We start from the raw sequence: 137,380 nt of genomic DNA, 5'->3' as shown, positions 1-137,380 counted from the left end.
CAGCCGTTTCTTTTAATGACTTTTTATGCCTCCGCCACGAAGTGGTGCCGGAGGCATTATTTTTCTATACCCCTGTATTGAATATTTAGGAGAGTAAAATGTGATATTAGTACAATTACCAACTTGTGATTAAAGCCGTGTGCCTACCTTGTGCTTATTGCTACAGGTGTAGGTCGTTTCAGAGGAAAGATCCATAACTTTTGATACTTATGATTACAAAATGGCTTTGATAATGTGTGTAGCAATTATGGATGTCACATCACTCATTGATGCTTTCAGAGAATGAAAGTTTACATTGTCTGGCATTTCTAAAAAATTCACTTATCAATACTTTTTTAATAGTGCATTCTTGTGAATATGAAAAATGTGTTTAGCCCTCTTTCGACATGCAAAACTTACTCACTTTTTAAAGTGTATGATTCTTTTACAACACTTTTTTTTTCCTCAGGAGATTATCACATTGTCCATATTAAACTAGTTTACTAATTAATGTATATAAATTGTAGTCAGTTCTTTTACAACCCATTTACAGGTATTTCACAATTCATCTTTTTTTTATTTTTTAGATTGCCACAATGTCCACAACTTCTTAACTAATATATTTAAAGTGAATATCAAATCTATGGATATTCTCCCCCTCCCCCAAGAGCTTGTAATAAATGTATCAATCCACACATTCTTTTATATGCATATCAATTCTTATCATCCAATGTACATTTGTTAGTTGCTGTGATGTCAAATAATTCTTGGCCAGAAACATCTCTGTAATAAGGCATGCACAAAATTTGATGTTGAATAAATTTTTTCTTCTGTCCTTTTCATACAGCCCTATAGTAAATATCCTGGATCACAGTACACCTGTACTTCAATATCTAATTACATCTGACTAAACAAGTGTTCAGTCATTCACCTACTGATTTGCTATGATACTTGTAGATGTCTGCATTGTACATCTACTGAATTGTAAGTACCCAGGTTTATGGCCTGAGAATGAGTCATCAAACTACTAATGAGATAGCAGATGGGTTTGTTCCTTGCAATTACAGCCAAAGCGTTTTAGTCATATCAGGTACTTGTAAGAAGCCTTCTCTCAGGCCTGTGCTGAAGGGGCACAAAACTAGTGTAACAACTTGAGAACATTTTTTTTTTTGGGGGGGGGGGTGGTGGTGGGGGTGGAAGAGGCACTATAGAAGCATAAAAATCAATTAATTGAAATGTTGATGATTTAAGCTTTGATAATGCAATCTTAATGGAGGGTGGGGGTGATTTATCAAGTCTAAAGCGAAGAATGTGAAATTGGGTGAGTTTCAATCAAGACTATGCTATCAATAAAGAAGAAAATATGTTGCAAAAAGTTCATTGTTGGTAATTTCCAGATTTAAATTCATAGTGACCTCTGCTGGTAAATTTCTCATTTTTTTCCTTACTTCTTTGTAAAGGGTCTTGTGACTTATCACTTTTGGACAATCGCTGTAGATGAAGTAGAACAATGTATGAAAATTGTTTCATTTCTGGCCATTACTGTATAGTCACTTACACAGAACAGTGAAAGTTACTTGACCATGCCAGTACAGTAATACAAATGTTTTATGATATGATAACATATTTTTTTTTTCTAAGTAAGCTGTAGGTCCTACTTTTACTCATCACAGAAACTACAGCAACAAAAAGTATGGCAACACATTTTTCTTCCTATCTGTGATAGTCACACTGCAGTGTTGTTGTTTTTAGCAAGCAATTGTCTATTTGTGGGCATCCAGCGGAAAATCATAAAAAGGAAGGACTTTGTGGGATCCGTTCATGCTTCAGTGGTGTTGAGAGGCCTGCTGTACGTAGGGTATAAACTGTGAAGTCTCAACAATGCTGGGTGTTCCTAGAGTGTGCCGTTTAAGGATTTTGTATGTAAAATCTGCCGAAACCAATCCTTTGGCAAGACATTCCGCTAGCCTGAGACAGAGACAAGGATTCACTTATGAACGAACTGCAGAATTCTGGGCCCACGCCTGTTTGACGAAAACATCCCCACAACCTGACCTCTTCTCATATTACAAGTTTCAGGTTCAAGTTAAGAAGTGAAAACCTAGACATTATATAGTGTAGTCCTCAAGCTGTTGGAAACTGTGGCAGTAATATTTGACTACTATGGAAAGGTCTAAGTTTGAATGGTTGGTTTCCTTTTTATTAAAGTCACATGGCATCATATTTCTCACACTTTGGCCCATTTGCCACGAGTCGTGGGCCAAGTCAAGTTCCTTTATTCAGCTTCGTGTTGCATGGTTCTCCCCAAACATGTTGGATCCAAGAGGACCGTAAAATGTAACAATGATATAACATAATCTAATGTGTAACAAAAGAAAAGTCTATCATTTTACAGATGCGTATTAAACACTGAGAAAGTGAAAGCTGCCTCCCTGAAAGCAAGCACAGCATTTTGCATCAGTGAGTGCTATGACTACAAGACCAAGGATTGTTGGCAGGATACAGTGGTAGGGATTGCAAGGGGCACTGGGGTCAAATCACATGAGGGTCAAAGGTCACTCAGCGATAAATTTTCATGGAGGAGGGTAGTAATACTTTGCCACTGAACTTCGTGAAATGCCTAAAACATGAGGACAATTCACATTGACATGGAAAGATCATGATATTAGAAAAATTGTGGCATTTCACTTTTAGTGATAGTTGTGATGCAACTGTGCTGAAAGATCAGGCAGGAATAGTGCATGCTGCAGAGTATGGCCTGCTCTATTGTGTGAAGGTTACTGTGTTGATTTGATTTTTTTTTTTTTTTTTTTTGTCAGGTGACTCCATGCACTATTTGAGTCCTTTTGAAACATTCCGCAAGTCAGCCTGGCTCGGGCTGTTGTTTACACCCCAGTTAGGCAGTGCTGTACACAACAAACGGCAGAGCCAACAACAAATCTGTATTATATAGTGACAGACACTTCGTGATTTTCTTTCAGTATGATGAGAAGAAAGGTCAGACATTGTGATTTTAAGTGTTAACAATATTTCTCAGATCATGAGAATAAGCATATATAGGCTTATAGCAAAAACAAACAATTTGTCCTCTTTTTTTTTTTTTTGAATTTCCAGTTTGTCCAACTGACAGTGAGATAACTTCTAAGTCAGAGGCTACCCATATGTCATACTGTAAAACACAATACTTTTGTGGCATGAAATTTTCACGAATTGGAGCCGACAACCTTTTCAGCGGCATAAAATTTTTGCGAGTTGCCTCTAACATTCAATGCGCATGTGTAGACAAGAACTTTCACATGCATTTTAATTTCACAAATCTTGACTCTCAAAAAATTAAAATGCATGCAAACATTCCTCACTTGCATTTATTACTCCTTATACTATGGGGGCTTTATTGAAAATCATTGCTTGCCCCGAAGTCTGGTTTCAGTAGTAGTCTATAGTTTACCGTGGGTTTGAAAACCTTGTTGTCTTCTCCATAATTATACAGAAAGAGAAAAATTATTAGAATATTGAGTTTGAAAGTGAAACAAACAGTACATTTCCTCTTGTTTGTTGTAGCCAAGTTCATAACAGGACCATTTGTACTTTTTATTTGATTGTTTTACAATGTAGATGCCAGTCACAGAATTCTTGTAACTGGGTCTGTAGTAAGAGACTAGAATGATCAAATAGCTCTACTGCCTGAAAGTGTTGGGCAGGGCACCAGGCTAGCTGGCATGGCATTTCAGGGTTATCTGCGGCTATCTCTGATAGTGAAATAGAAATTACTGTTGTTTAGACCAGACTTGGAGACTAACCTTTCCAACCTTAGAACTCCGCCTCTTTCCAATGCAAATAGGCCTACATGGTATACGGAGAGGCATAAACTCTGTGAATAACATAATTTTTCATGATTTATTTAGATGAATGTAGTAGCTTTATATGTATAGGAATCACATTTTGTGATTCAGTTGATTAATATTATGTCTCACCTTGTGAATGAAAGAGATTTTCCTACCATACAATGATATAGATAATATATTTGAGCTCCTACAGATATATAAAATCAGTACAGATAATATTTGCAGATCACCCAGGGTACATCAACCATTTATTGAGCAGCTATGTATGAGATATGCATTACTGTACATCATACCCATGAATTGCCATGGAGAAATAGGCCTACATCTTTCATGTGAATGTATACAATGTATTAAAGGGGTGATGGATAACAGACAATTTTCTATACCATAAATCAAAAGAAGTGACCAGAAAGTCACACATTTACTACTTAATCTTCTAACAGTGTCATTTTGATGGCTCAAATTAATGGCTGTGATAATGTGTCTAGTAATGGATTTTTGTGGTGCCTGGCTGAGGTACATTGTATATTATATGGTATGACTATGAGGTATAGTCTATACATTTCATGTCCAGATTATATTGTGCAAAAATCCCTGAAGTCCAAAGGCCACTGAACTAACTAAATTTGTGAGAGGACTTTTAAGCCATAATTTTATCTATTAGGAATGTCCAGAGGAATTTTAAGCCACAATTTTATCTAAAATATGGGAATGTCCATTGGTAATATAACTTGACTGGACAGGGATGGTAAAAATATATCAGAAATTATTGTCATGAAATAATAGCAATGAAAAATGAGAGTTCAAAGGTCAGAAGAAATAATTTCCTGTCATTGCCTCAGCTAGAAATGTATATTAATGATGGAAGTTTGTGGACAGGGGAGATACAATGTCAGCAATTATTTGTGAAAAATCAAGGTCATAGGTCACTTTACTTTGTTTTAAAATTACATTCTTGAGCTAGAGTATCTATAATCAATCTAGTATGAGAAGAGTAGAATAATACAGAGTCAAAATTGAATTGCCTGAAATGTCAGGGGTTGTGGTCAAAGATCACCAAAATATGGCTATAATTTCATTTTTTTTAATTAACTAAAATTCCAGTGGATGTGCAATGTAGGGCAGATCTTGTTATTTGGCTTTAGGATAGAAGTAGATTTGAAAATATTTTCTTTGTGCAGAGAGGGTTGAAGGTCAATCCTTCATCCATGGTCATAATCAATGAGCTTCAGCAGAATGTAATTGAAGAGACCATTATGTACTTTATGGTACATGTAGATGTACAAGTGACTGCATGAGAACCAGATGTCTCATTGTCACTTGTGCAATATTTGAATTCCAGAGAAAATAATCAGAAATTGTCATAACATTAACATATATATATTGCAAAGATAACTAGTAGTCGATTATTTCATATAAATTTGAGAGGTATATTAGTCTGCATAATGGAAACAGAGGTGGAATTTGATACAGGACCATATTCAAGTGGCTGTAAAATGCCAATTTAAGTTTTCTCTATATAAATGGTTTCCATGGATCACATTAAAGGACAAGTTCACCTTCATAAACATAAGGATTGAGAGAATGTAGCAATATTAGTAGAACACATCATTGAAAGTTTGAGGAAAATCGGACAATCCCTTTAAAAGTTATGAATTTTTGAAGTTTTTGTGTAGTAACCGCTGGATGAGAAGACTACTGCAGTGTATGAATAACTTAGATGTCACATGCGTACAACAATACAAGGAAAATATAAAGAGAATTTCACAAAATTTCATCTTTTGAAAAAAGTACACATTCCCTTGACTCGTTACCGACATATGTTATGGGTAACATTATTCCCCATGCCTTTAGAAAGAGGCAAGTCAAGTGGTCTTTTATTATACGAAAAAAGTGAAAATATGTTGAATTTTCTTTATATTTTCTTTGTACTGTTGTACGCATATGACTCACAAGCTGTAGTAGTCTCCTCATCCAGCGGTTCCAACACAAAAATTTTAAAAATTCATAACTTTTGCATCGATTGTCCAATTTTCCTCAAACTTTCACTGATGTGCTCTACTTATATTGCTGCATTTTCTCAACCCTTATGTTTATGAAGGTGAACTTGTCCTTTAATGTGAATCTGACACTTCATTGAAACTTAGGTTCATAGCAGCAGCAATGGAACTTGGTGTATTTATATACATTTCAAATGCATTTAACATGCATCTTTCTATTTTTTAAGCAGCAAGTCATTTGTGTTGTTTGGAAGAGGAGAGCATTCCATTCTTTCAACTCTTTCTGCTTTCTTTTCCCTTGTTCAGGCTGTAGTTATGGATGAGAATGTTGATATTCTTGATGTTCTAATTACAGATTACTCATAGTTCTTTTGAATTATCACTGATATTTACAAACAATACATTTTTTAGGAACTGTAACCACAACCATGATCAGCAATAGAGTGTCGTATATTTTAATGGGTTTTTTAAACCCTGATTTAAATTATTAACAAAACTTAAAATCAAGAATAACAAGTCTTGCTTTCTTTTTTTCAACTTGCTTGATCATCTCTTGAGTTGTGGTGTTACGATCATGACTGGCTGACTGCCTCCTTAACACTAATGCCTGAATATGTAAAGTCTTCCTTATATCATTTTTATTGCACCTGATATAAAATTTTACATATTTGCCTGCAAGGATATACAATATTACCTCTTAAACATTCTCTGAACCTGCCTCAAGTAATGAGATATTCTCTCTCCGTTAGACATATCGTTAGCTGTTGATCATACCAGCATATTTACTTTGTTGCGCTAGCATGTTCTTCTTATTCTGAAAACACTGAAGTCTCCTGTTCTCTCGTCAAGGCCTAGATGTGTTTGTTCAGGAGATTGCATGCCAGAATGCCCAGCCAGGTCCAAGGTGTATGGGAATTTGCGCAGCGGACTGGATACTTGTGTCTGGGTCATAGGAAAAACTAACTGCCACTTGGACTGACACTCTTGGGTCATATTTGCCTGATAAACTCAGCTGATTGTAATGGTTCTGGCCAGTTCCTTTTGAGCTCCTTAGAACTGTTCACGGCAGTTGCCTTCACCATCATTCCACCATACGAAGACTCAAAAGAGAGAGAGCTTGCTACCAGTACCACCACTACTACCACTGAAGACCATCTCCCAACAGACAGACACTATCATTCTTCTCTGTGTGATGTGTATGGTACACGGCCTCATTCTTGACGTCCACTCATGAAAGGGAAGTGAAACTTGCTGGGATCTGAGGCCGTGCAAATAATCAACATGACACACATTTTCTTTGGACGACCAAAGTGAGCGTAGTGAACGTGTACATTGTACTGTATAGTCATCGAGCGCCAGGGCGGATGGGTTTTTTTTTTCCGCACACTATCTGAAAAGGATATCAGAGGAAAGTATCTGTATGCTTGTGTCTGTGCACAGTGTGCTAGTTTAATAGTGTGTAGTGGCGAGAAGACTCCACCATGTCGAAGCAATCAAGATCGGTGAGGAGGAGGGATAGTAAGCCAAAGGTAGGATCATTCAGCTGTTACTTTGATTAATTACATCTGCATAGCTTCTCCTTTTATGATGATTTGTGAAAACCAGGATAATATTCCAAATCATAAATGTGACCAATGTCTTCTCTAAAAATTTTGCTGGAGGCAAGCTCTAGCACAGCTCATGTGGTTGTCAGTACCTAATGTCCAGTAGATCAACTGGATGTGGTGACATATCGACAGATACCACATGTAACCAGTGTAGTCTGACATCATAAAGCTTGGGACATTACTGCTCTGTGCTATCTTTTGCTGTTATGGATCTACCCGCTGGGTGCTTTAATTAACAAGAGAAGTGAATATTTGGTAGCAAGATTGGATGATATTAACTGATTTACTTGTATTGCGTCGAGAGATAATTGTATTCAGCCATGTCTGTGGAATCTAGTCTAATATTCTCTCATGCCTCAGTGAACAACTGAAACTTGCATTTATTACATTCATGAATGCATGTTGGTTAAAAGTGGTTGTTTAGATGTTAGTGAAATTAGACTGAAAAATGCTGTTCAGCACATTGGTCTTGTGCTTGCCATGTTCAGTGTTTATTAATAGCTGAGATGCTGATATGATAGAACCTGGTATATGGCTGCCTGGGAGGGAATATGTCACAAGCATTCCAGATCTACTTTGTGGTGAAACTGGAGCCATGATTATATTCCAAACATGAAAGAGATTAAAAACGCTGTAATGATTTGAGTTAAAGGCAGGGTGTAGTTTAGGAAATCATCAAAAAGAATTTGGAAGAGTGGCTAAATTTTTCTCCGCAGTGGGGCATGTTGTAAGTTATGCTAAGAGTAAGAAGGTTTATAAGAAAACTTGCCATCGCCCGTTTAACCCATACCCTACGAGAACCTGGTGGTCTGTGTATCAAGTCTATGGGGATTTCAGAATTCAGTATGGAATGGGTTAAAATGGCCAGCTTCATGCTTTCTCCCTCTCAAACAGAAAGACGTCATGAAATGTGTAGGACTAATAGTTGTAACACCTAACTCTTTGTGTGCCACTTTCGCATGCCCGACTCAATCGACGGCGTGCCAACTTCGCATATTCTACTCAAATGCACAAACCCACCCAAACCGATCGATAAATCGCCAAATGCCACAGTACAATGAAAGCGTTTCTCGCGATTCCGTTCATCTCATATATAGACTGCATTTTATTTGGTGATTAACTAGCAAGCGGTGTTCCTTACTGGATTTGGGTGTAAATTATAAGTTACTGTCACTGTTTTGTGTGCAAATGTCATGCCTTTACAGTATACGTAGCTACTGGTCATTTGAAAGAAAACCAATCATAGATTTTTTATACAATTTAACCTACATCAAAGCAGAGCTTGGCATTTTCTCTGCAACTTTGCTCACTACATGTCCAGCTTAACAGAAATCTATAGAAGTTACCTAGATTTGAAAAAAAAAAACCAATGTTTTCTCAAAGCACGACTACGTTGGTGTCTCAGAATAATATGGCACACAGGGGGTTTCCACCATGGCACATAAAGAGTTAAAAAGAGTTACCCAAGGTGGATACAAAAGATGTTTGCAGACTGCTGCCTGAAATTCAAGAAAGAGAGGAAAGAGTCCCATGCATCCATTACAGAATTTTCGCCTATCGAGAAAAAGAAGAATTACACCATATGGGCAAAAAGTATGACTATACTTGGTGTGCATAGGAGTTTAGGACTATATATGAGAGCTTTAGAAAAGTTCCAGGAAATTGCCAGGAAGCAAAATGAAATTCCACAGAGCTCTTGTAATTCTAGAAGAAGACTTCAGAAAATGTGTAAACATCTGTACCTGCAGTGTATAGGCCTACTGTATGGAGGGAAACAAGGTCTTGCTTTCCTTGGACACTTCTGATGTTTTTATGTTGTTTGAGAGAACATTGCTGTTCCTCCTTCTTTTACATGGCCCATGTTTCTCTAGGCTGTGTTACCTGCAGTATCTTTCATCTGATATCTGAATTATGATTGGATAATATTTTGCTGTTAAGTTGGGATGTGAGAAATTCAAAGTGTGACAATAGGTGAGTGGCTGTTGACTGAGCCTGGCAGAAAACTCTACAGTGTCCTTTCTTTCTTAGCTGTGACATCATAATCAAGTCTTGATAATGTTCTCGCAATGAATTTCATGAGAAGTGCCACTGCAACCATACCGAGACCATACATAGATCCATCATTTGAGCAAGACCTGAGAGAAAAACACTTCATAGTTATTGATACTTGACTGTTTCGCCCGTGTCTTTTAATGGCAGTATGCTTGCGCAATGGCCATAAATTATGCAGGTACATCAAAATCTATAGGGCAAATATTGGCAAAGAATATATCTAATATCTGTGGCCTTAGAAAAATGCATGTACAGTGTATGTATTTGCTGCGTGTACTTGATCTTGCGTGGCAGAACTTTAGGATAAATACAGTGTACATTGTGTAAAATAACATACACTTGTATCCAATGTAGCCTGGCCATTGTTAGTAGAGTGTTATGTCTTGTGACCTATCTGATCATATACATGTAGTAATTGACTTATTTAACCAATGGACGTGTAATTTGATAGTGTTACAAGTAAGGTGTCTGTACTGCAAATCTTCATGCCCCTACCACATAAGGTACTATTCAGCTGTCTGCCATTATTTTGCATTACTTGGATGCATATGAAAATAATTTGAATTAGCTTATATATAAAATCTGACATATGAAGTATATTTTTGTACATAAGTATACTCCCATACACCAATAAAAGATTATTTCTCAAGGCCAAGTGTAACAGATCACAAGATTAATAATGTTGCAATGACTCAACAAGCATATTTTGTGCCTATATCCATTTTGGAACTAATTCAAGGCAGTGACCAAATGGGGTGGTTGCTAGTTACATGCTTGACAGTACATTATACTGAAAGGCATAGCAGTACCGATAAACTGACTGTAAGTTATATGATGCTTTTAGCCATATTTATTTATATCAGAAAGTATCATAGGTATTTCATGCCATAACTATCTTTCAGTGCTATTTTAGGAAAAGCAATAAATTTCGAACAGTAGTAATAAACCTTTGAAACTTTAGAAGACAATCAAGTCTAAAGTCTGTCTAGAGGTGCCGCTTTATATCATGGAACCTTGTTCTCTTCTTGAGTTGCATATTGTATGTGCTGGCTGTATTCATGCTGAAACTATTCATTCCCTGGCTGGTTTTCTGAAACTAGTATCTAATTCAGTCACACTGTATTCTGAATGATGGAATTTCACAATCATTCAATTTCTGTCTGTGAATGATCTTGATTTAGGCCTATAGGCCTATATCAAATGCTGCATTCTTTTTTTTTTTCCTTTTTTGACCGACTGGATGATCCTATGAATGCAGGGTGTATGAAAGGAAACCGAACAATGGTGAGTGCTACTACAATGTATGTGTTTTGAAAAAAAGTGGTCCATGTTTGAAAGTTTTAGAATATTTGACTAATGACAGAGTGTGATGAAAGATGACTCAGCCACAGCATGAGAACCCACTATTGTATTCATGTAACACTACAACACTCAACATTCTGTCATACTGGTGCTGCAATGTCATACCATGCTAGTGTTTCCGTTGAGTCTGTCCTTATGTAACATGCGGACATACTGAAACACAACAGTACAAGTGTATGAACGGAAGGCAGTCCAGATTTGCACTGTTCGTCAGGGCTGGTTGATGTATTTTCAGAGGTACTGTAGTGGCAATGTCCAGTCTGTATGTACAATGGGTGGAAGTGATATCAGATCAGTGCCTGTAGATTGTTGTTACATTTGATAAAGGAGCTTTGAATGATATTTGCTGGCTATTTTCCCAAAGTCCACAACAATTACAGCATGTTTGTCATCATATAAAAGACTTTTTAGGTGTATCATTTTTCATACTGAAGCTGATAAAGTGATAAGATATCTGTGGAGTTGACCTCATGATCGCATATTCATAAGGAACACTTTTTGTTTTACATAGTTTTTGTAGGGATTAATATGAAAGAAAAAAAGGTTGAAATCTATGGGAATTATCAGCATAAGAAAAGGTGTGTATAATATATACACACCTTTTCTACATACTATGTGTGTGTCTACATGCTTTGAACAGGATATTTTCTCAACTACTTCAGTAACTCCTGGTTATACAAGTATGCAATGTTTTATTATTTATGGTATGTCGTATCATACCACCTGTTGATCCAGATATTGGGTATGAAAGATAATATTAATTCCAAGTGTGTAGGTTTGTTTTCATGTCATGCTCTTGATTAAAAAAAAAAAGGAACAGTAATGTTCTTTACTGATTTTAATGAATGAGTTAAAACTGATGAAGTTAACAGAATAATTCATTGAGGAGGGGAAGCTACAGATGCTCAATTGCTGGAGGCGACAGACACCTCAATACGGCAGAATATACTGTGTGTGAGACACACCATCCGCCCCAGCCAGGTCTCTTGCTATTCAAACCCATTTCTTTCAAGTGACCTTCTTTCATGGAGTCATTGTTTGTTCCCTTCTTTTCATCAGGTGGTCAAACTCTATTGTCCTATTGCGGTGAATCAGCCCCACTGGTATGTTTTGAAGTAGGCCAACGATAAAATGTGCATACTGTATGATCTGATATGTCAGCAGCCCGTGGAGTGTGTTGTCACCCCTAGGTGAATTGTTTTGTTTATGCTCATGAAATAGACAGCCATGCCAGGATATGTTTCGAAGGGTAAGTTGGCCATGTGAGATATATATGGTATCTCCACACATGACTGATTGCCATTTATGGCAAGAACTTGCCTGTTTTGATGAGTAATTCAACTGGATTCCATCCGTCTTGTCCAATGCCAATATGTACAAATACTCACTATCGCTTGACTGTGGTGTCAGTTTCAAAGTATGAAGTCCCCATTTGTGGCATCCTTGCATACCACCGATACCAGCAGTGTAATTTCAATTGTTTGCAAGTGCTTTGTTGCTACGTGAATCAAGAGTTGGTGAGGACATTACAAAAGTTCTTACACACCATCCAGAACACTGGAAATGCAAGGGGTTCATCATGCTCATATGACCTCGTATGATCTAGATATCTTTATCAAAGAAACTGGATCTTGTGATGTTTTACTGGTCACAAGTTGTTATTTGTCCACTTTTATTACATTCTGCCCTACAGCTGTAGCGTGGTTTTCATATGAAAACACTTTCGCCTTGTTGTAATACCTGTCTGTCAAACAGTCAAAACAACAAGAACAAAAATACAAACAGGTGTCGTAACTTGTAAGCGAACTAGGTTGATACACTGTACATCTCTACATTGGAAGTATCATGACATGCTAAGAACAGTCAGTTCTCCGTCTAATACCCCTTTCAGGTAATGGCGGTTCAATTATCCGCATCCAAATAATGCGGATGAAGTAATCGAAATCGCGTTCATATATCCCATGAAGTGCACACTACTTTTACGAGCGCCCGTTCATATAACGGTGCGAAAGACGGGAGTATTTGTCATGGTTACTGCGCACGCCTATATAATGACGTAATGTTTCCGGTGATATATACTCACGTGTATGCACAGCTCTCGCTCAAGCTCAGCAATCAGCGGTTGTGCGGGAAATCGAGTGACCTTTGACCGAACTGTGGAATGTTAGTGCGCATAAGTCGTAAAACGCGTTCATGTATTCTCGATCAACTCCTCATGCTGCAATAATGCGCATAATAGCAGCATCAAAATAATGCGCACTTTTTTACTCCTCTCCCGTTCATGTAATCAAAATTTTACGACTTATTGCTCCTATTATCCGCATCCACGATTACCTGAAAGGGGTATCAGAGATCATACTTTTTGTGTGAATTGATCTGAAACACTGGGAGGCAGTGGGTGGCGGGTCAACCATACAATTCTACAAGCTGTTGAACCTCGGGTCATATGGGAGGTATGCCTCTTGGTGTCATGTGAATCAAATTTCATTTAACACAAGATGAAGTGAAATCTTGGAGATCCACACACGTACAAAGAGCCTGCAAATGGTTGTTGCACTCATTCTTTAGCACTCTGTATATTGTGGGTTGATAGTGAGCCTCTGAAGCACCTTTATGGAAACTCTACTCAAAGGATGAAACCAATAGTTAGCCTCTTGTCTTGTCTTGGTATTTTGTGTTGTTGTTTTGCATTGACTATAAATCAGAATGCTCAAAGAGAATGTCTCAATGAATTTGCTTCAAGCTATTGTTTTGAAGCTCATAGATTACTTTGAGAAACAGCAAAAAAAAAAGAGAAAAAAAAAGAAGAAGAAATGTTAAAGGTTTCTCATCAATTTGAGAAGTGGCCTGTTATTGAAGAAGATTTGAAATGAAACACAGATGCAAGTGAGATCTGAACAAAAGAAAAGTGCTCGTAGACCACAGTCTTGACAATCAAATTAGCACAAGAAATATAAATGTTGAACATTTCAGTCCCACATATTGGGATAAGCGTGAGGGACTCTGGTATTTTATGTTGTCTCAAGAAGCAAAGGAGCATTTAATACTGTGTAATCCATATGATTATATTGCATGAAACTGAGTGTCATCTACCATTCAAGACAAATCATTCTGCTTTTTGTGTGGTGCATTTTTATCTCAGAAAGAAGGAATTTGAGCCTAATTCATAGATGCTCACTGTTTCTGCAGTTGAGATCAAAATATTAGTGAAAGATCTGCAGTAAAAGTGGAATCATTTTAAACTGTAAATGTGAAAGTTTTTGAGGTATGGAAATTATCATGCATTTCTGTGACATTAAACTATTGGGAAAATAAAAGCATGCACATATTTTGCTAAAAATGTGTAATACTACGTTATACTTTGATTCTGTGGAATTAAAAACATGCAAAATTCATTTTACTCAATACTCGCTTGAAAATTTCCACTTTTACAGGTAGTGTATTGTATGTAAGAAACCTTTTATTATTTACCTGCGTGTACATAAGGTTGACAATCATCATATTGCTTCCTGAAAGAGATAATACTGTGGTCAGTGTGGAGGTATTGTTAGACCCATTCAAAATACAACGATTTTGAAACTGAAAGAGAAATGTACCTTTTGCAGAGATTGTTTCATGCAAAATGCTACTTGAGTCCCTTTGAGTTTCTTCTTCGTGTAGTATTGTGCAATGTGTAGGGAGTGCCGAGGGACAGCGTAGGGATTCTAGCGGGAAATTATTTTGTTGTTGGTGTCTGTGCATCATTTCCCGTGTGCTTGTCTGTTTCCGGAGGTGACAAAATACTTCCTTTAGAGATTCCTGCTGAGCGTGGTGGAATTGTCCTCATTTGGAGTTCCAAAGTCCAGCATGATAATTCTGCAGAGAGATACTCTGATTTGGATAACAAGTGTAATACAATTCTGTCCAAACGAAAAAATTAAATAAAACCAAAAACAGGAAACAGAGCCTGGTATAAAAATATACTTGCGAGGATGAATCATGACTAGTAACGACATATGTTCAGAACTGTTCAGAGACTATCACTTCATACGCATTTATCACTGCCATTCTTGATTTCCATTGATACAGCATGTATCACAGAGCTACAGGGCTGCAATTATCATTGAAGCTCAGATCCTTGTACTGTCTCTATAGGAAACTTGTAAGTGGTCTTCTCACACATCCTGACAATCTTTTAATGTACACATAGTCTTTGTCCCAGTGATTCAATCTTTTATGACAATATTCATATATTATCAAAATAATATCATGTGGACAACAAATATGTAAGGGACCGGAATGACAAATTTACTGCCCTGGCTTGCTTACTGTGTTCTAACTTACAGCGGATAGCAAATTATGTGTAAACCTTGCCTTTGTCAAGCAGAACATCTTCCTCAATGACTGTAAAAGATTAAAAACTTGCAACATTTTTCAAACCACTCAAAGTACTGTGCAGTAAATATTGCATTAAATCTTCTCCTGTCATGTTCCAGTTGCCTTGGATCACAAAACACTTTGAGGGAATGAAAGACTTAGGTGGGATTACAAAAATGGAATATGTGATTGTTACTATTGTAAAAGATTAGTGTTTCTTGTTATTCATATTCTCACCCACCCATGATAATCCTTGGGAAAATATTTGACGATACTTAATCGCTCAAAGAATATTTTGCGATGAGTCTTCAGTCGTGGTGGTTTATTGAGTAATGAAATGAAGTGTAACATTTCTGTATTGTATTGTTGACTACATGTACTTGCAGCAAAGTTCGACAACTTCTTTCATAATGACATCATTGTGCAAAAACACTCCTGTCCTTCCCCCTTGAAAGAACTGAAAACCTGTTCATGGTACAGATGTACTTTGGGAATGCTGTAGGAAAACGTGGGCAGAATGAGCAGAATAAATCATATCCACTTCCCTTAGCCCAACCACAGGGGAAAATCCCAGTCAGGTTCGACCTGGTCCTTTCCAGGGGCCTCTTATACCCCTAGACCCTTGATCATTGGGTAAAAGGTTGTACCCCAATCAACAACCTGTTTGACATTGTGTTGTCAGAGCCATAAGGGCATAAGTATCACACAAAGTGAGCAGGGATTAGTGCCTTTACACTTTACTGGTGTTTAAACTCATAATGCTCGAGGTTGGCAAAGTTGACTTCAGTAGGTCTGAAGACTATGCAAAGAAACAAAGTGGAAGCATTTTCATCAAAATCAGACTGAAAATTAGAAAATTGTGAAATTTATGAAAGTCTCACAAGTTTTTTTTTTGTGTGAAACAGTGATTTGCAGAGTGAGGAGGCGTTGATGTAATGGCCTTACAACTCTGTCAACGACTTATAAGGGTGCAAATCTCCACAAAAACTTTCTCTCTTTTAATAAACAAAGCACAATGCAAGTAAAATACATTTGCTTTCATCATACAAAATATATAGCATACTTTATAATATCATACATACATGTAATTGATTTGGTGTGAGTAAACTAGGGCATGTGGCATGACAAGGCTAGTTAAGATCTAATGTATCACCTACTGCTGGGATTTATTCGATCAGAATCTACTCTTTATGACTTTATGTGGATGATAATCCTACAATACAGCCTGTTCTGTTTTCTGCTATATGTACATAGCTCTGCTCAGCTAGCCACAACATGTGCATGAGACCAATGGTGCTGCTACACCTATTATCCTACTGGAATGCAACTAACCATTATTTTTAGAAAGGCTGCATACTTTGCATGGTGTATTTTGCACAAAGCATGTTGGGAACGCTTTTTCCCCCACCCTGCCAGTGAGGCGCAAACCTCTACCTCATACATTTTGCACTCTCTTGTGGGAGAGCATGGTAGTGCAAATAACATGGAGTAAAATCACATATGTAGCATTAGCAATTAATAATAGAAATCAGATTCACAGAGCCATGGTTTCTAAAAGAGCATTTCAGTGTAGAAAATCTGTATTTTAAGCTATATTGTCTTTGTCACCATAATGTTCTAGATGTTTGATTGAGTATCATTGGCTTTTAATTGACATAATGCATTAAACGTGTCATCACTTAAAAGCGGTTTAATGATGGGTTTAACTTTCACTGTTATAAATCATACTGCAGTGTACAATACAAGTCCTAACTGGCAACTAGGCCTCTGATTATTTGATAGCATGGCGTGATAATTTTCAATTCTAATACCGATGATGAAAATTTACTATAATCTAGATTTTCAACTTTCAATCTATTTTTAAAAACTATTCAGAACTTATGGATTTTGTGTATTACAACAAGATACAGTAATGTACTGATTCATAATGAATTGATTTTATCTTCTGTGAAACCTCCAAAATAATTTTTGCATTACCAATAAGTGCAGATAATGGATGCAATGAGATTGAATGCTATAAATATATATTTGCTACAAAGAAATACTGATATTCTTGAAGGTTAGGGTATTAAAACATGAAAAAAATTCTTATATTATGTTTGAGTTCAGTGTATGACGTGTGGTCAGAGCCAATACCTGCAGCTTTTAAGCTAATGCTGTTCAAATCATTGCATCTAGCGGGTGGTTATTGTTTGCATTTAGAAAATATGTTAGTGGTCCACTGAACGCCCACTGAGTGCTGGCCAGGAGTCGAGACGTATGGTAGTAAAGATCATGTTTTGTCTGCTCACGGCAGTTCCCCTCGTTCTGCCACAGAGAAGCTGTAATACGATGGACAGGGTATAGCATGTATAGTACAATTTTGTAAATCAGTGTGTGTTTGCATTGGTTGTATCTCTGTCGACGGTGTGCACTACTGTAACAGTCCATGTGTGTTGTAATATTGGCCAATAATTTATCCACATACAGTAGCCTGTTATCCTCTTTGGGAGTTTATTGTAAGTCAGATTATGTCATAAATTTGCATGTAAAGTTTTCAGAGAAAATATCCTCAGGAAGCCATTGCGTCCGTCCGTTATTGATGGGTGATAAAATGAGGCTTGTTCATGTGTAGAACTGCCACTGTGGCTATTTGACCCATTCAGATTTGATTCTGGCACAATTTGTGAAAATGCAGTGTCTTCAGCAGCAGATACTGTATACTAAAGTTATTAGCCCAAACTAATGGTACGCAGTGATTTTATGCACAGTCTGGGAGTAGGGAAATCAAACTGCAGTACACACAGGGAAGCACTGTGTGACTTGCCAGCCATACAGTACAAGGTTTGTGGTTGAACAGCTCAGTGCATTTATGCCCTCTATTGGTAATGACGGTACATCTTCCACCCATTGACAAAGTGATCAGATTACCACTGCTGCCCTGCTTGATTAAAGCTAATGGATCTCTTCTGCTGTATGCTTTGTGTAGAATACAGTGCAGGCCTCGTATGTACGGACACAATCTGTGCATAATGTTTGGCTGGCATTCTACAATATATATATGTGAGCTTTTCCATAAGACGGAAATTTTGTTGGTTTTGTTCCTCTTCTCTCATGAAGGCACTGCTGTATTGTAGTGTTTCAAAGGAATTCATGCAGTTTGCATAATTTATTGCAGTGATTTGATATCAACTGTCTCCGCCATTAATTTTGCCGCTAAGTTGATTTCTGGAGTAGTGAGATATATTGGGATTTCATTTGTGCAAAATCAAACCTTGCATTCATACTGAGCGCACTCCATTTTATTATTAAAAAAAAGAAAAGAAAAAGATGTTGTGCAGATAGCTTGCAGTGATTATTAAAAGTAATACCATGGAGAGCCTAGCTCTGCTGTGGTACATTTAAACATATTATTACTTTTTTTTCCTCTCTCACTTATCATTATTTTTAAGGATTTTGCATAAATATATCCATAGTTTCATTTGAATCTGTCTCACATCTTGGGCACAGTCATATACATACATACATACATACATACATACACACATACACACACACACATACACTTACATGCTCACACACACACAGCTGGGCATATATATATTGTATATAAAAGCGAAAGGGACTTGAAAAGACATCAGAGAACCTCTGTTTTTCAGATTGTCAGTTCGTTCTTCAGATGTTGGCCACAGCTTTTGTTTCCCTGGCCAGAGGCAAGAGCAGAGGCTTTGAAAGACTCTCCTGCCTGCTAATGACATTCAAATTACTGCCTACTACTGTTAGTTCCCACACTACCTCAAAGGGGAACATTGGTCAGTGCATTTAGACATTGCAAAATTGGCTTACTCTACTATTAGTTACCAATGTATTGAATATAATACTGTAGTGCAATATAGTTTGATACTTTAGTGTAATACTTGCAGTAGCGTATGCTTTCATTTGGGCAAGATCTACCTGTAGTAGGCCCTCCAACATTACACATTCCATGCTCTGTCTTATTCTTTTGCTGTGTCTTTTTTCCCTTGTAAATAAAGATGGCTGTTTGAAATATGATAAAACCAGGGATATCATTTCTCATGGCATTGGGTCGCACTACAAGGAAAAAGCAATTTTCATGGCATCTGTATTTGATGATACGAGTGTCCAATCTCATGCACTAAATTGTGAGTGCATGGCCAGGTTTATTTACCACTGAAACAGAGTGACAGAGCTGTATTTCCTATCAGAAGTATTAAAAAGGGAAAAAAAAAGATTGGGTATTCAATAAGTATGCTCTCATGCAATACAGTAAATACAAATATGCTGCATGTTGAACAAAATCACGCTAGTTTTCTGCCCATCATGATCAGTAAGGATAGGCAAAGCAGCAAACGTTTACAGTTACTTGTGCATAATTCAACATTACATCAAATATTTACAGTTTAGTTGTGCATAATTCTGCATCAATGTGGAATTATGCACAAGTAAATGTAAATGTTTACTGATTCACACATATAGATTTAATTGTCTGGGTGTTCATCTCCTTTGCATTGAAAGCCAGGTTTGAGTAGCAGCAGTAACAATAGTGCAAGATTGTGTGATAGAGACACTGAGAGCTTGCAAAGTCATTGGACTCCAGGACACGTACATCCAAACAAAGATTTTTACCATGAATGTCCAATCAGGCATGATAAATAGAGGCAAATTCCATTTTCACTACCAACACTATTCGCGATGCTTTGACAGTGAAAACGCCGTCCTTTACTTGTGGTTTCGTGATTTAGTCGTGCAAAAGTCGTGCTTTTGCACTTACATGTTGTCCCCGTGGTTTTGCAGTGATTGCGTTGTGATTAGGTGGTGAACGAGTTGTGAAAATGTGCTGGAATCGATGTGATATTACCGTGGATTAGTAGTTGTTACGTCGTGAAAAAGTCGTGCTTTTCGGGCAGAACAATCACCGACATCCTGCCTCGCCCCCTCGCCGGCTAGAGTGACTCTTTTGTTATGCAGCGTGAAAATCGAACAAAAGACACATGCTATTCATGGTGATAATCCGCCGATTGTTACATCGGCTTTCGTCCGCAGCTCTTGGGCTCCAAAACCACGACTTTTTCACTACTAGTTCACGGCCGAAGAACGATCAAATTATGCTGTTTCAGTGCTTCTGGAGCGTTGCAAAGTTTGATAATCCGCTGATAATCTTGGTTCCAGCACCTTGTTTATCCATTTCGATACAACAAACGAAGCTCCACTTGCATTGTTCATGTCGTTTGTAACAGTATAGTATGGTTTCGTCGATCGACGCGAGCACCTAGAATAGCGTGAAAAGACATGCAACGAAGCATGTGTATTCGTCTTCGTAAATCCCTGTGTTCGTCTTCGTAAATCCCTGCGTTCGCTACCACATTAATTACGACAAATCGCATGCGTGTTTATGTACGTTACCATGCAGGTTCTTCAATGCGTTATATCGCGGCAGGCGCGTACCACGTGTCGTGTTTACCAAGACCATTAATTAAAGAAGTGCAAGATGCCTGAGCGGGACGTGAGACATGTCGTTTAATATTCATTCAGCTTCTAATTTTATCGTATCGTCCTTATTTCTACATCGGTATTGAAAGCCTAAAACAAACAAAATTGTATTAAAAGCAATCATCCAATTTTACTATTATTTAAGCACCTTACGGAGCCGAATGTTGCCGTTAATCATTTTCAAATGTAAAAGCAAAGAACCGACATTCATTTTAGCATCTTACGGAGCTGAATATTATCCTTCGGCCCTATTCATTTCCGAACGTGAAAGTAAACATCCGCTATTTATGTTAGCACCTAACTGAGCCGATAGATACCGTTAATCATTTCCAAATGTAAAAACAACAATGTGTTATTTATTTTAGCATCGTACGGAGCAGAATATTACCGTTATTCATTTCCAGATTTAAGAGTCAACATCCAACATTTATTTCATTATCGCATGGAGCCGAATGCTATTGCTGTCCACTTCCGAAAGTGAAATGAATAATCTGACAATTGTTTAGCATCGTATACTAGTATACGGAGCCGAATGTTACTGTTTTCATTTTTGAACGTCAAAGCAGACATCAGACATTATTTTCCCATGCAACGCAACTGAATGTTACTGTTATTCATTTCGAAATGCTATAGCAAAATACTGACATTTATTTTAGCATCGTATGTTGCAGAATGTTACTGCTATTCACTTCCAAACGAATGTAGGCCTAAAAGCAATCATCTGATATTTATTTTGGCATCTTCCGGAGCGAATGTTATTGCTCTTTACTTTCGAAAGTAAAAGCAAACACCCGACATTTATTCAATCATTGTACGGAGTTGAATATTATTGGTATGCATTTCCGAACGTTAAAGGGATCTTTCGATATTTATTCTGGCATCTTCCGGAGCTGAATGTTATTACTATTTACTTTCGAACGTAGAAGCAAGCATCCGGCATTTATTTTATCATCATACGGAGTTTAATATTATTGTTATTCATTTCCGAACGTCAAAGGGATCATTCGACATTTACTTTAGCTTCTTCCGGAGCTGAATGTTATTGCTATTTACTTTCGAACTTATAAAAGCAAACATCCGGCATCTATTTCATCATCGTATCCGGAGTTGAATATCATTCTCATTTATTTCCGAACGGCAACGCAAACATTCGACATTTATTTCAGCATCTTCCGAAGCCGATCCTTTTCATTTCCGAACGCAAAATCAAATATCTGACATTAATGTTACTAGCACCGTACGGGGCCTACCGTTATTCATTTCAAAAAGTATAAGCAAACATCCAACATTTGTTTTAGTATCATAGGGAGTCGAATATTCCCGTTATTCATTTCCAAAGTTAAAAGCAAACATCTGACATTTTTTTTTTTAGCATCTTACGGAGCTGATTGTTACCGCTGTTCATTTTCAAAAGTATAGGCAAACATCCGACTTTTTTTAGTGGCCCGGGCCACCAAAATCTTAATTTCTGAAATTTTAGGGGCCCGACGTGTGTTTTTGGTGGCCCCGGGCCACCGTTAGTGTCGAGCCCTATGACGTTGAAATTTTTTTTAATGCTTTTGATGATGATAATGATGGATCGAGGGCGCTTGTGATAATGATGAAGACGAGGTGTTACGATAATGACAGTGATATATTCGGCCCCTGACAGCGTGCAAATGCGGACGAAACTTCCACGCAGAGCAGTGGCAAACTGAAAGTCTCTTGCAATTTCTCTTTCAGATATAGAACCTTGTTGATAACACAGCCTACAGACAGAACAATTTCCGTAGTTTAAATCATGAAGCTTAAAACGCTGATATGGATATTCTCTTAAAGAAAATTATATATCTGCTCAAGAATCAGAAGTGCTAAGAAGTTGCCGCTCATTTCATCCAATCATTTTATCTAGCGGGATATCGTGAACTATGTCATAATTATGTACAGTATAATACGCAGGGCGAGTGATTGTGTCTTGGCCCGTTCAAAATATGACGGAGTATTGTTACAAACAACATATACGACATATACTGCACGCGGAAATAACTAAGCGGCACTCGGTATTCTGATTATAGCAACATTCCGTATCATTAACAGCAATATTACGATTCAGTGCAAGGTAAATTATCGTAATTACGGCATCATGAATTCCGTTATCAACAATAATGCAATTCTGTCCTTAACAAAATTTGATAGAATTAATACGGGATAATCTTCATGTATATTCTTTGTGGATAGATCAGATTTTAAGTGCCCATGCATGTCCAGTCAAGTAATTTTCATTTGTATTCACGAATTCACAGTTTACGTCGATATAAAACAAATTTTCAATCGGTTGTAATGAAAACAATACGAGGCAAGAATTTCATTTATTGATATTTTCGAGTAATATAAACAACATGATCATGACAATGCAAAACCCATACGATCTCACGTTTTACCGAATTGCATGTAATTAACTGCTTACGAGATTAAAGGGAGTTAAATTTTGAACTGTGAAATTACTCTGAATACTACTTCGAGGATTTGGTGATCAACAGTAAATAACTGTTAGTCGTTTTCTGACGACGAAGTGCACTATAATGTCCATGTTATACCTTCTACATCGAACAAGGGAGGTGGAAAAGATCCATCTCCAAACCGACCCATTATATCGGCACAGCTCGGTCATCGTTGGTCATGCATGCGCAGCTCAGCGACTCAATGCCGTTCCACCTTTTGATATCATCATCAAGCACAAAAGCTTCCAGCCGCAAGGAGTTAATGAATATCTGGGTCATTGTTAAACAACCTACGATGGGGCAGGGAGCACCTTGGCTTTTATGTCAAGAAACAGTTTGTATACGTTTGTAAAATTAAATGCAAACAAAATAGAAAAAAGAACATCAGGCTTTACAAATCGGGGTTGGCCCCTAGCTATGAACAGTTCTTTTTATTAGTGACCCGACTGATGTGACCTCTATGGTAAGAGCTTAATTTAAGAGAGTGCCTGTAATTGTTACTTATCTACGCGGTTTTTTATTCATATAGCGCAAGCAACATCTGGCGGAAACTCCATGTAACGATTGCATTTTTTTTTTTTTTTGGGGGGGGAGGGGGGTTAATCATACCCTCGTATGGAACAGTGTCCAAAGATACATGTAGCAGGTATAGGCACTATATCCATATTTACGTGTGCGGGAGGGGAAGAGCACGTAATCGAGGGAGAGCTGGAGCATAATAGAGAGCACAGAGCTTGTGACAGACCATCACGGGTGCATTTGTATTTTTAGATATGATATTCAACACCATTTTTATGGAATTCATCATGTACACATATTTTCTTTTAAAGAAAATGTAAGAAATTTAATACTCTGGGACAGTGGGCATGGCTATAAAATCGTGACTTTTCTGTCACCTCGTGAGTCCCGTGCGCGTCTGTCACTGTGTAAGAACTTTATAGATGATGATTAAAGGTGCGAGGAAAGTTTGTATCGAGATCTGAATTTCAACGATCTAATTCACACTTTGTTACAATATTTTTATTCTTTTTCAACAAAAAAAAACAAGAAAAAGAAAATGTGTACTGATCGATCGGGGAACAATGAGAATGGCTACAACCATCTTCTGATGGACGTGTGCGTCTTTCACTGTAACCAACTTTATGTGAGTGAAGAGAAGTCTATCTACTAGTAATGACGTGTGGAGAAGGGGGTGTCCCCCTCTCACACGGGGGAGCTTTTGCATTTTTAGAAATGAAATACAACAATCTGGTATAGACACTTGGTGGAATATTTGAAATATTTTCTAACGATGTTTAATATTCTGAAGAGGTTGGCAGGAAGCCTACAATGTCTTCTTATACACGCATACAAATTAGCAGGTTACAAAACTCGGGAGATTTGTAATCCGCTAGCAAACTTTTTCGCACGTAAGAAAGACACAAGACACAAATATTGGCGCGAACAGCATGCTAAACCCAAGAAATCTTGCTGCCCCGCGGTGACTTGTGAACGGTCGACCAAACTGTGTTCTTGTTTTTTATTCCATCATTAAAAAGAACGTTTCAACGGCATACGCTCCACACCACTGTGAGGCACAAGAACGATAGTTTTAACTTTATCGATTTATCGATAAGCAATTAGCAGGTTACATTTGTTCTTATTAATGGTTTTAAAAAAGAAATATTACTCAGTTGCCTTGGAAATTCCCGAAATTATTGTCTGAGTATAGAGCAAGTTCGAAGGTTCACGACGAACGAACGCTCTCAGGCATGCATGCATCATGATTAACATGTGAAGCACATGAAATAAACCTACTCGACGGTTATTACATTTCAGACTTCGAAGAAAGAAATGGCAGAAGAATACACGCCCTGTCTAGTAGTATGCGCGCATTCCTTACGTGCCAAACATGATAAACAAGACACACCGCAAGTTCATGAACTTTAGTTTCTGCGGGCCGTGGGAAAGGCAATGAATTAATATTCGAGAAATTATAGCTTCAAGTTAAGAATGTATTAAACTACAATGTGCAAGTATTAAACTAACGCTAACAGTATTCTGATTGTTTGTTTCCCACCCCCTCTCTCTCCCTCTTTCTCTTTGTGCCTGAAAAGAGAAACGAATGCATGTAAGTTTGTACTAGTATTCCATCGACTCATGAGAGAAAGTATACTTCGGAAATATATAGGCCTACAGACCCCATATTGGAAGTGAATAAAAAGGCTGTGCTGAAATTCTTATCCATGCAGGCATAATCAGTGTGAATACTAGTCATCTTTTAATTGATTTGTGATCGACACTTGTACCCGTCGCGTCGATCTTGTCCGGTCTTCTCATCCATGTGGAAGGAGTTTAAGGTTCACGCCAGTGCCGTATATAAAGAGAGTCTGGCCAACTGCTAATTTGGACGCCATGTTGTTACCGCGCGTATTACACGTAACAGAGTTAGCGTGTACGCTCAGACGTAACAAAATAACCAAGCCAAAGGGGTCGTAAACACAGAGTTCTGTGGTCGTAAACAGTGGGCACTGCATTATGAGCGCACTTTAGTAACGACATGGCGCCTGTAGATCATGGGACCAGCTTTTGACCAATCACAGGCTTCAAAACACATAAGCCAAAAAGCGAGATGGCCACTCTCTTTATACGGCCCTGCATGGTTCACGCCAGAGTATCAGGTGCACGCATCACTTTGTACAAGTGCTCTGCGCACCTGCACTGACCGCTCACTGGTAGTGCGGACGCACGTGGATGCATGGCAACGCATTACTCTCATGGACTCGTGTTAGCTACAATGTATGTAGTGTGGCGTGGTAGGGTACATTGATAGAGGTTTACTCGAATGTAGTTTGTGACAGTCATTCGGATTCCGCCACACGGCATGGGAGAAATGAGATGTTTATCTGAATTTTAAATACCCTCATGACAAAATACGAACGATCACGCTTCCTACATAATTTAAATGTTGATAATTCTCGCTGTACATCAACATTTATCAAGTGGCATAACTATACACAGCCCAGTCGTAGTAAAAATCACATTCGTGCGCTTCTATACTCTTTGGTAAAAACACGGCGTCCGATCGGGCTAACATGCCAATGACCTTGATCAGGCCTCCACACTAACTTTCTGGTGGCCCGAAAAAAAAAAAAATCAAGAAAAACTTAAGAAAAACTACATCGGTCCTACTACAAAGAAAAACAAATATCAAATATTACTGAAGTGCGTCATGTCGAAAATAAATGAATAGAACATTCAATCATCTTACTGTTATTCTGAGTTCTAAGATTTAGCAAATAGGCTTATAGATTATAATGAATGTTATTGCAATTTACTTTCGAACATAAAAGCAAACACAGAGACTCCAACTCTCCCGTTTTCGACGGGAGATCTCCCGCCGAAAACCCATTTTTGCAAAATATCCCGTTCTCCCGCTGGAGATTTGATTTCTCCCGCCCTGGCTCTGTGTCTCCCGGTGGAAAGGATTTCTTATTATTGCTATCGCGAATGTTGAAAAAATAAGCCTTAGATAGCACCAGAGAACATCTAGAACCCTAGGAACTTCGTGCTTCGCACACATCAACTTGGAGTTTCCCGTTTGCTAGGGGTTTCGGGCGGGAGAATCTCCAGATCAGAGGGTGATTGGGGTTGGAGTCTCTGCAAACATCAGACATTTAGTTTATGGGTGCTGTTCGTTATTCCGATGGTTTGCTATTCCGAAGGTTCGTTAATCCAAAACACACAAAGTCTCCCTAGGATGATACCTAGAGGTTCGTTAATCCGAAAATGAAAACGGGTTCTTTAATCTGGACATTAATTGTGGCGTTATTCCGAAGGTTCGTTATTCCGAAGAATAGTTAATCAGAAAATGAAATTCGGAACAACGCCGGGAACCTTGGGAATAACGAATCTTCGTACCGAAGAGCCTTCAACGAACGAGCTGTAATCTATTTAATCATCGTACGGAGTTGAATATTATTGTTATTCATTTCCAAACGTCAAAGGGATCATTCGACATTTCTTTTAGCATCTTCCGGAGCTGAATGTTATTGCTATTTAATTTCGAACGGAAAAGCAAACATCCGGCATATATTTTATCATCGTACGGAGTTGAATACTATAGTTATTCATTCCGTATACGTCAAAGCAATTAAACATGAAACGTTAATTTTACCATCGAATGCATCTAAATGTTACTGTTATTCATTTCGAAATTTAAAAGCAAACATCCGAAAGTTATCTTAGCTTCATACGGAGCAGAATATTACTGCTTTTCACTTTCCAACGTAAAAGCAATCATCATGACATTATTTTTATTTTAACATCTTCCGGAGCCGAATGTTATTGCTATCTACTTTCGAAAGTAAAAGCAAGCATCCGACATTTTAATCATCGTACGGAGTTGAATATTATTGTTTTTCATCTCCGAACGTGAAAGTAATCATTCGACATTTACTTTAGCATCATCAGGAGCTGAATGTTATTGTTATTTACTTTCGAACGTAAAGGCAAATATTATATCCGGCATTTATTTAACATCGTACGGAGTTGAAAGTTATCATTATCCCTTACCAAAAGTCAAAGCAACCATTCGACATTATTTTATTTCAGCATCTTCCGGAGCCGAATGTTATCCTTATTCATTTCCGAACGCAAAGTCAAATACTAGTATCTGACATTGATTTCAGCACCGTACGGAGCTGAATCTTACCGTTATTCATTTTCAAAAGTATGAGCAAAGATCCGACATTCATTTTGTATCATACGGAGTCGAATATTACCGTTATTCATTGCCAAAATTGAAAGCAAACATCTGACATTTATTTCAGCATCTTCCGGAGCTGAATGTTATTGTTATTGACTTTCGAACGTAAAAGCAAATATCCGGCATTTATTTTGTCATCGTACGGAGTTGAAAATTATTGTTATTTATTTCCGAAAGTCAAAGCAAATATTCGACATTATCTTATTTCAGCATCTTCCGGAGCCGAATGTTATCTTTATTCATTTCCGAACGCAAAATCAAATACTAGTATCTGACGTTAATTTCAGCACCGTACGGAGCTTAATCTTACCGTTATTCATTTCCAAAAGTACAATGTATGAGCAAAGATCCGACATTCATTATTGTATCATATGGAGTCGAATATTACCGTTATTCATTGCCAAAAATAAAGCAAACATCTGACATTAATTTTAGCATCTTACGGAGCCGATTGCTACCGCTGTTCATTTCCAAAAGTAAAGGCAAACATCCGACCTTTTTTCGTGGCCCGATCGGGCCATCAAAATCTTCATTTCTGAAATTTTGGACCACCGGGCCACCGTTAGTGTCGAGCCCTGCCTTTGATACATCGGAATATTCGGAAAGTCATTTTCAGTACCATTGATGTTCTAGACATTTTCGTTACGGCGACAGGAACGGATTACAAACTCCATCGAAGTGAAATTTGGAGTGGAAATCGATGCAGATTAAGGGAGAGTATACAGATGTTTTGAGTGAGGCAGGGTGTTTACTGTTTCTCCGATTTTACTGAGTTCACGCTTTACGTTGACATTGCGTTCATGGAGGTCTTATAAAACGTTTTTACGTAAAATACAAATGATTTTGTTGCACATTTTACCATGTAATTTGCGACGGAAAATAAGCGATCGATTAGATGCATGTTTTCAGAATATACCTAGAGTCTGATCATGCACTTTCGCTAAAGTTTATATCTTTTTTTTTCCGTCCTCACTGTGTGCACTTCGCAGTCGAAGCGATTATCGTGTGCCCGGGCGGCAAAGCGCCATGAACTGAGGGAATTCAAACAATGTAGTAATCTAACTGTAAGCCATGGTAGTAATCTAATCCACGCGACTATAGAAATTTGCGGACGGCTTGCTGCGCTATAACAAAAGCTTTCGAGAGTCCGATCAAGACACCCTCGCCAGAACTGTGCTTTTGTTCCGATTGTTACATTTTCTAAAGAGGGCGAACAAAGATCTATTAACATGACAAAGGGGCTACCTCATTATCTACCTCATCGATTTCACAGCGATATCACAATAAAACCACGACTTTTTCACGACGAAAGCACAACCATAGGACGACTAAATCACGGTGTTAGGACGGCGTTTTCACTGTCAAAGCATCGCGAATAGTGTTGGTAGTGTTTGTCAATAGATCTTTTATCTCCCACACATTCCAGAAAGCTGTAGGGTTATCTGTTCGGGCCGGTAACCCATTGGCATTCATGGGGCTTGACATTTCGATGGCATGTTGCCTTTTTGGGTTCGACCAGGAAGTTGTCCCACTTTGACCTACTTGAGATGATGTAGTGAGATTGATACATAGAGAATGAAAGTTAGGAAGAAAGATCACATGGATAGAAAGCTAGTTAGTAGGATGGATGGTGGTTTTCAAATGCATTTGTCAGAAAAATATAGGCCTAATACCAGATAATTTCCAATTTGACTGTGTCTGCTCAATTTGTCGTTCAAAATTAAGAATACCGTAAAGTTCCGTGTATAAGACGCACTATTTTTTCGTCGGAAAACATTGAAAATCGGGGGTGCGTCGTATACACGGGTACAGTCGAATCACGGAAAAAAATCTGTCATATACACCCAATTTTATAAGGCCAACTTGGGGCCATGTATGCCCATCGACGTTTGGAAGGTAAGCAATCACTAAAACTTACGGATAAATGGGCGATCTTTCAATCTGGACACACACAAAAGCTGCAAATACGAGATAAACTTACGATCGGCCTTGTGCAGTAACGATGTATCAATCTGGCCATAGACAACAGCTGTAACAGCACTGCTGTATGCTACCGATGTCAGTCTACCAAGCTACCAACAGCCAACCTAGTAGCTGGAATACGCGATGTACAGGTATCATTACTAAATTACCGATACCGTAAAACTTATCAATGTACTAGTATCAATATGGCCATAGACAAAAGCTGTAAAATACTGAGTAGGATCGACACTATGTCACCGTTAATATGAACGATGTGTGAAGCATGCGTTTGCTCTTCATTTCACGATGCCAGCTAGGATACTGTACTGTGTAGCATAGCTACACTGTAGCTAGGCGAGCTAGCTAGCAAACCTTTGGCAAAGGTAGCAGCTGCAGAGCAGAGAGGCTTTTGCAATGGACTCGCGTGCACACAGCGATCGGATCGTAGCGCGCTTGCCCGTTGCGCGCTGTGTGTGCAAGTCCATTGCTCTCTGTGTGCGTGTGCTGAAATTATAGCGAGCTGCCTTTTGCAAAAGGCTAGCACTGTGCATACAAGCATGGTACAAGAGACACACATGTTACTGGCAATCCCTCCGGGCGAAACAACAGTGAGTGTAATTACCGTACGCACCGTACGTCTCGCCGTATGATCCCTCTGCTACACTTGTTGATGTTTTTCTTATTTTTCGTAATGAACCTTCCAGTCTGACATGCGTCAATATGCGAGACACGTACCCTCTGCTATGTATGACAGCAAAGATCGTACTGTACACTCATGAGTACGATATGCATGACACATGTACCACGATTGAAAGGCGAAACAATAGCAAGTGAGTACCGAGACAAGTCTCGCATTTTGCGTTTTCCATATTTTGCCGATGTCAGATGAATACCATTAAAAGAAAGTATAAAAGGAAACGAAATATAGAGCAAATACATGCTGCATTCTAGGGAAATTTTGAGCTGAAATAATATGTATGAAACACGCAATATTTGCGTGGAATTTTTTTTTTTTTTTAAATTTTAGGCCCGAAAGTAGGGGTGCGTCTTATACACGGGTGCGTCTTATACACGGAACTTTACGGTAGATAAAGTATTTTAATTGATGTATAATGTGATGTGTATGTGTCCTTGTGCTTTCAAGAACTCATGTGTGACACAATTTGTTAGGGCTTCTTTCTATCACTCCCCCCCCCCCCCCCAAGAAGAAGAAGAAGAAAAAAAAAAACACACACACACACACACACACACATTTTAAACATCGGAAAGCAACCCCTATCTAGAAAGACCAGTATAGTGTAAACAACTGGCAAACTTGGTTGTCTTGAAATCTAAACATACATCCTCTCATTGGGTCCTCAGTCAGCTGCTTGTTTCATATGCACTATAGCACCCATTGTTTTCTCTAGTATCTTTATACGCTCATGTAGATGTTATTTTCAGTGCAGAACAAGGTTTAGACATGCCCAAAATGTTGGAAACAAACGTTACCTAACTCTCATAATAGGACATACAGGATAATGGACGTGGAGGAGACGTTTTGATTACCACAATGCAGTGAAAGGAGTTACCAACATACAGGTAAAATTCACCTGTATGTGAGCTCAACTGTTTATTGAGCACAACTTCCGAAACTGTCTCAAGTCATCTACTATGTTTTTCAAAGGGTGGCTGCAACAACAACAGCAGCAGCAGCAACAACAACAACAACAACAACAACAACAACAACAACAACAACAACAACAACAACAACAACAACAACAACAACAACAACAACAACAACAACAACAACAACAACAACAACACAACAACAACAACAAAGGCAGTCTTGATATATGTTCCTGCAGTGATTTTTGCACTACGTTCCTCGTTACATCGCTTGTAAATAATGCCACAAATTTCACTATTTCTGTGTGGGTGTAGTGATCCTGCGAACAATGTTTCTTATAGTCCTTCCTTGGGTTTATCTATCATTTAACCTTTTCTTTCTCTCGCCGTCCTCTCCCACTCGTGTGCCATAGGCATTCATTTTTTCAATTCAGCTCTCCCAACCTTTGGATGAATCAATATTCATTACTCAGTCCCCAGACCTGCCCAAAATGAGGCTTCAGTTTGTATCCATACCCCATTGTAAGCATGTCAAAGAGGTTTTACGGAGAATTGATACATATATAATACATTTTCTCCTCCTTTAAAGTTATACACGGCCTTCCACAAATCCCTTTCATTTTGGATTGCCCTGCAGATGGCGTTTGTGATTTAGCAAGTACAAGAGGTTCTTTAATGGCGAAAACAGAGACTGGAAAACAATATTTTCCCCTCTGGCCAAGAACGGAGTGCCCCAATGTTTGCAGCAAACAGTGCACTTGGACAAAGGGTTGCCTTGCAAGAAAGCATACATGTAGTGGTAGAAAAAAGCCTCCTTGTTTGTGTCTCTGATTGCATTATATTTGGAAGTGGGATCACGCAAGTGTTTTCTGCATTGCACATAATTGACTTTTTTTTAAAGACAGAAAAATAGAATTGCGAGATTGAAAATAAAATGTATTGGTTGATTGTACAGGCATTTGGTTTTATACAAGAATATTGCTTATTTTGTAATGTGAGAGTTGAAGAGAAAAGGAATTTGTTTAGAGTATCTCTTCAATTTCTGCAGATGGAATCAGGTAGTTGATATTTTTGGCGACAAGAAATACCAAGATGACCTCTGTATGTTTTATAAAGGCTCTTTCAGATGTTGAGTACCACATAGAACTTATTTGAACGGAGGCTGTCTATTGCAGACTGCAATTTGCAGAGAATTGAAGATGGAGATCCAACTTTGGAACCTTCTCATAGCATAAAATTGAATAACAATATTGTCCTGTGGAGGTGCCTCTCAGGTGCCTTTTATTACCTACAGCTCTTTCCATCGGCAGGCTGTTGTGTATCCACTCTCTCCTTTTTTGCCATTCTCTTTGCTTTTGTCCAGAATGCCATCATAATGTAGCACATAGCGAACAGTTCTTTCTGCCTGTGTTTCTCCAGAATGATATCATAGCATATCACATAGCGACAGGGCTGACGATGCAGATGTTTTACTTTCTGTTTCCCATTTCATGTTAATGAGCGTTTTGGGACTCATGCATGCAACCATTAGCAAACAATCCCCAGCATAATGATGTCGTTCCTCTGACTACCTATTCATGCATGGTTTGACCGTATCCCATCTGGTTATCTCTTCCAGCACCTTTGTCTTAAAATCCTATTGATATAGCATGTAGACAATTGTGCTGGAGGTAGCTGGTGGCAGAGTTGATACGCATGATCGTTTGAAAATTATGTTTAAAAAATGTATATGTTTAGAAGAGGATTTAAGCATTGCATGGATCTACACCTGATTTCATTGTATCTACACTGTCACATGATCAGCTCACTCTGTCTTTGATATTTTATCGTTCAAATGCTTTCTGTCGGATGAAATAAACATTTCTACCTGAAATATTTGATGTGAACCGTAGCAATCTCTTTACACTAGATACATGTAGTCATATATGACCCATCCCACTTGTGATGGAATATGTTTGTGACCAAGATATTCGTGCTTATTTGTCTGTCTTTCCCTACTCTTTTGGAATGCTGTGATTTTCTGCATCCTCTCAAAGTCTACAAGGAAATGGTCCATTTGACACTCCAGTTTTACAGCTAAATATTTCTCTGCCCGGAATTAGCGACAGCGACGGTGTCTGCGACACAGACCCGACGAGAGAAGCATTCCCAATCGTGCCGTGGTATCCCTGTGCCATTGTATGGGTACAGGGTAAGCTGGCTGACCAATATTATTCCTGAGGATTAAAGGGAGACCAATTCCTAGACAAGGTTGCTTATTGAGAGTGGTTTTTGATTTGTATTTGCCCTTACCATACCATGCCAAATACTGAGGTTTGATTTGCCTTGCTCGAATGCTGGAGGTTCTTTTTTTCCTCATCTTATTTGCGTGCTGTTCAATCATGCAGGTGCATATCATACTGTAAAAGTGGAGTGCTTGGGGATGTAGAAATGTTTGTGAAATTCTAGTTCCACTTAGCTAGCACAGAGATATGAGCAGAAATACTCTCATAGCCCCCTACAAAAGTGAATAGCCAGCAGAGATCACTGACTTTCGGCAAGCTTGAGAAATTGATTTTGCAAAAGTTTCTGCTTCTGCATATTGGTTAAGTACCCAGTTCAATCAGACCAATTTTAGACTAGGCCGGTGGTCCTTTGGATAGTAGGCTCTGCATTGAGATGCTGATATAAAGCTAAAACATAGTTCTCAGAAAGACTCAAAATTCATCTTCATCATTTGGAATTCGCTTGCAGTATCAGCAGGGCCTATCAAGAAACAGGGCCTATCAAGGGCCTATCAAGGCCAATTTCATGCATTGAATATCTCAGAAAACACCTTCAAAACATACTTATTTGATTAGATTCATTAGTTATTTGAATGGAAGCACTCAGATACTTTGGTGTACCAAGGACAGACGAGAAATACCTGTAGCTATTATCATTACATGCACCAGTATTAATGAGACTAGGCACACAGCATGTAAGGGACCACCACTGTTTGGATTCCCTTCTTCTCAGTGGCCAGTCCAGGCTCCCTGGGAGGAGGATGTTGTATCTCTGCCACACACTCTCCTCCTGGTGATTGAAGATGACCGCCACTGCTGAGTCCAGAAATCTGTCGGTCAGGGTGGTGAAAGTGAGATAGCTCTTCACGAAAAAAAGAAGATCCACAGGCTGTAGTGTAGTCTGCAAGCAGACCTGTTTGATAAAAAGCGCAAACAGGGCTCAACTCTATTTTTTTTTCTCTGGTGGCCCGTGTGGGCCACTAAATCTTTGAATTTGAAATTTTAGTGGTCCAAAAGAGAAATGTTGTGGCCCTTGATAAAAGGTACATTGTATGTAGAATCATTTTCAGTTTAAGATTCCCACTCAGGCCACCAACAAATATTGTTTTATGGAAGTTTAATGGCCCTGCATCAATTTCTAGTAACCCTGGGCCACTGGGCCACTATATATCGGGCTTTTGCTAAGACCCGGGTCAAAGATAGTCTAGTGAACATACAATGTAGATGAGCAAGGGAATGAATTGAAGATCGATGGATCGACTGAGTGTGCGTTTATGCTTCCATTTTCGGGGCCAAAATCAGGCTTTTGAAATGTGATTAGTGCAAAACGCTGTTGCGTTCATGCTCACTTCGATAGAAATGCTGATTCAAAACGACGATCCAAAACCCACAAAAAGTTGCGTTTACGATAGGTGTTTCTGACTAATCACGTTTGACAGAGAAGCATGAATGCAACAGCGTTTCTAAACACGTTTATTAGAGTGACATCATCTAAACGCCTTTCCGGTTCACGTGAAAAAGCGCGCGCCCGGCCAGCCAGCTACCCTGGCCTGTGCAGTTTTCCCATGTACTGTGAACGCATGTCTTTCCCAGCTGCTCTCCCAGGTCAGGCCACCGATCGCAGCGCGCGCCCCAATTTGACCTGCCTCTGCTGAGGTCAGCGAAGCAATCGCAAACGCTCTTTCCAAGGCTCGAAGAAAGTGAGCATAAACAGTGCTCCCGTGAACAGCGTTTTGAATCAGCATTTCAAAAAGCTGATTCTGCCTTCGCAAATTGAGCATAAACACACCCTAACTAACAGAGGGAAAGGGAGAAAGAGAAAGAAGGGGCCTTGCTTAGAAGATAGTTTGTCTTACCATTAATATAGTATACATACAGTTATGTAATGATTTTAAATGGGTATAGCCAATCAGCCTGTAGGATTTCTGGTTGCTGCATTCTATTGAAACTCACTGTATCAGAAACAAAACTGACTTAATACTACAAAACAAAGGATGGCTATAGTGTGTGCATGATAAGTTATGACCTTCAAAAATATTGGCAGAAAAGGCAGAGACCCATAGTAAACAAATACCTGTGATTGTTTGAAAAGGAAAGAAGGAAAACTGGAGGAAGGAAAGAAAATTGGAGCGTCAAGATGGCACCGTAATGTGAGATTAAAATAACCCCTTTTTTTCTTTTTCTTTTTTTAGAAGCGGTCAATAAGCTTGCCAAGTGCACCCATGGCAAAAAATCAAGCAATGAAACTCTATCCAATGACATCACTTGAAGGACAGTAACATTGGTGCAGTCAACATCACTGTTGCCTGCCATTGTTAGCACTTGTGTCAACTACAATCAGGGTGTTCAGACGCAAAAAATTTATACTGGAACGATAGAGCTATACCAGAACAGTATAGCTATACAATGAATTTATACGCCTGAACACTGACTAACAAAATGACGTATAACGAAACAAGGTATAGCGAAATGACGGTCAGAGCATCGTTTCGAACTAGAACTCGATAATGAATTAGCATTCCATCGTGTCCATTGTGCGCCTGAACGCATGGCGACCATAGAACGGTGTAACTGGGTGGGGCTTAATGGGAGCGCGCACAAAAGGTGGGCCCCATAGCTGTCACTCATGACCATAACAGAATGCGCAGTGGGAAATTGCACATCTATACGATGTTTTCCAGAACAGTTGAGATTAGCGTCTGAATGGTCTGTCGGCTATACAATGATTCTTTATACGTCGTTTCTTTATCGAGTTTTGGTATAAACTGGCTTGCGTCTGAACAGGGGGAATGACTCTATCATCATTATGAGATCATATCAACATTGAAATGAGAGACATATGACACAGAGAAGAGATGAGGAAGAGAAAGGAGAAAGAGGGTCTGATCAGGAAGAATCAAAGAATAGGAAGAATGCCCATAAATGTGGCGATTATTTTTTTTTTCATAAGTATGGGTTTACCGTTATAAAGTCAGGTTTCGTAATTGTATTTTTCTGAACATTTGAACATTCGTAATGTTTGTTTATGATAAATACATTTTCCCTCTCTATTTCTCAAAACCAAACATGTAAACTTTGAGTACACAAAGTGCACAATGAACACTGTCTTGCAGAAATTGATTCACGGAAGTTCTGTATGTTGCCATGGCATACAGGATGCAATTAAATGCAGGGTAAAAATGCTATGAAAACCCATAACACACACCTGTTTTTTCATTACATTCTCAGAATTTCAGAGTGCCAGTAAGAAATGGTGGACATCTTGAGTTCCTGCTTAATAAACTGATATCACTTGTTTGATGATTCAGCCAGATCTCTGCAATATTTGGTGTTTTTTTTTTATGATGTTGCTATTTAAGTGGAATTTAGTTTGAGAAATGCATAACTCCCAGCATTCTCTGGGTTGTTATGAAATTTTTAAACATTCTTTATATCTTTTTGTCAATTATGTAAACCTGTTATATTGTTAGGATTTGTTGGGAGAATAACAACTGAGGTGCAATATCAGTTATAGGGATATTTCTAGTTGATTTATCTACTATATGATATAATGTTCATTGTAACTGCCATAGAAACAAGTAACTGCGATGTGATTTGGTTTGGTATTATTGTGAAAATATCATTGGAAGCAAAATTTCCATGTCTAATCATAAGATCAATAAGAATTAATCTGAATGTCAATATCAGAGTGCTGCATCCTAAATGTATGACAGATTAATACCGAGGATCATTGGGCAGACAGGAGGAGGTAGTTATTACCTTTATGTTTGCTTAGATAAGGCGAATGAAGGAAAAGGACTTGGCCAAAGACCGGTATATATACATGGAAGGGATATGGCTGTCTCACAATCGGGCTATCCTGAAGACCTTTCTGGAATGGAACGCCAGATCAGAGGATATATTGACGACCGCAGGAATCGACCACTTGATCATAACGAGGACAAAAGACGTAGTGATGACCCCAGTACACTGACAGGAAGTCTGCAGGATGTCCGGCTTTATGGCATTGTGGCCCTGGCTTATGACAATGGACTCAGCAAAGTGGTGGAATGCTCCATTCCAAGATTGGAAACTTTATGGCTTGTGCAATCAGCTGACAATCATCTTCTTTGCTATCCTTTGAATGAAAAGTTTGCATGTTGTTGGTTTTTGCTGGATCTGTCATATATGAAACAGCTGCTTTCAACCAGCTGTTGGTTGTCATTGCCAGCTGCTGGGAATGGAAAGGGACAGTCGGATCATCCCTGAGGTTTGCTGTGAGATTGGAATACTTTTCTGCCCCACCGAAGAGGGGCAAAACCCCTCTGAACAAGACTAGCAGAGCGCTAAGCAGGGTTCCTCCCACACTCCTTCAAAAGAACTAAAGCTATTTAGTATTACCCCATTCGAGCTCTATTGTGGCTCTGCAGTGACCTACCGTCCCAACAACGTACCAGTTTACCAGAGCTTTTGACAAAATACTGGGCTATGAGTCTGCTTTGGGGATCATTCATGCATTTGTCTTTCTGCTCCCCTGGAGTGCAGGAAAGGACTTATTTTGGAATACTGCCCCAGCTCCAGCTGGGAACTCTGCGATAAAACATCAGTCACAGAGAAAGAATGGACCACTTTCATTGAATTGCAACCTTCCTGTGCAAGGGAACGCACTCACACGCTCATCAGTGTAAATGAAATCTCAGGAATGTGCTGTTTATAAACACAAGTGGTGGAAGAGGAATCTAACCTCAGTGCTGGGGATATCCAGAGCACCTTTTATCATCCACCAATGTACTCCCACCTTGTGAACTGTTGGAATCATGTGTGTGGGTGACAAGAGTTGCAACCATGCAACTGCAAATTATTTCCTGTGACTCTTGCAGTGACGTTTTTCCTCAGTAATTGTCTTTTCATGTGGAATAGCCAAATTTCAGTTGGTGGTGCCAGGCATTTCTTCATTCACTCAGTCTGTTGTGCCAGCAGGAATGGGATGTGGTGCATTGGATGCTGGAATAGTCCACTCACTGTGAAATTTTGACTTCTTACCAACCTGTGGATCGTACACATGGATATCAAAAACTCTCCCTGAAATTGAGTGAAGTTTTGTCCTCAAGAGAGAGACATGTTTCGATCAGTAAAAAAACGGGTAAGGCTTTGTAACAAGTTTATACAATCACAGAAGAAGAGATTCTGTGTCATTACATGACAACCTGTGTGTATGGATACTGAAAATATCAAATGCAATACATGCTAATATGTATGATGGACAGAGAATAGTGTTTCAGAAGATTATACACTTATAACTACCAAGTGTGTTGGTTCATGGCCTTGCAGTTGTGTACAGTTGGCATTAGGCGGATTTAAACTTTTATCATCTGATTTGATGTTATTCAAGGTTATATCAACTTACCGCGTATCCTCTTGGATACAAATAATCAACTGAAACATAATGGTATTGTAAACATTGTTTTAGATAAAATGTAGGCCCTATATCATTTGAACTCTGTCATATTCAATATTTAACTATGGCTGATATGTGATCGCCGAGATTGAGTCACATTTGTTCGTCAGTGGATTTACAGAGCCTGATATCTAATACAGAGGGCGTTCCAGATATTTGATACGTGGATTTTTGTTTTTGTTTTTACGCAGTGCAGATGATAAATCAACCTGATTGTTTATGCCTGTGTTTAAGTAATTTCCTTTAATTGTTATCATTCATAATCTCAGTTGCTGACAGCTGTGAAGCTTTATTTGTGCATTTAGGCATTTGCATGAACCTGAAGTAGGAATGGTCAATCTTCAGTTGTACTGTCACAACTGTAAAGCATAGCTGTCAATCAGTCAGCAGTGACGACTGATAACTTTGTGCAGTGGAGTCATTCATGATCTTTGCTGATATTACATGTCTGCCATTATTTTGAATAGTGGTTCATCATGCCAAATAAATGCTATGCTACAATAGCAAATTTTAAAAGTGTCACTTTATAACATTTGTTTTCTCAATTGAAGTGCATGTTAAAGGGATAGTACAGTATTGGTGGAGATGAGAATTGGGCTTTTAACTTTTTGCGAGATACCAAGAAAACACTTATGGTATAGTACAGAGCATACCATTTTAAGAGGGTTTCAAAGTTTATTTGATGAAAATCGGGTTTGGAATGACAAAAACATCAAAAAACAAAGTAAAACAAAGCGATCGTGATAAAGTGTGGGTCCCACACTTTATTAGAATTGCTCTTTTTGGATATCTCAGCCATTTCAAAACCAATTTTCATCAAATAAACGTTGAATTCCTCATAGAATTACATGCTCTTTCATATTTCATAAGAGGTTTCTCATTATCTCACCAAAAAATGTTAGAAACCTGAAATTAGGTCTCAACCAAAACTGTACGATCCCTTTAATTTTCAACAATTTACAACAGTTTAACCGAATTGCAGTGAAATACAAGATTGCACTATGTACATTGCAATATATCAGATTTAAAAAAAAATAAATCACATATCAGTTGAAATGCTACTTTTTACTTACATGTATGTCTCATAAAATACATTAGATTAAGTATAGTAACAGGTCCAGTGACTCATGATGCTATTGCTTGATTAAGTTAGATAACTGCCAATACTATAGTACACTTAGATGTGAGTCAAGACCGTATGCCCTATGAACTCTGAAACTTGCTACAGATATAGCAACTTTCTTTCAGGAAGAAAGTTGATGTTAGTCTTGCCCTCTCCATACGATATATATTTGTGGACTCATAAAAAGACTTGAAGGAGAGAAGAGTATGCAGCACTCCAGAGAGAGGGGTGCATTTAATTCTGGAATTCATGGCAGTGACAGACAAATGAGAGAGGTGTAATCCCCTTACTACTTGTCTTGTCAATGGTTGACCCTTTAAGCTGCTTAACCCTTTAATCTCCTCACATTTCTCAGTGAAACAAGCCCCTTTCTCCAGCCCAAAACATCCTCTTAATCAGTGTCTCAATGGCTGTGCACTCTCTTCCCTTTTATTCAGTGGGTTCTTGTACTGTTAATGCTTTTTCACTGCAGATACAGGGAAATCGACGAGGCAAAGTTGCCTTTGATGTATTGTATATAATGCACTGATGCCATCAGAGTGGACATCCTTTGAATGCAAGTTTTTTATTAAAGTGAAAGTTATAATGCTCGGTTTGATTGTGAAAGTACTATATCATATGTATCAGGATTTTAAGGCAGCATAAGATAAGTGATGTTGAAACATTCTTAGCATAGATCACGTCTTAGCCTTTTCCTAAGTGGCAACTCCTTTGAAGCTGTTATTCGGATTTCTGAAGAGTTAGTTTTGATATGAAGGGGGCAATAGTGCAGAGAGCTTTCATTCTTTCATTAACCCCTTGAGGACGAGTCCCAAGTATACTTGGGCAAGTGTGTATGGGAAATGTATGTTGTAGCAAAATCTGTCCGTCCTCAAAGGGTTAAGTATGTCATGGAATGTTTGGATCTTCTATGCAAATGAAATGCATGTTAACTTGAAGGGTTAGAAAGGTATCATGCCACTAAACAATTTTCAAATTAGTGTTTGTTGCACTTTCCTTGATGAAGGAGATTAGAATTCCTGATCCGTTGATCTGGCTCGAGCAGTGACAAGTAAAGTGATAATTCATTGTGTGCAATGGCTTCAGGAGTTACCCTAAAGTCCCATTTTTGCATGGAATTATACAATTTCCTCTGATGAGTGAAGAGAGAGGACAGCTTGTCTCTGATGGATGATGATACTAAAGAGCTACTGAGGAATCTGTGGGATCATAGGATTGGAGGATGCCCCAAAGACAACCTGCATTTATAGAACCCCTTATTCTGTGTGGTGTGAATGATACCATGCTACCTGAAATAAAAGAAAGACACATGACTACTGTAAAACGAGGAATTTTCGCGTGCACTTTAATTTCGCGAATTTCGCGAGCGCCAAGATTAGCGATATTGAAATGCACGCGGAAGTCCTTGTTTACACTATATGTATTGAACGCCAGTGGCACTTCGTGAAAATTTCATGCCACGAAAAAGGCTGTCGGTTCCAATTTGCGAAAAAATCCTTCCGCAAATATATCATGTTTTACAGTATGTGCACAAAAATCATCTTTTTAAAGTAAAGAAAGTAGAAATAGTAGCATGATCAAAATATACTTTTAAAAGGAACATTATTGCATCATTTTTATCATCCTGATTGTTATTCATAGTTGTAGTAGTAGTAGTACAATGTAGTAGTAGTAGTAGTAGTAGTAGTAGTAGTAGTAGCAGCAGCAGCAGCAGTAGTAGTAGTCAGTAGTGGAAGAAATATTGTTGAATTGTTAGCAGCTGTAGATATATAGGAGTAGTGTCATTGTCACTATCATCATTTTCATTGCTACAATTTATTACCCTCCACCAAGGCACACAAGCTGATGTCAAGCTACCTTGAAATCAAATTTGGTAGATGTGCAACGAAAAATTGGTTATGAGGATCTTTTTCACGGCATGAAACTTTTGCGAATCACCACTGGCATTCAGTGCACTGTGTAGACAAACACTTTTTTGTGCATTTTGCTTTTGCAAATCTTGGCTCATGAGATTTGTGAAAGTTTCATGCACATGGAAAAAAAATAATCACTCAATGTATTCGAAACTGATATGCTGCAACATTTTGTAGGTCTAAAAAACAGGTGCTGTGATTTTGTTTTCCTAAGAAATATTTGGTTTTGGTCTTTACTACACAGGAGTAGTAGTTTATATTTGATGTAGTCACATAAAAGAAGGCATTCACTCATGTGGTAGTTGTCCCAAATATGTACAAATATGACTTCAAAGTTTGTGAGTAGTACCGAGTTATAGTGTGACCTAAGAACAGGCTGTCATAATGCACTGATATAAAAAAAATATTGACAAAAACAAAACAAAACAGCAATTCTGAGATAAGTAAAGGATAATCTTATTTCTCCTGTTATTCTGAGAAGAGAGACATCAGCACATAAAGAAATGTGCCAATGAGTTCTTTAAATCTGCAAGCAAGGATTGGGTAGAAGTAGTTATCAAAGTCACTTTGAAGGCTGTACCCAAAGGGACATGTTTGGTTGTAATAATGTGAACCATTTCACAAATATGCAGATGTTATTTCACATTCTGTGTTTGAGTCACTATTCACAGTCCCGTAATCACATTCAATGGGTTTGTCGGCTGCTCTGCAGTTAGGTGTTCCAGAACCAGGCACAAAACAATTGAATAAGATACCACAGACTCATTTGCATTCACAAAAAGTATGTGTGGAATTTTTGTCCAAAGACACAGTTATTTGTTGTCTTTTCAGTTGATATACTCAACAATAATCAGTTATCCATGGTAGATATTGTTTACCAATGAAAAGTCAGCATTTAAAGGCATTATTTACAATTTGCAGATGAAACAAAAAAACTTAGCTTTATACTGTAGTGCTTCAAAATAGTTCTACAATGTGAGTTAGGGATAGAAACAACCAATGTGAAAAGGTTAATCATTATAATCAATGTTAAGTATTGTTAAATATAAAAAATGTGAACAGTATAATAAACTTGTTTCTAGAATGAACCATTTACAGTTATGGTTTAGTAAGAAAAAAAGTGATATCTCCTGACATTATAGGCTTTATTGCAAAATTTTTATATGGTAAGATGTTTATGATACAACTGACCTACATATATGTATCAAATGTGATTACTCGAACATTTTTTAAGTCACTGTTCCCAATGGTAAACAAAGAACTAATGATTCTATTGAGATATGTTGAAGCTTTATAATGAATTCTTCCATTTTAGGCTAAAAAATAGCATATTCAGGTGATTTGTGTTAGGTAAGAAAAACGACCCTGTTCTTGTGCTGTGAGTCAAACTCCTTTCACTGGTTAGAAAAGGGTAAACATGTCATGGTCATTGCACTGAAGATCAAGTTGTATAATTTGAAAATATGTTCATCATGCTAATGATACAATGTGCTCACATATTGCACAACATTGAGCTGTAAGACAAATTGTATAAAATGATAATCCATGGGCAGGATTGGACCATACAGTATGCATGGTATATTTCTCTGTTTTTAATTTTATTCTAACTGACTTTTGTAAAATTAAGAACTCACAAAAGTTATTGCCACCCATGACTGAAATGCGTCATATATCATCTCCCAGGTGAGAGATCATCAAATTTGTTCCATAATAGGGGTCATATTTATTTTGCATTCCCTCTCTGTGCTTGTTGATCATGTTGGCAATCGCTAGCAAAATTTTCTCACAAGGACCACTTCACAAAATGTGACAGTCGTGAAACATAATTAATGTATATGGCATACACAGTAAATTATAACTACCCAGTATTCCATGTCATACTGCTGTGGACTTGTTGTAGCAAATCAAGTCATGTTGGTACTTTGACAATTAGATAGCACTTCTATAGTATACATATTTCATAGGAAAGATGTTCACTAATCATAACTTCGTTGAGTCCCCAAAGTTGGTATTTTTAAATCTTATCGATCATTTTGAAGGTAGTATGATAGCCTGTGGCAGTCGTCAAGCTGACCATGGATCTCACCAGCAGTTCAGTCCCAATCCTCTCTACAAGCTGGCCTGGCACTACAAGCTTGATCATTATTGGAACAGAGTCAAGTTTTACTCAGGAAATTAGTTTTTAGTGTAGTAGTGTCGAAATTATTTTGGGTATAATTACTCTGCGGAGTACAGGCTGTTTTTATTCACTGTGAGAAAATCTCACACCATGCGAATGTGAAACTGTAACAGTTACGGTGTATTAGTGTATCAGCCATACATAGCGCTCACAAATCACATCAAGTTCATTAGGTTTTGAGTTTTGGGGTGTATGTTTTGTTTTGGGGTTTTTATCAAACTCATCAAGGACTGTGTCTTAAATATATTTCTCTTTTTCCTTTTTTTTTTAAGGTTTGGCCAGAGGAACTGGCATATATCCATCCTGCTTTTCCTTGAATTCTATAAATCAGTCTCCTGGCAGAGGTTTGAGAGATGCTTCCGCCCGGAGAATGATTAACTGCATCAATGCATGCATGCTGAGATGAGCCATGCATACTGTCTCCTTGCTTGCTTGCTTGTCCCCAACTCACCACTGGTTAGGTGACGGGAGAAATTGAATGCATGCAACATTTTGGCTGCAGCGCCCCGCGTCTGCTCGATCCATCATTGCTTCAGAGGCTGTGAGGCGTGTCTCGCATGCTACATCAAGTTCTCATTCCGGAGAGGGAAACAAAACAACGGCGTTGCTTTTGAAGTATGATGTTAGACTAATGGGTTAGATGCATTTCCTCCAAAACAACAGAGGTAAAATGCGATATTAAGACTACTGGTAATTAAAACACCAAGTGTTTTGGACCATGAACAAGAGGAAAAAAGAGAAAATAAAGCCACTACAGTGTGATATTGTTTGCCTTTTTTTGAGCTAAACTTGTGAAGAAAGTGGGTTTAATGAAAGCCATATTTTTTTAATGTATTAAGTTGGTTCAGTCTGTTGCCACACAATAAATATGTGTGAAAGCTATCACTTGCAAGGTGTATCTACTAAACACAGTCAGCAGATATGCCCCATGCACTATTGACTCTTATCCTAGTTTTAATGACAAAGCAATCATAAATAAATTTCAAAGAACAGAAATATGCTGGTGTTAGAGGCTGTACATAGCAACTAACGCTAACGGGGCAAATGGTGTTCTACTCTTTGAATATTTGCAGACGTTGAAACGTTGAGAGTTCGAAGTCCACCAACTTCAATAATTCCCCTGTCTGTGTGTTTGCACAATTCTATTGAGTTTGTTTGAGCCGCGAAGTTTTGAATGATTCAGTTGGCTGCAAGGAGAAAATTTGGCTGGATGGTATTGTTCGGTTGGACAGATGACCGTCTTGACCATACACAAGCTATTTACCTGTCTAGGCAGTGAATATCATCTGTGATTTGTTTGAAACACCATTCTGTTGGACAATGGGATTGAATCGCAAACGGCCGGTGAGTTGATATTTGAATTGGCAGTTGCTCTACTGCAGTGCATGGAATGAATGCCTGCTGCTTGGTAGTCCATGTGGTACAGGGTCATATAGTTGATATGGTGGACCAACATTTAATGCTCTATACATTACATAATTCATTCACGCACAATGATGTTTGCATTAAAACCTACCTCAGCATGTCATGGGTCTGTTCAAATCCTATCACATTGCTGTCTTTCATTGACTGGGATAACAAAATTATGTGATGCCTGAACAGACATGGATTTTCAATACGACCATGTTGAATGAAAACATGGGATGATTATTCTAAAGTAGTGTTTATGTTACAATGCCTTTAGTGTATTTATTGTGCCATCTTCTTGAAACACTGTTCATTGCAAGGTGAAAATGACCGTTTGTACTCGTGTTTTACATGCGAATATGTAGGTTATCATTGCCACTTCAACTGTAAGAAGCTTATCCATGTGGGCTGTGCAGGATGTGTGGGAACATCAAAAATACAGGCTGTGAATTCTGGTGAAGTTTATTCCAAAAAAGATATTCATCTAAAGTGGCACAAACAAGAAAGAAGCACCCATTTCCTTTGTGCAAGGTCAAAATATATGCAGGGCAAGTAGTTCTCAGGAGTGTACAATGGTATTGATTTAAAAAAAAAATGGCAGTCAGGGGCTACCCTACAGTGTTTCTCACTTGCTCTGTAGCTAACATTAGTAACAATTTTTGCATGCTCAGCTTGGCAAAAAAAAACTGTAATGCCCAGCTGATTGATTGAGCAAGTAAAAGCACAGAATATGATGAGAATGATATTTCAGGCATATATAGAGTGAGGACTATGCAAGTATTTCTGGAAAAGATTGATTTTGTACTGTACATGTCTTAATATGAGGAGGTCTGCTCTTCGGTTGAACTATGGATGAATTAAGTCTTCATTAATGACTGATTAACTTGTACCGCACACTGTTTGAATAATGATCTTGCAGATGCTTCAGCTCTGCTAATGCATCCTGTCTGAACTGAGAATGCCACGTCGACTCTGATAGAATTCATTTTCCTCATTAAAAGACCTGTAGGGTGGTATTACACTGTTTCAATAAAGGAGGATTTCAATATCGTATTCCTTGACACAAAATCTCTTGTGATGGACAAAAAGATGAGATTTATGGCCACTAATTGACCTAATCATGAGATGTTAAAAGTTGGTAATCAATCCGTCAAGTGCTGGATGTCACATTTTTATGATTTTATTCTGTATTTGTTTGTTATTTGTTTGCAACTCTTGCAGCGCAGATATATGTATGTACGTAGGTTTTGTGTTTTTTAGAGGTATGTGTTACAAATGTATTTTATTGTTATTATTATCATTATTACTACTACTACTACTACAACTGCTACTATTATTTTTATCATCATAATCATTACTTTCATTAGCAGTTGTTGTTATCATAACTTTTTGTTTCATAAGTGAAAATATGATACAATATGTTCTCTTCCATTTATCCCTGTTTTGTTCATATTTAGAATTGTTCAGAAGCCTCTTATTAATTGTGCAACTAATCATTAAATATTAAAGATACTCATTTTAGAAGGCAAAAGTTTGTTCCTCAACCATGCTTTCCCATATATTTCCTATTTCTTTTGTGCAGATTTAATGATTATAACCATGTTCAAGCAACTTTTTCCAGTGTAAAATATGATTTGAAATGCAGTTAAGGTGATTGAATGGTGTTAAGATAATAATTTCTGTAGCTAAATTCCCCCAGGATAAGATGGGTTAATGTGATAGGGAAATGTCTGGGATCATAATAATGAAATCAAAATATGGAATTGAATTTATGCTCCTGATTTCGTGAATGTCACAGGGAAAAATTTGAGGGCTTTAGAATGAGGACCCTCTCTCTATGCTCTGTCAAACATAAACTGAGTACATGGTTGATTCAGCACCAGCTTGTCATCTACAGGCAGGTGCGCCAAATTATGAATATGAAATCACTGATGTAATGACTACTTCCTTTAGGGATTGATACAGTAAGAGAGACGTATGGGTAAAATTGATAAAGCTATCAGGGATTGATGGGGACAGATTAACTCTTTCATTAGTCCAGACATATATTCTACATGAGATGTCATCAGTACGTCAATAGCTGTCTGGGTGGTGGTGGTGGTGGGGGGGGGGGGGGGGGGGGGGGTGGGGGTTCAAGCACATCCCCAATTGCCCTGCAGAGTCATATATTTTATGTACAATGTAGCTTTGCATTTCAATTCTGTGGTAAGATTTCTGGAATTTTAGAAGGGGAGAAAAAGTAATATTGTTATTCATTTGTAAGTAATGTAAAACTATCATGTAATACGGGGCCATTATACCTTCCATCAACACCATATTTGTAGATAAACTGATTGATCCCGACTGTGCTAGTGCCTCTCGTATGTTGATGGGAATATTCAGTTATCATTGATTCTAAGTAGCCACACTTAGGCTGTGAATGTTCATTGCTCGACTGGATGAGCTAATGAGGCGAACGGGAAGCCTGCCAAGCTCTGGCGGTAACGGCAAAGTGGCTCGCTACTCGTCCAACTCTCAAGCCAATGTCATAGATGAGTAGATTTTATATCTTTTTGGGGGGAAGTGGGAAAGTTTTTCACGAGAGAGAACTAACAGTTCGCCAGTCAGAAAACAACAAGCAACTGTTTTCGCAATACAGACTTTCCCTAACGATATCATGTTGCAATATTATGTTAAATGTTGCTTCTCAATTCAGCCAAAGCCCTAGATCTATATTTTGTCAGAAAAATCACATACCGTGGTAAAAATTTTCAGCTAAACGATATGGGTGTTTGCTCGTGTTGGCATAGTTATAGAGATGTTGACGATCCCACTACCAGCATACCAGGATCATATGCTCCGTCTTCCATGGAAATAGGTTTCAGCTTTTCTTTTCCCTTATTGCCCTCGGTTACCATGGTGTCAGTGCCCTCATCAGCGTATTGGGCTACAGGATCCTATGTGCAAAGGTGTCTAGCCACATCAAAAATATCGCTGGTTTCTCGTTCCAACTTGGATAACGATTTTTTTCGAAATTGGCCATATGTCAGCCAAAATGTTTAATGTACAGAGTTTTAGGTCTATTGAGATAGTTTCTTCAGTCATAGGCAGGAAATATTGTTACTTAAAACAATTCTACTGATATTAATTAAAATTTGATGAACTAATTTCAGCTGTACTTGAGAACAGAGGCTATAAATCAGACATCATAGAATTGTATTGCTATTTCACCTCACCAGTTTTACCCGCTTTTATTTCACAAAACTTTCTTATTGAGTTATTTAATTTCATATTGAGCAATGAAATACACTGATAATGTAGATGTGATGATTAAATGTTTTTGAAAGCTAGCAATGAAACAAAATATGTGTAAACCCATTTTAGTGTATGAGAAAGTGTGACAAGAAACATAAACACCCTTTGTGGACATATCAGTTTCTGTTTATGTTTTTTACAGTTTCAGTTCTGTTTATGAGGTGTGTACAATACACATCATGCCACCCAATCAACAGCTATGCAGATTGTGTTTGTTCGAAGAATTCCCTGCTGTAGCACACACAGGGCTATCACGGCTTAAGCTGATTAGAGACAAACATTGCTGCTTGTTTTATGGTTGCTCCTGAATACCTGTGGGTGATACAACTTGGTAACAGGTGACTAGTCCATTGCTAAGAGCACAGCACAAAGGACTGACCACTGTACCCTGTAGGTGTGACCGATAGAGCATCAGAGGAATAGCCATTGTGCTGGACGCACAATTGCTACGTGGTCAATCCAGTATCACATCGCATGCTACCTACATGTACCTCGCCTTGTCAGGATTGATACTTGGACATAACTATGGAATAAGTGGACCACTCCAGTAATTAAGCAGAGGATATCACTCAAATATACTCACAAGTGGTTCCTGTTTTATGCCTTGTGGTATTGCAATGTTCGTGGTGAACAAAACAGGACTTGAACTCTACTACTCTTGACGAGATACTCCAGTGATTCGTAGTTTTGTTGGCTCATTTCCTTCCTACAGTCGCAAGATCAATATCTTCCTTTCCTTTTCGGAGTCAGTTATCAGGAATATCAAGAAAGAGAATGAATGTTCTTGCCAGTTGAAAATTCCTGATCTCTTATTGATTTTGGACAGGAGTAGAGAGTGGTTGTAACTCAGGCAAACAAGGCTGTATTTGTTTTGGGGAAGATGATGACAGAATATCGCTGTGTTGTCCGTGTGTACCAATTTCCCTAGTGCAGATGCTGTGACTGAAGTTTCATTCAGGATTGCGATAGCAGGTGGAAGCATTTCTATGCAGGACTTTTTGTCGAAGTAAGTGTGGATCGTGAAGAAATTCCGCAATGCCTACTTCGAAAGGAGAAACTGGGGAAACCAAAGGAGAAGAAATGAATAAGGAGAAGGGGCAGAAAGAGGTAGATGTAGGGACCAGCGGTGAGAAGGGGCCACCCGTGCCCACAATTCAGACCCCCAAAATGGCGAGAGGCGACCACACAGCCTCGCTGGAAAGGACTCCCAAGAGCGGCAAGAAGTTCATCGCACGGTCGGTGTCCAACGCGGCGGCCAAGATGCTGAGGAACGGAAGGTGGAAGAGAAAGGAAGACACCAAAATAGATGAGGACAGCATCGGGGATGACCTCAGCAGTGATGGAGTTCAGAGGACCGGGAGCAAGGAGGAGGAGGAGGGAGACGGGAGGATCGACTATGATTGTAACTCAATGGACAGGAGAGCCACAGGGACTGAGGAGTCCCCAGACAGGCCCAAGAAACAAAAGGGGAAGAAACTTAAAGTTGATAGGGATCGCAGAAGGAGCAATCTTACCTTACCTGACTTCTCAAAGGTATCCACCAATAAACCCCAAAACCTATGCAGGTGTAATTTTCACTTTTAAGTATGCCCAACCAAAATGATAATAATAATAAGAAGAATAAGGCTTTTGTGTATGTTGGTGTCCTGCATGCTTTTTGTACTACTCAAGTATGACAATTGATACCTTTTTTTAAATATTTTTTCACCCCATAATAGGAATGTGTGCTCACTTTGCATCATTAACTCCTATGTTACTTGGTTGTAGATTTTTAAAGGGAGACTGATTTAGATTTTAAAAATTTGCCTTGATATACTATTTTTTTGTTTACATTAACATAATGGATATCTGAACAGTTGCACTGTTTTTCACATTCTATTTTAGGCTTAGCTGTGAAAAGTGAATTGCCTTTCTAGGCCTAGAATGGGGACTGCTTTGAGTCCACACAATAAATCAGTAGAATTACAAAGACAGATTAAATGTTTGTCTCATAAGAAGAAAGGTTTACCATAGAGGCAATTACACTGCCACTAAAAAAAGAAAGAAAAGATGCTCATCCCAGTTTTTTTTTTTCTTTCCTGGAAGTCACTTGCAGCTATCTGTAAGGGTGGGATTTCATGGAGCACGCGAACGATTTGCGAAGGACGCGAATGGCAAAGTCCAGCATTCGTATTTTAGTCTGCAAAAGATCGCCAAACGAACGTGAGGGTTCGGAAGCGTCGTCAATCGTTCGCAAATGTCGTTTTTACTTCGGCGAGAATTTCAAAAAAGTTTGAAATTTTTTGCGAACCTTTTCCGCACACTTGGTCGTGATTTGCTCGTGAATTGTTCTCGAAAGTGTCTTTAAAGCCTCGTCATATGCGCAAGACCTTCGCAAGACACGCGTGATGTTCGCAAAATCTTCGTGAAACCCCAAACAGACTCCGAAACTTTGGAGAATGTCTCGTGTATGTTACGCGAAATCTGCGAAGTTTTTCCGATCATTTTACGAAGAAATCGCAAACTGTTCGCGTACCTTTTGAGACATTCTTGCGAACGTTTAGCGCACGTTTGGGGGGGATGTATGACCTATATGTTTTCTACAAATAAAAATCGTAGCATACATATAAACATCAAACAATATTATTAACAACTATGGTAACAAAACAAATTAAAGACTACCAAAGAGAAAGAAATGTTTGATATACAAAAAAAAAAGAAATCGCAGAATACACTTAAAATTAATCTAAAGTATGTAAAATTTCATTTGAACAATTATAGAGATTATGTGTTGGAGGAACTGAAAAAAAATCTAATGCTTTACTAGTGGAGATAGGTCCTAGGACAAAAATGTAGGCAAGCACACGATAGAGAAATGAGAGAAAAAGAAAGGAGAAATAGAGGAAAGAAAAAAAAAACAACTCAAGACAGCTTCCACCTCTCCTTGGGTACATTTTCTCCCATGATTATTGAAAAATTTTTCGTTGTTCGCATTTCCGTCGAGCGTTCTTCGTGTACGTAACATGCTGTACTTTAGCAATGATACACACGACATTCGCACATACGTCGTGGAAACTTCGCACAAATTGCGCAAGAATAGTTTTCGGCTTCATTGTCGGAACACGTTCGGAGAAAAACATTTCCGAATGTTGAATTTTGTCATTCGCGTCCTTCGCAAATCGTTCGCGTGCTCCGTGAAATCCCACCCTAATACATGTATGAGCGAAAAAACAGAATTGAAAAACCCCTCTCTGGAGTGGAGTTTTTGAAATTCCACTGTCTCCAGTTTTCTTTCAGCATTTTAGCAGTGTAAATGCTTGCTTCCAGGCTCACCAGATTTATTGTGGTTTTTGGTCATGTGACATCTGCCATTTGCTTGGGAGGAATCTCTTGCACGCCTGCCTACACTCAAGGATAGTGGCAAGTTGCGATTGTGCACTACTTACAAAAAAGCCCTGGAATATTGTTTTTTGTTGCACATTCGCATTTCCTGCCAAAACACTGAGAAGTTGTTTTTTCTGACCGTGTAAATGGTACTGGTACATCAAAAAACTTTGGTTTTCCCCATTCAGCCATTTTTTTTTCAATGTAAATGCCCATTACTACAAGGCTTTTTGATAACAGTAACATTCCATCAAACCCTCACCATGCAGACATGTTCAAGATGACACAAAATACAGGACTGATAAAAAACATTTCTTGAAACTGTCAAGACATTGACAACTGGACAAGGAAGAACGTACTTCACATTGTTTAGTTCTCTTCACATTGTTTAGTTCTAAGAATAGAAACGAGGTTCTTATGTTTAGTTCTCTGTGACCTTCCTTAGCACTCACTCACCTTCCTTCATGTTCACTCAGCTGGCTGATGATACAGCATCGGTATTGGAATTGAAAGCAGCGGAACACCATGGTGAAGACAGTCCCCCTCTTTCCCCGTATCCCAAACCCTACAAGATTAGGGTGGGACCTCAAGATGTCAGCATGGGTTTGAGTGACAGTCTGAAGATATCTCCATCTGTAGTCTTGCAGGAATCATCCACTCAGACCCACAGGTGGCTTGGCATTACACCCATTCAATGATGGTTACACTTTAATACAATTAGCTATTCCGGAGGTTTGTTAGTCTGAAAATACAATAAGATTCGTTATTCCAAGTGTTCGTTATTCTGGAAGTTCGTGAAGGCTTGTTATTCTGGAGATTCATCGATGCTCATTATTCTAAAGGTTCATCAATCCAAAAAAGAAAAAGGGTTTGTTTTTCTCTGAAGATTCGCTAATCCGAGAATGAAAACAAGATATGTTTTCTGAAGGTTCAAAAAACGAAATAAGGTTCTTAATTCTGAAGATTTGTTAGGATGCATCATCTTTACATTTCAGATTAACAAACCTTATTTCATTTTTGGATTATTTTTGTTTCCAAATGGAATGCAAAAATCAACAGGTCATCGGTGATGTAATGTTTGACTTTCAAGGTCATTCACAGTTAATGAAGTCAGATAGTGATTGCCCGCAAAAAGTGGCTGAAATGCATTCACTCTTTTTTCTTCAAAATCTGGCATTTTTAAACATATTTTTTGCTTATATTCTTCTTATCTACAGTTTAGCAACATCCGCAGCTCCAACAAGCCAGGGCGCAAGGATACTTCGGCGAAGCAACCTCGAAGTGCCCAACCAAAGCAATATGTGGCCGACGAGACAGATGCGCAGGAGGAGTATGAACGGTCACTTCAGGCCATGTTGACCGACCAGGAGGTCATTGCGGCCTTTGACCGCATGCTGGTGAGTACAAGCGCAAAACTTCTGATTTTCGTCAAATTTGGAAGATTACTCAAGAAACAGGCCTGCACTAACTCAGGCATGATATTTTTGTTCGTCTTATTTCTGCTGTTACTTGCCACTGCTAGAAGCTTTGGGGATCACGGGATGAAAGGCATCTTTGCTTGGCAGACATATTTCTCCCATGTTAGAAACTGATCCTTCCCCTATCACATTCCATATTCCGTATCAAGATCTCAGCTACTGCTGTCATCATTGACCCCACCCCATTGGGTGTGTGTGATGAATTCCAGACATTCAGGGCAGTTCAAGACCTCACAAAAGTAAATTTTATAGCTGTAAAATAAATATGAGAATACGTTCACAGCAGAAACCTAAATCTCGAGTATGCCTGTGTACAGGAAAGTTTTGCCAGTGTTTAAAACTGCACCAAGCTGTGATACATGAGCCACATGGCTTTTTGAGACACTGGAAGATGTTCCACGGCTGTAACATATGATTGTAAAGTCCATTGAGGTGCTAAAGGGTGATCTGGATGCTTTTCCAAATTTACCCTTTCTTCTTAATGTACTACAAGAATATTCCTGCCAGAATGGCGGTATTTGGCAGAATTTGGTGTACACAGTAAAATGGTATCTTCATTCCCTAATATGGAAAGAGGAAATATTGACAATGCCACAAAAAGTAAAATAAAACCACTTTTACATTGAATGTAAAGAGCTGGTTGCTAAGTGCACACTGAAAATATACACTGTGTATATGTAAGCAGTTAAGGTTGCAATGCACATTCAATTGTCTGCCTTCTTCTGTTTGGTTGTCATAGTAACCAAACATGTTGTGACTGGGGTACACCCAAAGGTTCACATAATGTCTGTGAGGTTAGAATTGAAAGTAGGCTGTTATAATCAGACCATGTTTCGGTCTCCAGCCAGAATGAACTCTCCGCTGGGTTTATGGGCACAGCAAGACAACATACAAAACATGTCACCCGATGTAATAGAAATAGACAAATATGCTAAAGTCATTCAGTGTGTACTGTATTGTTCTGTAGCCATATGTTAAAGATGATAAGTAGCGGATATAGAAATGTGATGGTTACTGAGACTTGTGGGGAAAGGAATAATCCTGCATAGCTGAAGATGAAAGCTCCCCTATCCCCAATCGCTGATGGTTTGTATTATGACCTTGTGATGCAGTCAGAGTAAGCACTGATTGTGAAAGGACTTATGACTCACTCTCATAGCACATTATCCATCCAAATAGTTGTAGAACCAACCCAATCCCCGCCACTGTGACTTGCGAAATACATTCCTTTTTTATTGCTAAGTCAATTCAATTTATTTATATATTCTTTTTACAAATAAAACACAACAAAAAACTTGAAGAGTTGTAGATATTGAAAGCGGGCACAAAATATCAAATACACTTGTATGTACATGAGGATAAGAACACATAAACATGATTAAAAGACTCAAGGGGACACAGCCGAAATGGATGAGAGACTATCCTTTCGTCTAGGCCGACCCATTCAAATGCATAATGTGGTGATTGTCTGTGTGGGTGTGGGTGTGGGTGTGTGTGTGTGTGTGTGTGTGTATGATGAGATAAACCCAGTGACATGGCAGCAGCTGCCTTGCCTTCAAAGAGCCTCACTACCTAAACCCCTTCATGCCTGGTGAAATCCAGACCCCACGGCAGTTTTTTATGCAATCATTAAATATGTCATGTTTTGTTATTTGACTGATAATCCCATTGTTTAGTAGAAATGGTTCTGTAAAATCTTCCTTGCCAGAGCACCTGGCCTTGAATTAGACTTGAGAATCCTCTGTCTGAGCATCACCATGTAGGCCTACATGTATGAAAGGCAGATGGGGTAAAAACAACAAATGTCAGGATGTAGCTCTCCATAAACATAGTACAATATTTTACAGTTTGCAGAGTAACTTGGACATTTTGTTTAAAGACATTTTTTAGTTGAAATCATGGAAACAAGATCATTTCGGGGCAAGTCTAATGTAGACTAAGGGGTTAGATTATACCGTACAAGATCTGTTGTTTTAAGTGTAGCCATCTACAGCTATATCATGCTATAAGGGATTAGGACTACATACCTGTATTTTGATATAATGTCATAATCCTTTGTAAATTAACGTTGTGCCACAGGGCATCATTCATATCATATTTCGTATTTCATGACGTCAGTGTAGAGTAGGTCAGTATACCTCAGCTATTAAAATAATTTGGTACAGAGGCATTCTTGTTGACATTTTTATGTCAAATGTGTCCTTGTACGTGATAAAATGCACCCATGTCAATATAATGAATATGGCCTTTCAGTCTGGCTCAGTGTCAAATTTAATTATTGTATGTAAGGTGTAGGCCCCATATTCAGTAAATTTCTAATATTTGTCGTCATCAGATCTAGCTTTATGATGTAGATGAGAGAAATCAGAAGTATTGATGATATGAAATGAGACTTGTCACGTAATTACAACCTGTGCGTAAGAAAATGAATCTTGAGGTGAGGTTGAGGTTCTGTTTGGTCTTAATCATCCACAGCTGTGGCACGCACAATAGCACGATCGGCAAACTGCTCGGCGTATAGGGGTTTCTACTTATTCAGACATAGTTTCGATTTGGACATTCCGGGAAGACTGGTGCGTGAGAGTGTTTATGGTGCAAACATGAGAGATTAATATTTGCGACACTGCTGGGCTTTGCTATTGCCACACGATCACCTTCTCTGGTGTTGAATGACTGCGAAGTCCTTCAGTTTGAAATGCTGGTTGCCTTTGAGCGTGCCTTGCGGGTTAAATGTATCCAAAGAATGGCTTCTACTAGCTGTGCAGGCTTTGTGTGCAGCAGATGACCTAGAGGGAAGGAAGTAGAAAATATGTGACCCGCTACAACAAAAGGATCCTAAAGTCGCTGAAGGGCGAGCCAATCATGGCCCAGAAAAATGCTATTTTCTGGCCTTTCCTTTGATCATTTAGCTTCGAAATTTCGACAGATGATAGAAGATACATTAGACTACAAAATTATGTTAAAAACAGAAATCCAAACGTTTTGACAGATTTTGGTGATCTGACTTCAGACTCGATTTTCTCGACTCACCCGTCAGCGACTTTCGGATCCTTTTGTTGTAGCGGGTCACATATGCCTTGGTATAAAGCTTGTGCGCACAAATTTGCTTTAATATAGAAAACATGGAAAGTGCAACCCGAGATGCATGGATTATACACAACAATGATCAAAAGTCAGTCATTCATCTCCACCAAAACACTGAAACGCATGACTAATTTCCTATGCAGCAAATGACGTCAGCAATTAATGATCTCAGCTCTGTGATAATAAGTGGAATGTGTAGATTTTAAGGGAATGGTATGTAAAATGCAAAGCAGTATAAAATTCTGTGCCCTTACATGCAATCTCAGTCAGTGTTGTTGTGTCAAATGTACAAATGTCAGGTGTATTTTAGCCATGGCAAAAATGATTGGGGTTAGTTTTTTACACTACTTTTATGATGCCTTTGATAGGATACACATCGATGTTGATTTTGTGTGTGTGTGTGTGTGTGTGTGTGTGTGTGTGTGTGGATGTGTGTCTATCATGTCTTTTGCTTGTGTAATGTGTATTTTTCCATGACAAAAACAAAATGATAGTGCAGTAAAATGTGTACAATGTTGTAAATGTTTGAACGAAATGACTGTAATTTTGTAATTTTATCTGGGTTGCCAGGCCTGTTATAGACAGAAAGATGAAGATGGGACTAACTTGTGTTCAATAAAGATATGATGCACAGACTGAGAATTTCCAAATTGATCAGGCAAGACCATGTTTACACAGTACACTGGCTAATACCACAAAGTGCCCTCTACTTCCTCTGTCCATACCATTTCCACCCAACGTCAAACTCACTGTCATCGAGTTTCAAATGCATGCACAAAGCCAAATCAACCAGTGTGTGACCAAACAAATTCCTTTGGACTGTAAAATTGTGAGTACAAAAGGTACTCCCTTCATTGAAGCCATAAAGTCAGCTGCCGCACCCTCCCACAACTTCACGTTTTTGTAGTTACAAGCATGGCATAACTACACCAGCACTGTATGCAGTCAGAAAAGATGCAGTACCATGAAAAGAAATGAGTGGTACACAGGATTTATTAGTGATTAAGAGGTCATGATGGTTAACACGTTGAGGACGGTTTGATTTTGCTACAACACGCATTTCCCATGGACACCTGCCCGATTATACTCGGGACTCATCCTAAACAGGTTGAGAATGGTAGAATAATTCCATATCCATTCCAAGAGGCGTACATGAAAATCATGGGTACTATTACTGATAATATACATGAAGTGAAAAACAGAGCCAGTTTGGACTCGGGTTGGGTAAGAAGCAATTAAGAGCAGTGTGTGACAATCAGTCCCTTATTGGCTTGGAGGGGAAATCAAATTTCTCTCAAGTAACCTTAATTTATTCCATAACCTTTACTACACAGTAAAATACATACTACAATTCTGGTCAATCAAGAGCAGGCACATTGACCAAGAATGATATCGTTTAGAAAAAACTTTGAGGACGTATTTATGTTCTTGAATTATAGCAATACCACACACCCTCATTTTAGCCCATGTAACCGTATTGAAAATTGCTTTTGTGGACAAAGTATATTGATACAGTATTTGGCTTTTCGGAAAAGTATGATAATCATACATATCGTATATAAATCTATAAAAGTTTTGATATAATTATGGTTATATCATCTGAAAGTAGACTACAGTTTGTGGTACAGTGTCAAATGAGTGGTACATTATAATGTCAGATTGTCTTCAGTTTGAGGTTTATGCTGCAGTAATGAACCTCAGGCATACTCCTCCACAGTCGTCAAAACATATCAGGTGTGGTTCTGTGAGTGGGTTGTAACCATAGCAACCAGGCTGTCTCAAGAGGCGCATAATGGCATCATGTATCATTGGGGTAAACAGGACCCAAAGTCAAACTGTCCGTACCGTTTCAACACCGTGTTCTTTCTTGCTGTCATCTTTCCTACAGTGTTTTTTATGGAGATTAAAAAAACATTGAAGGGCTGTGTGCTCTCATTTAACTTGTAGCCAAAGACAGTTTCAGTACCATTAGGCAGTAATCAAAACCTACTTATTCCCCAATTAAAGACTCATTGAAAGTGCTGTAATTTCTATGAGCCTAATTAGGCACAGTGTCATGGGAATTTATGCACAAATTTCTAGGTCACATCCGTCCGGGAGAGGGTCCAATTATCAACAGTAATGAAAAATTTGATGTGTTCAATCTAGAACTCTCAAAAAGAACCGGTCATCGTGCCAGATTGTAGAAGCCTGTTTATATACTTGGGCAATTTTATACGATATTGATGAACATTATCTCAATGAAGCAAAATTCCAGGTAGTGACATAAAATCTCCTGAAACTCTCTCTTCTTCTCTTTACATTGGCATTCTCAAGAAGTTGGCAATGCGTCTTGTTACAGTAAGTAGCCTCGAGTGCTGCAAAAGACTTGCGGAAATATTCATGTATTCTGAACCCACAGTGATGGCTGTAAGCCTCAATACACACTGGTTTATTCAGGCATGCCTCCAAGGGAAGTCATGGTTGTTATAATACATGTTTAAAGCATCAGCATGGTTGCGGTGATGATGCTGTTTGTTATCAGTAACTGGGTCAAAGTTGCTTTGAATATATAACTATGCAGTGCAGATAATCCGTCTTTACTTTTTTTTTTTGGTTCAGTTGTATTTATCTATTCATTTGTCATAACTTTATGCAAGAGTGAAAAAGAGTTGTTGAAGAACTTTAAATGTAAAAGCCAATACTACATGAATAATGGGACATGGGTGCAAAAATTTTCTGATATTTGTAATAGGTAGGTGTTTGCTGACACTTGCTCTTTTAGGAGCATTTGATAATAAATTCTCTGACAATTTATTGCCTTTGTCATCAAGGTGACTAAAATGACAGAGGGAACTTTGTGGTACTTTGAATGATTTCACTGAATTTGCGTGGGCTTTAAGATTTTACAGCCAGAGTGAAACAAAAGGGCTTTTTACACTTGTAAATTTTCGCTTAGTCCCGTACCAATGGTGGGGCTAGGGGGGGGGGGGGCCTTAGCCCCACCGTTGGTACGGGACTATCCTTAGCCCACTTTCTGTTTACACTCGTTTTTGCCAAAGTGGGCTAGCCCCACCGATAGTCCGGTACTATCTGGCCCTGCAAAATAGCAGGGTTAGCACCGCTATTGCGGTGCCAAGCAAGTGAGTGTAAACAGAACGAAAAAATAATCCTGGGCTAAGCGAAGGAGACGAAGTCCGACCCCCACTGAACAATCAGAAATGAGGTAATCAAGTGCTGCCGGTGCGTGTGTGTACGCGTACAGTGCACAGCGTAATCATGAATATTCATGTGGTTTGGAAAGTCCGGGGCTAAGAAATACGAGTGTAAAAAGGTCAATTTCTCCTTAGCCCCGGACAAGAGATAGTACGGGACTAATTGGCCAGTGTAAAAAGCTGAAAAAGTTGGTACGGGACTAACGATAGTCCTGGGTCAGAGAAAGTCCGGGGTTAAGAAACACAAGTGTAAAAAGGGCTAAAGTGTGCAAACCATGAGAAACTGTTGCCTAAGTGAAAAACTGACTTTGTGATTTGTGTAATGTGTGAAATGAGTGCTTAAAAAGAACAGGTAATAGTTTTGTGGATATTTGTGTGATTTCACTCAGTTGTCACAAATCTTTTGTTTTTGTTTCACTGCATCCCAAGGAATGTAAATGTTTGATATGAAGAGTACAGTCCCCTGTGATTCCAAACTGGAAAACTTGTACAAATGTCTCACATTACACTCAGAAAACACACTCTTGAATTCACCACATGAGATTGTAATGACAATAATGATAGCTGGTTTTTATGCATTTCACAAATTAGTAAGTATGTCAATGTATTCTTATTGTAATGTTCAAAGATTATGTGATATTGGAAACCAAATAGAATAATAGAATAAAAGATGAAGTGGATTTCTTGTTAATATCAGAACTCAAAGAATTTCTTTAAAAATGGCTTGTGTTTTAGGAGGATGTTCATGGTCTCTGTCACAAAGTAAGAGTTCCGGAATGCGGTGGTCTTTCGTTGGTTGTCACCACCCTTTTCTCTTTTGCAAGTTTTCAAGATGAATATCCAACATTTTTATTAATACAATCAGGTGCAAGAAAAGATTGGCAGTTCATGATGGAGTGTTCTTACGGAGGATTGAAAAGGATGGATTTGAGGTTGCCAGTGTCAGGAACTGGAGTAATGATTTAATCCATGCCGTTCTGCGTGGCTGGGGAAATGAGTGAGGTAGCCGTGCATAAATCAGTCATACTTTAGTGCTCTTCTCCCTAGATTATTTTGTCATTTTCCCTTCTGACACTTTAAGGGGCTTGATGTTAACATTGATACTCTGTAAGATTGAAAGATTGTCAAGATGCTGTAATCAATTTGTTAATCTACCAAATTATGATGAAAGTTAAAATGAGCTATCTATCGTAGCTTGTATTCCTAGATATCTTGAATGGCTACCGAATCATGCAATATGAAAGGATGTTTAAAGGAGAATCTGTAATTAATGGATTCTGAGCAAGCTTTGCCAAAAAAGTAGAAAGGTCCATCCCAACAGAGGTATTTTATATTGCAACTTAAAACAAAAACAGAACACTAACTCCCAAGGGATTGAGGCTCATTTTCTCTCATCAATTATTCAAGCTACTTAAGGATGCCCCACCATAGGAGGCGTGCACAATGACTGCGTAGTGCTCTAAATTATGTGTGGCTACTGCTAGAGCTGGGCTTAAATGTACACTCGTCACACCAAATGACGTCCAACCGTACTCTTACAAGTGTGAAACGAAGTATCTGTCGATAGGGCAGAAATTTACTGGCACTATGTCGTTTCATATGTCCTCTTGTTTTTTTCTTAAATTTCTCTTTCTTCCTGTTCCAAAGACAAGAGTCCACCATATAAGGAATTAACCTTATGGCAGGGGAAATCTGGCACATCATATATTTTACTTGGTCACATATATGCCATTGGTAAAAAAAGTATTTTACAAGTAGTGGGTAGACACTATATTGTTTTAGCACTTTGCAGTGGATGATATGTGTACAAGTCAGTTAGATTTGTATGATTCATACGATGAAGGCATCTACTGCCACTTTGTAGCCATAGAAATGATTTCCAAAGTTTATATGCAAGGTAATAGGCCTATGTAATGCTATTAGGTTATTATGTCAGTTGATTTGAAAATGTAGGCTAAATATTGTATTTTTCCTGAAATTCCACCAACTGATGTGTTTGTACAATACTGACTAAAGCTGTGACCATGTTCATTGTAGGTCATGCCATATTCTGATAAGATGTGGCAGATAACTGTGTCACCAACAGAGGAAGTGACGGACGATATGGCCTTGAAGCTATGTTGACCAGGACAAACCAATTGTGTGGATTGTTTTCTTTTGGGCTGATGGTTTTTGTGTTTTCAATCAAAGTCAAGGTGACATACTGTAAAAAAAAAAAGGGGGGGGGGGAGGGAGAGGGGAGGGAGAGGGGAAGGGGGAGGAGAATTGTGGAGAAAAATACAATGTCATGATATTAAAGGGACTGTACAGTACTGATTGAGTTGAGGATTCAGGTTTATAACTTTCCTCAGTGAGGTAGTGACAAACCTCTTATCTTATGGAATATGAAAGAGCATGTAATTTTAAGAAGGGTTCAACGTTTATTTGAGCGTGTTTCTACTGAGCGACGAAAATTCGAGGTGATGCCAGCCGATGTGTGGTGATACCGGCCGATGCCGGCCGATACCGGCCGATGCGTGGTGACACCTCGAATTTTTCCTCAGTAGAAACAGATCTGGAAGTGGCCGATGCCGGCTGATGCGAGGTGCTCCGTCGTCCATCTATTGAGGTGGTCGATGCGTGGTGACGCGAAGGACGATTCTCAGTAGAAACACACCGGGTAGCGAAATTCGTGGTGTATCGGACGTCTAGAATTTCTCCCCGCGCTTTTCAATCGGTTCATCGCACACATGTGTACACACAGCGACCAACAACTCGCTTGTGTATGTGTTATAGGCCCTACGTTACGTTACATGTGAATTGTGGCATTTATCGCCTATTGCTCGCGTGATTAACAACCTAACTTATTGCATTACTAAGTCCTCATCACTTACTTGATTTTACACCGCGTTATTTCATTTTATATTGTCTCGAATCGCGAGAGTACCACATTAGTATGTCGCAGCCTTGAGAAAATCTCAACTGGACCCTCGATCTCCAAAGATTTCTCATCAGTCAGGATACCAGTATGTTAGTTCGGGGTATATTGGATGGGAAGACGAAGAGAAATGGCTAATCAAAAAATAGCCGACGCAGTTGTAGCAAAGCAGGCAGGGTTCGGATCGTATTAACAGGCAGTGCGCGCGTGACCCAAATCTGTGACTTAAAAATACCTGACTTCCGGAATCGCCGCATTTGCACGTCACCTTTGCATCACCTCGTATTTTATTGCTCAGTAGAAACAGCTCTAGTGGTCATAAAATACGAGGTGCTGCGTTGGACAAAATTCGTGGCGATGCCAGGGATGCGAGGTGCTCTCAGTAGAAACACGCTCTTTGATGAAAATTGGTTTTCAAATGGCTGAGATATCCAAAAAAGTGATAATAATAAAAGGCGACAGGCCACAACTTTTATTAGGATCTCTTTGTTTCACCTTGTTTTTTGGATATCTCAGCCGTTTCAAGACCAATTTTCATCAAATAAACTTTTGATATCCCTTAGAATTGTATGCTCTTTGATATCTCATAGAGTGGTTTCTGAATATCTCGCAAAACGTTAAAAGCTAAATCTTCACCTCAACCAAAATTGTACAGTCCCTTTTAATAGCATTAGACAGGTTTGACAGTAAAGCAATTGATTTGCAATAGTATGTCAGTTTGCTGTTAATGTGTAGTCAAGATGATGTCTTTTTAGGCCTGTTACAAACAATTTATGAGTATCCTCTATAGCTGTGTAATATATTCTGTGTTTTAAAGTTGAAACACTCAACCCATCTTTTATGGCAAGTTATTTGGCTTTCCTTAATAGTGTGTCGTGTTGCCTTAAAAGTAACCCACTGTCTGTCTGTATATTCTCATTATATGTTCTGTCCTTAAAAGGGGTCAACTGCCAAGGACAGCTTTTTTTGAAAGAGTAGCTGAGGTAGTAAGATAACATTGAAACCATGACCTAAATAAGTAGGATCTATGTGACAGCTTTAACTACCAAAGGTACCAAGTGGGAAGTTTACCACAGATACGAGTGTCATGAGTGTGGTGGTGTACATTTTATATGTTGTTGAGCGTTAAGAATGCAGTTTCAACCATAATGCCCTAATAGTGGTATACTCATAAACTTAGAATATTTACATTAATGCATTGACTCATTTTTCCATAAGGAAATGGGGGAAAAGGAACAAACAAATGCCATTTTGATGTATACCTTCCAATATGTAGGTGTCAATTTTCATTGAAATTTGACCAACTTGGCCTTTTTGCCATTAGGAGGAAGGAAACCATTTTATTCATCTACGTATGTTGCGGGTTTGTTTTTATGCCTCTGCCAGGAAGTGGTGCCGGAGGCATACTGCATAGAGTTGTAATTGATTTCTGTCTTTTAATGCATATTTTTTTTTTGTGTATCACTAACTTTGTGCTTTTAACTGACAAGTGGAAGTATGGTAATAACTTTAGGAGAAGAAAGTCAAGTGTTCTATTTCCTTCCTCAAACTGTAGTTACCATCCACCTCTGACAAGTGCTCTGAAAGGTAACAAGGAAACTTTCTAGCATCAGGCATCTTTCAGACATCAATCAAACTTCCTGTGCATTTGTGCACCTTTGTCCATGTGCTTGTCCATGGTCTTTCATAAAACATTGCATATCAATATCACCAAGTAGTATGTACCATTGCATCTTATAATTGCATGAGTATGTGATAGGCCCCTTGTTATCTAGTGACTATTTGTGTAACCCTATGAGGTACAGGTACCTTCTCTCAGGGCAAGTGTCAGAGTGTGGTTAACTTATACTCCAATTCATACTGTGAGCAGTACGAAAAATGCAGATCTATTATGAATACACCTAGTGTTGAACAATCCTGTCTCTGGGATGAATGTCCACACTCCCTCACATCCACAGCTCACCCCTCTGTCCATTTGACCTCAACCTATCTTTCTTAGACCCTAATCCTGCTTGTATCATAAGTCCTTTAAGTAGGATTTGACCTCACATGGGGATAAAGTCCTTCTTGTCCTAATAATAAAGCCCATCTTTTAGCTTTACCACGACTTCCTTCACTTTGACCTTAAGTCCCCTTCTCCTTGTTTAATCTTCAGCTAATTCCACAGGATTCTATGTCCCTTATGGGGGACAAGGTTTGAATGCCTTTGAAGTTGAAATACCTGCTCCTTATGTAGTCTTTTTCGACAGACTTCTTATGCAATTTTTCTCATTTGTGCTTCGATGACAGCTGTCAGTAAGGACGGTGTACAGAGTACTAAGCAATAAATATACTGACCAAACTAAATTTCTTATCCTTGGTGTATGGTGATGAAATATTTACAGTTTTCATGAGATTGAAGCTTAGATTATATTACAGAACAAGTAAATAATGTTTTGTATGGTGACAGATTGCACAGAGAGTGATGAACCATCCCAAAATTTTCTTCACTATTGGGTAAAGTGAGCCAATTCTAATCAAGTCCTTCCCCCACCCCGTGCTAAGTATGTAATGTATAAAAGCTGTAAGATTAAGTTACTGCAGTTTTCTTTCTGCGTGATCTTGACCCTCTCCTTGAATTTTTCTGACTGGTACAGGAGGACATGGGCCTGACTGACCAGAAAGCCGCACCTCTGAGGTCCAGGGATATGAAGACCAAGAGGGACATGGTGGTCCAGTACATGAAGAGGACAGGGGCCTCCAGCACAGTAAGTGGTCCATTGGTGGTCCAGTAGAGAGGGGGTGAATCCAAGGGTGTGGTCATTGGTCCTCACCCTTGCTAGGGGTTCACTGACAAGTTGGCCGTGTCCCATTTCTGCTGTCATACATGCCATCTTCTGTATTTTGGAGAGTAGCAAGAAAAGATGGAGAGCTTTTACTTCTCAAGTTGTCACACACACACACACACACACACACACACACAAATGACTGAGGAAGGAGATCTTATGAAGATGAAGATTTGCTACTGTGTCGTAAATTGTAGCTGACACACAGTCCAAGGAATCGGTGCTGTAAAGTAACATTGACATGCTATAAAACCAGAAATGTTGATGTGCATGAAACTTTTGCCAGGAGCCAAGATTCGTAAAAGTAAAATGCTCGTGAAAGGTTTTGTCTACACAGTGCAATGAATGCCAGTGCCGATTTGCAAAAGTGTCATGCTGCAAAAAAAAAGGCAGTTGGCCCCAGTTTGAGAAAGATTCATGCCACAAATTTTTTTGGTTTTATAATGTAATGGGCCATATAGTGTACATCGTTTCACATATGGCACAAAATGTGTGAAGAGTCAAATAGGTACTATGCACAATATCTGAAATGTAATACGTTGTGTATGTTCCACTTGACACACATCGTCACAGGTTTGTGCATCCTGGTTTGAAACTTGAGCGTCTTAGGCTAATCGGCTGATAGGAACCCAGACATTTGTCAACAATTCATTTCCTGTACTTGTTGTGAAATAAATCATACTATCTCAAAAAACCAAAACTGTGCTTTAAAAAAAAATCATATCACATTTTTCCACTTTGACCAAATGAAATCTAAACATGCCTCTTTACAAGACTGCAATGTGACCCACGTATCAACACAGTTCACATGCATAATGAATATATGAAGCCTATATGTCTTAAGTAGCACCGATATCCAGTGTGAATCTTTGGAGCTTTTTTCATTTTGCGGCATTCTTCAAGCTTGAATAGATTTGCGATGAATTTACTTGTACTTTTCTGTTGGGTTTCTCCTTCGAAATGCATTAGCAGACAAAAGTTAGTATATTTGTTCTGATACCTCTGGAAAACACTCAGTAGTAAACCTCTTGCAAACCATTTTCCTTCAACCCCCCCCCCCCCCAAAAAAAAAAGCTTCTAAATTTATCGATCTTGTTGTATGAAGTGACAGTGCAGTGCAATGTATTTACTGTAATATTAAAGGTTGTGTACAGTTCTGGTCGAGGTGAAGATTTAGCTTTTAACGTTTTGCGAGATATTCAGACACCACTCTATGAGATGTCAAAGAGCATGCAGTCCTAAGGGGTATCAAAAGTTTATTCGATGAAAATCGGTTTTGAAATGGCTGAGATAACCAAAAACAAGGTGAAACAAAGAGATCCTAATAAAGTTGTGGCATGTTGCCTTTTATTGTTAGCACTTTTTGGGATATCTCAGCCATTTGAAAACCAATTTTCATCAAATAAACGTTGAATCCTTCTTAAAATTACATGCTCTTTCATATTTCATAAGAGGCTTTTCATTATCTCACTTTGGAATGTTCAAAACATGAATCCCTACCTCAACCAGTACTGTACAGCCACTTTAAGGGTTTTTTCCATAATGCAATATCAAATGAAAAAAAAAAATTGGGAAGACAGTTAACTTTTTGATCATCATCTCCAGCTTTTAAAGAATATACATCAAGATTCAGAAGGCTCTGAATTTGAGTAAAAAATATTTTGAGCTGAATTTGATACAAAGCTTTTAGACTCATTTAGACTAACCATTTTTGTGTTCTTATCAACTGTATGAACAGTGACGTAGCTTGTTGGAGAGAACTGCTGCCTTTCAATTAAAGCTTTCACTTTTAATCTTTACTTGAAACAAGGTGCAGGTCTTTGCCAGAGTGAGCAGAAGTAGTAGACTTGGTAATTAGGGAAAATAGCATGGCATCCGGTATTGTGTCTACGATGTATCAAGACGGAGTTTGTGCAAGCTTTACGTTTCACAGCTGGAGAGTCAGCTCCAGACACCCAACCAGACAATAAGATAGATATTGCCTCAATAATGAGACTCGCAAAACATCTTTCCCTGAATATTAGTCCCCTCCCCCCCCCCCCCACCTTGTTCCTCTAGGCAAAAACAAATTAAAACCTCACTAAGTAAGCATGGATGACAGTAGCTGGCTGTGAGCTAATTCCTTCGGTAGTCCTTTCCAGTATCGCATCAAAGTTTCATTAGATTGAAAAAAAAAAAGCTGTCTCCTTCTGATGATTAGGATATTTTGAGTGTTCGATGGATATGCTGATTGCATGACTAAAAGGCTCATCCATCAAACTTCATACACATGTACATATTTTTAATTAGTAATTCTATTAAAGATGGCATGCTAATATCAGTTTCAATAAAGATTATGAAAATTCTATAGATATCAGATATTATCAGCAGAATATCCCCTGGCTGTGAAAATAATCAAACTGTTATTAACGTTGCTTCAAAGTCGAAGCATGATATGGCAAAATGGTAAATAAATTTTAGTCCTTACTGGACAGATTCAAAAATAGTGAGATAAAGCAAACTTTTGATATTGTCATTGATGTGTTAGTAGAGAAACAAAGTGTTGTTTTATCAAAGGTTGTGCATGGATGTTGCATCATGGGTGCATGTCCAGTCATGTATTGGACAAGAGGTACCATAGTAAAGGAAGGATGTAGCACACCTGAAGTATTTTAGTGGAATTCATTGCGACATGCCTTGTGTCAAGTCTTTTCTGAGAGCACTGTGTGATGTCAAATGTAGTGTATAAGCTGTGATCCACTCCTTTACATCTCAGGATACAACAGGATTGCTCCCATGTATGTATTAGTAAGCATACTCTTGATCGAGATGAGTTTTCTTGGTGTGCAGGGTCGAAATGATGCCCAGATGAAGCCGGGGGACTACGTGCTGGAGCTGTATAACACCGGTCCCTCGGATATGGGTCGATTTCATGACATCCTCAGCTCCCTGCGTGTCTCACTGGCCAGTAACACCATCAGCTGGGTCCAGCAGTTTGGGGAGAAGGGGCTGGACGTCATCCTCAAGATCCTGGACGACTTCAACCAGAAGTGAGTTTCCTAATTGACCAGGCCTGGTGAGGCTAGGACCCCGTTTACAGTGCAAGGCTCGGCCGCGGCTCGGCCGCGGTAGTGCCCAGCCCCGCTTCAGTGTAAACGCGCAAAAGGCCAAATGCGAGGCCAAAATTGGCCTCGCATTTGGCCTTGCTCTGGAGGTGGTCTCGGCCGCGGCCAAGCCGCGGCCGAGCCCGGCCTTTTCTTGGTGTAAACGCAAACTGGGCCAAATGCGCGGCCAATTGCGCGGCCAATTTTAGTCTGGCTTCCAAACCCTCTGCCTGTATCTTTCGCTATTCAGGATATTAACCCCCTCAACGTCGAAAACTAGTATAGTTTGAGGTGGTTTTGTCCTGCAAAGGATTCTTTCCTTCGGCAAAGGCCTTTGCCCGAACGGTGACTTCGTCGCCACGGAATTCATTTGGCAAAGGGTCTGAAAACCAGACAATACCAAATTGCATTTGTTTACAAGCAGAGCGCCACTATGACAAAATATTGAAAGGTTTGAATCAAAAGCGCGGCCGAGCCCGGCAGTGTTGCGGGGCCCGACCTCGCAATTGAGGCTGGGCTCGGCCGCGGCTTGGCCCAGCCCCGCACTGTTAATGGGGTCTAGGACCACTTGCTCTCGGCCAATTGAGGGGTGTCCCTCTGCCCCACTGCCCTCCTGGGTCTTTCAGCCTCACAGGCGTAATACAGCGAGGAAATGTTCAACTTTGTAAAGACTGACCTAGTCAGAGCCAGGAGGTTTAAGAGCTGAAGTCCCAACTGGCTATGATAACTCATACAGCTCTCAGTTTTGTAAGGATGCACAAAAGAATTCCGCAGGTGCATTCATGCTTTGATGTTCGGTGTTTGAAGCAGCTGTCTTTCTGAGCAATCTGAAGATTCGTTTTGGACTCTAACATGATATCAGGTATATTTTGCTTGTTTATTCATGAAATGGATGCGCGAAAAGAAACTGGGCAAAAAATTATGAAATGAAATGAAAATTTTGTGACTGGGCATGCCCCGGCACTTATCTGATATATCAATTGATAAAGAATTATACTTGGAGATTATTCCATATGAGTTATATATGTCAGAGTTATGTGGAAAAGTGATGCAACCAGTTTTCCTGGAGGATACAGTTTGAAACACTTTCACATGATACAGCTCTGATTTACACTTTTCCATATATTTCTGGACAGGATTTGACCTTTGTTTTATATGCTTTATCATTAAGTTAGATTGTATATCATTTAACAAATAAACAAGCAAAATGAAGCCAAAATTATGTTAATGTTTAAAATGAATCCTCAGATTGCTCAGCAAGACAGCAGCAATGAACAATGATCATCAAAGGCACAAATGCACACTCTGTGGAATTCTTCTGTATATCGATAGAAAACTGACAACTGCTTCAATGATTGCAGCCAGTTGGAACTCCATCTCTTTAACCTCCTTGGAAGTACAAAATTCTTTCTCTTGCATGCCTAAGATAAATTTATCCTCTTATGCCAGCTAAGACAGGAAGTGAAGTCTTGACTAATGAGCAATTTAATTGGGTATCAATCAGAACTGTTAAGATAATTGGCAGAGCACATTCACTTTTATTGTATCTAATGGCATCTCAGCTTTCTCATTCTCGCAGCTGTAATATGACGCAGCCTTGGTTCCTGTGTGTGTGACATTTCTTTAGACGGAGATGGTTTGAAGGTTTCAAACAACAAACAGTACATGTCCTCTGGCACTTACATCCAAACCATAGCAAAGTCAGTCTAAGATATGCCAAGTCACAACCTCCTCTTGACTGTAACATTGTTATCACTCTTGCTGTTAAATTGCCTATGAAGGAACCGCGGTATGGACGAGTACCCCAACCCCCCCCCCCCCCCCCCAAAAAAAAAAAAAAAAAAAACGGAAGAAAATTTTGAGAGACAGAGAATAAGACTGCAATTCAATTAGCCCAGGGGAGGAAAACCGCAAGGTGTTTGGGAAATCAGCCCAGGGGTGAAACTCCTGGACTTACATAGTTTGGAACCAAATTGCCCGAAAATTTGTTTGGGTTGCAAGACAAACTGGGGATTTCCTGCAACAAACCTCGCGAGGGCGCTCCCTATAGGGGAAGTTAAGGCTACTTCCCCGTGATAGATTCTGGCACTGGGTTGGTCTTCCTGTTAAGGGTTTTCAGCTGAATATTAGATCAGACATCGGCGAAAAGACGTGCTCTGTCAGAAATCTGCTAAAACTTCTCACAAGTCTTGATCATATATATTTTTTTAACTTCTCAAAAGTTTTCTTATTATTTTTGTAAACTGATAGTTGCAAAAAATTACAGTTGTTGCTTGATGCATGAATGTTGGAATTCCAGTTCGTTCTCAATGAAAGTATTTTACAGTAAAAAGCTCATATTGATACATTGTTCAGTATCTGTAGATCCAAGGCATTTAAAACCTTTGAAAGTGCCTTGTGGTCCTTGAGAAATGAATAGAAAAAATAGAACATTCCAATATAACTCTCATTCTCACATAACATAGACATGTTGTAAAGTAATATTTAACAATTAAATTGCAAACCTTAAAACTATGATTGCGGTGTTATCTTCACTTATAATACAGTCTACACTCTCTTTACATGTTCCAATCAAATTAATATTCTCCTGGAAAATCAGAGACAACGAATAAGTATGGAACATTTCGTAGTACAAGATGACTTTCCATACTCATACAAAAGTTGAAAGATGTACCCAATGTTTGTTATTGTGGCTTTGTTTGCATAAAAGCAATTGCAGCAGTACAAACTACAAAATTGATTTGTTAGTTTATCCAAGTACCAATACCATGCTATGTTATGTGAGAGAACACTGATGCCAGTGATGGGAAAGGTAACAAATAAAAAAAGAATGTATTCATGAGCAAATATTGCTGTCAATTTTCCGGCAAGACACATGTCCTCTCAGTTCTCCCTTCCAGGTTACACATATATGTCAAAAATGGTTTTACTAGGGTACATGATTTATATAATCATTTTTTTCTGAACAATTTCTTCTTCTTCTTCTTCTTCTTCTTTTTCTTTGGATCTTAGAGAAGGGAAGAAGAGTGCAGACATCAGACATGAATGCATCAAGTGTATCAAGGCCTTCATGAACAACAAGTACGGAATCCAGACGGTCTTCTCCAAGAAGCGCGCCATCACCCAAATCGCCTCGGCCCTCGACGCCAATTACGAGAACATGATGATCGACACCACCAAGCTGCTGGCAGCTGTGTGCTTTGTGCCTCCGGACGGGTGAGTTAAAAACTCCTCCAGTTTACGGCCGGACCTTTCGGCCATTGTCCCTGGTATCGTGTGACCCACAGACAAGTGATGGTATTGATGTTTGTACCAAGATGATATCTGAAAGTGGAGCAGCACGACCAATCACCAATTTTCTTTGTCTTTATACATCATCCAGGGCTCAACATTAGAAGTGGCCCTGGGCCACTAGAAATTGATGTTGGGCCACTGAATTTCCATTAAGGCCATCTTTTGGTGGCCTGATCAGGTACTTAAAATTCAGAATGGATTGTTATTTTTCCATTTATTTTGGGCTACACTATGTCTGATTTGGGCCACCAAAATTTCATGTGTAAGGATTTTAGTTGCCCAATTGGGCCACCAGAGAAACAGGTTAGCGTCGAGCTCTCTCATCCATCCTTTGACAGCACAGCTCATCTATCTCAAGCCTGGAGATTAATGTGCACCAGCTCCTTTTCCTGGCCGTTCCCTGCCTATTTGTTTGTTTGTTTGTTGTGTTTGTTTGTTTGTTTCTTTCTTTCTTTGTTTCTTTCTTTTTTTCTCTTTTTTTCTCTTTTTTTTTTGTTATTTTTTTCTTATTGGCTTCTGAGCAAGTTCCAAGTATTTGCAGAAGATGTTGCAAGTGATGTTGCAGTGTTAGGATTGGTGCCAGGCCCGGAAGAAAACCTAAAAGCAAATTAGATTTGTGATCACTGCCACTACCAGAACAAATAAATGGATATGGTCAGAGCTAAGTTGTGGCTGAGTGGTCCTGTCTGTCTTTTGCTGTGGTTACTGAAATGAAGAATTTTGTTTTACAAGAAATGTTTCATTTGCAATTACTGCTGTGTGTATTTTCAATCTTTAGACACTGATCTTTGGGAGAACTCTCATTGTCTAAGAGTTCAGTTGAAATCCTTCATTTCATTTTGGAAAATACCCTTAAATATTCCTTGGTGAGGACTGCTGATTGCTACAGAAAACTGTTCTCTCAGCCATGCTTTCCCAGTGACTGATGCCCTCTAGGTTGTTGGATGCTAGAATATTCACACCGTCTCTGACCAGGTGCTCCCCGGGTTTTCACTCTAGGGAAGATGCATTCTCTGTTGTCATGGCGATTGAAACACTCGCATCATTCACAGTCACCGGCACTCTCCATGGCGCAGGCCACTCTCGATCAGGAGGAGGCTTAATCAATGTCAGTGTCTCAAAAGAGCATACGGGAAAGAGTGTGTGTAATGTCGGGTTGCAGCTGTTGTCGGCTTGTAACCTTTCATCTCAAGTTATGGGGAAGTGATTTCGTATCCATATTATGAATACTTAGCTTCCCACTCATAAGTTTAGTTCTGTGTGAAACGCACTGGATGTATACAGACAAAATTTCTTACAAGAGACTAGTGTAAGAAAATAAATATAGAAATTATTTAGTAATGGAGGTTATTTGTGTCATCATCATCTTTATGATTATACTAATGGAAATCAACATCAGACTGGCAAAATCTGGCATTAGTCTTTGGTAGATTTCTTTCATATTGAATACATCAGAATTTCTGCCAGAAAATGAAACTGTTATGTGATGTGAAACTTTCACCTTCATTTCTCTGAAGGCTATTTCAGGGATTGCTCTTGGATTCATTTGCCCCTTTGTATACTGTGACTGTTTTGTCACATGTAATGAAGACAGTTACACTAAAGAAGATGTACTATTACTATGAATATTTATGTTTGTAGTACAGTCATAGAAATCAAAACAAGGAGGGTTTGTACATTGACCTCAGTGTCCATGTTCAGCATTTACAGTAAATGAGTGGCTTGTAAACAAACTTTTATCCTGACTAAACAGAAACAAACACATCCTGTTTCTATCAGCCAGCTAATGTTGTAACAGCCAGTTGTTGTTTGTTTCACACAACAACGCAAGCAGCTTTCCTGTGTTCAAAATAGCGGGATAACTGTCACGAACAGATGAGCTCGTGAGGACATGCTCAAACAAACAAACACACACACACACACACACACACACACACACACACACACACACGCACACACACAAACGCACACAAGAAATTGAAAGCAGTTGAAATAGAGATATTTTCAGGACAGCAGGCATCAACCTATGAACACATCTCTCATCGTAGAGTGGATAGAGTTGTTAATAGGACTATTCCTGAACAGATAATGGGATTTCCTTCCCAGCGTCCACCTGTTAAGCCAGGTTCTAGGGGTGATACTCTTCTCTCTGTCTCTCTCTCCTTCTCTTTCCTGCTCTCTCCAGTCTCTTCTTTCTTTTCTCTTTCTCTTCTCTTGCCCCATCTTTTTTCCTTATGTCTTCTTTCTCTTTCTTTCTTCTCTCATCCCATCTCCCTCTCTCCTCTTCCCTATCCTTTCTCTTTATCTTTCCCTCTTGCCTTCCCTTCTCTCACTTCTTCATTTTCTTCTTATCCCTCTTTCCTCTTCTCTTCCTTCTATCCCTCCTTCCCTTTCTCCCTCTCTCTCTCTCTCTCTGTTTTCCTCTCTCTCCTCTCTTCCTCTCTCTCTCTATCTCTCTCATTCTCTGCCTTCCCTTCCCCTCAGAATAGAAAAGCCAAATGGCTAGGCAGCATGCCATATAGGGTTGAGGAGAAGTCATTCATTACAAGCTCAATCGATTCCCTTCCTGTGTTAGAGAAGGCTGATGGTAGACGTTGGACCGCCGAGTTCAAGTTCAAGATGTAGTGTGAATTGGGGGAGGCAGGAATGCTATTAAAAGCTAGCATTGGCTGAGTATCCAAAGTGAGCGTCACTAGAACTCAAGTTCTTTGTCTTTGGCTATTTGATTCTCTCGTGCCTTCAATTGATGTAATGCCTTTTCCTCCAGAATTGTAACAAGTTGAAAAAGGACTAATCAAGTTTATTCTGTGACAAGAAAAAAACAAAGCTGAAAAGTTTGCAAAGAAAAGTGTATCAAGATACTTATTCTGTAAAACATATTCTGTAAAACACTTCAAACTTACATGAACATTATAGTTGCTAAAAACACATTTGATGATTTCATGCATAGTTACTACATTTAAAGAACAGCATAAACAAATTATGTTGAGATCTTGGGCTGTGAAAAGAGAATTGTTTTTTCTTTGACAAAATGAAACAGAAAAGATCCATGTCCATCAGGTTGTATGTTTGCTCCAGGGAATAATAAAACAATGTCAAATGACTTATCAGCTCTTAAAAAGTAAACCAACCATCTGTAGAGTTGGAAAAAAAGTTTGACCCTTTTGTCAACCAACAGTAGTTCAATGCTCTCTACTGAAGATCACAGTTTTTTCCATTCAAACGCATTATAGAATTACTCATGACATGTGAAGTCAGTTATTCATGATAATATCTAATTTGCATTGATGAAATACAAGAGCCACCCCAGTCCATATTTATGATACTCTTTATTGAAGGAATATTTCAGTACCCATGCTATTCCTTGGCACCTTTTTAAAAGAAATATTCTTGCAACTTTCACCACCAATAGCATTGTGAATGTTATCTTGGATTTATTTGTTTGTTTTTGTTCATTTTTGATGAATTAATTAAATTATTAAATCATTCTTTTATTCATTCATTCAATTATTAATTTATTCATATACTCATTTAAGGGAACCTGTAAAGAATGTAGGCACCTACTCACAGACATGATGTCATATGACAGTGAACACTGAAGTGAGAGAGAATGAATGGTGATTTCAGTCTGTGTTGTATCACATTAATTGTCATGGCAATCTGATCACCACTGTCAAAAATTTTGAAGATTCTACAAGTATCTCCCCTCAGACCCACCCCCACCCCCTCCCCTTTTATTCTCTTCCCCCTCCCCCCTACTGGCACCTAGACTCTCTTGCTGTGACCCTAAGTGTTTGTTCCTCCCAATCAACTTGGACCTCATTATCACCCTTCTCTGGCTTCCTTGTTTGTTTCTTTCAAGTCCTGTCTAGCTCCAATGGACAGTGGTCTGGTATTTAATCGTAGATCCCCAGAGTCTATCTGGACATTCCTGGTATCAGAGTGGTTAGAGTGACATGTCAGATTATACAGTGTTGTTTGACATTCATTTCTGGCATACATTGTCTGTTGTGGAATAAATACAAAATGTGTGGACTCCTGTGTTATGAGAGAGACAACAGAAGGTGAGTTTGGAATTGAAGGGATGAATTTCATTAGGTTCTTTGACCATATCTGTCTCTTCTTTATAACAGGTTGTGGTAAATGTCTATTTGTCTATGTTTTCCAAGTGTGGAAAAGCTAATGAAATATGTGTGAAATGTATGCTTTTAAAGTCTCTCAATATGTTGTACTATGTTTGGTGCATGTCTGTTTTTCCATATCTTGTTGACACTCTCTGCCAAACACATAGCTTAAACTTTCTTCTGTGAGCTGCACAAATAAGTGTGCCGCACTGATGTTACATCAACCTTGAGCAGATGCAATACATTTTGGAATGTTTGACCCCATTCTCAAAACATAAATGTGAATGAATTGAGCTCCATTTTATTTCGTAATTCTCGCTTTGAGAATTCATGTGAGATCCTACTCACACGCATGCGCAGATGTCATTTCGTTCAGCGCATTGGAACTCGCGTGATACATGAGGAGTTTTTAGTGCAGAATAATTGTCTTTTCATCCTATATCAGGAATTTTTAGATCAGATTTTCACTTTCAGTCTTTGTGAAAGACCAGATTGAAAAGATATGTTTCCCCTGTTTCCTCAATGGAAGGGGCTTCACCTTAAAGCCCATTTAATATCTTTGCATAGAAATATTTCAGTGTTCTCTTGCTGCCTAGTGGTAGTCATGGTGTGATTGATTCTCTTCCTCCCCTCCCCCAGGCACGACAAGGTCCTTGAAGCTCTGACAGAGGTTGGAGAAGTCAGACGAACTCTGAGGTTCACGCCCATCATCGAGGCCCTGAAGCTCGAAAACAATCCTCAACTCATGGTAAGTTTTGATTGCTTGCAGAGGACGGCATGCTTGAAGTATGCTTACGGCTATGAAAGTGAAAACAGAAAGTAACATAGAGTGGGATTCTGTTGAAGTGAATATCATCTCAAGCCTTAATGTTGTCCCAAAAGATGTAACTGCAGTTGGTAATAAAGGCAATAGATCTAGAAACTCGGCTCTGATTTCTGACTAATTCATTCAGGACCTCAGTGAAGCGTCAGATGGGAAGATGCTCTGCTAGAATCTGAAGTTCAGTGTGCAAGCCATTTGAAATGGGTGGCATTTAGATAGCGAATATATGATACTTATCAGGAACTACCACATAAGATATTAAAGGGGAAATATATGCACATCTATACATGCAACGTGTTGTCAGTACCAACATCAAGTATCACTGTAAAGAAATAAAAAAATGGCAACACATGCAGGGTTTTTCAATGATCAGATATTGCAGTTTGTTCATTCTCCAAATCAAATGTGACTTTTATGATTCTGTTGTGACATTGCAGAAAATATGAAACATTCCTCACCTGTGACTTAATTAAGTACTTGAATTCTATCATCTATTACAATGATAAAGCAGTCCCTTCATTGTAGAATGTGAGAATCTAATGTTCACACTCATGAAACATTAGAATTTTATCTGCTTTTCAGAACTGATTTTATTAAAGAGATTCAAAAAAAAATACAATAGCAACTCTGTGCTCTTTTCAATGATCTGACTGTGACTAAAGATAGCCTCTATTTCTCTGCTCCACAGTGTGTGTGTATGCAACTTGTCAATGCCCTGACTACCACTCCAGATGACCTGGATTTCAGGTTACATCTCAGAAATGAGTTCCTCCGCACAGGGATGATCGACCAACTGCCGGTAAGTTGAGCCCATGCCCACCACGTTCAAATCTGATGCAGGGGGGATTCGAACAACTTTGTAAGACACTGTTAGACTAAGACTATCTGCACGTTTGTAGGCAGGAATAGTAATTTGATATACTCCCACACATACAGGGTAGGCGTTTGATATACTCTAGAACCCTTTGTAAGATTCACAAAGATGTAATAACATCAAAGTCTTAATGGTTACATGTTGATAACATACTTTTTATGTTTATTTTGCCATGTAAACAGAACTTCCTCAGCGTGATGAACTGGGATGGTGCATACATTGTTCTTACGTAAAGGGATCTGATATCAATTGTAATCCACTTCTCGGGTGGTATTCAAATTTCACTGTCAGCTTGGATTAGAGCCAAAGTGACAGATGCACAGTGCCCTTGTAGAATTAAGCTGTACTTCCTGTTTAAGGATTTCTCAGAAATGTGGTAGATGTTGCCTAACTCTTAACTTTATGTTAATGTAGTTCCAAGTCTGCACAGAGATGTAGTACTGGTTGGCTCAGGTTGTGCTAACCTGAAAAAATATGTGAAATTGAATCGATTAATTGATGCTTATCTACAAATCTTTATGACTCGTCACATGAAAATGAGCTCAGGTCAATTCATCAGCATTTACGGTATCTCAAAGGAAAAGAAATTCACTCATTTGAGACATTTTACCTCTCTGTTCAAAATTTTGTCAAGCATTAAAAAGTTTGCACCTTAAAAGTTAACTTTCAGAATTTTTAGCTCACCTGAGCCAAAGGCTCAAGTGAGCTATTGCGATCGCCCTTCGTCCGGCGTCCGTCGTCCGTCGTCCGTCGTCCGTCGTCCGTCGTCCGTCGTCCGTCGTCCGTCGTGCGTCGTGCGTCGTGCGTAAACTTTTTACATTTTCATCTTCTTCTTGAAAACCCCAAGACCGATTTTCATCAAACTTGGCAGGTAGCATCCCTAGGGGGTTAGGAACTCAATTTGTTAAAATGGGCACCATGACCCACCCAGGGGGCCCCCAGGGGGGCCCAAACCCCCCAAATTTAAGGAATCTTTAAAAATCTTCTTCTCTAGAACCAGAAGTGATAGAGCTAAGTTAATACTATGAGTTAGTTCATTGATGACTGTAGTTTCAAGTTTGTTCATGGCAGAATCAGGGATGCCCCCCTTGGGACCCAGGGGAGGGGGGTGGGGAGGGGTTCTAATAGGGCCTAAATTGTACATTTTCATCTTCTTCTTGAGAACCCCATGACCCATTTTCACCAAACTTGGCAGGTAGCATCCCTAGGGGGTTAGGAACTCAATTTGTTAAAATGGGCACCATGCCCCACCCAGGGGGCCCCCAGGGGACCCCCAGGGGGCCCAAATCCCCCCAAATTAAGGAATCTTTAAAAATCTTCTTTTCTAGAACCAGAAGTGATGGAGCTAAGTTAATACTATGAGTTAGTACATTGATGACTGCAGTTTCAAGTTTGTTCATGGCAGAATCAGGGGTGCCCCCCTTGGGACCCAGGGGAGGGAGGTGAGGAGGGGTCCTAATGGGGCCTAAATTGGACATTTTTATCTTCTTTTTTAGAACCCCATGACCCATTTTCACCAAACTTGGCAGGTAGCATCCCTAAGGGGTTAGGATCTCAATTTGTTAAAATGGGCACCATGTCCCACCCAGGGGGCCCCCAGGGGGGCCCAAACCCCCCAAATGAAGGAATCGTTAAAAGTTTTCTCTAGAATCAGAAGTTATACAGCTAAGATAATACTATGAGTGAGTACATTAATGACTGTAGTTTCGAGTTTGTTCATAGGAGATCCAGGGGTGCCCCTCTTGGGGGCAGGGGTGGGGGGGGGGTGGGGGTGGGGGGTTGGTTAGGAAGGTCCAAATGGGGGCCTGAATCGTACATTGTCATCTTCTTCCTGAAAACCTCATGATAGATTTTCGTCAAACTTGGCAGGTAGCATCCTTAGGGGGTCAGGATCTCAATTTATCAAAATGGGCACCATGCCCCACCCAGAGGGCCCCAGGGGGCCCCCAATCCCCCAAATTAAGGAATCTTTAAAAATTTGGGCCCTTATTGTACATTTTCATCTTCTACTTCAGAATGCCTGGTCAAATTTTGGTAGAGCTGTGAATAATTTAGATTAGTGACTGCGTGAAAGGTGAACTTGCGATACTCAGGTGAGCGCTAGACCCGCGGGTCTCTTGTTTTGCATGCAAACAGCTCTGCTTCACTTATAAGATGTTAACTAAATGGTAATGTACAACTATGTGAGGTAAAATGTGATGAAGGTTTGAAAAGACGCATTGACTCCAGTAGTGGGTACAGTTAAGGAGGAATGGCATAGGTGTCTGTGTAGTTGTAGACAATTAGATGACCTTCCGGCTTAATCACCAATAGGGGGTAATCACTAGGGAACATGTGAAAGAAAATAAGTACTTACTAGTAGTGGTATGTGAAGATTGGAGATTCATGTGAAAGACACGCCCACTCTACCAACACCCCACAGGAACTGAGAGACAACCCCAGCGAAGAGCTCTGCGTCCAGATGCGGGTGTTCGACGAGCACCGCGAAGATGACTTCGAAGAGTTCCAGCACCGCTTTGAGGGCCTACGGGTGGAGATGGACGACCTGGAGGGCTGCTTCCAGCTCCTCCAGCAGCTGGTTGCCGGGACGCCGAGCGAGAACTACTTCCTCTCCATCCTCCAACACATCATGCTCATCAGGGAGGACACCTATGTCAGGTGCGAACATTGTCTGAAACTCACCAATGTTAGAAGGATGGTACAGCTTTGGTTGAGATTGGGCGTCAGGTTTCCAATGTTTTTGATAATGATTTTATAAGATAATGAGAAACCTCTTGTGAAATATGGGAGAGCATATAGTTCTAGAGGAATTCAAAGTTTATTTGATGAAAATCGGATTTGACATGGCTGAGATATCCCAAACAAAACAATCCTGATAAAAGTTGAGGCCCACCTTTTATTGAGATCGCTTTGTTTAACTTTGTTTTGGGATATCTCAACCATTTCAAAACCGATTTTCATCAAATAAACTTTGAATTCCTCTTAAAATTGTATGCTTGTTAATGTTTCATAACGTAATTTCTAAGTATCTTACAATAAGTTGAAAGGGGAATCCTCACCTCAACCGACACTATACCATCCCTTTAAGTGTAATGCATCTCAGTGTAAATATGTCTGTGTTAGATCACTGTATACTTTGTTCTCCACTTGCTCAGGCTGTTACAAGTGTAAATGACTAATGCTGAATAATGTAAACAGGGATTTGATATAGATTATTATTTTCTACAACAGGACAGTTTTACAACTCCACAATCGCATCTTGAGTGAATCGTGTCTTTGCTTTATCAAATGTAGATGTTTCTTTGATACCTATATCCATTCATCTTTGATGTTGTTTTGCTTTGCATCGCTACAGGCCACAGTACTACAAGTTAATAGAAGAATGTATATCACAGATCGTCCTCCATAAGAGTGGATGTGATCCAGACTTCCGGTATACGCAGAAATTTGAAGTCGATGTGGAACCTCTTGTTGGTAAGTGTTGTTTCCTTCTCTGATTTGTTTGTTTGTTTGATTTTTTGGTTCAGTTTTAGCATCATGCATTTCAAATATTGATAACAGTGTACCTGACCTCCAAGACAGAATTGGAAGGAGTTTTTTTAGAGAGAGACTTACTCCTAGCCAGCTCATTTCCAGAAGCTCGTCTCCAATGTGGTCGTAGGAATGATCAGAGAAATGTCACTTCTTATTGTCTCCATGGGCAGGTGCACCAGAAAAGAGCAACATGCTGAACCAAGGGTTTGTTTCTTTATGAGGTATTTTTAGGGACTGGACAGATCCAATATTCTTTGTAGCATTGGCTCACTTTGAGACAGGGGACTATTGTAACTAAGAATGAATGCCAGTTTAGCATGCAGTCTTGTACATCTGCAAACTAAGCCCAGCAAGCTATGATTTAGATGATTCAATCTAAATCAAAAGTACTTAAATGTGGGTCTTCCTTTTATGTTGCTATTTATCAGGAAAGTGTCAGAAATTGATATAGGTATCATGTGACATTACATTCAACCTGTATATTTTAGTTCAAGTACATGTAAGTGCCAGAAGTGATCCTCCAACCATTTTCAATCTATTTAGGGCTGAATTCAGTGTGCTATGTCTAACTGTCTGTGGCACTAATTTTGCGTCCTTGTATTGATTGAAGCATAACAATGTTATTGAATCACTTTCTCATTTTTGCAACTCTAATTTTTTTGTTAAATTTCTCTTACCTGCTTGCTATGCACAGAGGGATTGGCAGAAAAAGCCAAGTATGAGATCATGGAGGGAAAGGCGGGGAAGCTGGAAAAAGAAGTAAGTCGACAACCAAAGAGTTTATTAACGGTGACTCCTGGCTGCAGAGGGAAGAAACTGTGACGTCTCTTTGAGTCATGCTAATGCTGCCTTGTCATTCAAAAGGCTCATTAAAAAGGATAATATCCAGATTAGGCAATGTTACAATGATTCACAGAGGCATAGACACAACTCACCTGTCACTCACATTGACACTGGATCACAATATCATCATTGTCCAATGTCACTTACTGCAAAGTGTCAACCTGAATTGAGGTTCTTACAATGTATGTTGACTCATCATCAAAACTTGGTCATTTGTTCACTTTTAGTCTAATCAAACTCGGAAATGTTCCGCAATACATGTTTTGCAGTGATGTCAATTTTTTTTATTTCAGTACTTTTGTGTAATGTATGTCTCATTGCATTAGCTAGCATGCATAAGATACATTTGAATCGTTCTAGAATAAGCTGAAATATCATGAGGCTTTGCTTCGGTAAAGATTACCTTTGGATCACGATTCTCTGGTTTCCTGTATATGAGTGACAAATATGTCATAATGCTGGTGTTCTCTGACTGATGATGGTGATGATGATGTCAGTAATCCCTGCCTGATATTAGACATACAAACAATATGAAACTTATTCCCATGACATCCACAGCTTGAACAAGAGGTCACAGCGAGGCAAGAGATGGACGCCAAGCTGTCGCAAGCCAACAAGAAGTTGGAGGAGACTGAGAAAGAGCTGGAGGACTTGAAACAAAAGGTGTGACCCGTCTCAGACGAGATGGGATTAAGTTACATCACAATGCTCCCTGGTAGCACAATAGCTTGCCATTTTGGAAAAAAAAATCAGGATTGAATATGTCAATGCAAGTAGAGTTCATTAGGATATGGGTTCACTGTAATCTCTTTGGCATCTTAAAGAGTTATTTGCCAGTAGTTCAAAAACATAATTTGTGTACCTCATAGTGCCATCTTTATTACAAGACTGCAAATTACAAATATTGCACACACAAATCAAGCATCAACTTGACAAAGGTTTTCTCCTCTGCCATTTAGTGAGGAAGTTTTTGTCATTGATATTGTAGCTATGAATGTTTTTGGAATCCTGTGAGAGGTAGAATTTCATGTGATGTGAATACTGATGTTTAATGTTTATAATTATAACTTTTTTTTTTCCATACCATACCCCAACAATTCTCTGTCTTGGTTTAATTTGCCAGATTGCTAGTGGAGCCCTCACAGCTGCAGTGGCCGGAGGTGTGCCCCCACCTCCAGGAGGCGGAGCACCCCCACCCCCACCTCCACCACCTGGAGGCCCCGGTATTCCCCCACCCCCTCCTCCCCCTGGTGGCATGGGGATTCCCCCTCCCCCACCCCCGCCCGGCGGGCCAGGCATTCCACCCCCACCCCCGCCTCCAGGGGGCTTTGGTGGCCCACCCCCACCCCCTCCGCCTCCAGGGATGGGGGGTCCTCCACCTCCTCCACCTCCCATGGGTGGGAAAGGTCCGCCACCAGTGCCGGGTGGTGTACCCATGTTTGGTGGTATGAGCCCCGGAGGCCCCTCTCCCCAGTCTTCCTTACCCCATGGAATGAAGGCCAAGAAGAAGTACACCCCACAGACCCCCATGAAGAGAGCCAACTGGAGCAAGGTGAGGTGTTCAGTCATTCATCGTTTAACATTTGTGTGTCCCTTTGGCAACCCTAAAGATCGTATTCCTTTCATAAGCTGGTACATTGTAGAGGTTGTCATTTATACCTTTCACCAGAATGATAAAGCTGGAAACTTCTTAACTCTTTATTTGCCATGGTGGAAACCCCCTGTGTGCCACGTTATTCTGAGACACGAAGGTAGTCATGCTTTGAGAAAGAATTCTGTTTTTCCAATCTATATAACTTCTACAAATTTCTGTTAAGCTGGGCATAATAGTGAGCAAAGTTGAAGAGGAATGCCAAGCTTTGCTGTGATATAAATTGTATGACAAATCTATTTCTATTTAATTTTTTGATGACCAGTTGCTACATTACTGTAATACTATAAAGGCATGACTTTTGCACATGAAACCGTGAGAGAAACTTAGAATTTACACGCAAATTTAGTTGGGAACACCGCTTGATAATCAATCACCACATAGAATGCAAGCTGTATGTAAAAGGAACAAAAGCGCGAGAAAAGCTTTCATTGTACTGCGGGATTAGGCGATTTATCGATCGGTTTAAGCGGATTAGTGCGTTTGAGTGGAATATGCGAAGTTGGCACGGCGTCGACTGAGTGGGACGTGCGAACGTGGCACATAAAGAGTTAATGATGCAGGGGAAAACAAGACTTAAGTTTTCTAATGAATTTATTTGGACTTAAAAAAAAAAATCCAACTGTTACTTTCTTTACAGAAGGTGAGTATATTCTCTAAAGTGACATGGGCTTAGTTTTTCATTTCTTTTCTCTAAGACTCTGAGGTATATATTATTGTAAGATTTCGTACACGGTGTTGAGAGACGTTATTTTTCAACCATGCAAACTTTTGTGACATTTGCAAAAGAGATATATTATACAACCTTTAATTCTCTTCCCCGTCTTCAAAAACTCTCTGGTTAATCTTAGATGTGGTTTTGGACCTGATGCAATGTTGTATTGATGATCATTGGTATGGGCGAGAACAGAGAGAAAGATCCGTCTCAAATGCTTTTGTTGGAAGTTGTAAGGCTCTCCACTTCTTCTCAGGACTTCAACCCTCCCCATAATAGAGTTTCAATTCCTCAGCCAACCCTGAGGTTATACTCCCTACAACAGAGTCGTCAAATAGCACAGAAAAAGCAGGGGGGACAAAATTTCAAACAACATATCACACGGTCATCATTTTATAATACAAATGAGTTACCCAAAGTACTTTAAAAGCAATGCATACCTCCATCAACTCAGAAATGTTTCTGTGGAAGTGCAGCATCCCCACCAAGTCAACAGCTATGTGCAATACAGTTACAGTGCCCTTGCACCATTTTTTTTTAACCCACAGTGCATTCCCAATTTTATGCCATGCTGCTTTCCTAAGTAACATTTCATGCCCCAAGATGGTTATGTTTTAGCAATGTATACCAGAATACACACATTTGTGACTGTGTTTAGTTATTTATCGTAATTTGTTCCTCTTGTGCCCCAATTATCTGTGAAGATCAACCCAAGGCAACTGAACAAGAAATCCTTCTGGGTCCAAGCCAAGGAGGACAGGCTGGAGAAAGATGTGGTCATGGAGCAGCTTGCCTTGCTCTTTGCGTCCAAACCAGGTTAGAATCACTGGAGAGACATATAGATGTAGTTTTCATTTTGTTAAGCCCCGTAATCTCATCAACAGTGCAAAGCAATAGGATGAGTTATTGAGTGAAGTAAAGGAAATGAAATCCACAAGAAAGAGGAGGAAAATAATGTACACTTAGAAAAAAATAAAATAAAAATGCAAATAATATATATGAATATATATATATATATATATATATATACATCAAGGGGCAAATTGTTAATAAGATTAAGAATGATGACAAAAAAACAACAATGGAATGGGTGTAGTAATATAGAATGTTTATTACTTGAAATATATATGTGTAAATATCTTTGATATGTTCATGGTATGCCTTATGAAATGTACCCCTTAAGAGGTAAATTTTGATATTCACAGTAAGAGTGAGGATAGTGATGAGGGTAGCAGTAGAAGTAGTAGCAGTAGTAGTAGTAGTAGTAGTGATGAAAGTGTTTATATGATATATGATACAAGAATATTAGAATATATTCATCCATGCACTTTTACAAGCACATTAACAGTTCATTATTGTATTTCAATGAATGAGTATGTGATATTGTGTAAAAGGTAAATCTGTGGAGCAGTTTTATCAACATTTTGTGTCATGTAACATTTGTTGATCAGCCAAAAAGCTTGGCGGAGGAGGAGGAGGTACTGATGAGCTGGAAGGAAAGAAGGAGAAGAAGAAGGTGAAACAACTGAAAGTCCTGAGTGCCAAAGAAGCCCAGAACCTCTGTGAGTAAAACCTAATATTACGTCATTTTTAGCAATTTGGCACTTGTTCTTTCTCAGTAGTCACATGACATTTACAGTTTGGTTTAACCTAACTCTAAATGTCATGAGGCTACTGAGATTGAATCATATGTTGGTGTGTTACCAGACCCTGTCAGCTGACATAGCACTGTCTGTGGGAGGAGAGACCCAAACTTTAACTTCTAAATCAGCTCAGGCAGTACAAATAGGGCTCTTCAGCCCAGTGCTCAGTCAATATAATACCTTCATTCCACAGAGATTTCTTGTCATCGGTCACTCGTCGGAAGCAAAGTTTATTGCTTCTGGCTACTCACCGAAGTTTATGGGGTTGCAGTCTGATGAGTCCGACTTGTGTTGGTGGACCATTGAGTCAGTCTCAGACATGCCGTGCATGTTCCTCACCAGGCGATCTCGCCTTAATGGATCACGCCTGGCGTGTCTGACATTAACCTGATGGTCAACCATCACAAGTCAGATTCATCAGACTGCCATCCGACACACTTCGGTGGGTGGCCAGAAGCAACAAACTTTGCTTCTGATGAGTGACCGATGACAAGAAATCTCTGTGGAATGGGGGTACTACAGGATGCCCCTTTATGTTACTCTAGTCCAACTGGACTGTCTAGTCATGGGTGCACAGACGTGAAACCCCATCTCACTTTGGTTGCTGAATGCTCCTTGGTAACCACAAGGGATGAAGGGAGGGATCTTGCTTAAAGTAGCTGGTAGCTAGAGCTGGGCCAGTTTGTGGTATGCATCATGGGACGTCATTTGGCCACAATCTTGAAAAAAAATGGTGCAAGAGTATCTTGAAAAAAAATGGTGCTTTGTATGTCTTATGTAGGTGTGAATTGGGACAGGATGGTGGTTTGTTTGGTATGGGTGGATTCTGTATAAGTGAGTAAACTGGGTCATCTCTCTCTTCCACAGACTAGTTGTCAGTCATATTGTGTGAGGTGTAGAGCTTTCCCAGCATTCATCGAAAGTGGGAACTTTAATGGCATGTGGCATGTTAACCGAACATCCCTGGAAGAAAACTTTATAGAGCATAGATTCCAAAGGGGGGAGGGGGGCACTAGAAACCCTGATGCTGACGTTGCCCAGGTGTCATGGTGACTGGTGTTGGTTAGGCTCAGTTGGAATACCATTCTGCCCTCATTTTTATGAACTCCTACAGCTTTAAGAAAGCTTAACAGTTTACCCACATGAGTGATGACAAAAGTCTCTTGAGTAGGATGTGGATGGGTTATGTTGGCAGCTCTGCTTTGCTGAGCTCATTGTTGGTAAAAGAGGTGAAGATCGGTGGCCCTTTTTTACGCGTATACTGGTACTTTAGAGGAGGCAGGAAGTGTCCATAGGGGGAGCCCTTCCTGTCATTAATGCCTGCGATCACACCAGCATCACGCAAATGGTCCCCAATACCAATATGACAATGCCGAGGTGTGAAGAGTCATTTTGAATAGACACCAGCTCACGTCTTCATAACACACTGCCTCTCCTTATGTCTTCTATTGTCATTTGTACTTTCCTTGGGGGTCATGCCTGCCAGCATGGCAAGGGATGATTAACATTCAGCCAGATCATGAGCTGGTGACTGTTCAGGCTTACTTGTGTCCAATTTGAACATTAATGGAGGATGATCGAATAGAATGTGGTATGAAAACACAAAAAGGAATGTGAAGAGGTTAGAAACGGATTTAGCACCAGAACTGCCTGCATACATGTAAGCCACTAGGCCAAGTGATCGATGCGAGACATGAAATCTGCTATGTGTGTTTCCTTATAAAACATTATCTCAAATGGTATTCTACAGTATAGTATGCAATTTGTAGTCTTCCATCAGAACTCTGGTGTCTGGCAGACTTTTAGGACGATATGCATCACGCATCTGTTGACAGGTCGCATAGTGACGCAGCAACAAAATGTGTTGTAGATGATAACATCAAAATGAATTTTTATTTTGTGCTCAAATCAGAAGTTGCTCATCAAAGAAAATGATTATTAATTTTTATAGTGTGGAATATGCCCAACTCATACACATAGTTTTTTGTGATACCAGTCAATGTGGACCAATTTATTAACATATTCAAATTTTATGCATGCCTTTCTGTGAATGGTTCCCCCTGACAACCTGAAAGCTTGTCCAAAGTTTGCCCGATGTACCCACAACTAATATGCGACCTTGATTCCCAAGTATTGAAAAGTATTTTCATGGTACAGGTTAATGGAATTGCTTGTTTCTATGTCAGAATGGGATTAACATCCATATCATATAAATTTGAATGTCGGTATGTTAGTAAACCAGTCTATTCCCATATGTGTATGCCTGCTTTTCTACCGCCATCAGCGATCTGGCTGGGGTCCATGCGCATCCCCCACGAGGAGATCAAGCGGCGGCTCCTGGAGATCGACGAAAACCACCTCAACGAGGGCCTGATCCAGTCGCTGCTCAAGAACATGCCCGAGAATGACACCATCAAGAGTGTGTACGCCCTCAAGGACGAATTCAATGACATGAACGAGGCTGAGCAGTTCTGTGTCCTGGTGAGTTGCCTGGACTTGATTTTAACCCCCTGTGTACCAAGGGGGAGACCTTCTCTGTGCCATGTTAATCTCTCTCAGTGTTTGTGGGATGAAAAAACTTAACAGGCCTCTTTCCTGTATACATATTGCCAATATGCACAAATGTTGGTATTGCTAACTGCAGGCTCTGTGCAAAAGTAGTAGCATACTGTTGAAGTGGAGATTTTTGTGGTGTTGAAATTTTCGCGCATTTTGCGCAACCACAAACTAGAGCGAAACTAAAAGCACACAAATATTTTTGCTTGCCACATGTTTTAGGTAGTTGATATCTTGAATCCGTGGAATTAAAAACACACGAAACTCTTCATACCTGGCTGAGTAAAAAAATTAGTCACGCAAAAATATCCACTTTTACAGTGCACATAAACTCTGAGGTCCAAGTCAGCAAACATTAGTTTAACTAAAATCTATTGTTTATATCAAGTCTATGAACTTAAACAAGTATAAAATGCTGTAATTTTTTGGAGGGGCAATTTTTGGCTTTTATCTGGATAAGACGAATTTTGCATGCTTTTAATTCTGTGGACAGTCAGGAGAACTTGCGAAAAATTGTGCACTGCCTTTGAATGGTGATAGCTTAGAGATTTAATGTGTAAGGCTGTGTTCCACACTGCCTTCTGCCACTCCACTCTACAAAAAAAAAGAAAGAAAGATAAGTAGAATTAGAGGTTCATCTGCTCTAGACAGTAAGTTAAATGGAGCTTTTTTTTTTCTTTCTCTCATTCTACCAGGTTGGTGATATCAAACATCTGGACAAGAGGCTACAGGCCATCAGTTTCAAAATGAAATTCCAAGAACTAGTTGGCGACATCAAACCCGTGAGTAGTCGACATATTTCATGCCTCTCCAGTCTGTTTTTCCCCTGCAAAACGGATGACTGTTTTTGTCTTTCATGCTGATTTTCTTTCAGTTTCACCCTCTCTGTCTTTTCCGCTCTTTACCTGTTATCTCTTTTTATATTTCTTGTTGTTTTTTCCGCAATTTGATTTTATGACTTGAATTGTTTCAAATTGAACGAACTGCTACATTTTGTACACACACATACACATATATGTATGTTCTTGCATTTGTATGTATAGAATGCTTGTATGTGAATTTATGTGTAATGTGTTAATGAGTAAAATCATACAGTTCTTATTGTACATGAAGAGCAAATGAATCTGTAGCTTTATGATACTTCAAAAATGAACCCATACACCACATAGAAGATAACACAGAATTTTTTTTAAACCAGAATGGCGGTCATTTGTTTTGTTTTTTGTTGTTTGCAGGACATAGCAACAGTAACCAAGGCCTGTGAGGAGCTTCAGAATAGTAAAGGTTTCACCAGTGTGCTGGAACTGATTCTCCTCTTCGGAAACTACATGAACTCTGGCTCCAGGAATGCAGGCTCTGTGGGATTTGACCTCGGTTTCTTGACAAAGGTCAGATTTCTGTCTGGGGTTGTCAGGTCACCACTCCTATCACTACAAGAATTTTATCAGCTAATATATTAGAATTAACCCCTTTGCTAATGTTTCTCTTACTTCAGATTTGTAAAGTAAAAGCTAGCTCTTTAAGCTTTGGTTTTCAATCATTATTCTACAAAGTGATGTTTCTGGGAGTATTGATTTATGAGCAAATATCATACAGTATGCATCTCAATTTTAAAGTACCGAGGTGCTGAATATGCTCTTACTAGTTATGCCAGTATGTCTTCTGGAAAGTCACTTTCTATGTTTTCCCTCCAGGTTATATGTGAAATTTATGTGAAACTTAAAAGTTAAGGAATGACACCCCTTGGTGAATGGTTGGCTGCATAAACAGCATATTTTTATCTCTAATATTGTTTGTTTTTCCTTTCTATTCATGGTGGCTTTTTTTAAACACCTCTTATGAGTTATGTGCAAGTTGCATTTGTAGAGTTGTGGGCATAGCTATTTTGTAATGTTTTTCCTTTGTACTGATTTAACTGTTCTGCACTTTACTTTTGTCCATAAAATTTATAATTCAAGATAATGACTGTATAAAGTTTTTTTTTTTTTTTTTTTTTTTATCCTCTGCAGCTGAGAGGAACAAAGTCAATAGACAACAAGATGAACTTCCTCAACTTTCTGGCCGACCAGATTCAGAATGTGTATCCCGAGATCGCCGACTTCCCCAGCGAGATCGGGCACACAGTGAAGGCATCAAGAGGTAAGGCCAGAGGGACAGTCGGTCACCTCACTCACTTACTCTGCGTCCTCACTATTGTCTTAAGACTAGACTGGACAGTTTGCCTCTCCGGACATGCCTTTGCCAGTTTCCCCTGAAAAAGCGTTAACTCTGTCTCTGGTGTAGACTTAAGCGGCTGCTTATATTTCAACAGAAATTCTAAACATCTAGTGTTTTACATAACCCTGTGAATGAAAAAGAAAAACATCTTTATATATATATATATATATATTTTTTTTTTTTTTTTTAATAGTAAATATCCTGGTCTGCACCTTGTAAATGGACCATCAGTCAACCATTGCTATTCTATAATTATGACACTTTTTGTATCTGTGTAAAACATCTGACCAAGTGTATTTCCTTTCTTTCTTTCATGTATAATATAAGACAGAAATGACAAACTAAATTTATAATATAAAATGATAAACTAAAATTAATTTTTAGGATTAATCATGGAAATATGTTTCATCTCAATGCCGGGATAGTCATCTAAAGGAGTTACAGATGAGAGATGTATATATATTTCATGCCTCACGTTTGTCTATGTGTGAGGGTGTGACTCTGTTTTATTGGTTCTCGATGCAGTGTCGGATGACAATGTCCAGAAGAACATGAAGCAAATGGAGAAGGACATCAAGGGGCTGGAGAAGGATCTTAAGAACTACAAACCAGTTCCAAACAGCAACGACCAGTTCAAACCAGTCATGGAAATATCCTTTGACACCTTATACCAATCTCTTGTTGTTGTTGTAGTGTTTTCGATGTTTGTGTGTACGGGGACAAGTTGCATACAAGGGGGATGAGGTATTACACAGTTAGATACTGTACAACCAAGCATGAAACTTTTGTGAATTAGAGGCGACGGCCTTTTTCTTGGCACGAAACTTTTGCAAATTGCCACAGGCATTTAATGCATTGTGTAGACAAGAAGTTTTGCATGCATCTTACTTTCACAAATCTTGCCTCATGAAATTCGTGAAAGCTTCAAACGTGCAAAAATTTCTGGTTTTACTGTATTACATTTACATCTCTTCTGTAGAGAGTATGCTTTAGTGGTGTACTGGGTGAAAAACTTATCAAAAGAGAAGTTGCAAACTTTGCCAGGGTTTTCCTTGACCAATTCCTTCCTTCCTCTGGCTGATCACGTGTTTGTCAAGGCTGCCAAAGAACAGTTCAAGACACTCCAGAGCATGTATGAGAAGATGAAGGAAGTCTACAAGAAGCTGGCAGAGTACTATTCGTTTGACACCTCCAAGAAATCCATGGAGGAATTCTTTGGTGATATCAAGGTCTTCCTCGATGAGTATGAGGTTAGTTTAACAAAAACTGTATTCTTGATTAATCGCTAAGACACCCCTCATACATACTAACGTGCTGCTGTATAAATGTGTGATTGGTCTGCGTATTCCCAAAATGCAATGCCTAGAGCATTTTATGAATGTATTTCTTGTGGATGGTGGTGTTGTGGTTGTGTGGATGTATGCTGCGCTTTCAGTAAGGGTCAAGATTTAGTTCCGACTATGGCACTTTAGTCCCTGAGCAAATCGACTTTATCTACAATGCCTTTTCTTCCCAGAATTATGAATGGCTACTTGCTAGAAATGTTGAATGCTAGATGTGGTAGGATTACAAATAATGCACATTACAGCAGAGTCAGTGAGAGTTATCCATTCTGTAGTAACTTTGGAACAGTCAGAAGATGGAGCCGAATGTGTTTTGGACTGTTGAAAAGTTACAGCAGGAAGATAATTTTACTATTGCCCAATTAAATAGTGTTCACTATTTAACTTATAAAATGGGGGCATGATTTGAATTCTGCGGAAGCAATTTTTGCAAGATTCTCAGGCTAGCATCAGCTCCAAACTAAGTTAACTGCACACAGAAACAGTTGCAATGCATTTGTTATGCATGGGCAGCACAGTTCAGTGCAGATGAGCGATCATTAGAACTAGCCGTTAGTAGACTAACGACCGGTGAAGAGTATAGTTGGGCCTTTGGGTGAAATCAATGATAGGTCACATCAAAGCTCTCGGTCAATCATTGATTATCATTGACCAGGATCCATATCGCTATTCCCATTTTATGGTATGTTTTGCAGCACCTCTGACCGCCTCATTCTCGTGAAAAGGCGCTATATTGAAAAAACAAACAAACAATGAATGAAACAAAACCAACTATCACCAATAGTCTAAATTGCCATTAAGAACATGATTGATTGCTTCATGCCATTAATGTTTTGGGCATATTGGCCGTCCCTTCCCACCCATCTCTGACAGCAATCTAAGATTGAGAACAAGAAGAGGCAAGAAGCGGAGGAGAAGGCGAAGAAGATGAAGGAGGCAAAGGAAAAGAAGGAGCGAGAAAAGAAGGCCAAGACTCAGAGGAAGAACAACCTCCTAGACATGACTCTGGGTAAGATAACGATTTGCTGTGGAATACCTCCATACCACTCTAGCAAATTCAGATGAGATCCTTCCACAGTTATTCCCATCTAAAAGGCAACATTTTGGAGAATGATGTGGCTTCATGTATTCATAGGATATTATGTAAGTGATTTCTTTTATTCCCAAAAAGAAGTAAATAAAGGATGAATTTCTTGTATGTTGTTAATGATTCTCAATATTTATCTAGTGCATTATCACATGAAATGTCTCTAAGCGTTCTTCTTCAGGAATATTGCTTACACAGGTGCATAAAATTTACTGAAAATATTTATCCTTTGAAGTGGTCTGATATAATGGATGAAGATAGATATCAGGTTAAAACAGTTTGGTTTGTCATTCTCTGACTCACACTGTTCAACGAGCTAATGCAATAGCCAGATCTTCCTACTTGTAGAACTTTTGATGAATTGAAATTGGTGAAGTGAGCATTGACCATCCATTTTAAGGAATTTCTAATGCCATCCTTTCTTTAACCCTTACTGTGGTTTCTTTGCAGGTTGGCACAAATCTCTAAAAAAAAAAATGATTGTGAATGAATAGAGATTACCTTATTCCCCTAATCCGTATTGTAGATCATGTCCTTTATTTCTGTTGGACTTAGGCACATTGCTACACCATAGTGGGCTTGCTAACTTTGCAAGTAGGTGAAGTTTTGATTGATTATTGAATGCTGATGATAACAGTTTGACAAGTTAAGCAAAGTGCCTAGGCACGTTAAAGGGATGGTACAGTATTGGTGGAGATGAGCATTGGGCTTTTAACTTTTTGCGAGATACAAAGAAAACACTTATGATATAGTACAGAGCGTACCATTTTAAGAGGAATTCAAAGTTTATTTGATGAAAATCGGGTTTGGAATGACTGAAACATCGAAAAACAAAGTAAAACAAAGCGATCGTAACAAAGTGTGGGTCCCACAGTTTATTAGAAGTGCTCTTTTTTGGAGATCTCAGCTATTTCAAATCCAATTTTCATCAAATAAACGTTGAATTCCTCATAGAATTACATGTTCTTTCATATTTCAGAAGAGGTTTCTCATTATCTCACCAAAAATTGTTAGAAACTTGGAATTAGGTCTCAACCAAAACTATACCATCCCTTTAAGGGTTAATGGCATCATTTGAAGAGTGTGTAATGGTGATAACTGTGCCATCATGCAGGACTCAGGTTCTGACTAGTTTAGATGCCATTTTAGACCTAATCTACACGTATCTCTCTCTCTATCTCGTCTTGACCCTCAGACGACGACCAGGAAGGAGTCATGGATAACCTCCTGGAGGCCCTCCAGAGTGGAACGGCTTTCAACCGACCAGAGAAGAAGAGGAGAGCTCCAAGAGCAGGTGGAGGTAAGAGTAATGCTTGACCTTTGCATTCTTTCTGCACAGACACTTGTACAGTGGACTCCTGTTATTACAAAGTCCTCGGGACTGGCAGTTTTCTTTCATTATATGAATATTTTGTTATAACCGAGCGAATAAACAATTAAAATACATAGAGTGGATAATGTCATGGCCTCAATTTTTACTTTGTTGTAACCGGAATTTCATTATAACCGTTTTTGCTGTAACAGGAGTGTATTGTATAGGAGTTTTGATTTATCACATCCTGTCTTGAGCCCATGCAGAATATTCTGCAGATCAGGCACTCTAAATGAGCACTTGCTTGTTAGGATGTCAAACACAACAGAGATTTAAAGATTGAATCAAAGACAACTAATAATCAAATCATTCATATTGAAAGCAATTGCTTAAAGTATTCTCGCTTATGTTTGTTAAGATGATCTTGTGTGTGTATGTATAAGAAGATATTAAATCTGCAATCACCTTCTGAGAAACAGAGCATGATCGAAAGTAATTTGAGACATTGAAAGAGAACTGAAGATTAGTGCCCACGTATGGTTCACGTCCTTGTTTCTTTGCGATATTGCAGCGGACCGTCAGAGGCAGCTTGAGAGGTCACGGTCACGGGTCGGGAAAATGTTGCCAACAACGTTGACGGAAATCGACATCAACGGCAGCTCCTCTCCATCGGTGGTCCGGTCCAACAGAGCCAACGGTGCAGGAAGGAGAGGAGGGAGGAAACTGGACAATGATGCAGCAGATGGCGACTCCCTGATGGAGAGATTAAAAGCCTTATAGTAGAGGGAGGACAGAGTTGGTGTGGACTGAGCCCCTGCAGCAAATTGCATATGTGGGACCAAGAGGGCTATCCCAAGTGTATGTTTCACCAGCAATGCCTGTGGCAGCCCTATGCAACACACCCTCACTCAGGGATGTATTCATTTGAACTCAGGCTGCCATGGAAACGGATGAGAGCTCCTCGTTGCCCAGCGCACTAGCCAGACACGTAATATTTGTATACACATCTATTGCCTTTTATATATATACAGTCGAGGAAACATTGTAAGAGCATCATGAATCATTGAGGGTGAAGCGACTATTTACCAGCAGGCAGACCAATCCAAGATAACAGAATGATTTTTTGCTTGGAGTGAGAGTGTCATGATCAGTATCGGTTCTAGGATGGCTCACACATTCTTTTTAGCAGTCTCACCTAGCATCTTATTAACAACATGAAGAACGTCTTTGTTATGGAGTGGCTAGCTACAGACTAAGGCCAGATATCCAGTGCGAACATTTCATGGGAGTGTGAACATATGTGGAATCAGACATTTATCCAAGATTGTAAGATCTCGTTGACAAATCTTTCTTGAGTAGCGAGGAAACTGGTGTAGGGAAAGAGGGAAAATACAAGGAAATTAGTTTAGATGGCAAGAAGTGATCAGTACTAGGACGATATTCCATGCGAAGTTACGTGAAAGACGCTCAAGGCAGTCTGATAAAGATAAAATGCAGCCAGTAGCTTGAACTGATGAAGGTGAATATGTTTCAGAAGAAGGAAAAGAGAGTCAAGAAATTAATCTCTAGCAAATCATGTTGTAGTGGATTAGAGCAGAGAGGATGATTTTGTACAAGCTGAGAGGAGTTCTAGACAAGTGCTAGCATCTGTGCACACCATGATGTAGGTAGAATAGAAGATGTAACCAATCTCTCTATCTATAACACTGCCTACACATAAAAAAAAGAGGTTTTGAATGTTGTGAGAGCCTGGGGCCCCGGTCCAGTGGGCCCAGGGTTCAAGACCCACTCATGGTACTCCCGAGTCTTGCCAGAGTGCCTTCCATCAATGCCTTCTGGATCGCTGCTACTGAAGAACAGCCTCTCTCAGAAGCGGTCTGATATCAACCCTTTGAGGATGGGCTGATCTTGCTACAACACACATTTCCCATAGACACAAGCCTGGGTATACTCGGGGGTAGTCTTCAACAGGTTAAAGACACAACCCACCAATGCAAACATCTCGTGTGAGTTAAGTATGGCTGGGTTGGAAATTGAGACTTTGCTATAATGTAGTGAAGAATACCTGTGAGATTCTCCCAGATAAAGGAAGAAATAAAAGGTTCTGAGCAATATTGCCAAGCATAGAGGACATTTTGAGTATAGGGCATAAGAGAGTTCAAATGCACTCCCTAACTTTGAGGTTACATTTTTTAAAGACTTTAACAGCTTCTAACAAGTAGCAGTGATGCGAGGTTAAATGTCCATATTCTTCACAAACAGTGCTTTCCTTTGGTAGGCATCTGTGGCATAACCACAATACAAGCTCAAATGATGCAAAGTAATGTTAAAGAAAGGTTGCATTTCATGGCTACTGTGACACTTGACACGATAAAGTTTTGTGCATATCAGCAAACCAAACATGTTTATGTGCTGTGCATATTAAATACTAAATGAATTTTGATTGAAGAAATTATTTATATTTTTCATTACATTTGACAAATATACATTTCTACATTGATTATATACTGTTTCAATGTTTTGAATATTGTATTATTTCTCTCAGGTGTAAAAAAAAACTGAGGAGAAAATTTTATGATTATACATGTATTTGACAACGAAAGGGGGAAAATAATTTATCAGTTTTGTACTTTGTTGACCGACGTCTACTGTTAGTGGTTATTGCGGACTTTTGTTTAAATTTGGAGGAAATATAACTTACCAGGAAATGTTTCCCAAAGGTGTTCATTATTGAGGTCTGTCATGTCCAAAGACTTTCATGGAATTTATTTTTATGTTAGACTTGCTAGAGATATGAATGTGCCCATCCTTTACTAAATATGCCTCCTTTTGGCATAAAACTTGAGAGCAAACTGTCAATGGCGGTAATTCCAGAGTAAGTGTGTGATGGGGATGATATAACCATAGTGGATGATCTTACTTTCTGCAAAGTAGAAGCTCAAGATATTTTCAGTTTCGCTTCTGTGTAAGTGTACCCCTCTAGGAAACTATCAGATCCCAGTGAAGTGCATAGATTTGGACTCGGCAGCCGTATGAATTGAAGGAAAACAAAATTCCTGTATGGAGCCGGTCCACAGGTTCCCACAAAGCTGATGGATTCAGGAATGGTTATGAGACATTCAAGACCTTTGTAGTGTTTGTTATTAAACATTGATGTTTTGATTCATTTTGGAATCATTATCTGCCTTCCGAGTGGACAAAAAATTCTGCTGTGAAAGTGATGTCAAATATACATACCTTCTTGTGAATGAGTCAGAAATTTTTGTCTCTCTTGATGTGTTATTGATCTGTAGACATGGCTAAGACCCAATTTTTCTCTCCTTTGTTGGTGTACATGTTGCCCATGTTGAGAATAGAGGGAAAAAGTGGTGTACTATTCCATATGTTACCCTCATCAGTATTGCCATTGCTAGCACTTCATACTAGCAGAAACACAAAGTGTTGAACCGATATTTCAAGTGAGTTACTATTAAGAAGAGGTGAAGACAGGTTTCATGCCTACATTTAAAAGTTCAAGTGTACTTTGTGAATGCATTATTTCAAAGTGAATATTAAACCTTATCTTTAAAGTGATCAAATGATGCATTTTGAATATTACAAATACTACAATAGTGTCTTCCAATGCTTTAGAACCAATAAGCGAGGTAAAATTGAAATTATTTGATACAGGTCTGACACCTCATTCATTCGTCTCCTTTTCTTTTTTGAATGATGACATCAAATCAGATGTCTGTAGTAGTATTGGGAAGGCTTTGTGCATTTTCTTATTTCCGTGTAAAATTATTTCTGCTTTGGTGCATTGAGGTGACACTACCTAAGAAACTTCTGGTCGGATCTCTAGTGACAACTGCAGATAAACTTTGTCGTACTAGAATTTTTGTGGAGAGGTTTCTAGAGAATTGATTTTGAAGTTCCCTTCAAGTTGGAAAAATATTCTGTACGAGTGTACATCTCTACATGACTCCCGCTAGAGGAGGCACATTGTCTTGACTCTTAGTACATGATTTGTAGGCATTTCAAGGGGAGATGTTGCTCATGTGAGTCGTGAAATATTGTTCCCGTCAGTATAAAAGTTTCATTTATTTAACTGTTCATCGAGGTGTGTCTTCTTTTTCATTAAAAGCATTGAAACACTTTCCAGTGTTCTCAGTATGAAGCTGAGTGGAAGAGGCTTCATCGATTTTACCTTGTCCAGTATTTTGACATCAATGAAATTTCAGTAGATTGCAGTGAAATAATGTTTAGCAGCAAAGATTTTGATGACCATATAATTCATGTGATGCCAAGTCTTTTGATCTGTTCAATGTCTTTATCTTCAGGGTTTTTTTTTTTTTTTTTTTTGGGGGGGGGGGGGAGGAGTAGGGGTAAAAGCTGATTATTGAATGCATTGCCTCTACTCCCTACAAGGTATTATGTTTTCTTCTCCTTGAAGATCATTGTTGACAAAATGTTAAACGAAAAATATTTTTATATTTTATTCACATATTTTCTAAGGTCTGCTCTCAGATTCCTAGATAAGTCTGGTGCCATTTTCCTAGCTCCCATGCCAAGCTTTTCCCTATCACAGGCCAGCAGCCTTTATGTAGACAAATTTGTCATGCTTTTGTGTCATCACTGTCCGGAGAACTCTACATGACTGGCTGATTTTCTGTCAGATTTGAAGCAAAACACAGAAACCCATTTGAGCCTTGTGTTTGTTATGGCTAACAATTTGTTGGCTTGACTGAGCTTTTAGAATATTGATCAGGACATACATACTGTGACCAATTAACTGAAGTGTGTGCATGATTGTGTGTTTGAGTTTTTATCTAAAATCTTCAGCTTTTCATAGAGCCCTGGCTGTTCTGTGAACAGTTTCTCTGGCCACAGTTTATAGTGAAAGCAAGATGGGCGGAGAAAAATCTGTCCCTTGTCGACATCAATGATCATACATTTCATGTGTGGCACAACGAAAAAAAGTTCGTGTGAGATGTCTGTCATCCTGCCATTTCCTTTCAAAATGAAACAAGCAAGCAAAGTAAATTTCCATCCCCTTTATGTTTTGTTGCTGTAATTGGATGCACATGTGTTAAAGCAATGTTTGGTCTAGTCTCAATTTTTACATGTAAATTATGTTGATGCTTTCACGTTTTGTTATCGCATTTTTTCCTCCATTTGCTGATGAGAAAATATGTTGGAGAATTATATTCTATCATTATGCTATATTTTTATGAGAAGTGTATATTTTTAGAGTTCCTTCAGTGATGCTATATGAAAATGTGGCTTTACTCAAACATGTCATGAAGGGTAGTCAGTGGGACTGTGACAGAGTTCGGAGTTTGGGAAAAGTCTGTATCTAATATTCATTTTTTTTTGGGGGGGGGGACGGGGGGCAAAGGCTAGTCAAAAAGATATGTAGTGCATTTCATAAAATGTAGTATGTCTTGTGAAAGCATTGAATGAGAAAGTTAAAAGGGAAACTAAATGATCCTTGATCCACGGATACCCGAGGCATTGTTATGATCTGTGTCCACATCTTCTGCCACTAGCTCATTATCATCTTGTTTTTGTTGAACTGTATGTAATGGTAGCATATACCTTGATTGTAGTAATTCATTATGCCACATTAGAGGTAAAGCAGTGACTAGAGAACAATTATGGAGGCAGTCTGAGTTGCATCCCATAATGGGAATGTTTTATGTGATTTCCTCTGCTTTCCCTTTAAACTGGGCAAATCGTCTGTGTTGGATTTGGGTGGGTTGTCTTACCATTTGAAACAAAATTTACAAACAGTGCTTCTGCATCTGTCTCCGTGTGAATGTGGCTGTAAATATTCTCTCAATTATGAAATAAATGGCTCTCAAGACCGGTTGGGACCACATGGATAACATATTTTTACAGCAGTAGGTCATAAGTAACTTGTTTTTCATATGAGAATCATCAATATTTCAATACTTCAATGCCCATGGACATGATATCAAATGTGATTGACTCTGAAGTGGCCTGTATGTGATGCCTTGTTCAACAGTTTCATTCAACATTTTAAATGATCTTGGGCAGTCAGTTGTGCATCCCCAAGAATTCTGCAAAGCATGGCAGTGTTTAAGCAGAGGCATTAAAAAAAAAACACACACAGAATAGATAATATTCCCTTGGTTTTGTGAGAAAAATGACATGAGATTTGATACACAAATGACACCAAATCTTAACAAAAAGTCTGAACTGCTGTTCCATAGGCCCACTTTACACCGCAGCATCAGAAATAAGTGTGCCCTGTTTGATGATAAAACCAATCCTCTTGCATGATTGAAATATCATTAAAAGTTCTCAGTTGCTTAATGGAGCACCCATCTGTTTGTGAGTTTTTCAATTTTGAAAGATTCTGTTCACTGCTTTTGTGTCTCCTAGTTGTTCAATGTATATTATTTGCTTAATTCTGTGTAAATGTCTTTCTATGAATGTAAAGATATCTACTACTGTAGCATTTCCTAGAACTGGCTTTAAAAAAAAGAAAGAAGACAATAAAAGCAGAATGTATGTTACTATAAGCAGTCTCAAAACTCAAGCTTTGATTTGCACATTGCCATTATACTTCTCCGTCATTGATACACAGACATAATACAAAAAGCTCGCAGTCTGTAAAGAATATTATGAGTAAGAATTGCGTTGATGATGTAGCAAAGAACTGTCGGGATTTGTCCATTTTAGCAGATTTCTTTTTTTTCACCAAACCAGTACTCTGTTGATCCTGTGGACATCATGTCTTGATCACCCCCCCCCCCCCCAAAAAAAAAAAAAAAAAAAAGAAGAAGAAGAAGAGAAGGAGACCAAACCAACAAGCAAAAGGCAAGGATTTAATTTTTTTTTTTTTTTAAGTGGGTAATCTTTCATGGGAAAAGTTGTTAGAGAGGTGAATAGTTGCTATATGATTCCTGAAAGTTGCCTGGTATGTATTTATAATCTCATTCTATTGTACACCAAAAAATGATAATAAAAATGACATGAAAAAGTTCTGTTCATGCACAGTTGTGTATGTAAAAACTATTTTACTATAGTGACATGGGTATAAACTAGTGTATATTATGTGATATTTCTAGTGTACATATATATTTTCCATGACCCTCAATATTGATGAAAAGATATAACATTTGGCAAAATGAAAAAATAAAGCAATTTGTCTTTTAGTATTTATTCTGTTAATGTGTTATGTAGGACTGAAGGTTTGGTGGTGTGAGAGATAGAGAGAGCAATGTATGTACAATGTCACTGAGAGATAGTGTGTGCATTTGGAGAAGTGGATGTGTTATGAGTACACTTGCAATACTTCTGATGGTGAACTGGTACAGGAATACAACTCCTTTATATTCGCAGCATGAAACTTTTGCCAATTGGAGCCAACGGCCTTTTTCACAGCATGAAATTTTTGCAAATTACCACTGGCATTCAATGCATATAATGTAGACAAGAACTTTCGTGTGCATTTTAATTTCGCGAATCTCAGTGCTTGCAAAAGTCGCGAAATTAAAATGCACACAGACATTCCTCATTTTACCGTATATGCATGGGTGCAGACGTATCTGCAAAGAACACACAGTAGACTGGAAGTGCTATTACAATATGTCTTTTATGAGTTCGTATGTACAAGGATGTGAAGTGTGTCAGTGGTAATCAAATGTCACTGAAGCAATGAAGGAGGGGCTGGTGCTCTATCCTCATCCACTCCCCCCCCCCCCCCCCCCCCCAGTACAATGTCTGATGCATGTTAACATGATTAAAGATGATTTAAAGACGACGGGAGAATTAAAAAGAAAAAATGTCTCCGCCCAATTTTGCCTTAAAATATATTGTACATGTGGATTGAGAGAATGCAGCAATATTAGTAGAATACATCAGTGAAACTTGAAGAAAAAACCAGGCAATCCGTTCAACAGTTCGGATTTTTTGAAATTTCAGTGCCGCTATGACTGGACGAGGAGACTACAGCTTGTGATGTCACATGCACGGAACGATAGTACAACATTAGAATATAAAGAAAATTTGACATATTTTCACTTTTCTTGCACAATAAGAAGAGCACTTGACTTGTTTCTTTCAGAAGGCAGGGGAGAATGATATTACCCTTAACATATGCCTGTAACAATTCTTTTTGTATTTTCCTTACATTGTTCTGCACATGTGACATCATAGCCTAAAGTAGTCTTCTCATCCAGCAGTGACTGCGCAGAAATTTTTGAAATTCATAACTTTTGAATGGATTGTCTGATTTTCCTCAAACTTTTACGGATGTGTTGTACTAATATTGCTGCTTGCACTCAATCCAACGTCCGTACCCCTCCAACCTGCCCACAGTACAATGTCTGATGCATGTGCACATACACGTGCAGTTAGAGGTACAATGTATTGAGACAATGCCAGAGTTTCAAAAAAAGGTCTCTGCACTTTAGTGGCAAACAAAAAGAAAAAGAAAAAGAAATACACTACGACCAATGCAAATGCAGTGTTCCATGTGTGACATGGACTGTGACATATTGCTGTTCATAATTGATTTCAGAATGTCATTACATGTGCCATCAGTACCGGTATACACCTGTTTCAATTCAAGCATTTCATCTCTTTATTAGAATATTGCCTTTTTTTTTCTTTGATCGGGCCGACTATTTGATCCAAAGCTAAACTATACATTAATGAAACAAAGAAACACATTTTCAATATTTTATTAGAATAGAGAGTGATGATAAGGACCAATTAAAGGAGATGGCTAGTAACTGCAGAGCTACCAAGTCTCACGCATTCTGCGTGAGACTCAAGCATTTAGGGGCAATCTCACGATCTCACGCATGACACCCATTTTTCTCACGCATCGAGCCAAGTCTGCAGCTTGGGCCTATAATAATGAGTATAGCTCAAAAGATTAAAGTGATAGTTGCAGATGAAGGTATATTTCCCTTTTGTCTTTCAAAATAAGTAAAAAATAGTCACTTAAGTATGCACCTGATCGCACCATTAAGTGCTAAAAATAATTGAGAAAGCTCCCTACCGTGGGAGGCCACAGGGGGGAAAAACCCCTCCCACACCCTCGCTCGCGCGCACATTCGCATGCCGAGATGCCGAGTCATGAAAATCTCACTCATAAAATTTTTTTGAACTTGGCATCCCTGTAACTGATCAGTAGGAATCCATGGGAATGCTGGGATTGGGAATGGGATTGGGATTGTTCCACTCCTTGTGGGATTCATTTAAGAGTACATTATATATCTATTGTTGTGAGAAAATTATTTGCTTCAGAACGGTGTCATATTCAAGTAACGTGCAGTTTAATGTTAACGGGCCGTAAACGATCGCTCCGTCACTGTACAGGCATGCTAACCTGGAAACATTAAACTGCACATTACTTGTGTTACAAGCTTGATTGTGGTTGTTTCGCATGTGATATAACTGATTTCAGAAAGTCATTAAATGAGCATCAAGTACCAGTGTGCCGTCCACATCGAGTCAATCATTTATATCTTCTCTTTATCAGAATATTTTGTTTCCTTTCGACTAGACCGACTATTTGATTCAAAACTGAAAGATATATTGCTGAAATAAAGAGACACAATTTTAATATCATATTACAAAGGAAAGCAGTGATACGGACCAAAGCAAATGCAGTGTTGCATGTGTGATTGTGGGTGTTTTGCATGTGACATAAGCCATTTCTTTGTGCTGTACATAACTAACTTCAGAATGTCATTACATATGTGCATTCACCATTCACATGCATGTGAACATAATTAAAGGTTTTAAGACAATGGAAGAGTTTGAAATAAAGGTCTCTGCACTTAGATGGCAAACAAACTGACAAAAAAACCCACTTTAATCAAAGCAAATTCAGTGTTGCATGCTTGATTAGGGGTGTTTTGCCTGTGACATGGACTGTAGCATATTGTATTGCTGTTCATAATTAACTTTAGTATGTCATTGCATGTGCCTTGAGTATTGGTATACATCTCCTTCAAGTTGAGCATATCATCTCTTTATTAGAATGTTGTCTTTTTTTTTTCTTTGAATGGACTGACAGTTAATTTTGATTCGAAGCTAAACAATACACCAATGAAACAAAGAAACACGTTACACAAGCATTTCATTAGGTGTTAATACGACTCTTGGGAGAGTTTGAAATAAAGATCTCTGCACTTAAATAGAAAACAAACAAATGTCTTATTGTTTTCTTTGAATAGATTGACTATTTGATTCAAAGCTAAACATTACATGAATGAAACAAAAAAAAACATGTTACACAAGCATTTCAGATGTTGATACGATGGGAGAGTTTAAAATAAAGGTCTCTGCACTTAAATGGCAAACAAATGAATAAAAATACACTAGGACCAAAGCAAATGCAGTGTTGCATGCTTCAGTAGGGGTGTTTTGCATGCAGCATGGGCCATTGTTTATTGCAGTTCATAATTAACTTCAAAATGTCGTCACACACGCCTTGAGTCCTGGTATACATCCGCTTCAAGTCAAGTATATGTAGCTTCTCTCTTTCAGTACGTTGTCTTTTTTTTTTCTCTGTTTAGGCCGACTATTTGATCCAAAGCTGAAAGATACCATCAGCGAAACGTATTATAATAGAAAGCAATAACAAAGTAAATGAAGCAAAGCAGGATGTTGATATGCAGGGTAAATTCAAGGAAATAAAAGATCCTCATGGACCTGGGAAGAGAATGATTGATCACATTGCATGGATGAGCTGAAAGAAGACAAACAATTCATGGAAGCAAGCATGGTGAATGTTCATTTGAATAAAAAATAAAGCTTTCTGCATTTTTCCCCCAAAAAGTGTTAGATGGAAGAGATAAGAAACTTGGTTTCAGCTGGGTTTATGACCCAGTTTTTATCATTATTATTATCATCATTATCATTATTATTATCATTATTGTTACTATTATTATTATTGTTATTATTATTATTATTATTATTATTATTATTATTATTATTATTATTATCATCATCATCATCATCATCATCATCATTATTATCATCCTTATTATTATAGGTTTTCCCGGTCAATTTCATACTTTTGTCACTCAAATTCATAAATGTGCATTCAAATTCACACAGCGCACGCACGCGAAAATTTCGGGCATTCAAATTCAGAATTCGAGCGCTCAATTTCATTTATGGGCGTTCTATTTCGTTTTCGTGAAATTTAATTCACGATTGGGCATTCAATTTCAAAATGCGAGCACCAAATTTCCTACCTCGTGCATTCAAATTCATGCGATAGTCATGTGATAGTCCCAATGAGCTTGTTTGGAGCGTTCAAATTCATTTTTAGGCGATCAAGTTCCTACTTCGAGCAATCAATTTAACGAGGAAAATGGAGAAGACTTTTACGAAAGGAAAAAGGGCCAACACAACCAATGAAGGCTTGCATATAGTGTAATTATGATTGTTTACAGGTTCTACATTGTTCTCTGTTCATGTATTCTTTGTTTTTCATCTCAATAAATTTCAAATCATAATGTCCAATCAGCAGTGCATCTAAACCACACAACGACGATTTAATCATATTTCTTGATACTGCATGCTGACAACGCCCCAACACCAACCACATAATGACAATTCATCAATATAAAGACAAACTGACACACAATGATCTCACATAGTCCCGCAAAAGTAAATCAATAAGACAGCATTACACAACAAACAAGACGTATAAAAATATGTTCATGTATCAGTTTCAATATAGTCGAAATTGGTTTTTTTTTTCCTCGAAAGTGTCAACCAACCCTCCGTATTATGCTTGTCTGTAGGCCTATACAGTGCCTAATGTTTGTTTGTTTGTTTAATTTTACATCAAAGAAGATGGCTGGATAACCCATATTCAGCTGCGATAGCTGGTCTCCATATGGGGTCCAGTTGGATGTTCTGCTCTTTGCGATGAATAATAGTGAAGTGGGATCTTTTACGTGCATGAGTTGTGACTCTCTCACACATGGGACCTCCATATTATGTCCAATCCGAGGGACATGTGCCTGTATATTCCTTTTTGCTAAGCGATTTCAAAATTGTCAATGAACAGGTGGACCTCTACTGCAAAATAGATAATCATCATAAATCCCAATATATTCAAAGTCAAATGAGAAACACATCGATACACGGTCCCAAACTAACTAAATTCAAGACTTCTTTTGCATTGAATGCAGTTATTTGGAACATGGTTGCCTATTCACGAATTTGAATGACCGACGAGATTACGTCGCCAGCTTGACATGAATTTGAATGCTCATTGATGAAATGCGTGCTCCTCTCCTAAATTTGAATGCTCCGATAGTGAATTTGAATGTTCCGATGGTGAATTTGAATGCTCCGACAGTGAATTTGAATGCTCCGACAGCTGGTGAATTTGAATGCTCGGATAGTGAATTCGAATGACCGGATTTTGAATTTGATTGTTGATTCAGTGCTGCGAGCGTGGAATGCGTGAAATCGAATGCTCGGAATAGGAACTTGAATGACAAAAGTATGAAATTGACCGGGAAAATCATTATTATTACCATTATTATTATTATTATTATCATTATTATTATCATCATCATCATTATTGGGATTAGATCTTAGATGAAGGATAAATGTTATAATTTTAGTGTTTATTTTTTTTATTCATACCTCACAATATCTAACAGAATTTATGAATTTTGGTGCATTAAAGCCATTTTTTTTGATGTACATAACTATCTTCAGAATGTCATTACATGTGCACACATGCATTTGAACATAGTTAAAGATATTAAAGGGATCGTACAGTTTTGGTTGAGATCTAATTTCATGTTTCTAACATTTTTTTTTTTTTGTGAGATAATGAGAAACCTCTAAGGAAATATGAAAGAGTATGTAATTTCATGAGGAATTCAACGTTTATTTGATGAAAATTGGTTTTGAAATGGCTGAGATATCCAAAACAGAGCGATTCTAATAAGTGTGGGACCCATATTTTATTATGATCGCTTTGTTTTACTTTTTTTTTTGGCTGTTTCAGTCATTCCGAACCCGATTTTCATCAAATAAACTGTGAATTCCCCTTAAAATGGTATGCTTTGTACTATATCCTAAGTGTTTTCTTGGTATCTCGCAAAAAGTTAAAAGCCCAATTCTCATCTCCACCAATACTGTACCTTCCCTTTAAGACAATGGGAAAGTTTTTTTTTTTTAAATAGGGTATATGCGTCACTCTAATGACAAAGAAACAAATGTGTATACATATAGTTGGACAAAAGCAAATTCAGTGTTGCATGCTTGATTCAGGATGTTTTGCATATAACATGGGCCATTTTTTATTGCTGTTCTAAATCAACTTCAGAATGTCATAAAATGTGCCTTGAGTAATACCAGTATACATCCACTTCAAGCATATCTCCTCTTTATCAGAATGATGCCCCCCCTTTTTTTTTGATCAACCAAAGCTGACAAGATACAGCAGTGAAACAAAGAAACATACACAAAAAATCATCAATCACATATTATAATGGAAAGCAATAACAAAAGTGAATGAAGTTTAGCAGGATTTTGATATTCAGGCTAAATTCAAGGAAATAAAAATACATCCTCGTGGACCTGCAAAGAGAATGATTAATCGCCTTGCATGGATGAGCTGAAAGAAGACAAACAATTCATGGTAGCAAGCATGGTGAATGCTGATTTGAAACAATAAAGCTTAGCTGAATTTTCCTGAAAAAAAGTTAGATGGAAGAGATAAGAAACACAAAACTTCCAAATTAAGGCACACTTGACATGTAATTAACCTTTGTAGGGTTGGCTACTCTTTTTTTTTCAAAGGGATGCACTTTAACAACTCCAGACTATTTCTATCAGTTTGTGTTACCACTTTCTAGGAGCCCATATTTCATACGGATGTTTGTAATTATTAGGAGACAATTATTAAACAATCCATTTAACAGTTATGAATATTTAAAATCTGCACAGTCAATACTGGATGAGAAGACTACTACAGTGTATGATGTCACATGCGTAAAACGATATAAGACAAATATAAAGAAGATTTCACATAATTTGATATTTGGAAAAAAAAACACATTTCCTTGACTTGTCACTGACGTACGTTAAGGGTAATAACTATTCCCCCTGCCTTCTTAAAGAGGCAAGTCAAGTGTTCTTTCATTATGTAAGAAAATTGCAAATATGTTGAATTTTCTTAGCATTTTTTGTATATCGGTCTACACATGTGACATCACAAGCTATAGTAGTCTTCTAATCCAGTAGTGACTGAGCAGAAAATTTAAAAATTCATAACTTTTAAACGGATTGTCCGATTTTCCTCAAACTCTCAATGTGTTCTACCAAATGAATATTGCTGCATTTACTCAATCCGCATGTCTATGAAGGTGAACTTGTCCTCTAACTTTGTACTCCATTCCTCCCTCACCTAAAAAGGTTCCATTGCGTTATTCGCTCTTTTTGTTGTTATTCAACAAGTGTTTTAATATGTCACCTCTTTAGAAGAAAATTATTGTTTGAAATATTCACATTGTTGCAAAATTCTTTCATCAAAACATTTCGTGTGACATTCTTCAGATTTCTCGACATGCTGACGCTTTATATCCATTCACCTCATTCAAGATTTTACCAAGACTCTGGCTTGTTTATGACATCCCCGGTATCGTCGGAAAACAGTCTATCCTCATCCCCTGTATTTGCATACCGAGTTTGATAAATAGAAGACTCGTCCTAGGGCGTCAGAATAGAATAATGTAATGACGTCACTGCGAGTGGTTAACCAATCGATTCATGTCTCAGTCGCTCCACTGATTCAATCATGTACGAAAGGCGGATGCGATCGCGATGTGCTGGCTTTGTTCTTCTGCACACGGGATTATAGCGATCTGCAGAAATCGAGCGAAGTGTCTGTCACATCAAGCCAACGTCACCAAGATGACATTGAGGCTCCTACCTTCTTTGTGTGTCATGTTTAGACGATAATTGTCTTATTCAAAGACGTTGTGGGTTACACGGAAGGGAACCCGACTCTAGTGACTGTTCAATCAAGATACAATCAAGGAGGAAATCGATATTGTAGGCTTATATCAAAATACCGTACGTGTGTGTGTGTATGTGTGTGTGTGTGTGTGTGTGTGTGTGTGTGTGTGTGTGATAAAGAGAGGCTAATTGACATCAAAGTAAATATATCAAACAACAACAGTAACGAAGCTAAAACTCGTAAGTTTACCAACACAAATCGACAGAAGTGAGGCACGGAGTAAAAACAAAACGAGAAACATAATGTTCTCCACCACTTCAAAAAAAGAAAGAAAAAAGTCCACTTTACGCTCGGGCCTTGATGCCTTTTCCAGCAGACACTTCGGGAAATACAGCCAACAACAAAGAAACAAATAAAAACAAAGCACATCCTCGTAAAATCTTTGTGCCTACCCCCAAATTCAGGATGGGTTGTAGTTTTTCATTGATGTAGGGCCTACAGGTGTCATCCAATGTTACCACGATATACTTTTTAAGAAAGTTTTAAGAAGAGTTAAAGAATTTGTGAATGTCCATTTCTGTGCTTTTGCCACTGAAATCAAGGTACTCGCAGTTTCTGACGAAGCTACCTTTGATGTCTGACGGAAAGCTGCCAAATTTCGAAGGAAGTGCTGCTTAAGAAAATCCTGATCTAGGGCAAGATTCATCTTCTGTATCGTATTGTGATAGAGAGCGAAACTCGAGCTCATCACAAACACCAGATTTCAGACCGCACCCCATTTCTTCACCTCATGTGAGCTCACGCAAAGACGAGCGCTACGCCCCCATCCGTTACTCACTGAGCCGTGATGAGTGCATTGAGCCAATACGATGTGATGCGACGCTGCGCCTACCAGAAACCATTCAATATTATTGGTGACGCCAAATAAGTGTATCTCTGGCAAGCATCGCTTTTACAAAGCGAGTGTATTATTAGACGCAGTGCAACCGCCGATAAGCATACCGGCTTTTCGATCTGTCGTCTGGTGTCCGCTATCAACAAGTAGTGTGTGAAGGTGTGAATGTCTCGCTACTTCTTCTACTTTTAGTCGTCTTTGGAGAAGCAAATGGCATCGCCCTCCACACCAAGGAGTAGATCCAGCCGAAAGTTGATTCCTATTAGTGAATCAGGCATGTTTCACGAGGATTTGGACGATCTGGAGACATACTACCAGCAGATGAGAATGGCGTCAGACGAGCCGAGCTCACCCTCATCCATGTCAACTTCATCTTCCTCGTCAATCGACCATTTATGTCGTGGCTTCCCCATGCAACTGAACGTTCCCGAGGCGTTTGCTGCACACCAGAAGAAGCCAAAAACTTACAGCAGTGAAAACAGCAGTGGACATAGTGATGCTAATTTGAATCAAATGAGGTTTCACGTTAATGATAATCTAAATTCTTCTAAATCCACACAAGATGTGGATGAAAACAGGACTCTTCGGTTTGTTGGTCGCCGTGGACTCTCATCTGGCGACGGGGAAGATATCAAAAGTGTGAAGGGAACTGTTCGTGGTGTGAAAAATCGTGTCCGGGCTGGAATCGCTAACTTCGAATTTAAACCTTTGGACAATAACAAGGTTTGTATATTTCATTTAAACATAGATCCCCATAATTTCTTCTCTCACACAGTGCTTGTAGCCATCCTGATATGAATGTTCACTTTGTATTTAATGTTCATGTACTGTACTGTGATTTTGATATCAAGGTCACACTAGATTGAATGGTTGATTTCTGTTGTTGATGATGAACGTATTCCACATTATATTTTAGTATGCATGGATTTGCATGTGAAACAAGAAAAGAGCATGATAGTATAAATGTGCATGTACAATGTATATATTGCTAATTTGAATCATTGATGATTGATAACATTTCTTTATATGAACTGGATCCTCCTTAAATGCAGATACAAAATGAGAGTAATAAATGACAGTTTTGTTACCGTGATGTAATACATGTAAGTTATGTTTTAAAAGTTTGAAACACTATTTTTCTTATCATTAATGATTCACATGTGTGACTACATCATGGTCAATTATGTTGAATTTATCAGTCTGCAGTGAATCTAAACTGTTTTGACTTAAAAGTTTCATACTTTATCATCATGGCTTAATGATTTTAGACCCCAGTTAATGTCTGTTTTTGTATTTTTTTCCTCAACGTTTTTACAAACTTCTGCCCACTAGTCAGTCATCAAGAGTTAACCCCATGTTCAAAGTCACAGGGGGAAAAGAAAATTTGTGTTTGCAACAGGATTCTGTTTAAGACTGATAGTGACTCATCTCTGTCTGTTCATGTGTACGTCAGTAAGCACGATTGAAATCACCCTGAAAACCTACTTGCCGTAGACTAACAAACACCAAATCTTAGTCAGGAGTTACAGGCTAATCTAATCCTGCAGGGACAGATCCCCCAGGGGGTGATCCTTGGAGCTCAGGGGATTAATTTTAAGAGTGATTTGGGTTTCCCAAAGTCTCCTCTGATAATGAAGCCATGCTAGAGCTCTCTTCATATCCTTCAGGGCCAAAAGGTTGTTGAATTCATTTGTTTGTACAGTATTAACAACCTTCTGTTCTTAACAGACCAACGACAACTGCGTAGTACTTGTACTTCTGCAAGGTTCATTCCCGTTCACTTTTATGACTGTAAGATGTGTATCACTATCTGCATAAATTCACCCACCAAATTGAGTCAAAAAATAGTATACTTATTCTGCTTTCTTTACAGTGTTTCTCATTTAACCAAGAAATATTCTTGGTACATTGTATATTTGCATCAAGAATTACTAAATTAACACCAAATGAAGTTTCAGCACACACACACACACACACACACTCACACTTTGAGTGCTCTGAATCATTTATTCAGTTGTCATCATGATCAAGGAGGTATTATAGTGTGTGATACATCCTACAGCTGTATAGTGTAGGTATGATTATACACTGTAATTGACCTTACAATCAGGTTATTACAACAACAACAAAAATCTGGATAAAAGAGATGTACAGCAGGTGGTATTCTGCCCAGAAGATATGAAGCAGATATGATTGCACTGTAAAGTGCAAAACATTGTTAATGTATTTGATACATTTGGGTTGGGGTGAGACAGTGTAGGCTTATAAATAAACTAGGTTTAAAAGAAAGAAGGTCATGGGGGGGGGGGGCACCTGTGTGCTACTTCTTGTATGAGGACATGATAGTCTAAACCACCTGATGGAACACTTCACTTTGATCATACAATATACTTGCCCCCCCCCCCCCCCCCCCAAAAAAAAAAAATAATAATAAATAAATAAATAAATAAATAAAAATAAAATAAAATTAAATTAAAAAAAAGAGAGAGAAAGAAAAATCACAGTTACACTTGTTTTTGTATTTCACTTGTTCTGATAAGTTATCGTATTTGATTATTGTATGGTTGTATTATGTACTGTTTATGCTAGTTATATAACAGCGCCATGGGCATCATTCTTGATGGATTTCAGTGCATTATAAGAGGCCACTGTCATTATTGTTATTATTATTATTATTATTATATGAGGTGATAACTGTCAACTGTCATTTATGGAATACAATTTGTAGTCTAAGTAATTAATCAGCTGATTATATCATTGCTTTGATTTGAAACACTGAACAGGTGATATGTGAATGAAGATTGAGAAAATGATAATTCCAAACCAAGCCATACATGCTCTCCTGCAACCAATGCTGCCTAAAATAAAAAGAACAACAACAAACTGTCATCATAGAAGATGGCCAGCCATGTAGAATAATGGGTTAATCGAAGATGTTATAAGAGTTTTTGTGTGAATGAATACACCCCATGGTAAGGTAACCCGATGACTGATAAGAAAAAATTATCACACTGCAACTCCACCCTAGTGAGCAATAATCTTGGATTAGTGGATAGCAATCTTTGTTTGTTTGTGCTGCGAGGTCATTTGGTCCCAAACTTCCCACAATATTGACTGTTATCATCTCAATGGCATACTAAATCTGTATAAAGACTATTTACCTGATGACAAAAATGTATATCTTTTGTCTGTGTCCGAGTTAACTTTTGGACTTGTGCTGTGGAAATTTTGGCCATGCTGGTACTCACATGATGTACAATGCAGTTTTAGTTTTAATAAGTTAGTTAAGTTCATAAGTTATCAAGCTGCTATTGAACTGTCATTTAATCATGTCAGAGAGTGTGCGTACATTGTACATTGTACATCCAATATCTATTTCCTTGTCTTTATTGAACAGTTCCCAATGGTGTTTGATCCGATTCTGCTCGTAGTTCATCTGTGTTGTTTGTCTAGCAACGTTACTTCAAATGACCTACAACGGAACTTGAACTTGAACTAATACATTGCATGTTAACATTGCTGTCAGAATTAATGTGATTTTTAGGTACTACTGTTCTGACACTTTATACTCATACTTGGTTAGGTTTGATATTAATGGTGTTGTGCTGGTCTGAATATAAACCTATTGCATGCCATGACATTCTTTGCATCATATATAAAGGCAACAGTAGCAATTTAACAAATGGGCAACAAATTCATTCAACAGAGTTTAAAGTAAATGAACTCTTTAAAGAAGCAAGAGAAAATAACTTGCAAATTGTAAGTCATATTCTTCACGTTTTAAACGTATCTCACTTGAATATATGAACTCATTGCCACTGAATAGCATCTGGTGTTATTTTAGAAGAAAGATTTGAAGTGATACATACATTTGTACGCTAAAATCTCTCAGTGAAGAGCTGATGTATGCACTGTACATGTTACACTGAATAGCTACTTGCTCACAGAGAACCAAATCTTGGCTGATCAAATAAAAGCAGTAACTGAAATATTCCATTATTAACGCAAGAATAGTCCTTTCATACCAATTTCAAAAGAAACTCTCTGCTTGCATTTCAGATCCAAACAAATGTAAGACTATTTATTCTGCTGGGAAATAACAGTATGACACTTTTATGATGACAGGATGTTGAGTTTTCATTCAAGCCTTAGACATAGACATAATAGCATATTTGGATGAAGCGTAATTCATGCATGCTTACTGCACGGCTGACCTGATACCCTTTCAACTTTCGTGACAAAACACATAGCTGTAGGTATACAATATTTGCTTGACTGTGCACAAACAAGTTTTTAATGCTGATGGCTTACATCTTACCTCTGTGTCAACTCTTTTGGGGTTTTTGAGGGTGCAAAAATTTATATTTGAAAAAAAAAATCTTAGATAGTGATTAGATTGATGCTCATTTTTTTGTGTGTCTCATACACTACAACATGTATGTTGTTTTACCATGCAACATGTGTAGTGTAGATCAATCTGTCTTGGAGAGAGGATAAGTTACATTGTAAACTCTCAGACTGTTATACATTTGTTATTTAGAATCAGTGATATAAAAACAGTTAAGAAAGCAAAAATAGAATAATTTTGACTTTTTCAAAATACCCATAACATCCATTGTTATTCTTGAGCAGTGTGTTACAAATGTAGATCTTGCAAATGAAATAAAATACTTCATACGTGAATAATGATATTACAATGCCATCACTTGATTAATAAAACTGTCTTGTCACTTTGCGATTGCTTTCTTCAGAAAAAGAGTGTCATAAACTCTGAAGACGAGGTGGGCCGTATCATTGTCTACACGACGAGTGTGAGGATTGTGAGGCAGACGTTCGATGACTGCCAGTACGTGCGCAAGCTGTTCCAGAACCACCGGGTGCGGTTTGAGGAGCGGGATCTCTTCATGAACTCCAAGCACCAGAAGGAACTGGAAGAGAGGATTGGTTCTACCACTGACATCAACCTCCCCATCTGCTTCATCGATGGTGAACTCGTTGGGGTGAGTCCATGGCAAAGTCCCTGTCTGTTCAACACAAATCTTTACATCCATAATGCTAAAGTAGGATGTTTGGATTGATTTAATCCATTGGTTTGCACTGTACTTTGCATATCTCCAACAATTCAAACTCAAATGGCAAGTTGTCAACCACACATTATAAGATTATGGCTTCTTAGGGAAAAAAAAGAAGCTGCCACTATCACTTAGTACTTTATTTCCTTCATGACTTGATTAAATATCAAGTATCAAATATTGATAAGGGAATAACTGGCTTCAAGAAAAGAATTACATTTAAGAAACAACAGCCTGCTTTAGATTAATCGTACTTGTACACTTGTAACTTCTTGGTTTTTCCCTTTAATCAAGAATTAGAAATGGATACTTTATGTCACAGAAATATCACAAATGAAACATAACAAGCTTTTCTTCTAGATAAAGAGTTCTCTAGACACATCTAAAAGTTGTATTTACCTCTGGCAGTTTCGATGATGGGCGGTCATCTTTCTCAAACGATGGTTATATTTATATGTTAATCTATATTTATCAACCATCCTTATGAGCTTATTTTGCAAAACTTTTCTTCTGTTTTGTAGAATCTATATGTGAAACAAGCACTTAGGTGTTTACATTCCATTCCTGAGATGTACATTTCTCTTCAAATTTCAATCTTGTGTTGTCATTAAATATGTATATATTCTCACATCCTACACCTTGTTTATGAATGCATACAAGTTGTGTCACACACCCAGCCACACACCTTGTCTTTAATAAACATGTCTAGATAAGTGAATCAGATACTGATCAATCTGCATCTCATGTTCCCTGTAAATCACTGTCTTCCTACAATCTTGTACATGAATTCATGTTACTAGTATACCCGCCGTGTTGAAATCCTATAAACAGCTTAAATAATACAAATTTGTATATTAGTATAATACACAGGGCAATCCCTTTGGAAATAGATATAGATGTGGAAAATGGTCTGAAAATGTTTCCCAGAGAAGACATGCATATCACTAACTTGTTCATACTATGACATGGGAATCAGTGCATGTAATGAAACTACTCTCCTATCTGTTAATGTCTAATATTAGCACTATGTTTTGTTAAATATTCAAATGATATTTGCTCACAATATGGATTTAAGTGTTTACTTGCATTATGCCAGCCTGTATACAAGGTATGTACCTGTGATTCGGCAAGACTTGTTTATATAGTCATAAAACATATTCTGATATCTCTGTCTGTTTGCCTTGCCAAAGCTAAAATGTCAAGGGTAAACATCAGTCCACATTTCACACACTACAAATGGATTAACAAACTCATAAATTCTCACAGATATTTATATGTTCTGTCCATGACCCCCCTTGTGGGCCTTGGGCTGTTGGGTAGGATGATAGGACAATTCAATAAACTGATTTCAGTATGCTTGAAACCCATGCTGACTATACACCGATGATTCAAGGTTAGGCAACAAAAAAGTTAGTCCTTCAAATTGTAGGTTGAGGTTAAACTTTTGTTTGCATGGTTATTACGAAAGGCAAGCTGATGGCATTGCATCTTTTGAACCCATCATTGGTAATATCTGAAAATGGAGTAAGTGGCCTTGTGTAACTACATGACAAATGGCAGAATTTATGATAGCCAAAAATGTAGCAGTGGTTTGTCACTCAGAGATAAAAATAAGTGACTAACTGTACTGTACATTTATTTCATATGTTTAGATAAGAAATCTTGATAGACTTTGATACAACATTTTGAATTGTATATCATAGAGTCACTACAAAGATATGCCAAGTATGTACATACTATAATAGAATGCATGGCAATTGGTTATCATACAAGCATTCATAACTTCTTGGTTGTAATCAGATACATAATATTGTGTTATCGACAGGTTAAACAAATAATAGTTACCATATAAGTTTACGATTGTGCATATAACATTTTGGGTGTAATCTGAAACATAACATTGTGTTCCTGGCTGGTTAAACAAAGGTACTTGTAATTTGAACCAAAAACAAACAAAGAACACTTGTTTGTTGACATAATTTGTGTCAAAACCTGTTGCAAACAGTAGAAATACCTATAGCTCACTTCCAAGAAACCCTTTTCCTACATTTTTAACAAGTTCACAACTTGCATCCATCATTCTTCAGATATGATTGTGGAATTAAGACATTTGTTTTATGAATAAGTTTCTTTTTAGTAAATGATTGGTGAAAAATAGATTAATTCATACATATTATATCTAAATCATTTTTTCCTTGATAGTTGGTTACAATGTAGTTGAAAGCAGTCATTGGTATATGTGCAGACCACTAAGTCCTTTAGACAGAGAATTTGCCTGTTTCAAAAATGTTTTTCCACCTACAATGTATCTAGATCATCTTAATAAAATCTTAGATCATTGGGTTCAACAGGTTGCACATATAGTGAGGAAGACATTGTGTGCTCTGGTTCAGCGATGAAAATATTCAGTATCAGTGTGCCTGGCTACCCCAATACTAGATGTGATCTACTCCCTAGATGTCTTGGGCATTTCAATGATCAGTCCAGACATTACATGTGTAAAGGCCTATTGTTATGTCACAATACCTATTCTTAGACATTATTCTTAGTCCACTCTATCATCACCCTCTTCAAACATTGTTCTCAACCTCTCCCATTCATCGTTCACATCCAACAATGGGTGTCCTACCCAGTTCAGACTGAAATGTAGACAGAAGGGGAGCCTTGGTGGGTCATCTTGTGTGAGTCAAACGAGAACACACAGTGACAAAGCAGTTTCATGACAGGCAATATAAATAATTCAAATCTAGCTCATTCATTTATTTTGTTGTCATATACAGGTAACTTCCCCCTCCCTATCTTATGCCTCTGATTGCATCCCCCCTCAGAAAGATTTGATTATTTTTTTTACACCTCACAATGTTTACAAATGAATGTAGATACCACATGTTTAGTTGATCATCTAATGTTTCATTGTACCTTGAAGATTTACAAGTCAAACACAAGCATACACTAGATCAAATTTACATTTCCAGTTGTTTAATACTTGATACTTGTGAAAGTGTGTGGTTTCTATCTTTGCTGTGGTGTTTATAGAAAAAGATTTGATTACATTTTGATATACAAGTGTACAATTTTATTTCAGAAGCACTGCAAAAAAAAAATACATGCAGTCTTGAACAGAGACCACCCTAATGGCTATTTCATAGATGTTCATCAATTTCTTTTTATAAACATTAGGTCAATATTAGAACATGCATAAATGAAAAGCATGTACCGTATCACACATCTATAGCAACAGGATCTGCCAGAGAAAATACCGCGGTACTATGTATTCATGTAGCCAGGAGACATGTAATAGTGCACCAACGCCTGGCTACTACTATAATGGGCATTGTGATGTCCATTAATTCACAGGCCACTTATTTGTTCCCTACCTTCATTAGCAATGAGAGTGCTTACATTGCAGAGGTGGTTGCTAAGGCAACCACAGCATCTAGAGCTCCTATAGAGCTCTAAATGATAATTGATTGGCCTGGCAGGGCAGGTGCAAAAATTTGAAGGAAAAAATTGAGAAAAAAAAACTCTTCGGTGACATACAGGTCAGATATGTTATGTAAATAAGCCACTTTGTCCTACACAATTTCAAATTGATTTAATAGAAAGCACTATACATATAGCCTTTACATTTAGAGAAGTGAGACAATTTTCATTGTTACCTGAATTCAAGAATCTTACATGAATCAAAATCAAGAAACATATTTGTGAATACCAGAACTTTAGAACATAATATATAGTTTTTCCAAATCATAATCTATAGCTTTCTTACAAGTTATGGGTTTCCCTCTGGTTTCTAATGTTTGATAAACAAGTCTTGACCTGTTTTGCTTTATTGAAGAATTATTCAATATAAGTCTCTCTCAGTCCAATCTTATGATTTAACATCCACATTAGTCACCTGTCAACATGATAATGATTTATCAATCTACGTTGTATGACATTCTTTAATGTCTTGCGGCTTATCTAGAATACAAATAGTGTAGTTATTTGCTCAGTTCCATTCGAGAGCTGTTTTCTCCATCATTCTGAAATCACTCCATATTCCCTTGTATCATATAACCTTTGATGAAGAGTCTGAGAAGCTGCATACATACCACACTCACTACAGTTCTATTTTTGGAGTCATTGTTCTCTTGAGATGGGCTTGCTATCATAACCTTTGGCGGTAAGAGTTGCGAAATGCGTTTATTGATGGCATAGACTTTTTTGATGTATATGAGGCAAATATTTGCACTGGCTCCATACACAGGTGGCATAACAATCTGATCTGACTATTCATTTTGTTGAAAAATATGGCAAATGTCATAAAACATGGCACCCTCATGATATTCATCATGAAGATGTGTTGAGAAAATAGTCATGTTTTTGACATGTTCAGAGTTTTTTTTTTGCATTTGTTTGTTTATTTATCTATTCTCATACATGTGTTTTCATATCATAGAAAATGTATAGATTTTGGTTCCTACATTTTGGACAAAAGAGGTTAATTTCACATACTGTTAACAGGACAGGGAACCTGATCTGTCAAGTAATCCATGCTCTGCACATAGATTAACTTACAACAGGAAAGATATGGGATTCCGAATTCTTTGAAATCATATTGTCATCTCATTTGTATGTGATGTCTAAAAATTATATGTATACAGCGTACATTTCACATGTTGCATTGCAGTGCTTACATGTATACGTGGGGGGGGGGGGGGGGGGGGAGCAGATTGCAAGGATTTGGAAGCTTTTTGTGGGCCAACATATACTCCCTCTGGAAATAATTTACCCGGTATGCATGTTTATAATCATAGCAACCTGCAGGAGGTTTACACACACAATTTTTTCAAGTTACATTTTTGACAAATACATACAAAATGTTCCTCTGTGTTCAATACATTCCAGTTTCATATGAGAAAAAATAAATAAATCAGTGATGATTTTGATGTATTTTTTTAGAAAAAATGCTCACTGTTCTCCTTGTTTGTCTGTGCATCTCTCACAGGATCTGAGGAAACTGGAAGAACTGAATGAATCAGGGGAGCTTAGGACCATACTCAGAAGGTTTGAGGTAAGCATTTGATGTCACCCAGATAGAAGGAAGGATATTTTCAGACTTTTAGTGGTTTCTGTTCTTGTGGTTATAAGTAGAGTGATTCACCAAAGAACAGACGACCCTATATGATATTTTACAGTATAGGCTATGCATCAGCTGTGTGTATAGTACATTTTTATTTTGCATGGATGCATACAATACAATACAATTAATCTTTAATACTCTCTTCCCATGAGGCTAAAACAGCTTATAAAAATACAGAAATAGGAGCATTTATAAAGAGAATGCAGAATAGTATTTTTAAAAGAATGATCAACCTTAAACACACCATTAGGATGCCACTCAATATGTCCACACACAGGCAGTAGATCTATACATGTGTACATAATTCATATACAACATATATATGCATATGTATACACATGCAAGTATACACAGACACACACACATTCAATTTAATTCATTTCAATTCATTTTCATTCGTCCAATATACCTGTGCAGAGCTGGACACTGGATTTAAAATTTTTATATCAGACATTTAATTTCTTGCTTTATAATTTGCACAAACTGTATTAACAATGAAATACTACATGAACAAAATTACATTTCTGCAGAATAAATCAGCAAACTTCGAAGAAAGAAAAAAAACACAAAGAGAGAAAACAGTCTCACTATTGTTATATCTTAACAGTCTCCATTTCTCTGACTACCCTGTGAATGAAATGGTTTATTCCTGCTCTGACCTGACTGTTGAGATAGTGGTGACAGATGGGGCAAGAATTTCTGTCTTGTATTGTGCGCCATGAGAACAATGTCTTCTCCCAGCAGAGTGTGAGCAATACACACAGGCAATGGAATGTTTGCCAATGCATAGAAAAAGTTTCAAAATCAAATAGTGTTTGTAAATAGTATTCAACTATGAGAGGTCTCCCCCCCCCCCCCCCCCCCCAAACTGGTTGACAATTATATATCTGCTGAAAGGAGTGTGTGAGAATGTTACATACATGTATTTAATTTCAATTCCTGTGTCAAAGTGATTTAGTACCACTGCTTTACTCTTTCAAATTAAATGCCCAAGCTGTTGAATCATTTCTTTTAAGAACATGAAAACCATATACATATCTTTTGATAAAGGATATAATGTTATGACATCATTTGGTACCATTTGTAACTACCAGCCAGTTGAAAAAAAAAATGATCAGTAAATTATTAATTGACATGGAAAGACCAGAGCTTAGAAATCTTCAAAATCTACTGCTTCTGATGTCGTATCAGTTTTTGCAGGACAAATTGAAAATGTATCTCATGAAATTAGACCAAATTACTCAGGTATTGGAAATTGGGTATCAATTACATTTTGTTATTTCCCACTAGGAGAAACCATGTGGATATTAACTTATTTGTATCTGACAGTAGGCCTACTGATGTTTTCAGACAAAGAACAAGGAAATACGGATCTCTGTGTAGTGAAAGATTTCAGAAAAACTCTTAGTACTTCAAGGAGTTATTGGAATGGGTAAACCACAAGACGTAGGATGGCCCAGATCATGACAGCTTTGAGTCATTGGCCTTATTGATTTCTTACTGTCTTTTCACAGAATGAATAGCAGGCATTCATTCACTGGCTTGATAATCCCCAAAATATCTGGAAATTACCCCCGGATTAAGGGCAAGTTGATGTTGGCATATGGTACATATATGCTATGACCTATAGTAGTCATTACCTATTTACATATTGAAGTGACTGTCACATCTGTAAATGCGGGTGATGTTTGAACGATAAGAGAAAGGCATGTTGTACAGGGGGCAACTAAAAATATTTGAATTGATTGGTGCTGGAAGACAATTACAACAGTAGTGAGAGATTGTTTGGTCGATAGCCAAGTGACGCTTCAGAGCCCAAGCATTTTAGGTCGATGAATACATTCCCCCTTTGAATGTAGGCTGGTTCTAAAGCTTCTTACGAGGGGTTGTTATTGTCATAGTAGGGAGTTGGTGTAGCTGGAGTGGATAGCATCTATTGATCCATGGAGTTCTTAGCGTCATTGATCATTTACAATGCAAATGATCCCCTTTAAGGGATCTCCAGGAGGGGCAAAATTGTTACCTCTGTGGGACAAAAGGCTTGTGTTGGTTCGTAGGGGGAGCGGCTTGTACTTTTAAGGGTTTGAACGTTACCTGATAGAATGTGTGTGTGCATATATGTCGTAGGGATGGGACATTATTGAGTATAATCACTCATTAAATATTCATGGTTTAATTGATGTAGTGTGGTAGTATAAAGAGGGGATACCTGTTCCTTGTTGACATAGGTGGTGTTTGTTTTATAGAATATATTTTGTTGAAGTAAGTGATTTGGAGAGCACAAAACTAGAATGCAGAATGCTTTGTGTTGACAATTGCCTTTTTTCCCCACATGTCCAGATTATCTGAGGTTCACTTCCTTCTCGGGATTTTAAATTCTCAGTAATTAAGCTGAGTTGTAGACAATGAAAGCATCTTGAAAATCTTTATAGGTTCAGTTCAGATCTTTGTGTTTGACTGCTGTTTGAAAACATATTTTTATAAAAATATGAATAGTGCAGTGCATAAAACAATGTCTTATATATCCCTTTCATGAGTTTCAGAATTAGATCACAAGAAATAACATGCTGAAATTTTATAGTATGCCAGCTTAATCTCAGCTTTTTGTTTACTTTAGTACTGTATGTCATAGATGCAGTCTATACCACTTCCTGCTTAAAATGAAAAAGGCAGTATGGTCCTTTAAACTGTTATCTCTCCTCATTGCACCACAATAGATTGTTCATCTATTTGACAAATATTTGGTAGATTTCAACGTACAGTGTTTATTCATTTCAATTTCTCAATCAATCACTCACCACACAAGAAACATTGTAATGGGGGCATAGTGCATCTCATTCTCAGTAAAGTTTGTAGGAAGTTACCATGAAAAATGGCAGACAGAGAGACAAAACTCAGTAGATACTCCAAAGTATACTTCATTGTGCGGCCAAAACACTATTGATAGGTTAACACTGTTTCCTTGGTCATTGATCTACATGAATGTGTTGCGACACAGTTTTGACCTTGAATAGAAGTGATTTGAACCAGGAAATGGTCTTTTTACCGAACTTCATTATTTCAGAAAATGTGTTTAAAATCCTTCAGCAGGTGTTTGTGGGATAAAGATTTCCACCAAGCTTAGCTCAATGATTTTTGTGACGTCAAAATGTTATCAAGTAATTGGCATTAGTTTGTGCTTAATTAAGGCCACTTGTGACCATTCTGTGTGTATTTGTTGTCCTTCCTTGAACCAATGAGTTTATGATACAAATTCATGTATTTGCTTATTATCTTAGGATGAAAGGTTAACAAATTGAATGTTTTTGAAGTAATGTTACTATTCATAGAACTTTTGGAATGAATGATGTGACATTTCTCAGTTTTCAGCAGGTGTCATTTATGGTCCATTTGAAGTAATGTGAAAGAATAGTCTTAAAAAATATGACAGCATCTTTATTTCTTTTTCTTTTTTTTTTGTAAATAAAAAAATTTACTGTCTTATAGAATAAATGGGCAGTTTTTATTTTCCAGGATATGTAACTTTCTTGTCTGGCTCAGTTAACTTATGATAACTTACATTGTATATATCTGCATTTAAATGAACTGTCATTCTTCTAATATATTCACATATCATATTCATTTCTTGTTTGTGTCCACAGAAACACAATCCGATGGTGAACTGCAGCACATGCGGCGGTCATCGCTACGTCCCTTGTACCACGTGCAACGGAAGCAAGAAGTCATTATTACGCAACAATTTCACCGACACATTTCATGCACTCAGATGTTCACACTGTGATGACAACGGGTTACAGAAATGCAGAGACTGCAATGCGCGGTAGTTGAGTGAATTGACGGATGTTTGTCGTAAACATAAGATAATGTTGTACATAAGAGCACTATAAACATGTACTCCTTTATATGCCTAATCGGTGGTGTGCAAGAAGAAAAACTCTTGAAAACAGAGTGTAAAAATTAGAGTCTAAGTGTAAATACAATGTGTAGATGGATGGATGTTTTCAGCCAAGTATCTGTGAAGCATACCATGTATTTTGACAAAGTTGTATAATACATACATTGCTTTTGAAATGTTTTCCATTGAATAGTGTCCTGAAAGTTCCAGAGGTAGTGATTGTTGGAGGAGAAAAGATGGAAACTTTTAATAAATGCAAGATGGCATGTAGATTTCTTAAATGAAACACGGTGCATTGCTTAACGGTACAACAAATTGTAAATATATATCAATCCTTTTTTGTCCTGGATGCAGTATTAGACAATACTGTACAGGTAAAAGGCGAACTAAGTTTTGAGCATTTGACCACTTTGATATGAAAAGATGCACTTGTAGAGGTATGGAGAGGAAAGAGTTAAAACCCGGGGACAGTCTGCCATTGAGATTTATGCATGCACGATGAATATGTACAGTGATAAAATGGATTGCTTTTTATCAACTCAAGACTTTGTCAAATTAAAGAGAACATATTAATATGTAAGTTGGTAAAGCTTTGTTCACAACAATAGTAATATTGCCTGTTACTCAGAGTCTACACTTTCACTTTAATTCTATAACATAAGGTAAATCTGCTCACAAGAAGTATGCAGGCTCATTGATGAATAAATGCATACATATAGTTAGACATATCTCGGTCTTCACAGAGCTCAGGTTGCACATACAATTGTGTAATTGTATAATGCCTGATATCCTCCATTCCCTCGGGAAGCTATATGTAGGTATTTGTAAAGTTCACTAACTGATATACCGCAAACCCAATGATATGATTCAGTTTGTGGGGTGTTTCTCCTGCTAAACCAATGCTGCTATCTGTGTACATCATTTGACATTTAAGTATTATTTAGCAGGGGAAAAAAGGAAGGGTATGAAAATCAGTCACAGTGTTTGCAACCAAATCTGAGTGTTATAACATGATCAGAGAGCTAGAAAGAAAGTCTCTTGAAGCTTGCATCCTTCTGCCTCTCACCTAACAATGTTAAGATTTTGAGTGAAGATCTTGTGAAATGTTGCATAAAATGTGGTGCGAGAAAGGGGATATTTTGTGAAAACTTCTCAGGTAAACAGCTGCTGCTTGACAATCACATCTGAATCATGATATCAGGCTAACAGAAGATCTCTTCTCTGGCCTTAAACCATGTTATAATATTATAATGGAATGGCCTTGTGTATGGATTGCAAGCTATATAGCTCATTGTATAGAAGTCATGTTATCATTTTATTCAACTTGCTAGTTAGAATCACATTGCCACTAGTGCTTCAAATCTTGATAGTCTTTCACAGATATACACTCACACATAAAGAAAATCTCTGAAATGTGTTTCATAGATATTGTACTCACTCATTATCTTTCACTTTTAAGTGCTCACTTAATCTACCCACAGAGAGAGAGAGAGAGAGTGAATGTATGTTAAAACTGAAGACTAATATATTCCACATGGTCATAATATTTTCATTCTGTTTCTAATACTGAGTAAAATTTGGCATCAAATGGTGTGGGTATTAAGATGCTTTCTGTCATTCTGATTTTGACCATCAGTTCTCATCTTCAAACTTCGCTTGGACACTATAGCTTTGTTTCAAAGTTATCCACAATTGTTGGATTATGTTCATTTTAGAAACTGGTGAAATTATGTTTTTCAAAATATGCATTCTTAGTATACTTCAATTCTCACCTTGCTATAAATAAACAAAATACATCTTTAAATGCACAATACATATATTACCTTCATATCAAATTCCAGCCAAAGTTTGAATGACTCAAGTGGTGTGTGTTTCAGACAGTTCAGCGGTCTTTGATATTTTCATTTAGCACACAAAGCTGATTTTTTTTTTAAAACTTTGATAAACATTTTTTTTTTCATAGTGGATTTTGTCAAATGAGTTGTTGATTATAAAATGCTGATAGAACAATATCAGTCACACTCCAATCACAAAATCCTACATAATTCATAAATGAGGCATACAGCGTTTGTGTCTCAAAAGAAGTCCACTATTCGTATGCTACTCAATTTCGAAGGCTTGTTCAACACTTCATCCACTTTGAGGTAGAAGGTTGCTAATGTCACAGAATATGTGAGGAAGTTATGCCTTTTTGTCTGTAAGACTCATGTTAAGACCAAGATTACTCATGGTTACCTGTTAAAAGTCGATAGTGGTAACTTGTTAATAGTTATAGGGTATTTTTTTTTTGTTTCTCTGTGTCTTGATCTTGAAGTGCTTTCTATAGGTGTGTAAAACGTCTTTCACTCGCTGCGTCTGTGGTGATCAAGGAGAAGTTATAGCATTCCCTTTGCCTTCTCTCACAGTGCTGTGGAGTCTGAGTAAGGCCCACTGTCATATGGACATCTACAACTGTTGTTGCAATAATTGTAGCCACTCTGGCAACATTAGAATGCTGGCAGCTATTATTGGCAGTTACACTCTACCCAGCCACTGCCAGGGTAGCTGCAATTATTGGAAGTATTCTTGCAGATAGCTGTGTGAAATGATGCCCTGATTTTGCCTTTGAAGAATGTAATCAAATCTATTTTTTATTTCTACTGTAGAATTAGTTCTGATCTTCTTTGGAGAATATATATTTTTAGATTATATGATGTGTATAATATGTATTATATTCAGTGTTGTGACTTAATCTAAAAATGTAGACCCGGGCTGGAAGTAAGAAAAGATCCATGGAAGAATATTAATGAGAGCTAGATTCCTGTGGCAGAAAACAACAACAACACAAGATCATTCAGTGTATTCAGACCAGTAATGTGCAATTTGTTGTAATGTATGACTTCATCAACTAATTAATCATTGGTGTCAACACTTTGAGACATTGTCTCTCAGGTATCACGCCTTGAATCAAATTATCTTTTTAACAAGTGGCTTAAATTTGTTGATGTTGGCCAAGTGAAAGAAAAATTTGATCGTCATATAGTCAGGAAGAAAAATGTAAAATAAAACGAAATGTAAAATAATCTTGTCTCACATATTGAAAAAAACTGTATTCTTTTATCTAACGTATCAATGTTATCAGAGGTCATATAGAAATTGAAACATAAAGTCCTAATTCTGGAGCAGCACTCGTCACTTAGAAAAGTACATATGATTTTAATAAGCATGATTCTAGCTCACTTTTTTGTTTCTGATTGTTGCAACATGAGACAATATGGCTGCCCTTTCCTTTGCTAATATCTGAAGATGGAACTCACCACTGTATTAGAACAAGTGAAAACGTCAAAGATTGCAGGTTTTGGAGAGATTTAAAAACAAAGAAGAATGCAGCAGTGAGCACTTATGGCTGAAAAGTGTCAAAGTCAGAATACCTTGTCTTTCACTTCAATGGGGTATATGTGGATCTAATTTCCAAACAATGAGTACTGTGCTTGAACTTACTGGTGTTTGACTTCATATATTGGTAAATTCTCTTCCCAGCATGTGGAGAAAAGTTCATGAAAATCAGTTAATCCTTCTGTCGAATCTGAAATTGCAAACCATATGCACGATTGTGTCATACGAATGGCATGTCACACCTTTTTCATTTCCCAGTTGGAAGTGTGCCAAAGACGCTGTATGCATTTGTTGATCACGTGATAATTTATACAAAATTTATATTTTGAATGGTTAACACCATGTGGCTCACTATTTCAAAATAAACATTGAAATTTGCACACAGACAGTTTGTTGGTAATAATGACAGTGGTTGAAACATGGAAAAGAGTTCAACAGTGCCATTAAAGATATTGCAGCACCTTAACAATTACTCTGTAGTTTGCAAAAAAAAAAAGTTTGCCTTTTCTTTTCATATCTGCATATTTTATATATTCTACTTCTCTATTGACCTGTCCACATGCAACATTTTGTACCTTTATTTATATGTATATTTCACGAGAAATAACTGAACAAGCAAGATATGACAGATCACCTTGCCAAATTTATCAACATTTTCTTATTTATAAAGTGTGAGATTTATATTTTGCAATGAAGTGTAATAGCTTAATGTGATGTTGTATTTCACCATAGATCTTTTGTAAATATGTGCATAAGTAAAGTATGGTTCTGTCTATAACAGGGAATAGTTGCATATTTTGTAGTTTTGTCATAACTTTGCATGTATGTTGCCACATGAGAGTATCTTTGAATATTTCCAAGCTCCTGATACATTCTAATATCTAATCAAGTATATTTATGACAGAACTACTGGTAATGGTGGAAAATGTACAGCATGAGCTTTATTTGAATTTAAAAGTCATATGTATGTAGAGCAGATGGTGAGATATATTACTCCTTTGTGTTCCACATGGTCACAAACCCTGGCGTGCCATGGTGAATACAATCCTTTTCACTCCATGGGTTTTGTTATATCAGTCAGCAAACAAAGATGTCCAGTGTACCACATCATGAACAAAACACCTCAAGAGTTCATGTGGGTTTTTTTACAAAAGTACTCTCAAAGAATAGTATGACAATCTGATCAGCAAAAATCAAACAATCTAGTTGGAGTTGTGGTTGTTGGTGTTTTGTTTTTTCTCCACTGGTAGTCGAGATATACAGTGACGGTTTAGCTTGCTTGCATAATAATAGCACATAATATTCACTTTGCTCAGCTTCTGTAAAGCAAATCAGAAAGCATTGAGCCCCTTCCACTCTTTTCAACAAATATTTCATCTACAGTGATTCTTCTGACGTAAACTGTCAGTGACATCAGCCTAAATTTTATAAATGGATTTGACACTTATGAAAAGGAACAGTGTGGTTCAGATTTTTTTTTTCTGTGCAGGGACATTTGGTACCCCTTTTTTCAAAAGTTTTAAAGCAGACCAGATGTGTGTGTTGGGAAAGTTTTTTGATGTTGGGATGATGAAATTGAACCATTTGAGTCCACTCTTGGATCATGTTTTTAAACAAAAGTCATATCTTCAGAAAACGACCTTCATGTCTTCACAAAATTTATAGGTCAACTACAACTGATGTTATGTGTAAGACCATGGCTTACATTGCAGATGCTAAAACAAGAATTTAGTTTAAATCATAAATTCTTGGTAAGCAAGATATTTCAGGACCTACAGTGTTGTATATTCACTTCTTGCACAAGACACTGTGCTTCTTGACAGGTTAATGTAACTATACTCCACATTTTCCCCATGACTCTGTTTATTACCTATCATCACCATCTGCTTCTGTTTGTCCATCATATATCACATCAAAGTACTAATGGTAGATTTCTTTCTATGCTTGTAGCTAAGTTACTTGGGTATTTCCCCGGTCCTGTGTGCAAGTGCTTAAATATATTATTATGAGCAATATATTCACATGAGGACATACTGTTATGATCTTTGTCTTTGCACAATGTATATGACCCCGAAAAGTTCCCTTTTATGGCTTGCTTGTTCGTGCAAGTAATTTGTCACCTATGGCAAGTCATGTGAAGCAGTGTACACAGATTTTTGATAGAAATTACCACAGTGAATAAATTGCATACTGCAACAAATCGAACTTTGTAAGCTGTAATAGATATGACTGTCCGTGTTTATATGCCAGATCTGATATACACAAATTACCAAATCATGTGTAAAGGGTATGGCCTGTGTCAATGTCAGTTCCGTATAGAAAACTGTTTAACGATAGACTAACATCAGGAACATCAAACAGCAAGGTAGATCTTGCTCTGTTTAAGCTGGCCTTGTATTTACTCTGCATGGAGTCATGCACACCTCTTTCTGACGTCAGCATAGACATAGTTTGTTATATGAGGAATGCTTGGAGATAATGTTGGTGAAGAATTCCTGAGTAGATTTCAAAGTGATAATAATATGAGGTGCTGTGTGCACAAAAAAAGCAGTAATGTGATCCTTGTACCATGCATGAAGACTGGCTCAATATCCATTCAGACAATAAAGGAAGTACAAACTACAGATATCATGATAACTATGGAAAAGTTTTGTCCTGTTTTCATTCACTACGTTGTCTTCAGAAACCATTCCAGCAAATAAACAGGTTACTGCAAGAAATATGAATACGATTCTTTTTCATATCTAAATGCATATGAAACTGACAGAATGTATAAAGGCCTGGGGTAAACCACAAGTCCTGTTTATGTGTGTCATGGTTGTTGACCTAGAAGACAGGGCATTGTGTGTTTTGTTTAACTTCCAGGATCAGACCAGACAAAAACAGCTAAACTTGTGTGGGAGCCAGAGAGAAGTCTTTGATGCATGTTGGTGACAACAGCTTGTTTTCCACAATATTCGGTTCATCCAGCCTTGTTGGTCTGCTTATTTGTGTGTGTGTGTGTGTGGGTGTGTGTGTGTGTGTGTGTGTGTGTGTGTGTGTGTGTGTCTCAATCTGTGGTATACCGTGGGAAGCTGTGTACAGGATGTCATGGCTGCAGTTATTTTTGTCTTCAAGGTACACCTGAGCTTTGTTTCAGTAAAGTTCAGATCAAACATAAGTCAGAGAATCAAATATAAAGTCTCTGAATACTCAATTCTGATTGGCTGATACCTAACTTAAGTTTGATTTTCTGACTTATGTTTGATTGCATTAATTGCATCCTCTTATGCAAATGGGCCATGAAAGTTAAATATTTTCTGTCTCATCTTTATGTATGTATATATATATATATATATATATATATATATATATATATATATATATATATATATATATTTATACATATATATATACATATATATATATATACATATATATATATATATATATATATATATATATATGCATATATATATAATTGAAAGAAATTGGACTGAGGCGGGACGTTGCTCTCGATCTTAGTCTCCCTTTTATTTGTCAAGCTTTTGGCCCGTCATTAGGCCTTCGTCAGGATCTACCAACAGAATAATTATTATATGAATAGCCTGATGTGTCATATAATATATAATGCAATTTCATATACATGTATTACCAATCTTCTAAATCTTTTCCTTTATATACACAAATCAATCATTCAATTCAATACAAATATCCAATCTAACCTCATCATCATCAGAATAACATCATATATCCCAAAAAATATACAGATATTCGTTCGGGACCCAGAGAACTATCTCTCACACTATATATATATATATATATATATATATATATATATATATATATATATATATATATATATATCATGATGTGAGATGCTGATACATGTTGTTATATATATATATATATATATATATATATATATATATATATTCATGATGTGAGATGCTGATACATGTTGTTATAAATATATATATATATATATGTATATATATATATATATACATGTAGTATATATGAGACAAACAGAAGTATAACATCCGTTAACTATTAAGCCATTTCAATTGTGGATGTACAATGTAATGCAAAACGCTATACTCACTTGTTCGAACGTCATGTCTATGTAGGATTGATGCCAGCCTGCCATGGATCTAGGTTGCACTCAAATCATTTTATGACCATCAGTAATTTTTGTGTATACAATGTCAGTGGTGTTTAGGTTATGGTGGCTGTGATAAGGTTGGGCCTTTTATTTCTAACAAGCCTTCATCTACGAAAGATATCCATTTCGGCGCGGTGACGGAGTTGGCTGTGTTTGCGCGTCTCTCTTTACAACCATCTCCATAAATTTGTCCAGAAGCCATTAAATTGTGTTTCTAAATGCGCGCGCGCGTGTGTGTGTGTGTGTGTCTGTCTGTCTGTGTGTATGTGTCTGTGTGTCTGTGTGTGTGTGCATGTTTGAGACATTCAGATAGTGTAGAAGGATATCGTTTGCTTCTTATTCAATAACGGCTGACTACTTCTAACTCGACATTTAATTCGTTTGGCAAGCTTTTGATTTTCCCCAGATTCCGAGCAAGTTTGTTGATGTATGTATGTCTGTTTGTCTGTCTGTCTGTCTGTCTGTCTGGTTGTGTGTTAATGTTTCTGTTTCTGTTTGTTTTCTTGAATGTTTCTGTGCCATATAAAAGAGTGTTGATTGATGATAGTTATGTATGTGATGAACTTTCCATCCGAAAAGTGTTATTTTCTCACCACATTTGCTGTAAAGTTTCTTATATCCGTGTTTTGATACCTACTTGTTATCAATTTGATTAACTTGAGCACATTGTATAACTAATTCCAGTAAACACCACACAAGTTTAGTTGTCTATCGACGATTTATTTTGATAAAGAACGCAACTGCTTTGTATGTAGAAAGATGTTGTGTCACCGACGAACCAATATTAAAACGTGCACGTCCAAAGGCTTAGCAATATAACGCGTTAAATTAATCTCATTACTGCCCACATTATGGATGGTGAGGCGAATCAGCTCGCATAATTTCATGTTTAATGAATAATACCGGCAGCGTCCTCTGCATCAGAATTGATATTTTAGCACACGAGTCGAATGTGAGAGCCGTGCCTTTGGATTTGGCGTTCCCCTGTACACTGCACTTCTAACGATTGCAATCGTTCGGCGCTCGTAGTTTCAACTGGTATCGCGGTACGGCAATACATGCTTGATGGCTAGGCCCAGGATTGTATTTAGGGGAGGGGGGTTTTCCTCACGAAAAAAGTGTAAACATCATTCATATGGATGTGAGCTTCTTGTTAAACGTTTAATATGGCGTCTGTAGCATCCAGACCACACAACAAATTGCAACAATTCACCTTTTCTTCCGTTATCATAATAAGAAATCACAATTATTGAGTATGATGAAATAACGCGGCAGCTATGTATATCAGACTCCCAAGAATGGAGTAGTTTTTAAAGATCTCTTTTTAAACATGCTATTATGAATGAGAGCCTATCTGTGACGTCACAGACCGTAAGAGAGAAATATAGTTCATCCGTGAGATCGAGAAACAGTGTGGTTACATTCCGTACCAGTTGAATCAAACCTGTAGAGCACGCTGTTGTTGTTTCTCGTATAATAATCAGACAAAGTCTGACGACACAATAGACTTCCGCTACACAGAACGCCGCTGACAACTTTACTGTTCTGCCCTTGACATTGCACCAGTAAACATAGGAGTGCGCTTTGTTTGTTAATAAGACTGCATCTTTCTTTGCAATTCTCGTGACACACGTCACCACTCACTGACAGCGGAACTATTCGCTTTGTTCGATTAGGGGTGCGTTTTACAAGGTTAGATTTAAGTAGATCATAATATGCAGACGCCTGCCACGGCACAAACATACATCAAACACATTGTGGCGGATTCAATGTATAGAAGACATCGAGAGTGATGTGCAAAAAGATACATGCACACTGTCATATACACATATTTAAAAATCTATATGTTAATCTATCTCGTATACTCTTTATATACTCGCTCTATCTCCATATCTCTACATTATTATATACTTATATTTCTCTATTTCTACATAGATTACACGACATAGAGAATACAATAAATTTTTAAACGCATTACATGGTTCATAATCAATATCTCTCGATGACAGAGAGATAGACAGGCATATAATGTAGGCAGTTTTATACAGTTGTTTTGACTGAGTGGGTAATGAGCGCGAAACGATTTTTACAGCGAGCTGATCGAGCACGGTCAATGTGGGCTGTACACAGCGAGAGATTACATCCGCCGGCTCTACGCGGAAGGGGAGGATGGTTACCATGGGAACGGGATACGTGTCTGACTCTATGAAATGAACTGCAGCATTATCATCTTGCCATTCAATGGCAGTGTAGATGTCGTCGGAAATCAGTTGGAATAGCCTTTTGAAAATAAGAGAACCAAGTATAGTACTGGTTTATGCACAGTCGACAGCATGTGTATATATGTGTGTGTGTGTGTATGTCAGTGTGTGTGCTCGCGGGTGTGCATAAGTGTGGATGAGCGGCGTATGAGCAGTTGATACGAAGGCTAATGTGTTAAATGATATATTACATTATTTTGGAATTAAATTGCCTGCGGACGGGAAAAGGATTATGAGCGAAATAAAGTGCCTCTGACATACAGAGCCATGCATTTCGTTCGTGAAGTGTTCGTGCATGCATGCCAGGATTACCTTACGTGGATTCTGTGCAGGGTGTGTATGGTCGAAACATCTATGTGTGGCGTGGAAACTCTCTGGGTAAAAATGATATTCGCACGGGTGTTGAGATGCTAGCTCGGCATATAGTATGTAATTTACTTGCCCAAGTGTGTAATTTGTATAGACAACGAGGAGTCTCATTTGTTTTATTACTTTTTTTTTCCAAGTGAAGGGTGGGGCCTTCACGAATGTAGACAACTCAAGGACTAAAGGCATCATTTTCGTGTTTCACTTGCAGTAATTAATTGACGTGGAATAGCTCCGGCCAAGTAATTAGAGCTTTACCTCGGAGCCGTTTTGTCTATTATTACTCGGAAGAACGTGGCATTGTTCATCGTTAGTACAGAGCACTAAACCTAACAAGTTTTCCTTGTGTTTATGTGTATGTGGGTGTGCGCGCGTGTGCGTGGATGTGCACTGCAAAAAGTCCGGTGTTAAATAGCGCGCTAGTATCCAGCTATTTCAGCAATTTCCCTAGTTGAACTCAAGAAATTTCTCGACCAGAGCAATACAATTAGCGTTTGCGTTTACATTATCAAATAGCGGGCTATTTCGTGATCGGGTTAATTTCCCAAGTCAGAAAATAGCGCGCTACTTTCGAAACATCGAGCTGATGTGAAAAAGCCTGCTGTGACCACTATATCTTTAAATGCCTAAGACATAATATTCCTATTCTTGCAATTTGTATTTTTGTCTCACAGCTGGCAGACTGCTCTATTGTGACTATTATGGTGGAAGCGACGCAGCCTACTACACTGACCTGCCTCTAGGGAGCTCAGGGCAGACTAAGATACCCGGAGTTGACATACAAAGTGCAGCCGGCCTCAGAAACCTGAGGGATGTGAGCATATTCCACGATACAGTGTACTGGCTGAGGGGGGACGGTGTGGTGGTCACCAGATACTACGCTTCGGACAATGCGACTTCCTCGCTGTATCCCATTACACGGGATGAACTCGGAGGTAAAAGGGGCCTTGATCTGCGGAGAATGGCCATCGTTTATGATGACTAAATGTAATGCTGTATTGTCGTCAAGTGAAGTCACCGCAAAACCACCATAAGGAATGATAAAAATGATACAGTCGTGTGGTTTGCTTCATATTCAAAGTTATGAATAAGACAAAATAATTCATGATTTTAGTGATATGATAATGATATTATGATATCTTTATTTTGACATGACCGTATGGTATATTATCACCATCCTCTGAACGAGGTAGATGGGATTATGAGAAATAGAAGGTCTCGCTGTCATTTATTCTACAATTGCTGATATGAGACTATTACACAGAGGATAGAGGAGTTGTTATCAATTGGCATTCTCTCTGGCATTTGCATGTTTACATTTATTTTTTGATTTTCAAAACAAAATGAAACTACGTTGCTGTAAAGAGGGACAAAATTAAAAAGAAAAGTACATTCTCTAATGTAGTACATTATATTTATTATAGAACATTTGTGGGCGTCTAAATCATAATACTTGATTCTACAAGTATTGGGCTGGAGACCATCTACATAAGCATGGCTTGACTGGGCTGACGGCTTCTTGGGGATTTAAGCTCAAGTTTGCTTCTCACTAAAGGTAGATTTCTGCAATAGTATGTAGTAGGGCAAATATGTAAGGCATCGTTGTGTGTGTGTGTGTGTGTGTGTGTGTGTGTGTGTGTGTGTGTGTTTGTGTGTGTAGTATGTGCATTAGATGTTTCCGCTGGGGCTATGTAGTTTATTATTCTTCATCAATATCAATATCAATATCAATGTACAAGATAATGCTACTCAATTGAGGAGAAGAGAAGATGAGACCAGAATCTATACAGAGTTGTGTAAATTATGAAGTTGTTTTCTTATCTCATTAGAATACACTTATTTTGGTAGCTTTAAAGGAAAACAGTTATGAAAACAAGAGATTATCAAAACAGAGGGGTGAAGATATGAAATGAAATATTCTATATAAGTATAAAACATGTATGGGACATCTACTCGAACAAGTGGGGTGTATTTATCACAAGAATTAAAACAGATATGAATGAATACTTTTCATTTGCCATTTTGGTGTTATCTTCGTGATTAGAATCTATTTAATCGTTGCACCTGCGCTAATCTGACGTTTTAATTAATCAATGTTAGCATTGGTTTCTTTTCCGCTCATTCGACATTCAGCTTGGTGATTATGTTAAAACAAGTCAATTTTCTGTGAAAGGAAAACTAAGGAGATGATACGATATACCACTCCGAAATATTCAACTA

The 137,380-nt window shown here is 38.3% G+C and overlaps 2 protein-coding genes across 2 annotated transcripts; both read left to right on the top strand.

Moving 5' to 3' along the window:
• The first annotated feature begins 50,038 nt into the window (after positions 1 to 50,038).
• Positions 50,039 to 96,556, top strand: LOC139743415 (protein diaphanous homolog 2-like). The gene is made up of 23 exons (XM_071653900.1): positions 50,039 to 50,638; positions 53,686 to 53,865; positions 65,778 to 65,888; positions 68,796 to 68,995; positions 72,062 to 72,265; positions 77,107 to 77,215; positions 77,979 to 78,089; positions 80,587 to 80,822; positions 81,520 to 81,638; positions 82,393 to 82,457; positions 83,100 to 83,204; positions 83,665 to 84,093; positions 85,612 to 85,723; positions 86,359 to 86,469; positions 88,835 to 89,031; positions 89,802 to 89,888; positions 90,342 to 90,494; positions 91,116 to 91,245; positions 91,849 to 91,973; positions 92,409 to 92,573; positions 93,540 to 93,675; positions 94,949 to 95,053; positions 95,637 to 96,556. The coding sequence occupies exons 1-23, from the start codon at positions 50,141 to 50,143 to the stop codon at positions 95,843 to 95,845; spliced, it is 3,897 nt and encodes a 1,298-aa protein (XP_071510001.1). The 5' UTR covers positions 50,039 to 50,140; the 3' UTR covers positions 95,846 to 96,556.
• A 14,462-nt stretch (positions 96,557 to 111,018) lies between these two features.
• On the top strand, positions 111,019 to 125,690 carry LOC139743366 (glutaredoxin domain-containing cysteine-rich protein 1-like). Its single transcript, XM_071653850.1, has 4 exons — positions 111,019 to 111,645; positions 115,674 to 115,922; positions 120,985 to 121,050; positions 124,761 to 125,690. Exons 1-4 carry the CDS (start codon positions 111,133 to 111,135, stop codon positions 124,941 to 124,943), a joined length of 1,011 nt encoding a protein of 336 aa, XP_071509951.1. The 5' UTR covers positions 111,019 to 111,132; the 3' UTR covers positions 124,944 to 125,690.
• The last annotated feature ends 11,690 nt before the right edge of the window (positions 125,691 to 137,380 follow it).

Source organism: Diadema antillarum, unplaced genomic scaffold (assembly GCF_040938485.1).
Source record: "Diadema antillarum isolate AM-2024a unplaced genomic scaffold, OU_Dant_1.0 seq00001076_RagTag, whole genome shotgun sequence".
Classification (NCBI taxonomy): domain Eukaryota; kingdom Metazoa; phylum Echinodermata; class Echinoidea; order Diadematoida; family Diadematidae; genus Diadema; species Diadema antillarum.
Note: the sequence above shows the minus strand (reverse complement) of the source record. Positions and strands in the feature narration are given on the sequence as shown.

Coding starts and splice junctions, on each gene's coding strand:
- LOC139743415 (XM_071653900.1), top strand. CDS start 50,141: ATGCCTACTTCGAAAGGAGAAACTGGGGAAACCAAAGGAGAAGAAATG. Junction 85,724..86,358: donor GCTCTTTGCGTCCAAACCAG/GTTAGAATCACT, acceptor TTTGTTGATCAG/CCAAAAAGCTTGGCGGAGGA. Junction 86,470..88,834: donor CAAAGAAGCCCAGAACCTCT/GTGAGTAAAACC, acceptor TACCGCCATCAG/CGATCTGGCTGGGGTCCATG.
- LOC139743366 (XM_071653850.1), top strand. CDS start 111,133: ATGGCATCGCCCTCCACACCAAGGAGTAGATCCAGCCGAAAGTTGATT. Junction 111,646..115,673: donor AACCTTTGGACAATAACAAG/GTTTGTATATTT, acceptor TGCTTTCTTCAG/AAAAAGAGTGTCATAAACTC. Junction 121,051..124,760: donor CCATACTCAGAAGGTTTGAG/GTAAGCATTTGA, acceptor TTGTGTCCACAG/AAACACAATCCGATGGTGAA.